The 144,179-nt window shown below is 44.7% G+C and overlaps 4 protein-coding genes across 8 annotated transcripts; 1 reads left to right on the top strand and 3 right to left on the bottom strand.

Moving 5' to 3' along the window:
- Positions 1-5,949: 5,949 nt before the first annotated feature.
- On the bottom strand, positions 5,950-32,976 carry CCDC197 (coiled-coil domain containing 197). The gene is made up of 9 exons (XM_006133676.5): positions 32,644-32,976; positions 26,404-26,449; positions 24,327-24,503; positions 23,551-23,708; positions 21,085-21,167; positions 17,422-17,594; positions 16,030-16,140; positions 12,893-13,009; positions 5,950-9,566 (listed from the first exon to the last, which is right to left on the bottom strand). The coding sequence occupies exons 1-9, from the start codon at positions 32,751-32,753 to the stop codon at positions 9,372-9,374; spliced, it is 1,170 nt and encodes a 389-aa protein (XP_006133738.1). The 5' UTR covers positions 32,754-32,976; the 3' UTR covers positions 5,950-9,371.
- Positions 32,977-51,947: 18,971 nt separating this feature from the next.
- Positions 51,948-95,399, top strand: ASB2 (ankyrin repeat and SOCS box containing 2). 5 transcript variants are annotated; one of them, XM_075926664.2, is made up of 11 exons: positions 51,949-52,272; positions 52,835-52,862; positions 60,814-61,078; positions 62,812-62,904; positions 65,800-65,966; positions 68,712-68,867; positions 70,736-70,981; positions 74,467-74,638; positions 85,047-85,608; positions 91,733-91,886; positions 93,138-95,399. In XM_075926664.2, the coding sequence occupies exons 3-11, from the start codon at positions 60,825-60,827 to the stop codon at positions 93,272-93,274; spliced, it is 1,941 nt and encodes a 646-aa protein (XP_075782779.2). In that variant the 5' UTR covers positions 51,949-52,272; positions 52,835-52,862; positions 60,814-60,824; the 3' UTR covers positions 93,275-95,399. The 5 variants fall into 5 exon arrangements, with proteins under 5 accessions (XP_075782780.2, XP_075782779.2, XP_075782778.2 ...); XM_075926665.2 differs by lacking the exons at positions 91,733-91,886; positions 93,138-95,399 and adding an exon at positions 91,312-91,619 and having other exon boundaries at positions 51,948-52,272; positions 60,791-61,078; XM_075926663.2 differs by lacking the exon at positions 52,835-52,862 and having other exon boundaries at positions 51,950-52,272; positions 93,138-95,398.
- A 6,048-nt stretch (positions 95,400-101,447) lies between these two features.
- FAM181A (family with sequence similarity 181 member A) lies at positions 101,448-103,388 on the bottom strand. Its single transcript, XM_075926668.2, has 2 exons — positions 103,331-103,388; positions 101,448-102,893 (listed from the first exon to the last, which is right to left on the bottom strand). The coding sequence occupies exon 2, from the start codon at positions 102,822-102,824 to the stop codon at positions 101,949-101,951; it is 876 nt and encodes a 291-aa protein (XP_075782783.2). The 5' UTR covers positions 102,825-102,893; positions 103,331-103,388; the 3' UTR covers positions 101,448-101,948.
- A 26,086-nt stretch (positions 103,389-129,474) lies between these two features.
- Positions 129,475-130,958, bottom strand: LOC149524302 (uncharacterized). Its single transcript, XM_089778220.1, has 2 exons — positions 130,540-130,958; positions 129,475-130,256 (listed from the first exon to the last, which is right to left on the bottom strand). Exons 1-2 carry the CDS (start codon positions 130,543-130,545, stop codon positions 129,882-129,884), a joined length of 381 nt encoding a protein of 126 aa, XP_089634346.1. The 5' UTR covers positions 130,546-130,958; the 3' UTR covers positions 129,475-129,881.
- Positions 130,959-144,179: the final 13,221 nt, after the last annotated feature.

Genomic DNA, 144,179 nt, shown 5'->3' on the forward strand with positions numbered 1-144,179 from the left:
TCAGCCGGTCATAAAAGGACAGACATAGGGAGAGCTTGGGCGTTTGGATCTGTGTCACTCCCAGGTGACAAGATCCGTTAAGGCACCTTTCCAGCCTTTCCCAGGCTGCCCGCTGCAAGGAACTTTGTGTTCTAGCAGTTAAAATCTAAGGTGTAATAAGCTCTTCCTATATAACAGGGCGTCTGTTGGCCTTCTGGCCACCCTCTGCGACGGGACCCCGGTCCTAGCAGTAAAGACACGGACGTTAAACCTTTTCTCGGAAGCATACACACACACACTGCCCTGACCGTTGGCTGACACAGTTTGCACTGCTTTCAGCCTGGACCTTGGTCATCTTTTCCACATTCAGGCCACTGTCTTAACTCACCCAACATCCTTCTCCCCTTTTTCAAAGGGTTATGCCTTCTTTTGATCCCAAACTTAGGCTGGATGGAGTCAGGTTCATTTTCGTACCAACTGATGGTCCAGCAATGGTTGTTTTAATCCAACTTAATGTACACAGCTTCAGGGAATTGTCTGCCATTGTTTTACCTTTCTTGCTAGGTTCTGCAACTGCTTTCCAAAATTCTTTTGGATTAGCTGTACACTTCCTGAGTGGACAGAAAAATCCAAATATTACACAAGTGTTCGCCATTCATCAAAGTCTTCTTGACTAGCAGCTTGTGATACTTGGGTTAATTGGCTTGAAACAGCTCTAAGTCTCAGGCATAGAGTTGAGATTTCTTATTTCAAATCTGAATTAGTTACACAGAGGCCCCACAACCAAGATCAGACTCCCATAGAAAGAAGGGGGGGGCAAGAACTGTCCCTGTCCTGAAGATCTTCCATAGACATGATAGCCCTATCCCTGATCTCTCTGATAGGTCCCTTATTTTTCCAAATAATAGAATACTAGGACTGGAAGGGACCTCGAGAGGTCATCAAGTCCAGTCCCCTGCCCTCATGGCAGGAACCAGTACTGTCTAGACCATCCCTGATAGACATTTATCTAACCTACTCTTAAATATCTCCAGAGAGAGATTCTACAACCTCCCTGAGCAATTTATTCCAGTGTCTGACTATCCTGACAGGTAAGAACTTTTTCCTAATGTCCAACCTAAACCTCCCTTGCTGCAGTTTAAGCCCATTGCTTCTTGTTCTATCCTCAAAGGCCAAGATGAACAAGTTTTCTCCCTCCTCCTTATGACACCCTTTTAGATATCTGAAAACTGCTATCATGTCCCCCCTCAATCTTCTCTTTTCTAAACTAAACAAACCCAATTCCTTCAGTCTTCCCTCATAGGTCATGTTCGAGACCTTTAATCATTCTCGTTGTTCTCTGGACCCTCTCCAATTTCTCCACATCTTTCTTGAAATGCGGTGCCTAGAACTGGACACAATACTCCAACTGAGGCCTAACCAGCACAGAGTAGAGCAGACTAATATAAATCACTTTGTGTTAGTGCCTTGTCCCAGGTCGCACAGGAAGCCTATTGCAAAGCTCTCTACTGAGACTGAGTTCAGTTCTGTGTCCCTAACAATCCTTCCTCTCCAAGGTCATATAATGCCCTCTCCCTGAGCTCACATACCCAGCCCCCATTCAGTTTGCTGCTAAATTGCCTGTGGCAGCTCACAGATTGCTTCCAGGATGGTCAGAATTTATATTTGTAGAAAGTTATATAGTGATCTTTTATAGGCAATACTCAGCTGCTTTGGGGGAAAAAAGGCCCTAATAGGTGAGGAAGAGACTTATTTATGAATGTTAGATCAGTATTGCATTGCTGTAGGAACCCTTGGGAGCTCAGTTCTTTACAAGTAAATCCCTCTAGTTTAGATTGGCTAGATTTTAGCCTTCACATGGCACAGATCAGGTGACTATATGACTCAAGCTATGGTTGTGTCATGGAAGTTGTGACAGACTTCAGGTTCCCACTGCCTCCAGTGAGCTATGGTGTCCCCAGCTCCTGCCTGGAGACAACAGACCCCTGAGCTCCCACAGGGACCCTGCAACTCCCCATTGCCCCTGAGCTATCACGGGCAGCAGAGCGACCCCATAGCTGTGGGTGGATGGGTACAATGAAGCTCTGAGCTCACCCTGCAACTGCCCACTTCCATCATGGATATTTTTAATCAAAGCTAGAGACAGATTTTCATGAATTTTGATTGCTTGCTCTTGACGTTTATTAAAAGTTTCCAAGACAGAATCTTATCCTTAAACATGACCAGCACCTACTTCCTCTAGCATTCTAGGGTATAGAGGCAAAAACCCTTCCCTCCAATAAGAGCATAGCTGACCAAGGTAAATTATGGCCAACAAATAGGCAAAGCACTTAACTAGCCAAGGCTGCCATTTAATCCACCTGTCTAGTCCGTCCATACAACTCAGGTATTTTTAATACACAACATTCCAGAGCTATGGGGAGGCACTTGCTACAGCAGAACAGGCATTTACAGATCATGTCTTTGAACTGATCCTAGTATAGGGTGACCAAATCAAAATCCAAAAGGCACTTCTACAATGAAAGTTATCCTCTTCAGGGCAAAGTTATAAGTCATGGATCATCACAGCTTAGATTGACCCCAAAATTCCTCCCCTCCGTTTTAGAGTATGGAGTATTTGTTTTAGTCCCATGAGCCATTCCTTCAGAAGTTTCTTGTATAGGTCAATAAAACCTTTCAATGTAGTTAGACTAAGCCTTAACTGTATGTTTAGCATCAGTGATATAAGCACCATCAAAATACTGTAGCCAGATCCAACTCATTCAAGCCCAGGTAAATGACACCTCTCTGCTTAAATGGAAAGGATAAATAACAAGCCTGAACATCATCAGGAGCAGTACAGCACCTTCCTCGGTCTCAAACTATGTTGCCCCATGCCTGCATTTAGCTTCATGATGTCTCTGAAGTGGGCATATTCCCATTTAATTAGCTGTGCAGGCTAATTGGGGCCCCAGGTCAATCAAGCATCCCTGTTCAGGACAGCACTTGAGCAGGTGCATGTGTCCCACTGGAGTCCGCGGGATTTAAGTGCATTCTTAGAGTAGTGCTTTGATCCTATTCTGAACAGCACGTGAACACATCCTTCCCTAAACGCAGGAAGGAGTGTCTTGTCTAAGCCTCAAAGACCTCTGATGGAGTCATGACTAGAGGAGGTAGTTTGGTACCAGTGCTGTGCTTTAGCTACTAAACAGTGCTCCCTCCCATTTAGTAATGGTATTTTCAGAGCTTGTCAGGTTAGCTACCTATAGCAAATCCTCTCTGGCCTACAGATAATTGGTTTGTTCCAATTAATTTCTGTTCCTGTCATGATATTTCATAGCAAGCAAAGGAGTTGGTATTACCCATCTATAATACCAACAGTTTTTAATCTGTGACATTGAATACCTCACAGATCTGAAGAAGAGTTCTGGGATGCTTGGATCCTGACTCAACAGGTGTGACTGCTACACCAGTGGAGAAGCATTAACTAACATGTGACAAGTTGCTCTGTTCTATGAATGCAGGTGTTACTAGCCCACTTAATCTGGAATGATCTCTTGCAACATACATACAAGGTGTACAGATTGCTACACACGAGGAGTTAATGTATCTGTGACACTGAATATCTTCCCATACCTCAAGAAGAGCTCCAAGTAGCTCAAAAGCTTGTACCTTCCACCAACAGGAGTCATTCCAACAGAAGACAATACTACTCAGAAAGAGAAGGTGGGTGAGATAAGTCAGGTGATTCAAGTGCACCTGGGTAGATTTAGCAACATCCCATTCCTTTACAATGCACAAGCCTTTTAATAGTTGGTTCCCTCTCTCACTTTGGCACAAGACGGTAAATGCAGAAGCAGGGAATAAAAACAGGTTTGCAGCTACTGTGCTTCTGGCAGAGGGAAGCAAAGCCATGCATAAGAAAATGCAAGTAGCAGACCTGTTTCCCCTAGCCCACAAAAGATTAAATACCACACCTAGCATCTGTGCAGGCCACCATTTAGTGGTGACAATAATAATAGCAAACTCTAAAATAAAATAACTTGACATAAAGCCAAGAGTTATCTTTCACCCGACTCAGCAGCTTCATTGACAGCACCTCTCTGCTCCTGATAGGACTTCCCCTTTCCTTCAGCAGAGGACTGGAGAGTCCACCAAGACACCCTCTAATCCAAGTATTAACCTGCTTCTTTTAACTCAGTTACTCACTTTCAAATGCACTGCTTTCTGCCTTTATAGGAATCAGATACTCATCAAGCAGTCACCTGGTCCCTTACCAGGTGGGTCTGATAATCACTACCAGGTCCAAAAACCTGCCCTGAAAGGAGCTCTGCTTTAGAACAGGGCTTTTTGGCTCCAGGCTCTGTAGCCATTAAAGGAGTAGAACACCCTGTAAGGGTATGTCTACACTACCACCCTAGTTTGAACTAGTGTGGCTAATGTAGGCATTCAAACTTGCAAATGAAGCCTGGGATTTAAATATCCTGGGCTTTATTTGCATGTTCCTGGGCACCGTCATTTTGAAATGCCCCATAGTTCGAACTACCTGCCCGCGGCTACACCTCCGTGCTGGAGGAATAACGGTAGTTTGAATTAGGAGCTTTAATTCGAACTACCTAGTCCGTGCCGTGTGTAGCCGCGGGCAGGTAGTTCAAACTACAGGGCATTTAAAAATGGCGGCGCCCGGGAACATGCAAATAAAGCCTGGGATATTTAAATCCCGGGCTTCATTTGCAAGTTTGAATGCCTACATTAGCCACCCTAGTTTGAACTAGGGTGGCAGTGTAGACATACCCTTACTGAGTCCTGGCAGAACAGCCTCTGCTTTTTACCTTAGGAATAGCAGGAGTGTCATATTTTTTTCTTCTCCTTAAAGAAATCTGCAGCAAAAACAGGGATTTTGCAGAAGTTTACTGAAGGGGAAAGAGTGTTAAATCTTTACCAAAGAGGCTACATCTACACTGCAGGCTTCTTGCGCAAGAACTGTTTTGCACAAGAGTTTTTGTGCAGAGTTCTTGCACAAGTGAGTGTACACACTGCCATGTGCTTTTGCACAAGAGATGTGCTTTTGCGCAAGAGCGTCCATGGCAATGTGGATGCTCTCTTGCACAAGAAAGCTCTGATGGCCATTTTAGCTATTGGGGTTTCTTTCACAAGAAATCCATGTTGCCTGTCCACACTGCCTTCTTGCACAAGAGCTCTTGTGCAAAAAGGCTTATTCCTCATGGGGAGAGGAATAACTCTTCCGCAAGAAGCCCGCTTTTCCAATGCTGTGCTGTAAATTTACTTGTGCAAGAATGCACATGAAGTGTAGACACTCTGCAAGTTTTTGCGCAAGAACAACTGTTCTTGCGCAAAAAGCCTGTAGTGTACATGTAGCCAGAGTGTTTTTCTTCCATGTGTCTCAGGAGTGTGAGTTCACTGATTCTTCTCAGCTGTACTGAAGCCCTTTTAAGTTGCTCCATTGGCAAAAAGGAGCTAGAAATTACCTCTGATCAATGTCATCTCCATAAAGGGGTTTTCAGCTGGTGGAGAGCTGCTGAAATAACACCATCAGTCTCCTCTTTCTGCTCCCAACATAAGGATGAGAGGATAGGGTCAGGAAAGAAGTAGGGGCAAAACACACTGCACTGCACTGCAACACCTAAAGAGGCCCTTGCAGCCAGAAGATAAGGCAGGTCCATTCTGATTTCTCCAGAAATCCAAGGAGTAAAAAGGTGGCATAAAGCAGCAGAGAAATAGAATTTTTTTAAAAGCATTTATCTTTATCTTTTTTCTACAAATGAGTAGAAGGGAACTATTTGGTGGTGGTGATACATTTGTAAGGTTGTAGTCAATGATTTGGTCAAAATAGTAGAATAAAGTAGTAATAAGGCACACAGAAATAATGGAAGCCATGAGAGAGCGAAGGGCAGAGAATGGTTCAACTATAAGTTCTAGGATCTGTTTTTTTAAATTAAGGCTGAGGAGGAAAAAAAGACAATTGGGGCTTTTTTCTATTTATTTTATAACTGCAAAACGATTGGTTTGAAAATATATGCACAATTAATATGACAAACGTGCCAAGAAATCCACTTTAATTTCAACTGACAGTCACACTTTCAAAACAAGGAAACACATCAGCAAATGGTAGACATTTAAGGCCAAATTCTGGGACTTCTTCCACAGGTCTAAATCTGGAATACAACTGCTTATGCAGATGTTAACTGATCAATGCTCGGGATCAGCATCTTCAGCTGGTATAATTCTCTTGAATTCTTCCAAGGCTTAGTCTGCACATAGAAGTGCTACCAATAAACATTACGTGATGCTCCACTTCCATGAATTCATAGTTATTTATAGCTGTGCAGAGTTGAAGTAGAACCCTTTCAAATCAGAATGGTATTATTTTACCTCTCCCCACCACCACCTTTGTGCTCTTTTTTTATAGCATTTTACACCACTTTGCACAAGTATCAATGACTAAACACATTTAATGCAAAGAGGATCAGGCCTTATGCTGCTGAAGTTTTAAGGGCTAAATTACATTCTAAGTTTCACTGGTGTCAATCTGGGATAACTGTATTACTCCAGCTCTATCTGGGTGTAACTAAAATCAACATAAAATCAGACTTTCAGTTCTGTTCTGGGGTCTCAGCCCATGAGACCCAGAATTCAGCATTAGTGCTCATCTGCACATTTATCCCCCCATGAAAAATTCTGACAAGCAAAAACATTTTGTTTTCTTTGAAATGTCATTTTTCCCCTCTGAAAACTCAGGGGCTATGTCTACACTGCAGGCTTCTTGCGCAATACATTTTTGTGCAAGAGTTCTTGCGCAAAAGTTCTTGTGCAAGAGCGCGTCCACACTGCCATGTGCTTTTGTGCAAGAGCATCCATGGCAGCGTGGATGCTCTCTTGCGCAAGAAAGCTCTGATGGCCATTTTAAGCCATAGGGGTTTCTTGCGCAAGAAACCCCTGTTCCCGTCCACACGAGCCTTGTTGTGCAAGAACTCTTGCACAAAAAGGCTTATTCCTCTTGGGGAGAGGAATAGCTCTTGCGCAAAAAGCCCTCACATCTGACGATCTACTGTAAACTTTCTTGCGCAAGAATGGGCTTGAAGTGTGGACACTCGCAAGTGTAGACATAGCCTAAGAATTTGGCTAAAAACAGGAGTGGTGGCACAAACTGGGAGCTGTTGTTTGCTCCTCTGTGGGCTGGAATCATCAGATGCACTACATCTGTCAGAATTAGGCTTTAAAGGATTAGATCTTTAAGTATCAGTAAATGTCAATTTCACCATACAAACCAATCAAAATGTTGCCCATCAGCAATGACAGAAATTTACAGATAGGCAAAAGAAGAAAAATGCTGCTTCAGAGCTTAGAGTTTGATTTTAGCAAATCTATTTGGCATATTTTGATAGATGTTGACAATTTGTGTTTTAACTGTTCTAAAGCTTTAACATTTTGAATCTTAACATCCTCTGTTGCTAAATGGTTATTGTATGGACACTCTACCCCAGTCCCCCACTTTCTGGCAACTGTGAAAGTTTAAATTGATAAAATATTTTAAAATAGTTTAAAATAAACATCATTGTTGTCCATCAACATTATCATAAAAGTCAAATTCAGACAAATGGACTCATAATGCTTTCTGATTGGCCCTCTTGGTAAGGAGAAGCTTATGGAGTTTCTGAGCAAGGTGCAGTATGGGAGAAAGTCTAGAAAGGGAACATGAGGAGCAAACTGCAACTCCTCAGGAGGTACTACAGCTCCAATTTTCAGCCAAAATATTTTAGCTTGTAGCTGAAATATTTCAAAAAACATTTTTGTGTAGTCAAGAACCCAATTCTCCTTCAAAAACAGTTTTGATGGGAATATTTTGACCAGCCCTAGTTTGTATAAAGTGATGTCCATCGGTTTTCTCCTTTGAAAAACTTCATGCTGGGAGATGTGGAAGGTGCAATACACAAAGGAAATGCATAACATCTAATCATGGCAGAGAAAACAAGAATGGGGAAAGATCTGAATGAGTAATGTAGACAGTCTCCACTCTGGATTTTTTTAACCATATCACCTTCCACCTGGGAATCTCAAAGCATTTTTACAAATATTATTGACTTATACTTAATGGAAAAATTATCCTCATTTTATAGATGGGGAAACTGAGGCACAAATCAGTGCCAATTAGAAGGAAAAAAATCCCTAATCTTGTAAATTGTGTTCTCACACTTCAACATAAGATCAATTTCCCATCTCAAGAATGAACAGTGATTTTTTATTCTTACAAGAGCACCACACAGCCAGCTGTTTTGGATTCTGTTTTGGACAAGGAGTGAGACCAAGTGGAGGATAATTAATCTATGAGATTCTGAAACTGATCCCTTGCTTTAGTTCTCAAGAAGGTGCAGTGGGCAATATTTTTCTCTGTATGTACAGCACCTAGCACAATTAGGTGCTAGTCCATGACTGGGAGCTTTGTTGTAATAACTGGGCCTAAAAATTTACTTTAATTGTGATCTAAACTGTGAGAAGTGAAGGAATGAATGCTGAACATCACAGTAACCTATAACAATAAACATGGAAGTGCAACACACAATAAAATGTAATAAATTAATAATGGTTCCCCTGCACATAAGCCATTATTAGTTGGCTCATTCCTTTGGTGTCATGGGAGACTTGACCATCTGAATCTCTAAACTATTAAACTGATGTTATATTTGAACTGGGTCAAAAGGCCATTAACCCAGTACTGAACTTCTTGGTCTCTGAATCTAAGCTCCTCTAGCTTTTCAAGTCGATAAGTCACTTTGTACATCCTATTTCAATTTCTTCTCTTAGCAACAGGGAATTGAAACCCTTGTTATGACACTGAAAAAGTCTCGGGCCAACTGCTGTAAATCAGTATAGCTTAGAACTTGTCCCCAGAAGTCATTTCAAACAAGCACACATAAAAACCACTCAGTGCAACATAATGAAACTTGGCCTACACATAGCAATTTTCAGATAAGGATCTGTGTGTTTTACAAACAACTAACCGTTCTCACACTGTGATCCAATATGTATTATTGTATTAATTTTTGTCTTACTTTTTGGTCAAAGAATGGAATACCATAAATGAATACCTTACTAATTTCTCTGGCGGGGTCAGGAATAAAACCCACAGTTAGTAATGGACCAATCCTATAATCACTATACCAAAACCAATGTAATTTTCATTTGAATTATTGAGGGGCTTTTTGGCTTCTGAATTACAGTCCAATAATTGGGAGAACCGATTCCAAACTTATGTGTGTACGGTAGACACAAATATTAAATACGAAGTCACTAGAAAGAAGCAGTTTACAATAGGAAAGTCAGTAAATCTCAGGAAGCAGGTATATTTCCTCTCTTCCATTGCTTTGGAAATGCAATGCATTAATACAAAAGTGTCACAATGATGCTTTTCCCATGTTTTTAAGCAGCTGAATTACACCACCGTCTGCTGGAACTTGGCTTTGGAACTTCTTCTTGATGATTCCCATTTTTCTGCTCTGAGTTTGGTCCCCAAGATTAGATAGCAATGTCCCAGATTCATCAGCATGAGCTGCTAATTGCTGAATATGCTTTTTTTCCAGTATGAATTCCTAGTACAAAAAGAGACATGCAGACATGCTTTTTTCTATGCAGACATTCACTCATGGAAAGACTCCATCCTGCAGCCCTTACTCGCATGCAGTCTCTCTGATGATACTAAGCAGCAGTTTTAAATACTGTCCATTGTGAGATATTCTGAGTAAGGGATGCAGGATTAAGCTCACTGGCTCCACTGTAGCAAGGTAATTAAACACATGCTTAACTTAAAGCATGTGCATATTCTCACTGAAGTCAATGGGTCTTAACTTATGGCTAACTTTATGTGCTTAAAGTTAGTCATATGCTTCAGGATCTTGCTAAACTGGAGGTTTAATCTGCCATTTATAAAAAATGCAAATCAGTTGTGTCAATTCTTTCTAATGCCTCCAGTCCTCAGGAAGCTCCCTACACAAACTACAATCTTGTCTGAACTGTAAGTGCATGTTTAAAATTGGCATAGTGTGGTGTTTTAGATGCTGCTTGTAATTATTAGAACTGGGAGCACTGGCTGTTGGGAATCTGGAAGCACAGGAAACAGGAAGGAGGGGGGAGGAGATGGGCCAGGCCTGAGTGAGAGCTACAGAGGGGCGCAGCAGCAGCAGCTTTGTAAAGAGGTTTCACCTTTGTTAAATAGAGGCCTGTTGAAGTTTGTTACTACCTTGCTTGCATGATACAACACATAGATGGTCAGCATTACTTTCACCGTACCTGTATCTAAAACACTGTTTCTGCTGAAAACCTGCAGGTACCACATGGCCCAAACCCCTGCCTTGCAATGCAGACAGTACTGGTATTTCAATCATGGTTCCTAAGTTGAGCTGTGCATGACACTACTGGTACTGCAGGCTTCTGTGGTTCCCAGGGTTTACCTTAATGATGAGCTGCAGTGCTGATCCCAGAGCACTGCAGCCACCCTGCCCCAATTCAGCAATGTACAGTAACCACCAGTAGGTACAATGTCTCCCAGCCCCAGCCTCATAACCAAGAGTAGGCTGAATGCCATGGTGAATGAGAGTGTGTGCAGTACAGGGCATCCCCGCTACCAGTCACCCTTGTATACATCTGTTCTGCACTAAAGTTGATGCTTGTAGGAACTGACGTGTTATGAGTCCTCCTGTTCCCCGCTCTGAAGTAGCATACAAAAAAAAAAAAAAAAAAAAAAAAAAAAAGCAGCACAAATGGAAGTCAGCTGCAGGAAAAAAATTCCCTGCTTTAAGTTGTTTCGCTATAAGTCCAAGTTTTTTGGAATGTATCTTGGACTTACAGTGAGGACGGCCTGAAGAATGGCTGGTGGCCAGTCCAGAGCTAAGGTCCCAAGGCCTGGCCTTGCACTTTGAGTGCCTAAAGAACAAGGCTATGCAGGACATTCAGACTACTTCCCTTTCTGAGGAAAGGACTGACAACTTGCTCTGAAACCCAGTTCCCTGTGCACCTACTTAGTGCCTTATCCTGCAAGCCTGGCATGCATGACAATCCCAGTGAAGGTAATGGCGCATTCACATGTAGGCTGCTTACTGGACCTTTAACTTGGCTTAACAGCATATCAGAGCATTTACTACAATTAGTACAAAAGACTGGGGCATGCTACTTTTTCTGGGTAAACTTGCCATTGACTTCAATGGGGCAGAACTTCACCCTGTGAGTTTTTGGCAGCTGTAATTAGAAAGCTTTGTTTCTTCCCATCACTATTTCCTTTCAGAGATTTTGCCATCCACTAGAAAATGTACTCGTGGCAAGAGTGGTCCAGTGAAAATAGCATTGGGTCTACAGGTGTGAAATTCTAGCCCCACTGAAATCAATGGCCAAGGCTCCAATTGAGTTTAGTGTGGCCATGATTTCACCCTAAGATCCTAGGCCTGGACCCTCCCCATCCCATATCACAGCCCTCCCACTGGGGAGTTAAATGCTTAAATATCTTTAAGGATTTGGGCCATAGAGACACAGGGCTATATCCTCATCTGAGGTTCACCCCTGGGGTTCTATTCTTGCCTCTGTCACTGACTCCTACTTTGACACATGCCCTCTGTGCTTCCGTTTTCCCTTCTGTGAACAGGAGGTCCTTCTGTGAACTCACAATGGGGAAGGAATGGGAGGAACACATGAGAAAATTCTAAATGCTAAGTACAATTGGCAAGTTCAGCACAGTTCTCACTCTCTCTCGCCATATCCATAACTAGGGTTCCATAGGGATTCACTTACACCAGCACCCTGCATGCTCAGAGGCTTTCTTCTAGGATATTCTGCTCCACAGTCTTTTGTTCCCAGAGGACTGAGGCCTAGAAAGATCTGCTTTGGAGAACATGTTCTGACATATTTCAGTCAAGAACTACAAGTCTACCTATAATGGCTTTACATACTGTCTGCAGGCAGATGTACTAAGTGGGTTCTAATCTACTGAAATTAATTACATTGTGATAGCAAAAAAGACCAGAACTCCTTTTTATAATGTTGCATGGCTGTAATACTATAATAGTATTTTGTTCTGCTATAGCACCTTGTATCCCTGAACTTCATTGTTTTACATGGTTTGCTTGATTAAGCTTCAGAGGACACTGGAGAGGTTAGGAAATGATACTCCAGTGTTACAGATGGAAACCAAGGCACAGAGCCAGAAGTGACTTGCTGACCATCACATAGTACATAATGGGTATGTCTACACTGCAGCATTTTTCCAGAAAAAACTATACTTACGTCCACACTGTTATTACATTCTTTTGACAGAAAGTTGAAAGAATGGAGGGGGTTTTCTGACAGTGGTAAACCTTTTTCTACGAGGAAGAAGCCTTTTTCCAAAAAAGTTTTTTCAGAAAAAGGTGTGGGAGGATGCAGAAAAGGGAGTTCTTTTGAAAGAAGAGGCCCCCGGGAAATAACACTGGTGCCCTGGTGGCTACTCCATCCATACTAATCACAACTGAAATGCGAGATGGCATCAAATCATTACTTTTTTGTTGCGCTTTTGCTGTGTGGATGCTCTCTTTCGAAATAAGCTTTTCTAGAAGATCTCTTCTGGAAAAGTTTCTTCCAAAAGAAGCTTGCAGTCTGGACATAGCTAATGTGTCATTAGGAGAGCTGGGAAATGAACTCAGGTTTTCTGATTCCCAGTTCTGGTTTTTAACTGCTACACAGTGTGCCCTCTCCCACTGCACAGATAGCCAGCCTCTACGCATGCTGCTAGTGCGTGCATTGCTGTGTTTGCTAGAAGGCTCCAAACCACACATCCTTGAATGAACCAGACATCAAAATTTTAGCTGCCTATAAAATCTGTACTCCCTCAGCAGCAGGCAGCACACCGTCCTTAGCAGCTCTTCTATAAATCCTACAGCAGCGTGTTACTTACTTGGATCATGTCCAGTTTCGACAACCATTCCATTTCCTGCAAGGGGCCATAGTGCTGCATGTGGCACTGCTCAGCCAGGTTGGAGATAGCTAGCAACAAGCTGCCTAGTTCTTGACTCTGCAAAGGCAAAAATGACATGGATCAATTTTGTTCCACCAAGCACTTTGCACACATGTACGCAGGATTGCCAGCCTCCAGGAAGAGGAAATACCTCTCAAGTTCACTGCATAGTTTGACTGGGAAACAGTTCTGCTGTGAGATCTAGATTCTTCTCAAAAAGTGGCCCAGCTGTGCTGCTACCTATACCTCTGCCGCCATTTCCTCCTACATCCCCTCTCTTGGCTCCTCTTTTCTATCCAAGCTTCCCTCTTCCCTCCTCACTTTGCGCTCTTCTTTGCACAAGGTATAAATCCTCAGCTTCAGCAACCACCAACACTGACACTGATCCTTCTAGTCTACACCGGGGAATCCCCCTCTTAACTGTGTCGTTTCCCTCCTTCTAGATGTCTTGTCCCCTGTGGGGCTAGTAGGATTGGAATCCCTCCAGACTGTGTGCAAGCCTGGCAATGTTCCCATAAGCCCTTGCTGCCTCTTGCCTGGGCTGTCTATTATGTCCCAGTCCATGGCATGACTCCCACTCGCTGTCATGGCTGTCTCACTTGGTGAGAAGCAGCAGCACTAGTGAGAGCGAGCTGTGCTAAGTGTCTGCTCTGGGTCAGGAGAGGCACAGAACAAGGTCACTGCAGGAAAGTGAAACCTAGGAAAGATGAAGGAATGAGTGGGGAAAAAGAGAAACCAGAGGGAGCTGTGGAAGCGGGGAAACAGAAGGATGCGGAACTGGAGGAAAATTGGATTTGAGAGAGAATTGGGAGAGACCAGAAAGGGAGCTGGGAAACATGGTCAAGAGGGAGATGAAATGTAACAGAGAAAACTGGGTAGCAACTCATATATGGAATGGATGTGTCCACGGATCAGGAGTTAGACTGGAGAAGTTGCTCAAGGTTTCAGCTATAGGAGAAAGAACATGTTCTTGTGTAGAAAAGATTATGCTTCAAAGCCTTGACTATTTAGACCAGGGACTGTCAATCAGTTAGAGACGAAGAGCCAAAATAGCTGTGGATAGATTATGAAGAACCACCTATTATGTATTTATTTGTATATATCTATATATAGATAGATATAGTACACAAAATGTAGTGATAAAAATAACATTACAGGACATTTTGTCAAAAACCAATAAAAATGTCTCTAGTCACTTAAAAAATTCACAGCCACTTCATAGATCTTCAGAGAACTTGACAAGGAACAAACATCACATTTTTAAAAATACCAACCCCTTAAAATACAATAATATTCTCACACTAAAAAAAAAAAAAAAAAAAAAAAAACCATCCCTACCACGTATTTTAAATTTAACATTACTGCCCTATTATATGGTGTGAGTTTTTTAAAATTAAACTGAACTGAGAAGTAAAATAGCACAATTTTCAGCTTGTTGATCTCTGGTACGGTTTCCTCTTGTTTTTTTTTTTTTTTAACTTATGAAGATTATGGCTTTTTTATAGTTCTAAAAATTCAGGTCTGTCCTAGACTGCAAATATGAGAGGTTCAAAAACAATAAGGGAGAGACTCATATCTCAGAATAATTGCTTCCGCCTAGCAAACAATAGCCTTTGAATTTTCTTTGAAGAAACAAAGTGTAAACCAGGTACATGCTGATTTTTTTTTGCCCTGGAATTTAAATATGGCATCTGTGTTGGCTGTCTTATTCTGCATCCATGAAGACTTTGAGTTTAAGGTGCTTCAGTCCCCCGCTGTAACCCAATCCTCCTCTCCCCCAGAGCCAGGCACTCCCAACCCCTCCGCTCTAATCCAAAGAACCCCCCAGAGCCCGGCACCCCCAGCCTCGCCCCTGATCTAACCCAACGCCTGGGTCCCAGAGCTGCCGCCATGTACTTCTCTCTTCAGGTGCTGGGGCGCGTGCGCAGAGCGGCTGGCTGTGAGCAGGTACTGGGGCATATGTGCAGAACTACCAAGTGCCACATTTCTTTAAGCAAAGAGCCGCATTCAGCTCAAGAGCCACAGCTTGGCCACTCCTGATTTACATAGTTCAGACAATCAGGGCATGTCTACACTAGGAAATTATTCTGAAGTAACTTATTTTGGAATAATAACTCCCAAAATAACTATTTTGAAATAGTCCATCCACACTACATGGAAGCCTCAAAATTAGTCCAGGGCAGGTTCTCTTAATGTGGAGGCATTATCTCGACTTACTGACCCAGGAGGCACTGGGGAGTAATTACTTTTAATAACTCTGGGCTATTTTGAAATAACCATTTCAAAGTGTTATAAGTGTTATTCCTCGTGGAAAGCAAGAGTTATTATTTCAAAATAACAGGCTTGGTAGTGTGGATGCTCCGCTTGTTATTTTGAAATAAGGGAAGTTATTTCAGGGCTCAGTGACAAGCTGTTTTCACAAATATACATTCCTAGCAAAATCAAGGAAGTTCAAATCCACTGCTTGAAACTGGGCTAAGCTTTGCTGGCCACAAGGAATGGTCTATAGCCACTTTGTCTGCCAATCTTAGGGGATTGCAGAGCTGTAGCTACATCAAGGGCTAGTCAGTAATGGCTGTAGGGGCAAATCCTGAGCGTAAACAGAGCTTGAATCCATCCCTAGAAATCACTAAAGATGTCGTGTTTGGAGCAAGTTGCTGCAGATTTTAAGGTAGTTTGTGGCTTTAACTTTTTTTTTAGTAAGAACTGAAGTTTAAGAATATAGGGCCAACTCTGAGCTCCTTACTCACACAACATTCTCTCCTCCTCCCACCCCCAATTTCAATGAGGACAAACCCTGACTTGGAAATTTAGCCCACAGCAAACACCAAACAAACTAAATGAAAGTAAGTGGATAGCAAACTAAGAAGAGGGATGATGTGTCTTAGAACCAAGTTAATGACTTCTGGGAGTGCATGCTGTGAACTCCCCCAGGTGCCTTCAGGGGAGATGGATCAGGCCATGAATGTTTGTTATCTCTTTTGTGTGCCAGTCTTTTCAGGTTGAACCTGGGTCTCCTCTGTTTTATCCATAGCTCATGTTGTGATGGACGGAAGAGAGGACTCTTTTGAACGTACCTGATATCGGAAGTGACCTTTCTCATGGTTAATAATGACATCCAGCTGTTTGTTTTTCTCCTGTATTCTGTTGTACGTCATTTGAAGCTCAGACAGTTCCCTAATCAGCATCTAGGCAAGGTAAATAAGAATGCTCACTTGAGATGTGCACTGCACTGCAGAAGGCATCTAGTCCTAGTGTCTTCCTATTCTCCGGGTGGCTTTCAATTTGAAGGATCCCAAAGCACTTTACAAATTAACTATTCTGCTCACAGCAAGTCACACACAGAGGCTGCTGGATCTGTTCAAAGAGTGTTGCATAGCCTAGGTTACCAGCATGGTCCGTAGCCACAAATCTGGAAGACGGGGCAGTTCCGCTCTCAATTACAGTGATGCAAGTCTAAAGCAACTGCAATACAATTAGAGCTTGTTCAAATGGGAAGTTACTCTGGAATCATATAGGGTGCAAATTTAAAGAGCAACAGCAATTCTGAATTATTTCTTCATGTGGACACACTTATTCTTGAAGGCAAGTGTCCACAATAGGAAGCAACTCCAGCATAGTTATTCTAGGTCAACTTCCCCACTCTGGATTTAAACTGACATAACTGGGCACAGAATTTGGCCCCTGATGTCAAGTTCCTGGCCTTTGAAGGAAAAATGCTTCCGGGGGCAACTCAGATGTTACTGTGATGACCACCATCTTGGCCAACACACAAAGCAATGAACAAGGCCATTGAAAGAGCTGGGAACCATACATCTTTATAACTTGAGCTGAAGAGCCAGGCCTTTGCTACATCTCTTCCTCTTCCTATGTAGGAGCCTGGATCTGACCCTCTGAAAAGATTAAGGATTATTCACTGATTAAAAACAAAACACGCTTAGAAATTTCTCTTTAAGGAATCTGCTTCAGTGGCCATGTTTGTATATGTGGGTCAACATTGTGCTACTAGATCCATAATGTGGACCATTACTGCACAGTCTGCCCATGGGCCTGACTTAGTAACCATGGGATATTTCTGATGAGGGAGGGAATGCAGAAGGTGCCATAGAGATTGAGATCACTCATCTGATAGCAGAAATTTGCCCAGGGTAATCACATGATGAGAACTTACTTAGTGTTTGTGATCAGACGACAATATTCAAAAAACCATCCTTTTCAGCAATTACATAGGGATCTAGAATTGCCAATTTTGGCTGGACTAATTTCTGAAAGTTTCATCACTTGGCACAATCTTTAATTGATCTTTAATTCTGGGCAGTTCGGTAGGGCTGGAGGATAGATCCTATCTAAGAGTTGAGTGAAAGTTACTGGTGCTCAGCATTATACTGAATCAGACTGTAAGGATATGGCTTAGCACTCTTGGACTAACTACTATTCTAATGTATAAATAACATGCTTGATAACATTACAAGTTTTGTGGTATCATGTTCCCGTAGCAAGGTTTCAAGGTCACGCTGGCTTTTCTCATAGTCATCTGACAGAGCGATCGAGTTCTTTATCAAGGTCTGGTTTGTAGACAACAGCATGTCATGCCGCCTGATAACAGCTCCAATGACCAAGTCTGCACCACATCCTAGATCGTCTGTAGCAGAGCAGAGGGAAAACACAGCACAAAGGGGAAATGGGTTTAGCTTACAGTGCATTAGAGACACTATTTTTCTTCTTTTCAAGTTATGTACTGGCTCTTTTAAGGAATTGAGGGCATGTCTACATTGCAGTTAAACACCAACAGGTGGCCCATGTGCTGACAAGGGCTTGTGGGACTCAGTCTGGAGCCAGGGCAGTGGACCCTCTCCTTTCACCAGATTCCATAGCCTGATTTTCTGCCCAAGCCTAAGTCATCTGACATGGGTCAGCTGCGGGTGTTTTATTGCAATGTAGACATACCCTGAGTGGCTCCTGGGTGGCTCCTGGGAAATATCATGTATTCCCCACTCATGCACTTTCCAGGAGAGGCCAGCACCGTGCACAACCGGGCCCTGTGCATGCTACATAAATCTTTTCCCATGAAAATTGACTCAGTGTTGCCAACAGCAAGCATTCAAAGCCAATGAAGTTTTAACATCATGAGATTTAAAAAATATATATTTAAAAAATATTAAATGTGGAGTTTTATATTTGCATCTCCATTTTTGAAGCATTTAATGTTCATTTTCAACCTTTTCTCCACAGCCACAAGCTGACATTTTTAAAATGAAAGCTGAGATTCTTACACATTCAGGTGACTTCAGGGGCTGGGAGTTTAAGATAAACAAGTATTGCGAGACTCATGATAAAGTTGCAGGAGTTGGAAATGTTGTAATGACTATCTGACATTAACAAAAAAGACCTCTTGTTTCTTTGCCTTTCTCTGCAGCATGTAGGTGTGGGTCAGTTGCCAAGGAAAATCTGGGTCCATGTCACTTAATCAGTTCCCTGCCATTGAAGGAGCCTTAGGCTTTGGTGCATCAGTTCCTCCTATTTTTGCCTGTGGCACACAATAGTCTGGTCTCCTGTGGTCTGTAATACTTTGGTCTAATTTCAGTTAGACCAAAGGTTGGTGCTGGGTGGGGCTGGTGGCCTGTGATATAAAGAAGGTCCCACTATGATCTGGTGATTCTTTCTGGCCTTAAATTTTATGACAATGTCTCTATGACACTATAATGCAGCCCATTTTAAGATGCACTTAAATGTAGCTGCATCTCTCTACCACTGGATGGCATTAGTTCTATTTCAGGGACATTTAACTTGTCGAATGCTTGGCCAGAGACAATAGTTTTTCACAGGGCAGAGTACTGATACAGGTTGGACATCTCTTATCTGGCACCCTCGGGACCTGACCCGTCCTGAACTAGGAAATTTGCTGGACTAGAGATAATTCCCTTCCACAGCTCCCAGCTGCCAACTCTGACAGCTGGGGGAAGCCTGCTCAACTGCCTGCTGGGTTGCTGTTCCCGCTGCAGCTGCTGCCCCAGCCAGACTGCCTGCCGAGCCCCAGCAACCCAAGCTGCTGGGGGCTGCCTCTGGCCCTGGTCGGGCTGCCAGAGGTTCCGGCTCCAGTCCCAACCCTGCAGCAGCTTGCAGGCTCTGGCCTTGCTTCCGTGGGCTGTCCTGGGCTCCAGCCCCACACTGCTGGGGGCTGCCCCCAACCCCGGCTTTGGTTCCACTTCCGCAGGTTGCCCGGGACGGGCTGCCCCGACACAGACCAGTGCTGCAGGCTGCAGGGGCTGCTGCAAGCTTCTACCCCATCCTGCTGCTTCAACTCAGCCCTTCCTGAATTGCCCTCCTGCCACTAGGTTACCGGGGTTCTCTGATCAACAAACATCCGTGGTCCTGCCAGACCAGAGAAATCCGGGTTTGGGAGGTGCAACCTGTACCAAAGAACAGCAAGAGAATCTGTGAGTGCTGAATTGGAACAATTCGATTCAGGTTCTCTAGCAATAGAATGAGACAAGGGAATCAAGATTTTGTACCAAAAGTAAAATCTGGCATAAAAGAGTCTACTCTTCAGTCATGAAGACTGAGTCATTTAAACAGGTGATCCCATCAAGCAAACTTGACTACCCTGTGAAGGAAATCTGGTAACTTTACATAGCTCAGGTTCTGAATGTTGCTAAGAGATGTATAACCTAAATACTTAACACCTAACTAGATGTTAAGTGGCTGTCAGAAGAGATAATAATCTGTAATCTTTCTGATTATCTGAAATAATCTGATTATCTTTCAGTGCACAATTATCACTTCAGGCTAGAATCTAGGCTAGAGATCCACGCTGTGAAATACCTGAAAGACCTCAGACAGAAGTTCTGATGCAATTATTCTATGAGAGATGAGGAATAATCAATTAAGTATCTGATCCTTTATCTGATATGCAAATGAAAAGCTGCACCATATTTGCTTGATAGGAATACACTGAAAAATAAGACACATCATTTAAAACTAGAAGTGCTAATATAACTCTTCCACTCCTATAAGCTAAAATTGGTGACCCCTTAGTCAAAAGCAAAAATATTTATAACCTCATTACATTTTGTATAATAGTAAGAGTAGCAAGGTGTCAATGATAAATTCTATAGGCTTATCATTGTTATTTGTGCATTGAGATATTGTCAGAGAATGCTTACCTTGCAGGGCAAGAGATTAGGGTGTGGGGAATGGAGAAGAAAGAGTTCCTTCATTTTATAGCGTAATAAAATATTTAATGCCTCCCTCTACTTCCTCTACCCCCGATTGTCTTTCATGATATCACAACACGTGGGCTGCAACTCACAGGCTGAGAGACTGAATGAGAAGTTAGTTTGGAACACCTTTTAGTGGCTCCCATTCTTTAAAAAATAGGGAAGGAGAAATGGTCTGGGCCCAGGATGTCTAAAAGGCACCTGATGCTCTGGCAGGAAACATCTGTAAACCATCACTCTGCTGCTTGGCATTATGGATCTGCCCACTGCAAGGGTAACGCTTAGCTTTCTTGGGACCTGTTTCATGGTTGTGAAATAAACTGCTAAAGGAGCTAAGAACTGCCTGAACCCTTCTCACATTCTTTTCCAAGGATAAGCTGCATGTCAGACTTTGCCTTCTATATCAAACATGCAGAATGGAGCAGAAATAAAATACCTCCATTTAAAAAAATAATAAATCCCCAGGCCACTCCCTGAATAGATGAGTATATCTTCTAGGAAAGGGAAGATGGGTTAAACTAGCCCTTGAGTACAGGGACAGTGGGGACAATATTCCCACCTACTTTTATCCTGCATAACTATCAGAATTGGCCTATTGGTATGGTCCAGGTAGGCCTGGGCAATTTATCTTGCCCATCAGACAAAACAATACAGGCCACACAAAAATAGATTTGACTCACTGAATTGCCTCAATTATATTGCGATGGTCGAAATTCTGCTTATCAGGCATGTTCGTGACTGAGGAACAAAAGCTGGCAGATACTCTAGAATATGTGGGTTCCCTTTAGTTATAAAGACACTCACTATTGCCAATGATTAGGCTACATAGCCAGGTTACAGGAGCAAAAAGGAAACAGTGGACGTTACTAATAGTATGCGTTAAAGAAACTGTAGAGCCAGTGTAAGAGCACTTACTATCAGGCAACAGGTCAATCATTTTCAGTAGGAAATCTTCATACACTTTGTGCTTGGCTGCCTTCTTCTGCAGATTCTGTTGTCTGTAAAAATGCAGCAAGAGATGTGTAAGGTTTAATAAAAAATCAATGAAGCCATGGGCGATAATTACATAAATCCCCTGTGTCAAGTATGGCTTCTTGTCATGCTTGCACTATTCCACGAAAAAGGATTTCCCTGATAGTAATGAGAACAATGGTGCAAGTATGCTGAATATAAATGGGTACATCTAGACTGCAGAGATTTTCTGGGATACCTCTGATATCCCGGAAAAGCTCTGCCTCATTCGAGGAAAGAGTCTGCTTTTCCGAAAATATTTTTGGAAAAGCAGCGCGATTTTTCAGCATCCCTGTAAACCTCATTCTATGAGGAAGAAGGGATGTTCTGAAAGAGGCTTTTTCCCCCCAACATTTGGCCCAGCATGGATGGGCCAATTGTCAGAAAAGTCTCTTTCGGAAGAAAAGCGGAAAATGATACGTAAATTGTGGTTCGCAATTTCCGTATCTTTTTCCAATGGAACTTTGTAGTCTCGACATAGCCATTGACATGGCATCCTTCAGAAGATCCAAATGCGCCCGATCAGTTCAATCTCTCAACACTACATGGAAGCTAGTGTTGTTAGAATGGCATTACTGTACTACTATTATCATAGCATATTTTCATAAATAGGGCTCGACAAATTAGTCAATCTACTCGCCCAGGGCGAGTAGATTTTAAGCCGGCACGGCACTGCAGCACAATCAGTGCATACACAGCATGGTCTGCATATGCGCAGCATGCCAAACCGCGCGGCTGGTGAGCAGCGCTCGCTGCCGCTTGTCAAGCCCTGTTCATAAATGTGTAAAGTGAAGCAATAAGAGGCTCAAACTAAATGTATTCCCAAATTAAAAAAACAACAACAAGAGCAAAAAATACCATGAAGGTTAAATAGATAAAAGAGGCAGAGGCAAAAAAGACAACTTTTAAAACTTTTAAATCCTACCAACATAAACAGAAAGGAGCATAAACTTTGGCAAGTCAAGTGTAAAAGTATAATTAGGCAGGAAAAAAAATGAAGAGCAACTAGCAAAAGACACAAAATTACACAGCAATATTTTTTTAATTACATCAGAAGTTGAAAGCCTGCCAAACAATCATGAGGCAACCAGATGATCAAGGTGCACTCAAGGAAGGCAAAGCTATTGTGAAGAAGCTAAATTAATTCTTTGTATCAGTTTTCACTGGAGAAAATATGGAGGAGAGTCCCACACCTGGGGCATTCTTTTTAGGTAACAAATCTAAAGAACTATCCCAAATTGAGGTGTGAATAGAGGAGTTTGGGGAACAAATTGAAAAATTAAACAGTAATACATCTCCAGGACCAGATGGTATTCACCCAAGGATTCTGAAATTTCAAATATGAAATTGCAGAACTGAATTTCAAATATGAAATTGCAGAACTACTAACTGTAGTACGTTACCTATCATTTAAGTCAGCCTCTGTACCAGATAACTAGAGGACAGCTACTGTAAGGGCAATTATTTAATAAGACTTCAGAGATTATCCTCACAGTGGGGTTTAAAGCTATACAATAGGAAGCACTTCACACAATATGGAGCAGTGTTTCTTAAACTTTTTGAGACCACAGAACACCAAACAATAATATTTTTTATGTGGAACACCTATAAAAATTTTCTTTCCCCCAAAAATTGTTGTCAGACAAAAATACAAAACAAAACAAAGAAGTAACAAAAACAAAGAAGAGGTTGTGGCACACCTGCAAGTTGTTCACGGAACACCAGTATTCCGTGGAACACAATTTAAGAAACACTGATATAAAGTCTACCTGGGGATGTTGCCAGGGGATGTTGCAAAGGCCAAAAATATAACTGGGTTTAAAAAGAAATAAGTTCATGGAGGCAAGGTCCACCAATGGCTAGCTAAGATTATCAAGGATACAACCCCATGATCTGGGTTTTCCAAACCCCCTGACTGTCAGAAGCTTTGGGACTGGATAACGGGATGGATTACACATTCATTCCCTTGTTTTTTTCATTCTCTCTGATGCATCTGGCACTGGCCATTGTCAGAAGACATAATACTAGGTTAGATGAACCATTGGTCTGACCCAGTATGGTTATTCTTATGTTCTTAAAGTCTAAGCATTCTGATCTAAGGTTTCATAAAATGTGCATGGGTTCAACTATAGGGGTTAGCTCTGTTCTACCACTCCATACATTGCATGGGATTGAAGTTATATACCTGAGATATTTGAAAAACTGAGCTAATTCTGTTAGTACTTACACCTTGAAGGTGTAGCTTACTGCAAAACAAACTTGAAGTTTAGGCTTCTAAGCCACAAACACATATGTAAAATAACACAGTAGAACTCAGTAAATGAGTAGTTGAAAAAAAAATTAAACAACACTAGTGGGCCTGCTGCATACCTGACTTTGAGTTTTTCAAGTTCTGCTACCAGCTTATCTATCTCCCTCTGTTTTATTTCATTTATTTTTACTTCTGCTTGGCATTTCTGGAGTGCGCGCCTCCTCTTCACATCATTCTCCTTAAGAAATTTGTCAAATTTAAGAGCTTGATTTCTGCTCTGGCAAAACAAAGCAAAAGAAAAAAAAAGAAAAAAAAGAGAGTGAGATATGACATATTTAATAAACCAATGCAACACTCCATTCAGGGAAGGGACTTTGTGTAAAATCAATGAACTGTGTGCACGTTCTGCTTGCTTATCCTTATTAACTGAAAGTTTTACAAATCTACAAAGATCTGGGTTTGTTTCCATTTATATTGCTATAGGATTAGGAATCAGATCCCCCCTAGGTATGGCACACCAACATTTACCTTGCTGCTGAACTTAGCCCTATGTGTTTTCCTGAATAAGCAGAGAGAAGGAAAGTCAGTCTATAAAGATCTCCATCCCTAATGGAGCAATATGAAAGTAATTCGTACCACTTTATGAACAAAGAGAATGAAGGAGAGCACATTGCTCTTGCTTGTGAAAAAGTGTACCAGCTTGCAGCTCTGGCCTGCTCGAACATGACTCTGCCAAGTGCTCAAATACACCATTGACTGCACGAAGCCCAGAAATAAGTGTGCAGATGTGGAAACCAACAGAACAGAATTCTGTTCTATGTGAAAAGACCAGGACTAACTCCTCAGGGACCCTGAGTGCTATCTTCTCATAACACAGATGGGAAATTATACTTACATCCTGCTGCTTTTTGGCAAACTGTGCTCTCTGCTTAGCCACTGCTTCCATCCGCTCTTTAAATTCCCGCCTCTTAGCAATCAGCTCTGCTGTGACATGATCAAATTCCACCTCTTTCTTCAGAATCAAGGTTTTTTGCAAAGAGTTTGCATCAGTCTCAAGAATCTTGCTGGGGGCCTGCAAGTGGAATTGGGTTTTCAAGTCAATAGAGGCACATAAATCCCTCTGAATTTCCCCTGGGTCTTGCATGAAAGCAAATTCAGTGCATCGTTACTTTTTGTCTTAATGTATTAACCAAAATAATATTTTCCCCCTTGCCCTCAAGATACAAATTAAAGTACGAAAAGAAGGATTCAAACAAGAACATGAATGCAGCAGTGTTAAGGCCAAGTCCTTATCCTATTAAGGCAAATGACAGAGCTTTCCTTGACTGCACTGAGGGCAGACAGTGGCCTGAGAGCTCCCAACTTGCCGAATCTGACAATAATGCTGGGAAAAAAAATTCATATGGAGGGAAATAAGCTGTATCAGTTGAGGGGCCTAATATCAGCTGGGCTATATTTATTTCCTCACAGACAACATTTTCTACAATCCAATCTTGATGGTAATGCAACACATACAAGACCTGATTCTCCATTGATGTAATCCAAGAATAACTCTATCCTGGCTAATGGAATGAGACTGGGATAAATGAGAGGAAAAACCAGCATTTACCATGTTGTATTAGATGCTTCGGCAGATGGATAAAATCCCATAAAGCGCACAATTGTTCAGTGCTGCATGTGAGAGTTATTCGTAGCATTTCTGAGGTAAATTATTTACAATTATCACTGATAGAACCTCAGATTTGTGGGGGGGAGAGGCAAACAAAATTAAATTTGATCTAAAATGTGGAGCTGCCATTATAATGAAGGAGAAGATGATTGTACAGTTCTGTGCAGCCGTTACGATGTGACAGGACATCCCAACTACAGAGATAATTAGCTGCAATAGAATGTCAGGTGTCACTACAACCTCAAGAGGTTTGGCATTGTTCTTAAAGAGACTTTTTCTTAGCCCAGTCCTGAAGCCATTACTAAATGCCTTCTCTACTTCTTATGGCATTCAACAGCCAGGTTCCGATTCAAGTCAATGGGAGTCATTCCTAATGAAAGATGTCAGGATTGGGCCTAAGGATGGTATCATGTAATTGACTTATCGAATAGTCGATGCATTTTGCATCAACTATTCGATTAGTCAATAGAGTTGTTAGAGTGCCTCTGCCTTTCAAAGGTGAAAGAGCCATGTGGAGCCTGGGGTCAGCTGCGGCAGTGTTTCAAAGTGTCAGTGCAGCACAGAGCCTACGGTCCCCCGCTGATCTCAGGCTCTGCATGACGCTGCCACTTTGAAACACTGCGTGCAGGCTGGGGACACCCTAGTTGGCCCCAGGCTTCAAGCGGTACTGCTGCTTTGAAGTACCTCCTTTTCTTCCCCCAACTTTTCTGCCTCTATTTGATAGAGGTAGCCGGGGGGAGGGAAGCAACTAGTCGACTAGTCCTTCACATCCCTGATTGGGCTTGCGGTTATTGGATGCTTGAAGCTGAAATTTGTTTCCTTACCAGAATATATTTTTTTCTGCTTTGCATTCCCACTGGTTTGTTACCGTAGGGTTGCTCATTGGCAACTTACCTTTGATATCTGTGTGTGCATGAAAAAGAACACAGAGGTGCTTTTGCAAAAGAAATTCCCCCACATAATGACGTGGCTTGGCCTGGCCACGGTTGAGAGTCCCACATCTGTACAGACCTCTTGTATCAGGTATTTGCAGCATTCTTTCAAGGAACTTTCTTCCACAGTGTCATCACATCACCTCTGCAACTGATATGTGTTGCTGAGGTAATTTTCCTGAGGAAAAGAGTTTCTACATCTCACCCGTCCAGCCACCAAACTCAGATCCTACACAATGAGGGCCATACAATGCCCATATAGACAGACACAGGTGATCTGCATCTTGATGACACACACAGGGAAGGCTCTTGAATAATGTTCCCAATGGCCTTCAGCCACAAAAGAAGGAGACATAAAAAACCCATCTAACCTCTCTGATGATGGGAATATGAGTAACATCTTTATCCTCTTCTTCCCTGGGAAAACAAAGAGGAGTTACCTTTATATGGAGAAAATGAAGGACACATTTTTGATACGTCAAATCAGACTCACAGGCTGTGTCTAGACTGGCAAGTTTTTCCACAAAATCATCTGCTTTTGCGGAAAAACTTGCCAGCTGTCTACACTGGCCACTTTAATTTCCGCAAGAGCACTGACGATCTCATGTAAGATGGTCAGTGCTTTTGCGGAAATACTATGCTGCTCCCGTTCGGGCTAAAGTCTTTTTCTGAAAAACTTTTGCGCAAAAGGGCCAGCGTAGACAGCAGAGATTTGTTTTTCGCAAAAAAGCCTCAATCGCAAAAATGGTGATCAGGGCTTTTTTGCGGAAAAGCGCGTCTAGATTGGCACGGATGCTTTTCCGCAAAAAGTGCTTTTGCGGAAAAGCATCCTGCCAATCTAGATGCGCTTTTCCGAAAATGCTTTTAACAGAAAACTTTTCCGTTAAAAGCATTTCCGGAAAATCATGCCGGTGTAGATGTAGCCACAGAGTTTAGGTGCGTCCATACAGCAGATATGAGCTAGAAATAAGCTATGCAAATTGAGTTATGTCAATTGTGTAGCTTATTTCGAAATAGCTTATTTCAAAATTGGGAGCATCTACACAGCGCTTATTTCGAAATGGGGCACTCTTCCTCTGACTTCCCTTACCCCTCATACAATGAAGGTTATAGGAGTCAGAGTAAGAAGTCCCCCAGTTTGACAGTATTTCAACATTATTTTAAAATAACTGCCTGCTGTGTAGATGTGGACTAAGTTATTTCAAAATAATGCTATTTATTTCGAAATAACGTTGCTGTGTAGACGTACTCTTTAAAGCCAAAGGGACCAGCTGGGGGAACCTGTTCTTCTGTACAGGCCACCCTGCACTTGCCCACTAACTCCAGCAAAGTATACGAGACTAAGGTAAATAAGACTCACAGGAGACCATTGTGTGCCACAGGCTGAATAGGAGGGACTGAGGCACTAATGCTCAAGGCCCCTGCAATGGCAGGAGCTGATTAAGTGACATGGACCCAGATAAAACACAGCAAGTGACCCATACCCACACGCTGCAGAGGAAGCAAAAACCTCCCAAGCTCACTGCCAATCTGACCTGGGGAAAAATTCCTTCCCAACCTCTCATGTGGGGATCAGTTAGACTCTGAGCACATGAGCAAGAGTCAACCAGCCAAACACCCGAGAGAGAGAATGCTCAGTGGCCTCTAGAACCTCAGTCCGTCCTGCCCAGTGTCCCATCTCCAGTCCTGGCCATCCGTGCTGCTTCAGAGGACAGAGAAAAAATTAGCTTCCCAGAATATATGGGGAGGGAGGAGAGAGGAGAACCTCTGCCAGTGCCTGAAACTATGACACGTGTTTTTAGGACCATAAACTGAGAGTCCCAGGGCTGCTCAGACTTCCCCCCACTATCACAAGCACCCAGTCACACAACTGCTTTCTGATTTGTCCATTTCTCTCTGGAAGAGAAGTTGTTTGCCTCCACAACTCCTTTTGTCAGGTTGCTCCAGAATCTCCCTTGTCTAGGGTTGCCAACTTTCTAATCACACAAAACCGAATACCATTGGCCTGCCAATTGTCCTGAGGCCCCGCCCCTTTTCTGAGGATCCACTCCCATTCACTCCCTCCCCACTACCTCTGTCCCTTGCTCTTTGCCACCCACACGCACTTTCCCAACTGGGGCAGGGAGTTGGGGAGCGGGGGATGGGTAAGGATTCCAGATGGGGCTGAAGGCTCCAGATGGGGCCAGATACGAAAGGTTCAGGGTGTGTGAAAGGGCTCCTAGCTGGTGCAAGGGGTTAAGGTGTGGGAGGGAATGCAGGATCCAGCAGAGGTATGAGCTCTGGGGTAGGGCCAAAGACAAAGGGTTTGGGTTTGGTGTAGGAAGGGGCTCAGGGCTGGGATAAGGGTTGGGGTGAGGAGGGAATTTGGGGTGTAGGGTCCTAGTGGAGCTTACCAGGGTTCCCAGGAAGCAGCCGCCCGGTCTCCACAGTCCTTAGGTGCATGGGGGGCCAAGGAGACTCTCCATACTGCCCTTGTGCCTGCAGGCACTGTCCTTGCCAATGGGAACTGTGGAGCCAGCACATGGATCGGGGGCAGCATGTGGAGCCTCTCTGCACCAGGGTGCTGCAGGGACATGGTGGCTCCTTCTGGAAGGGAAACTATAGCTGGAGGCCCTCTCTATACCACTGATTGGACTTTTAACGGCCCAGTTGCTGGTGCTCATCAGAGTCATCAAGGTCCATTTTTAACCACCCCTCGCCTGCTCAGATGTTTGGAAACCTTTGCATTTCCTGCATGAATTTGTTCTAGGGATGTGAGCGTGTATCCATTTAAACTATTAACTGATGAACCTAGGCGTATCAGTTAATTTTAAGTTACATGTGCCCCTCCACCCATACTGCCTCTGTTTCATAGATGGAGGGGGGCAAACACCAGCGCACATGGGCAGCTGGCTTTTAATCTGGCTCCCCATTGGTGCTGGCTCTCATGGAGCTGCATTCCCTCCCTCGCCATGCTTCTGCCTCCCACAGAGGCAGCAGCGTGAGGGGGTGGTGGCAGGTGGGAACTGGTACTAATGGAGGAGCTACAGGGGGAATGTTGCCCTGTCTACACAGCCCCTATACAGAAATAACTATTTTGGAATAGGCGTTATTCTTCATAGGATGAGCTTTACAAAAGTCGGAATAAGCTGTCGGTTATTTTGAAATAATGGAATTGCTGTGTCGATGCTTGCATAGTTATTTCAAAATAACGGCTGTTATTCCAAAATAACTTTGCCACGTAGACACACCCATTATGACAGCTAACACTCACTTATCACGAGGGCCATACCAAATTCATTGGGTATTTTGGTAAATTTCATGATAGGATTTTTAAAATCTTAAACTTTCACAGTTTCAGATACTTGAATTTAAAATTCCCTGGTGCTGTTACTATGGGAGCCGCAATAGAAGGGAGACTGCAATATTGAAACCCTGACTTCTGTGCTGCTGATGGCTGCAGAGGTGCCTTCAAAGCTGGGCTTCCAGACAGAAACTGCAGAGCTTCCTATAACTGGAAATAGGACTTGGGAATAGGAATTCCCATCTCTGCCCAGCCACAACTAGCAGCTGCCTAGCCAAATCTCCCCCAGCCATGCCCCTCTCTGGCTCTGGACCCAGCACTCGGGGTTAAACGGGCCTTGGGCTGGTTGTGTGGGGGGGGGGGGGGGGAGAGTGACCACAGTGCCCTGAGCAGTTGCCCATGGCACTCACCCTATCCTGCCCCCTCAAAAGTAATAACCCCTCATTCCATGCCACCCTCATTTCTGCTCTGCTGCTGGGAGTGATACTACCTACAAAGCTGCGCACTCATCCACCAGCTGCAGTTCTCTATCCATCTATCTAGCTCTGAAGGCACCACAAAAGTAAGGGTGACTATATCACGGCACCCTTACAGTAGCCATATTTCATTGAAGAGACCACATTAAATCAGGCAGAACAGAGGTCCCAGTCCATGACATTTTTCATGGCCATGAATTTGGTAAGGCCCTATTTATCACACAAGTGGTACAAGATTTTGCTATTTGTGCTTGAGAGTTTAGGTTCAATCCTCATTTTACATACATGATTGCACACAGTTAATACACAAATATAGCTACATGTGTCTTTAAATATACAGACATGGTTCACTGTGTAGCCATCCTGGATTAACGGTGAAGGAAGATGACTAGGTTTAAAATTACTAGATTTAAAATACCTATTTTTCTGTAAATCCACATGTTCAGACCCCAGTAGGGTAGACACTTCCTTTTTCTATTGCTGATAAATGGAGTTCAATGGTCTTTACAGCATTAGACACTCCTGAAAAAGACCACTTGTGTACACATGAAATGTTTCCTGGTCCTTCTCTTACAACTAGAAGTAAGTACGTCCCCGGGTTACGTACAAGATAGGGACTGTAGGTTTGTTCTTAAATTGAATCTGTATGTAAGTTGGAACTGGCGTCCAGATTCAGCCGCTGCTGAAACTGACCAGGGGCTGACTACAGGAAGCCCGAGGCAGAGTTGCTCTGCCCCGGGCTTCCTGGAATCAGCCTCTGATCAGTTTCAACAGGCTGAATCTGGACACCAGTTCCAACTTACATACAGATTCAACTTAAGAACCCCACGTGTCCCCAAGTCAGCTGCTGCTGAAACTGATCAGCGGCTGATTCCAGGAAGCCCGGGGCAGAGCAATTCTGCCTCGGGCTTCCTGTAGTCAGCGCTGGTCAGTTTCAGCAGCGGCTGACTTGGGGACGCCTGGGGCAGAGCAGCTGGGGTGCTGCTGGGTTGCTCCAGTAGCGCTGCTCCTCGGCGCTACTGGACCAATCCACCAGCACCCCAGCTGCTCTGCCCCAGGCATCCTGATTCAGCCGCTGCTGAAACTGACCAGCAGCGGCTGAATCAGGATGCCTGGGGCAGAGCAGCTGGGGTGCTGCCGGGTTGGTCCAGTAGCGCCCAGAGCGGCACTGTGGGACTAACCGGCAGCGCCCCAGCTGCTCTACCACAGGCGTCCAGAGAAAAGCCTGGACTGCTGGGGGGGGGGGGGGGCGTACTAGCTGCGCCCCCTCCCCCCCCAGCAGACATGGGAGACGTCTGGGCTGTCCGCTGCCCCGTGCTCCGCGGCTTTGCTCCACTTTGCTCCCCGTCTCCCTGGTCTGTTGGTCTCCAGCAGATCAGGGAGACGGGGAGCAAAGCCGCGGAACACGCCGGCAGAGAGACAGCCGCGGCGCTTCTGGGCTGTCCGCTGCCCGCGTGCTCCGCGGCTTTGCTCCCCGTCTCCCTGGTCTGGGGAGACGTGGAGCAAAGCCGCGGAGCACGCGGGCAGCGGACAGCCCAGACGCGCCGCGGCTGTCCCTCTGCCGGCGTCCTCAGAGGCTTTGCTTCCCGTTTGCTTCTCCAGCAGACCAGGGAGACAGGCAGCAAACCCCGTTTGTAACTGCGGATCCGACATATGTCGGATCCGCGTAACTCAGGGACTGCCTGTATGCCCTGGTTTCCTTAGTGAAACTCTATAAAAGATTAATTTAGTATTCCCACAATACCCATAGGATGTATAGAAGTATTATCAAATGGACGGATAAGTACTTGGACAGATGGATGTTATTTTTGTTTTAAAAATAAAAGAAGTGACCCCTGGGTACAGTTAGGTGACCTGCCCACAGGCCAGAGTGAGGTAGAACTGGAACAAGAATTTAGATTTGTATTACAAGATTAATCCCACTGCGAAGCTCTCAAGGTATCATTTTCTGTTTTGGTTTGTTTGAGGTCATGAGGGTTATAAGTCTGAGCACTGCATTATTAAGGATTGATATCTTTGAGTCCAGGGTGCTATAAAACTCTAGCTATGGCCCTTAAAAGTGCACAATTAGAATTAATGGGCATATCTGGTATGTTACTTATTCCTTTGAAAAGATGTTTTATAAAAAGAGAAATGGCCGCCAAAATACATGAGAACTATGTATCCTTGGCCTCTCATAACTTCTGAAATAGCCAGAATGTCAACCAGATATGGTAGATTTATACATATGTCACAATTATAGTATGTTGGCAAGCAGAAACCACAGCAATGGCCACATTACAAACAACAAACTAGACAGATTAACAAGGCACATATATGCAGCAGCTGCACATATTCAGTTTCCCAGATCTGTCCGGGACTTTAAGGGCTAAATTTGCCAATTGTGCATGTGTGTCACATTATGCATGGTGTTTTTTTTTTTAAGACACCCTACTATCCTCTATAACTTGTACATTTAAATGACTGCCTTGCTGTCTTCTACTCTATTGTGGGTTTACAAAGTGGATTCAGATACAATAAACGAACATGTTCAAATATTGCAAACAATAATTTTATTGTCAAAAGTGAACAACATGTCCAGCCTGAGAGCATCATCATAGATAGCGCAGCCTCTAGGTCACAAGCTCTACAGTCAGTACAGTTCCTCAGGGTGGGAGCTATTTTTATGTTTACTGTAAAAGTTACTACAGTACTAATCAATCTAGTCATTTTATTTTAAGTATTCTAGAAAGCCAAAGGGCAAAGGTGAAATTAATTTCTGACACTGGAGTCTCACAGACACATTCACTTTAACAATCTTTTAGACTTTAGATTCAAGGAAATAAAATGTGAGTGCAAGTGAGATCACCTACCTGTGTTCCCCTAACTGGGTCACAAAAACATTCCTCCTTCTATTTTCCAGCTGCAGTGAGTACCTAGGGTCATCGTCCCTCAGCACCGCCAGAGACTCCAGGTCACTCATGGTGATTTTGGGAATCTAGCAGGCGTCTTTCCCCTCCCTGCAAAACCTCATGCCCAAGCCATGTGCGTTGCAGTATCGTTTTCCTTCTGCAAAGGGGACAGAGCTTGCAACATACTTCTATCTACAACAAAGCAATTAGAAGTGCATTGTTTTAACTGCACTCAGATGCAGAGCAGTCTATATTAACAGCAACGTCAGAATGTGTTGCAAAGCTCATGCACTGGGGGGTCTTGGAAAGGGGAGGGAGAAGGAGGTGGTGAGTTTGCTGTTGCTACAGTTACCTTTCAGTAGCCAGCCTCTTTCAGCGTTCCCCTAGCAACCCTGGGCCGCGTTCTAAAAGAGAACGCAGGAAGTGGATCAGGGCCTCAATGCTGGGAGAGTGTCTAAAGCGGAGAGTGGCTTGCTGGGCTTTGCTTGCCCAGGAAATAACTTCTCTGCACAGCTATGCACAGCAATCCCATAGCATAGCTATGCACACCCTGTTTTTAATGCAATTGGGAAAGGAAATCAGCCTACGCCCCCATACCTGCCATAAAAGAGACCCTAGTCCAGATGCACTGAACTAAAGGAAAAATAAAAGCAAATCCGGAGTTATTTAAAAGATACACGCATTAAAATACAAGTTTGGGGTGACATTTGGTCTTTTGCAATCCAGTTTGGCTTACCTAATTCTGTTCTTTTCCCCACAGTTCCCAGTCTCTTTGTAGCATAACCTCCTTTAAATTTTGCCAACCCTCTAATAAACTGATACTGGTCTAAGGGACTTGGGAACTTATGTTCTCTTTTCACACATCAGAAAGCTTGGGAGCCACCCTCCTTCCAGCCCCCACACACTGGTACTCCCATGTAGGGATAAGGAGGATCAGTTGTCATGGTTTTCTGGGGGGGGGGGGGAGAAGGGGAGTCATCTTTCTGAGATGCTTAATCTGGATAGCAATTTCTTGTCGTGAATACACCTGTCCAATTCATACTAGATTGTGACTCCCCCAACTCATGCCATCAAAACCACACAACAACCCTAAGATTATACCTTTTGCACTGCACACTGTCACTCATTGTTGAAATCAATACATCAACCTCTGTGATTAAAGGTTTCTAGTTAAAAGACAACTTTCATTGTGTTTCTATTGATCCACTATGCCAGTGGTGTTCAAACTTTCTCTTGTGACCCAGTTGAAGAAAATTGTTGATGCTTGGGACCCAGCATAATTTCACTAGAGTGTGGGTTCCAAGTTGGGGCTGAGGATGAGAACTTTGGAGTGTAGAAGGAGGCGCCGGCTTTTAGGGTGTCAGGGCTGTGGCAGGAGGGGCTTACTTAGAGCAGCTCCCAGTCAGCAGTGGTGCTAAAGCTGGCTTCCTGCCTCTCCTGGTACCATAGACTATGCTGTGCAGTAGAAGCAGCCAGAAGCAGGTTCCCAGCTGGGGCTCAGGGCAGGGGCAATGTGTGGAGACGTGGGTGCTCTCCCCCCCCCCCCGCCCCCCTGCGAGCCAGGCTTGTCGTCAGCTGCTGCTGGGGCACAGCGCAGTCTGTGGTGCCAAGAGAGGCAGGTAGCCTGCCTTAGCACCTCCCACCCCCCAGTATCCTCATCACCCTGCAGCAATGAGACCTAGTGCCTGACATTCCAGGACCCAATCCTGGGTCACGACCTGTAGTTTAAAAACCACTGCTCTATGCACTTGGTAGACCAAAATTCAGCTACTGTAGTGCAACCCCACTAACTTCACAGGAGCTGCATTAATGTAACTGAAAGCAAAATTTGGTCCTACTGTTCTGTAACATGGAGTGAAACCCAGCAGTGAAGGCTGATCTTATTACTGACTCCAAGCATGTGGGATGGGGTAAGGTTACAATGCTCCAATCACATGACTCGGTTCAGTGTCCTCCAAAGGAGGAGGTGGTGTCTGTTACATCTTTGTTTGCTTGGTTTCTCTTTTAAATCAAAGCAAACAGACATGATTATGAAATGCTTTAGCCCACCTAAACACTGAGCTAATAACCACAGATATGTTTTACCCTGATTTTAAATATATAGGCATTTTCTTTTTATAACATAAGAGTTTAGGTTCTGATTATATTCTGCCAAATTAAAAATGTGAATAAGGAGGTGCTGCTGTAATATTAGTGGGTCACTGTCTAGGCTGCCTCATTGAGATATTGTTAGTGTGTCCATCATAGCCTCTGTCTGCAGGAACTGGAGGTTTTTAGGAAGGTTTCTGATTGTAAAACATAGGCACACATTTACTCTATAGTCTGAAACAAAGTATTCAGTGTTTTACTTCCAAATCATTTTATATTTTATGCAATGTGTGTGAAATGTGTAGGGGTGCATCTATACTGCACCCTTACCTCAAAATAAGCTAGACAATCTGTACTACACAAATTGCCTATCTTATTTTGAGTTAATTTTAAAATAGCTTATTTCATAATTAATTTTGAAATAAACCGCTATTCTGAAATGTCCCTTAATCCTCATGGAATGAGGTATAGTGGGACGTCAGAATAGCAAGCCCGTTATATTTTGAAATAATGGGCTTGCTTAAAAAAATGCAGAATAGCTATTCCAGGATACTGCAACTATCCCAAAATAGCACCACTGTCCTACCCTAGGTAAACTGGCTTAATACATGTGATCATGTCTCCCTCTACTGGTTGGCTATAGCAATTACAACATTCTGCTGCTTCACAGCTTCAGGATTCAGCAATTCCGGAAGAACTGATTTGTGATTTTTGTTGCTAATCATCCATGGTTCAGTCCCTGTTAGTGATCATGAGATGAATAAATACCATCCTATTGCAGTACAGGCAGTCCCCGAGTTACGCGGATCCGACTTATGTCGGATCCGCAGTTACGAACGGGGCCCTTCCTCTCCCTGGTCTCCAGCAGACCAGGGAGAGGAAGCAAAGCAGCGGAACACGCGGGCAGCGGACAGGGCTGTCCGCTGCCCACGCGCTCCGTGACTTGGCTCTGCTTTGCCCCCCCCGTCCCCCTGGTCTGCAGACCAGGGGGACGGGGGGGCAAAGCAGAGCCAAGCCGCGGAGCACGCGGCCAGCTGACAGCCCAGACGCGTCTGGGCTGTCCGCTGCCCACGTGTTCCGCCGCTTTGCTCCCCGTCCCCCTGGTCTGCAGACCAGGGGGACGGGGAGCAAAGCAGAGCAAAGCCACGGAGCCCGAGGGCAGCAGGACAGCCACGGCGCGTCTGGGCTGTCCCGCTGCCCCCGTGCTCCGCGGCTTTGCTCCGGACACCTGTGGTACAGCAGCTGGGGCGCTGCCAGTTGGTCCCGTAGCGCCGCTCTGGGCGCTACTGGACCAACCGGGCAGCACCCCAGCTGCTCTGCCCCAGGCGTCCTGATTCAGCCACTGCTGGTCAGTTTCAGCAGCGGCTGAATCAGGACGCCTGGGGCAGAGCAGCTGGGGTGCTGCCCGGTTGGTCCAGTAGCGCCGAGGAGCTGCAGCGCTACTGGACCAACCCAGAAGCACCCCAGCTGCTCTGCCCCAGGCGTCTCCAAGTCAGCCGCTGCTGAAACTGACCAGCGCTGACGACAGGAAGCCCCTGCCCCGGGCTTCCTGGAATCAGCCGCTGATCAGTTTCAGCAGCAGCTGACTTGGGGATGCCTGGGGTTCTTAAGTTGAATCTGTATGTAAGTCAGAACTGGCGTCCAGATTCAGCCGCTGTTGAAACTGATCAGTTTCAGCAGCGGCTGAATCTGGACGCCAGTTCCGACTTACATACAGATTCAACTTAAGAACAAACCTACAGTCCCTATCTTGTACGTAACCCGGGGACTGCCTGTATACAGGCAAGAATGAAAATCCCAGAAGTTTACTATGGCTTAGTTATTTTTGTACCTGGTGAGAATGCATAATTAGACTATGGAAGTCATTGCTGCAGGACGTCATAGAAACCAAGAATTTAGCAAGATTAAAAAAGGGACCGTACATTTAAATGAATGAGTATCCAGAAGTAAATTAAAAAAAGGTTTTAGAAAGTTTATAAACCCTCATGTTTTAGGTCCTAAGCCAATTTCTAAATATTACATTAAGGAGAAGACATTCCTGGGGCAGGCGAGCAAGTATCCCACATCTGCCTAATGGTTAATTTCTTGCACTTTCCTCTGAAGCATCTGATGTTGGCGGGTGTCAGAGGCAGGATACTGGACTATATGCATCTTGGATCAGACCTAATCTGGCAATTCCTATGCAACTGAAAAAAAATAGGTAATTAAACATGGTAAAAGTTTAATCCATGATTTACAAACATAAATCTATATTTATTAATCTAAATAATCTGGAAATTACTAAAATTTAAAAAAATTAATGTCCACAATGGACAGACTTTGTCAAAACATCTAAGAACTCTTTCTGAATGGCATTTTAATAAATTGTCTTCGTAACATCACAAACATGCACTTTGATTAATTTCAGACTAAGCCTCTCAAACTCCCATCACAATGAGATGACACGGGAAAAAAAATGTAACTCAGACAAATGGAACCCACAAATTCAACACAAACATCCTATTAAAAAAAACAGCCATTTTTGTAGGATTTAAGTGCTCATGAAAGGTGGAAGTCCTCTAGTATCTACAAAACAGGCACAGCATGGACAATATAAACATCCCGTCAGTGACACGGTAATGTGCTTCAGCTCTGACCTTGAAGGATTCACTCAACATATGAATCAGGCCTTTTTTCCTGAGATTGCCCAAAGGGGTCCAACGCGTGATGTTGTGATAGCAATGGATCATGATCACATCACAAAAACTATTTGGATTGAGACCTCCACATTTCTCTTGAAGGCTACTTTACAACTGTCAGATGGCAGCCACTTCTAATCATTGCTGGGCCGGATTTGGCCTGATAACCTAGAGATCCCTTGTATTCAATTTCTAATCCCTTGGAACAAAAACCTTTCCTTTTTCCACAGCAGCCATGTGGCAGTTACCAAATTCCACACACTCTGTCACTGCATTCTCTGATGTTCTTATCATATCTAATACTCTCTGCTGCTTATACCCTGAATATGTCCCACATATACACAACTGAAACCAAGTTTTCTGCAGCCATTCTTTGCTATCTGTGCTGTAGGACAGAACTGGATTTTAGTTAGTGAAGAAAAATGTATGCATCACACTCTGCAGGTGGAATGTTGGCAAGCAGAATTGATTCACTGACATTGTTTATCCCTAGTCCTGCAAAGCTGCCATGGGCTGCCTAAAAACCACAAGTGGCCAGAGGTGTCAGCTTTCTTTTAAAGAGCCCAGGGCAGATACTTAGCCAGCGTCAATCTCAATGAAACCAAGGCAATTTACACCAGCAGTGTGGTTTCTATGGTTGCCTACCCAGGGCCAGATGAAGAAGTCCTAATCTTGCTTGTTGCATGTGTTCAGTCAAGACAAAGTTCTGTCAGCAGCTCAAATGGAAACCCCCCATAGTTTATAAAATACTGAGGTATGACACAAGACAAGACATTTCAGATGAGGGTTGATATGTCAGAGCTGGTGTATGTTCTTGTGCCTGTTTTGCTGCTGCCCATAACATAGTTGAAGAGATTTTTCCAGTTTGGTTTGGATTTTTTGCCATTTGTGCACAAATCTTCTCTATATTTGAGTTTTCACTGAAGGGCTAAGAGGACTCAAAATACACCTAAAACAACACTGGGAGCCAGTTATAAATGCATGTGGGGGGCAGATTCTATAACCGTTAGTCATATTGAGTAGTACCTTACTCCCCAGCTATGTCTCACTGAAATTAAGGGAACCACAGTTGTAGTAAGCTGTTATTCAACATGAGATAGCCACATTCTTCCACCCTATTCATAAAATAGGGATAGAAATTAAACTAAATTAAATCAGGGCTATTTTAATTCTTTATGAATGTGTTCACACACAGATTTAATGCAGTTTAACTAAAGGGGAGAATTTGAAGTGGGTTAGTTAATTTGGATCAATTTTTCTTGATGTTCATTAATCACCAAGATAATTATTTAGAGGTGACTTCGATGGTCCCATTCTCTTTGACAAGTCCATCTCCCCTTAAAAGGGCCAGCCCTCCCATGACAATACAAATATGTTTGAAAGGATCTAACTGCTTCTAAATAAATGCCCATGGAATAATATTTAGTGTTAATGGCAAATAGAGAAAATGAATATAGGAAAGCAAAGCGGGGACACTATGTTTTCTTGATTTATTGATCAGGCCTGTCCCCTTGCGTATTTGTGTCTCATTAATGTACTGTCTGTAGACTATTGCAGTGGATAGAATCCCGGAACCTGCCAAATTACAAGGTAAGCATGCAGTTATTTTAAACCAAGTTAAACTTTACTTGTTTCATGGCACGTTGTGCAACAGACATCCACTGGTGTCAGATGGCATTCTGTCCAGACACTTATGCTAAATTTAACTCCTCTTGAGAGATACAAGGCAAACAATTTGATACGAGCCCTGCAAAACAGACCTGTTGCATTATGATTTGCATTTAGAAGATTCTTTATTAAAATTCTACAGGCTGAATTAAAAAAAAAAACACTATTGAAATGATCTTTTTGCCCTGCCCCAAGTAGCCAGGCTAGTCACTTGTGTAGCTTATTTCAAAATAGCTTATTTCGAAATTGGGAGTGTCTACACAGCACTTATTTTGAAATAGAGCACTCTTCCTCCATCTTCCCTTACTCCTTGTACAATGAGGATTACAGGAGTAAGAAGTCCCCCAGCTTGACAGTATTTAAATATTATTTCAAAATAGCTGCCTGCTGTGTAAACACGGACTAAGTTATTTCAAAATAATGTTATGTAGCTGTATCCTAAGAGATCTCAACAAGTTAAAATTAAACAGACATTCTTTATAATTTAATAGACTGATACCCTTTGTCAGATTTTAAACCAGCCTTTGCAGATTAATAGAGAAGCACATTCCTACTATCATTATCTGTAGGTTGGCTTAAACAATTTTTTTTTTTGTATAAATGTTATTACATTGTGTAGGCTATTTTCATTAGGGCTGTGACTCAAACAGTGGTTTTGGCCAGTATATTCATTGTCTGTAGTAGAATGACAAAAACATATTATTGTCACTCTTGCCCTTGTCCTTCCACACAAATATAATGGGTCTGCATCTAACCAGATCTATTTTCTTTTTTCTGAAAGGTCAAGGAAAAGCACAAACCTTTCACTAGAATTCCTGCTAAATCTCATTATAAGATATAAATGATATTTGCCCAACAAAGATTAGCAGAAAGGTGATGTTTACCCACATAATAAGAACATATCTTTGTTTACATAGTCATGGAGGTTATATTCATTGTCCAATATGATTGCATATTCACCTGTATTTTAGTCCCGTTTCATTTTAAGTCTGTGTACTTGACCTTATAGTGATATTTGCAGAGAGAGTCTGAGACTGTATTAACTGCAGATTCTCCCAAGGTTTATTGGCTGCCAGGTCCAGCCTGAGTCAGCAAGCTGCGAAAATGGTGCTGAGGAACTTATTTGTTGTTCCACTGTGTGCTAATAGGCCATTTCCAAAGAAGTGATGACTTCCTGTGGACTGTACATGAGGTGCCGAATGAAGCCCCTTGCAAAGTGGATATAGGACTCTCAACCACTATGCTGACTCACTAAGCCAATACACATTAATATAAATCAGAAGTCATTCCTCTCAAATTATAGTATATACAACGATTTCACATTGAGGTGAGCAGAAACTCAAGTCTTAAACTTTTAGTCTAAAGTAACTTTTTTTTTTTAAGAAAAAAAGCAGATTAACCAACACCAAAGCATTTGCAAATTCAAGGCAGTTTCATCAAACTGTTTCTGTTGCAAACACTTTCTGAAAAGAAATCAAAACATTTGATGTTGACATTTTTTGGAAAGAAAACATTTTTTTCATTCAAAATTACTTATTTTATATTTACAAAATGGAAATGTTTCATCTGATGTCAACCATTTTTGGACGGAAGCGGACAGGGGGCTGCAGACAGGGGAATTTAAGAGCGAGTTTGACAGAGGGCAGCCTACGCTGGTCAGGAAGACTCATAACACCTGTGCCAGCACTGCTTCTGTCTTCTCCACCTGTGCCTATAGCCAGATAGAACCTCTTAGCATGGATTCCTCTACCCAGATCCTGGTGTGGTTTTGCAAGGACTGTGGCTTGCAATTCCCACTTACTGGTATCCAGTCTGGGAGGACCATCCAATGTGAAAGGTGCCTGCTGGTGGAATCTCTCAGGCAGCAGGTGGGAGAGCTACAGGAGGAGGTGGTTAGGTTAAGGAGCATCCGAATCCAGAGCAATTCCTGGACATTGTTCATGTGGAGACAGCAGAGGTAGCTGTCCCAGTACACAGGACTGCTGACATACCACTGGTGGAGGAGGAGATGGCTCAGGGTAGACACTGGTAGCTGGTTACTTCTGGCAGCAGGCAGTACTCCACCCCTGCTCCAAACCCTTCCACCATGGTACTAGGAAACCATTATGCTCTTGATACAGGAGATAAGGAATCAACCCCTACAACAAAGGAGGAGAAGCCTCATACCCCCAAGGCTGGGAGGTCTGCTGCCACCATGGCAAATAAGAAACGTATGGTAGTGGTGGTCAGAGACTCCCTTCTGAGCGGGACGGAGGCGCCCATCTATCGCCCTGACATTTCATCTCGGGAGGTATGCTGCCTGCTGGGGGCCCGTGTCTGAGACGTTATGGAGGCATTGTCGAGGATTATCTGGCCCTCTGACTACTACCCCATGCTACTCATCCATGTGGGTACAAATGATACTGCGAGGTGTGGCACTGAGTGGATCAAGACTGACTACAGGGCTCTGGGAATACAGATGAAGGAGTTTGGAGTGCAGGTGGTATTCTCTTCGATCCTTCCTATCGAAGGTAGGGGCCCAGGCAGAGACGGGTGCATCCTGGAGGTGAATGCCTGGCTGTGAAGATGGTGTTACCAGGAGGGCTTTGGCTTCCTCGACCATGGGATGCTATTCCAGGAAGGACTGCTAAGCAGGGATGGCATTCACATTGAGGAAGGGAAAGACCGTATTTTGGATACAGACTGGCTAACCTAGTGAGGAGGGCTTTAAACTAGGTTTGACGGGGACAGGTGACCAAAGCCCACGGGTAAGTGAAGAACATGGAGAGCTGGGAGATGGGTTGAAAATGGGAGGGAATATGGGCTATAATAGCAGAGAGAAAGGCGGGACAAGGCAGAACTGGAAGGCAAGATCAAATCAGGTATCTTAGATGCCTATATACAAATGCAAGAAGTATGGGTAATAAGAAGGAAGAACTGGAATTGCTAATAAATAAATACAACTATGACATTGCTGGCACCACAGAGACTTGGTGGGATAATACACACGATTGGAATATTGGTATAGAAGGGTACAGCTTACTCAGGAAGGACAGGCAGGGAAAAAAGGGAGGTGTTGCCTTGTATATTAAAAATGTACACACTTGGACTGAGGTGGAGATGGACATAGGAGACAGAGGTGTTGAGAGTCTTTGGGTTAGGCTAAAAGGGGGTAAAAAAAACCAAGGATGATGTCATGCTAGAGGTCTACTACAGGCCATCTACCCAGGCCGAAGTGGTGGATGAGGCTTTTTTTAAACAACTAACAAAATCATCCGAAGTTCAGGATTTCGTGGTGATGGGGGAATTCAACTATCCAGATATATGTTGGGAAACTAACACAGTGGGGCACAGACTATCTAGTAAGTTCTTGGACTGCATTGAAGACAACTTTTTATTTCAGAAGGTTGAAAAAAGCTATTGGGGGGAAGCGGTTCTAGATTTGATATTAAATAGGGAGGAACTGATTGAGAATTTGAAAGTGGAAGGCAGCTTGGGTGAAGGTGATCGTGAAATCACAGAGTTCATGATTCTAAGGTATGGTAGAAGGGAGAACGGCAAATTAGAGACAATGGATTTCAGGAAGGCAGATTTTGGTAAGCTCAGAGAGCTTGCTTCCATGGGAAGCAAGACTGAGGGGAAGTTGGCAGTTTTTCAAAGGGACATTATTAAGGGCTCCAAAGCAAGCTATTCTGCTGCGTAGGAAAGATAGAAAATATGGCAAAAGACCACCTTGGATCAACCAGGAGATCTTGCATAATCTAAAAATAAAAAAAGGAGTCATAAAAAATGGAAACTAGGACAAATTACAAGGCGAACAATACAGGAATGCAGAGGCAAGATGAGAATGGCAAAGGCACAAAACGAGCTCAAACTAGCTACAGGCATTAAGGGAAACAAGCAGACATTCTATAAATATACTAGAAGCAAGAGGAAGACCAAGGACAGGGTAGGCCCATTGTTCAGTGAGGAGGGAGAAACAATAACAGGAAATTTGGAAGTGGCAGAGATGCTTAATGACTTCTTTGTTTCGGTCTTCACCAAGAAGTCTGATGAAGGAATGACTAACAGTGAATGTTAGTGAGAAGGGGATAGGTTTAGAAGATAAAATAAAAAAAAGAACAAGTTAAAAATCACTTAGAAAAGTTAGATGACTTCAAGTCACCAGTGCCTGATTAAATGCATCCTAGAATACTCAAGGAGCTGATAGAAGTGGTATCTGAGCCTTTAGCTATCATCTTTGGAAAATCATGGAAGACAGGAGAGATTCCAGAAGATTGGAAAAGGGCAAATATAGTACCCATCTATAAAAAGGAAAATAAAAACAACCCAGGAAACTATAGACCAGTCAGTTTAACTTCTGAGCCAGGAAAGATAATGGAGCAAGTAATTCAGGAAATCTACAAACACTTGGAAGATACTAAGGTGATAGGGAACAGCCAGCATGGATTTGTAAAGAACAAATCATGTCAAACCAATCTGATAGCTTTCTTTGATAGGATAATGAGCCTTGTAGATAAGGGAGAAGCGGTGGACGTGGTTTACCTAGACTTTAGTAGGGCATTTGATACGGTGTCGCAAGATATTCTTATCAATAAACTAGGCATATACAACTTATTTGGGGCTACTATAAGGTGGGTGCATAACTGGCTGGATAACCATTCCCAGAGAGTAGTTATTAACGGTTCACAATCCTGCTGGAAAGGTATAACAAGTCGGGTTCTGCAGGGGTCTGTTTTGGGACTGGTTCTGTTCAATAGCTTCATCAACGATTTAGATATCAGTATAGAGAGTATGCTTATTAAGTTTGCAGATGATACCAAGCTGGGACAGGTTGCAACTGCTTTGGAGGATAGGGTCATAATTCAAAATGATCTGGACAAATTGGAGAAATGGTCGGAGATAAACAGGATGAAGTTTAATAAGGACAAATGCAAAGTGCTCCACTTAGGAAAGAACAATCAGTTTCACACATACAGAATGGGAAGTGACTGTTTAGGAAAGAGTACGGCAGAAAGGGATCTAGGGGCTATAGTGTACTACACGCTAAATATAAGTCAGTGTGACACTGTTGCAAAAAAAGCAAACATGATTCTAGGATGCATTCATAGGTGTGTTGTGAGCAAGACACAAGAAGTCATTCTTCCACTCTACTCTGTGCTGATTAGGCCTCAGTTGGACTATTCTGTCCAGTTCTGGGCACCGCATTTCAAGAAAGATGTGGAGAAATTGGAGAGGGTCCAGAGAAGAGCAACGAGAATGATTAAACGTCTAGAGTACATAACCTATGAGGGAAGACTGAAGGAATTGGGTTTGTTTAGTTTAGAAAAGAGAAGATTGAGGGGGGACATGATAGCAGTTTTCAGATATCTAAAAGGGTGTCATAAGGAGGAGGGAGAAAACATGTTTATCTTGGCCCCTGAGGATAGAACGAGAAGCAATGGGCTTAAACTGCAGCAAGAGAGGTTTAGGTTGGACATTAGGAAAAAGTTCTTAACTGTCAGGGTGGTTAAACACTGGAATAAATTGCCCAGGGAGGTTGTGGAATCTCCATTTGTGGAGATATTTAAGAGTAGGTTAGATAAATTTCTATCAGGGATGGTCTAGAGAGTACTGGGTCCTGCCATGAGGGCAAGGGACTGGACTTGATGACCTCTCAAGGTCCCTTCCAGTTCTAATATTCTATGATTTCTTGCTACATTTAAAACATTTCATTCAACCAGAAATGAATATTTTTTTAAAAAATTGCCACTGAACTGAAAAATCACCAGCTCTAATTCTGAGCTGACTAGAGGAATTGGTGGGGCTGGAAGGATTGAATGACTTTGCAGCACTTGGGTCTTACATAGCAGAGCCACGAAGAAATAATATATGCTTTAGACATATCTTAGTGATTACTCATACCTTGGCATATTTAATATCACACATCTTTTTTTATTAGAAGTGTCATAGAGTTTAAGGTCAGAAAGGGAACTCCAGATCAGTTAGTCTGACCTTCTGTATATCTCAGCTAAAAAAAGACAACAAGCAGCCTCACACGTAAGGGTATATCTAGACTATATGGCTCTGTCGACAGAGCCATGTAAAGTAGTTTACCCAACATAGTCAATGAAGCAGGGGTTTAAATAATCCCCGCTTCATTAAAATAAAAATGGCCACCATGCAGTGCTGACAATCAGCTGATCCAGCACAGCGTGGGAGTCTAGACACGGATCAGTTGACAAGGGAAGCCTTTGTCGACTGCTCCTGTAAACCTTGTTTCATGAGGCATAAGAGAGCAGGCGACAAAGGCTTCCCTTGTCGACCGATCCGTGTCTAGACTCCCGCGCTGTGCCAGATCAGCTGATTGTCGGCACAGCGCAGTGGCCATTTTATTTTAACGATGCGGGGATTATTTAAATTCCTGCTTCATTAACTATGTCGGGTAAACTAGTTTACATGGCTCTGTCAACAGACCCATGTAGTCTAGACATACTCTAAGTGCTGCTGTCTCACTGTCACCATCACATAAGCATGGCTAAAGCAATCACTTCTCAGTCCACCCCTGTGATAGGAGAAGGTGGCTTCAATTTCTTTCCTACTGAAATTCTTGTCCCCTTGTTAATTTGATGGAATTTTAATAGCAGCATATGTGTGTAGAAAGAAGAATGGTTTGTTGTACAGCTCCTGAGTTGTGTTCCTAGCTCTAACATGTCTACACTATAGAGTTATTTTGAAATAATTACCCTTATTTTGAAACAAGATGAGCATCCACACAGAATTTCAAAATAATGGATTTGCTTTAGCGAAATAACACCTATATCCAAACTGATATTTTGAAATAGCTGCTGTATTTCAAAATAACTACTCCCTAGAGTCATTCCAAGTAATTATTCCCTAGTGCTTCCGGGGTCTAAGTCAAGGTAGCACTTCCTCATTAAGAGTACATCTACACAGCAATGCTATTTCGGGATACCCTTGGTATCCCAAAATGGCTATTCCACATCTTTTAAACAAGCCCATTATTTTGAAATAATTCTGTCATCCCTGTAAACCTCGTTCCATGAATATTAAAGGATGTTTTGGAATAGTGCTCTATTTCAAAATTTGGTGCTGTATAGACAGCACCAAATTTCAAAATAAGCTATTTTGAAATATGCTTGAAATAAGCTACGCAATTTGCGTAGCTCAAATTGTGTAGCTTATTTGGAGCTACCGGTGCAGTGTAGATGCATCCTAAGGGAGCCTGCCTCAGACTAATTTTGAGGATTCACTGTAGTGTGGATGCACTATTTTGAAATAGTTATTTTGGGAGTTATTTTGAAATAATCTTGTAGTATAGACATAGCCACAGTGATGCCTTGTATAGCTCCTGCCCTTCACCCTTCTGCCTTCTCTACCCCCAGCTGCCATGATGGGTTAATGGTCTCCTTCCCTGGACACCATATAAAGTCAGGAGTGGAATGCCACTCCCCACTGACATCTGTGGAAATTGTGACATTAACATCCAGGTGGGCAGGAATTGCACCAAATTTTGATAAAGATGACTGTGAACTACGACATCCATGATGAATTTTAATTGAAAATTGAGCAAAAGCTTAGAAAAGCTCTGTGTTGCCTGTGAACAGAGTCACATGCTAGGTAACCAGAATATCACTGTGGACTATGGTAGAGATGCTAACATGGCAAATGCTCTGTTTTAATGTGCTGTAAGAAATTCAGGTCAAGCAGAAAACCCAATTAAACAGCTGCCCTGCAAATGCATAATGTAAGAGGTCCAGTTAGCTGAATCTTCTTGCAGCCATATTCCCTATTTCTTTTTAACACCCACTTTCTGCAAATGATAGAGAACTACCAGGTCTGAATGGCCAGCTGAAATGAAGTGATTAGGTTACCTATTGGAATCAGTGTCCATTAGGCACAGTTAATCTGTTGCATCTATTCAATACATTTTTGCTTTCTTGATGGTATCTGAACCCATCTGATTCAAGTTCTTGAGAGTAGAAGAATTTAGGCATCATTAATACCAGTGCACTACTGAAAGGGAAGAGTACATGATATGTTTGTATTCATTTGCACATGCTGGTTTCTAATAATGAGAAAGCAAAAATATTTCTATTTGTTGACTTTACAAATAGAATCAGTTGAAAAATATGTTTTCTAGTCTCCTTGGGTTACATGCATGAATTTAGTTTCTGCACTTGTTTTATAGCTTTGTCCACACTAGTGGATATGGGTAACAAAGAAGGCCCAAAGAAACTAAAGAACTGATTCCTTAGAACAAGGGGAAGGTGAGCTTGCAAGCAAATCTAAACTTAAAAGCAAAGGTTAAAGCTGTATTTAGAAGCTATGGGCACATCTACGTGGCAGGGCTAAAGCTAAAATAAGCTATGCAATGTCAGCTACGTCAATTGCATAGCTTAAGTCGAAATAGCTTATTTTAGCTTTTGGCACTGTCTATACAACAGGAAGTTCAAAGAAGAACACTCTTCCTCTGACTTCCCTTACTCCTCATAAAATGAGGGTTACAAGAGTCAGAGTGAGAAGCCCTCCAGGTCAACATTATTTTGACATTATGTAGAAATAACTGCTTGTATTGCAGATGCAGACTGTGTGATTTTGGAATAACGTCAGTTATTCCAAAATAACACTGCTGTGCAGATGTACCCTACTGCTGGCTACTTTTGGAGAAGTAAGAAAAGGAAACTGTTTTCATTTAGCACATTTTCCCAGGGTCTTCTCTTTTTTTCCCTCAAACTCCGCTTCCCCTCTATGCACTGTATTCATGAGACCTTAATCCACTTCTGTGTTTTTCTATGTATAGTGAAACAAATCAATATTAATGTGCAACACCCTGTCTGAAAGCAGTCCAGAAAAGGATATGGCTTTATGTATTTATTTTTGCTGGTGACATTTTGTAATCTTTTGGAAGGATCTTGAAAATAAGCATTAAAAAGTTGCACAACTGGATGTGTCTTTGGGGAAAAATATTAATGAATCTTCTACAGTTGTGATTATTACTATGCTTTGAATGTGTTGACAGGCCTATAGTTTTTATTGAAAAATATATAAAGTGTATCTATGTACATTAGTACTTCATCCAAGGAAACAAAAATAGTCATATTGGGTTCACATCAATAAGATCTCAGAACTGAGTCCTAGACACTCCTGTGAGATAAGTAGGAGCCACTATTTGCATTTTGCAAATGGGGAAACTGAGGCACAGAGTGCTTGCAGAAGGCTTCAGTGATCTGGGAATAGAACCCAGTTCTCATGATGCCCAGTCCTGATCTTTAATTATAAAATCATTCTTCATTATAGGAAAATACTCAGGAACTATCATCCCAGATAAAACCCTGCCTTCAGCTGTACTGGAGGGATTTAAGGAAAGCAAAAGACCTTCATACAACTGTGAATATCTGCCCAGGCTGCCAGGTTCTTTCATTTATTAATATATACCCAGGATGTGAAAGGAAGACTCCTATTTTGTTTACATCAGGGCTGGGCAAAATACGGCCCAGGGGCTGGATCCAGCCCACTAATCCACTGGATGTGGCCCCACAAGCCACCCTGCTGGAACCCTCAGGCACACAGTTGCTGTAATTTAAAGCACAGTCTGTATGGCTCTCTGTTATGCAGGGAAGGGTAGGCTTCCTGTGATCTCTCAGCCCCCAGCCCAATACTCAGCTCCTATAGGCTGGAAACAGCCGGCCAATAGGAATTGACCCCAGCCAATCTCTCAGCTCCTATTGGCTGGAAACAACCAGCCAATGGGAACTGAAACATTGGCCTGGGGCTGGGGGGGGTCAGCACAAGCCTCTTTCCCTTCCCAGAGCTGAGAGCCAAGTGGAGGGAACAAACCTTCTGTTCAAAGTGATCTGGGGCTGCAGCAGGAAGGGAGCCCAGTCTGCCTTGGGGGGTGCTGCAAGGCTGCTGGCTTAGGTAAGTGCCTCCCAGCCAGAGCCTACCTCTGGCACCCCAGCCCCTCCTGCCCCCCAACTCCCTCCACCAGGTCACCATCCAAGCCTTCTGCACTTCCCTGCCCCAGGTCAGAACTCCCTCCCAGACTCTGTATCTTTGGGAAAGGTCACTGCTGACAAAGTGCAGCAAAATTACATTGCTCAAAATATAGAGGTCAAAGGGGCCTAGCAGGAAGGCCCAAATGCTACATTTTAAACCCCCCTCCAGGTGAATACATTTTTACAAACCTTTAGACACATTTTCAAAGCCATTGTTCCTACCACTGTTCTGCAAGGGAGTTCTGAGACAGTTCTAACAGCTGATTTGCCCCCCCCCTTAGGCAATGGAGCTTTGAGTCCCATTGTCCTGTCCCTCATGAACTCACCATTTGCCTACAAGTGCCTGAGATTATATGGACCAAAGGTAATGGCAGTCCACAACCAATGGTTGGGAGGCCCTGTACCTCTGCTTCCCTTGTGGGTCATCCTTCTTGCATTCCAGGGCAGCACAACTCTGATGGTGTATGAAACAAGTCCTACCCTGCCTTGCCCCACCCCACTTCCTTCCCTTCCTCCCAGCCTTCTCACTGCATCACCCCTCACAGACCCCAGAAACCACAGTGCAGACTCCACAAGGTGCATGAGGCAAGCCACAGAGGCAATGCTGCCCTGTTTCTGCAGGTAGACAACACTGGCACATAAAAGGTCCTTTCCTCATGTGCATCTTGGAACCACAATCTGGCCTTCATACCATTGTCTAATGAAATGCTCAATCTTGCAAGGTATGGAGCTCTCTGACCCCAACTCAGCCAAGCACTTAGGCATAAGCTTGAATTAGTGCAGGGATGGTTTCATTGAACTCAGTGGGACTCAGCCAAGTGGATCTGATGGCAGTGTTAGAGCCCAAGAAACTAGCAGCAGAGCAGTATTGTGGGGGGGGGGGGGGGGGGGGGGGGAGGAGGGAAGGGAAGGAGGAAAAGGCTCGACATGTTAAATGAACAGTGGTTAAAAATAGCTCAGAGACGGTTATGTTTACATGCAGAGAAGGGGTAACTGAGATGATTTTCAAAGGTGTACAAGATTCTCAATCTAGGGGTCACTGCAGCAATTGCTCCTTTGGCTGCCACCCAAAGTGGTGGAATACCTTAAATGTGGATTGAAAAAAAGAATGGCAGGGACATCACACTGTCGTGAAGGACAGACATTCACCAGGCAGTTTAGAAGGAGGATGCATGATGTAATGGCCATCTATGTCACACCTGAGCAAATTGGTCATGGAGGAGTGACTCTGATGCAGAAGGGGTCTAAAAGAAGAGCAGAAAGACTGGATGGAGGAAGCAGTATTAATCTGGTGGATCTCTCTCAGGCCACCTTGCTGAGCACTGGTGTGATGAGTAGTTGTGCTCTGGCATCAGACTGAGGTGCGACAAAGTTCTCTCAAATGGAGAAGAGAGGCATCCACCATGAGCTTGCCCTCCATTTAACCAGTGAAACCAACCTGGTAAGTTCAGGGAGAAGGAGTGTTGGTATCAGCTGATTTCATATCACACCTCTTCTCCACTGTTCATTGCAACTGGGCATCTTCTGGACAAATAATTAGTTACCCTCCTTCGCTCAAGCAAGTGGTTGTTTTCTTCTTCCAGCAAACCTACAGATGTTTATTCATTTATACATGTTATTGCATGATCCACTGTGCTAAAGCAGCTCTTTTTAACCCAGGGAGGAATTATGGCACCTTTACCTCAGTTTCCTCTTGGTCTTCTACAATTCCACTCTACCAATGCCTTCTATGCTAATTCAGCAATTTAGCCCTCTGATTAATCACATTTAGTCCCAGCTCTTCTGAGGTACCAAGGTCCCCAGGTCTTACCTCAGACCTGTAAACATTACTTCCTCTGTATCACTGTACACCACTTTCCTACTTCTTCTTCTTCACTGCAGAGGTTCTGTACAGCCTTTTCACTAGGGTCTGTGAACAGTCTTTTTCACTACCCCATAGTTCCAGGGATCCGCAATAGGCCCAGGCAAACCTGAGGTCTCATTTGTTTCTGGCCCAAGACTCACTTCAGATCCTTCCCTGGGCTTTTACTATATAAGAAATCAAACAGCCACACCTGTTTTCCCAGAGGGCTTCCAATGACAAGACGCCCTACTCACCTCTGGATCTCTTCCACAGGCAGGCATATTCAATTTATACTCTTCCTCACCTCAATCAGCTCCCCCTGGTGGACTTTCTTATAAGTCCCACATCCTGCCCAGCTGTGGCAGAGTGGGGCTAACTGAATGAGACTGACTGGTGTTATGTTTCCTAGCTCTTAAAGGGGCAGGGCACCCTGCCACCCTTACCTGGTAATTTTCAGTCCCCCTGCTCTTCTTTTAGACTCCACCTGGACCAATATTATTTACTCCTTGACCAACTTGCTCTAAAGGCCACCATGTGGTACATGGCTACCATGTCACAAACATTGGCCTTAAATTGTCTAGGGAATGGAGCTTTCCTTTCATGTTCTCATACAGCTTAAAGAAGTTCTTTCTTTGTAGTGAATGTTTGTGGAATATTATGTGGGATCATTTCACAAGTGCTTTTGTAATATCTTAGAAGTTCTAAAGACTCAAGCTTCATAAATTCTCGTAGCCTTAAAATACATAAGCACTGTAAAATGTCAGCCAGCACTCACTGTTATGTTTGTCCCATTCTGTTTATGCAGCAGCAGCTGCAGAAAAAGCAGGTACAGTAGAAAATCTGCCTGTAGCTTTTCCCCAACTTAAGTGAAACTTTCCAAGACCACATACTTTATATCAAAAATATATTTCAATTTTTTCCTTTAAGTTTCAGAAACATATCCATATATGGTCTACTTGTCAAGCACAATAAATAATGATGTAATAGAAAGGTCAGCCTTGTGTCACTTAGCTACAGGATGCTTGATGAAGTGAAGTTCTTCAAATTAAAGCAACAAAGTAGAACTTTAGGATGGGTAAAAGTTTCTCCAGTGTATCCTCAAGCAGGAAATCTGAGATTCAGAACAAGTTATATTTTGGCTGGTAATCGTTGATCATGGGGTGATCCAGAAATAAACTACAGCCTTCAAAGAGAGAGCATTTTAAAGCTGCCCTGCAGTACATCAGTGCACCCAGGGAAAGGAGAGACATGAAAACTGAAGGGGATTTTCTGTACTGAGACTTACCCAAGAGGAGAACTCTTTGCAGCATTATTGTTTTGTTTCAGAAACCATCAGGTAATGCAATGGTAATTTACTTATCTTATGCAGAATCTATTAAATAGGGTAGCCAGGTGTCCAGTTTTGAAACGGGCAGTCAAGAATTTGAGCTTTCTGTTCAGGAAACAAATTGAGAAAATATAAATGAGAAAATATAAATGTCCGGTATTTTCAAAATAAGATGTAATGTAGATTGTGATGTAATGTCAAGTGTGTCCAGTATTTTTGTTGAAACCATCTGGCAACCCTACTATTAAATGGTTATAATTTGTGCAAATACTTACTCGTATAGCTTTTTGTCAATTAACCTAGTCTTTTTAAAACACTCAGTTAAATTTAATTTGAAAATGGTGGGAAAAGACATAGTTGCATGGTTTATTTACTTTTCCTTTATGTGGAGAATGTGCACTTGGAATATTTGCATGTCATGTTTCTACGGCAGCACATGAAAAATAGTTGCTGATGTTATTACATATTTAGGATACTGTAAAGTGCATGCCATGTACCAGATATAGAGTATTAGCAAAATTATATTAGCAAATGGTTCCGTTCATTTATATATTTGCAATTGTTACTGCAGTTAACTCTGTACTGATGGATCCAATTTGGTAAGAAATAAACCCTTTGCATCAAAAAGTTTGCCATCAAATCATGATTCTGCACAATGTGAGATATGCCAAGCTTACTTCATAAACAGTTAGACATGTTCTGACAGCTGGGGCTGGACTGGATTTGTTTACTTGGAAAGTTCCATCTGGAAGCCTATAGTTGCTTTATTCAGCATCGTGGTATAACTTGACCGGCTTGCATCAACCGTTATTGCAAAAATATATTTGGCTGCTGCTGCTGACCTATATTGTTTGTTGTTCCTCTAAGCATGAGAGTTCTGAATGTTTTCAAATGGAAAATCTTTCCATTGTTTAAAAAACCCATGATATTCTTAACAGAAAACTGCCATATTCACTGGGAAAATTGCAGAGGTTTGACGGCTACCTTCCTCTCCCCAAAAAAGCCAGATCCTTAATTAGTGTAAATCAGTGTAGCTCCATAGACTTCAACCCTGGCCCCAAACATGCTGACCTAAAGACACAAGTTATGGCTTCGACACTGCAAAAACATGTGTAATTTTGCATATAGGGGGTGTCTTGATGACTTTATATGTAAAGTTAAGTATGTATGGAAGTGTTTGCTGAACTGGGGCCTAAAAACCAAGAGAGAAAGAAATAGTAAATGAAGAAAATCATCCTTAAGTCTTTGACATTTAATGAAGCATAAACCACAGAAACTGAAATTCTGTATCTCCCTACAAGTTGAGCACGGTGAAATCAATACCAAGGCAAGATTCCCTGCACAGTTTTTTAATGACCTCTTCATTGTCCATAACCTACTGTCACCTTCTGGAATGGTAAGCCTTAATGCTGCTTCCATGAATCTTTTGAACAGGAACTGGCAGTCTTGATACACTGTTTTATGGGAAGTGCATTGGAGTGGGAAGGGGGGAGGAGGGCTGCTGTTTCATATAAATTGTGATATTTAGTCACTAATTGGACTGAACTCTGGCTCAAGAAGTTAATGACCAACTTTTTACTTCCTGTACTATTATTATTATTATTATTATTATTTATTTTATTAATAGAGCAGATGTCCTGACTTTTTCTTAAAAATGGACAAATTGCCCCATTTTTTTCTGTCTCTCCCACGATTAGTACTGGTAGTTCCTGCTGCTGGCCAGATCCCTGCTCACCAGCTGCCTGCTCACCAGGGGTTGAGTTGGGGGGGGGAGGTCCAGTGTCTGACAATAGGTCCTGTGTGTGCAAGACTGGTGGAGGGGCACAGATACAGTGTGCAAGGTCAGCTGCTCCCCCTGCTGGTCAATCAGCATAGCTCTCATTATGTGTAGACTCTTGACCAGCAGCCCCTCCCCTTCCCTTCTCTCTCCCCCCAGCCTCCCCAGTGGCATTTCTGGTTTGTGCTGGCTGTACACTGCAAGCTGCAGTGGCTGGTGAGTGTGGGCAGGTAGCAGGCAGTAGCCGGTTGAGTGTTACCTCTGCTGCCCACTCATTGGCCCTTTACATGCTACCCTTCTTGCTGTTTTCGCCCTGCTTTTCCCTTTCACTCCTTCCCAATGCTAGCACTTCATCCCTTACCATATAGTTTTGTCTGTGTATAAACTTGACATATCCGTGTATGTTATGGGTCTGAACTTCAGTGACTTAGGCAAACTTTCACTGAAGCCAATGCAATAAAAAGAAGAATACTTAGCAAGCTGGAGGTTTGCCTATGCCACATAGGAGGAAACCTATGTGGAGATGGCTGTGAATTTACACCCAGGAGGATATTGTTAGACTTAAAAAAAACAATGAGGAATCCTGTGGCATCTTAAAGACTAACACATTTATTTGGGCATAAGCTTTCAGGGATAAAAACCACTTCTCTAGGTTGTAACTTCATGGTTATTACTTACAAAAGCTTATGCCCAAATAAATCTGTTAAGTCTTTAAGGTGCCACAGGACTCCTCGTTATTTTTGCAGATACAGGCTAACATGACTACCCCTCTGAGACTTCTTAGACTGGGATATTAAATTATAGCACAGTCAGTGAAATGGTATAATGCAAAGAGAGATCAGTAACAAAGCAATTCAGAGAAGAAGCAATGGGTTTTGGTAATGAATAGTGATGAGCAAAACTCCTCAATGTCCGGGTTCTGTTCCTATCAGGCACAATAGGTTCAGCCTAATTGAGTGAGTGCAGGCTCTTGTGTGATTCCTAATGTTGTTGGGAGTTTGGGGGACATTCAAAAGTTCAGATCCCAATACAGTGCAGTCATTGTAAGAGTTAATCCAGTATTTTTAAACCTATAAGCAATATTCATTTTCAGTGTGAGGAGATTGTTTGAGTTGGTTCTTATTTTAACTACCTTGGTTCAAGCATTCTTAGTCACAGAGGGTATGTCTACACAGCAAAGTTATTTCAAAATAACGGCTGTTACTTTACTAGCGTCTACATAGCCAAACCGCTATTTTAAAATTAATTCGAAATAGCGGAGTGCTTATTGGTAAACCTCATTCCACAAGGAATAACGCCAAATTCGAAATAGCTATTTTGAAATAAGTGCCGTGTAGATACTAATATTGAAATAGGGGGCCTCCAGATTTCCCAGGGTGCCCTGGTGGCCACTCCAGCCTCAACCAAGAACACTCCTCTCCCTCCCCCCTCCCCAGAGCCCTTAAAGGGGTTGACTCTGGCCACAGTGCCTGTGCCAGCTCCAAGCCTGCCAGCCCAGAGCCAGCAGTCACTGCCTCTGACCCAGTGGCCCCAAAACAAGAGCCAGCAAGCCACTGGCAGCCAGCCCTCCACCGCTCCGCAGGAGCAGTCTGCCAGCTACCAGGAGCCTGCCAGGGCCCAGAGAAGGTGGGCGCCTTCCTGATCCAGGGTGGAGATCATGGACCTTATTCAGGTTTGGGGGGGATTCCCCCAACGTCCATGATTTCTGCACTACATGGAGGAACGCGGCCGTCTATGGCAGGATAGCTGCCAGCCTGGCCACCAAAGGCCACATGCAAATCCAGGAGCAGGTCTGCATGAAAATCAAGTTGGTCCAGTGAGATCCCCAACCCTGAGCCCTGAGCTTCCCCTCCCACTTCTTCCCCTTGCTTCCCCTTCCAGCTCCCTCCTCCCAGGTTTCCCCTTCCCCCTCCCACCCTTTCTTCTCCCCTCTCCCGCCTCCTTTCCCCAGTCACACCAGAGTTTCATCCCCCCCCCCCAGTTTTGTTAAATAAAGAGAGTTTGTGTTCATGAAAATACATGTATTTTATTTGACATCAGGAAGGGGGGTTAGGGAGGGGTAAGTGTAAGGGCATGATGGAGGAATGAGGCACAAGCCCCCAGTGGGGAAGACAAGGGAGGCTCTGAGTGCTCCTCAGGGTGGAAGCTCTCCCGTAGGGCCTCCTGGATACTCACAGCCCCCCGAAGGACCTCCTGCAGAAAGTGCAGCCAGGCTCACAGCAACGCGTCCAAGAGAAGCACCAGAGTGCCCAGGGGCAGCTCTGGCTCCATGTTGCAGAGTGCTGTGGTGTCCCGAGTGAGGGCAACCAGAGCACGCAGAGACAAAATGCTTTGCTGTCCTTCATCGAGGTAGGCAAGCAAGCAGGGAAACCTGTGAACTGGCTGTCCGGAGGGGTCCCTTTAAGCACAGGCCTCAGATAGCCTCAGGCAGCAGCCATACAAAGTAACTCCTGTCTTGATGCCCTGCTGGACCTGGTTCCGGCCAGCCTTAAATGAGATTCAGCATCCACTCAGTGTGGTCGCACTATTTTGAAATAGCAAACTCTATTTCGAAATGCATTTTGTGTGTAGACGTGTTATTTCGAAATAACTATTTCGAAATAACGCCGTAGTGTAGACATACCCAAAGAGTTTTGATGACACAAATTTCTCTTGCAGTTGGTAGAGAATATTCTGTTTATAGCGTATGAATCCAGTGAACATTCATAAAGTCATTATTGATAGCTCACCACTAAATTAAGGCAGCTCAGCTACACAGCAGAAAACCATTGCGAGAGGGAACAATAATTTATCAGCTCTTGTCTGACAGTAGAATGCAGGTTGGCTGGGTGCTCTGGTTCATAAATGCTTCTTGTCTCAACAGACTTAGTTCAGATACACCTGTTAAGCAGTCTCAAAATGGGGTACATCTCTTGACTATATTCTTTATAAACTAATAGATTCTAGTCGATTTATTGTAGATTCTTTAATAACTAGTTCTAAGGAGAATTGTGTATCTAGGCAGGATTTGGATGAAGGTGGGGCATTGCAGATCCACAGAACAGGGAGACAGTTCTAAGCTTAAGGCACGATATGGAAGCAGACACATGGCACCAAGTTTTTAAAAAATGGAGGTGCCTCAAAGTGAGGAAGAATTGCAATTCCAGGTGCCTACACAAGGACAATAATGGCCTCACTTGAGTCACTGTGCCTGAAACCCTTGGCCACAAACAGGAACTTGAGAAGGATAGAGAAGGGGCAGCAGATGGAAGGGATGGGCCAACTGGAATAATGAGAACCAGAGAGGAAGGAAGAGTTATGCAGAGCCTTCTGGGCCCAAATCCTGCCCTATGTTGTGGGAACAGAGGGCTCCTGACACTGCTGAACTGCATGAAAAGACACTACATGGGGTGATGAGCATGTCTACACAGGAGATTGTGCATACTCCTTTGTGCCAGAGCTAATTTCTGAGGATAGGATGGTGACAGGCAGCATCTGGGACAGGCAGGGGTTGGAAGAGCCAATGCCATGAAGATTCTGACAAAAGAGGTGTTCTTAAAATGGTAGGGAGCCTATTGCAACCCATATGCTGGAGTTGAATGGAAAAAAGGATTCCTCCCACGTACCTCACTCTGAAGGGCCCAACATCAAGTCAAATGACTTACATCTGGGCCATAATGACTTAGGGATTGGTCATTGTTATTTATTTGTTTAGCAAGGACACTGTATCTTGTGTCTAGTGACAGGCTGAATGTTCCTCCTTCTGATGACACCTCTGCATTAGAGTACAGTTGTCTGATGAAAATGTGGCCTTGCTGTCAGAGCTCCAGATGTCCATGAAAATAACAGGGAATGAGTGAGAATTAAATCTGGGCTCTTGCTGATCAGGAACCAGAATGTCCACTGCTTTCTGTTACTTTGGGCCTCTCTGAAAATCCTTAGAAGCCAGGAATTTGGCTTTGGCTCTCTCATCCTTGGTCCTGAAAATTAGATAAGAGAAACATGATTTATTATTTAAAAAACCCTCTCTATTTTGGGCCGCATACCATTTCTTTCTGCAGGATGAGTCAGCGGTGGAGTCACTGCCAACACTGTTGTTTCTGCACTCGATGGGACTCTTGTCATAATATTTAGCTAAGTGGAGAGTACCAATATGGATTCGGGTTTATTGTAAGTGGGTGGAATTGTTTAACCCACAAAGAAGATGCAAGAGACAAAATAAGAATAATCTCAAAATTCATGATCTCATGGGTTCCCTGTTACACACTCTACAGGTGATGTAACAAAAGAAAAAGGAATAGTTAGACACTAAAAAATTACTTTATATCTGGGTTGTATGAGGCTTTCTATCATCCAAAACTCCATCAGTTACTTTGCCATGTGCAGGCAGGCCATGTGATTTCCATACATCCACAGCACACAGCCATCAGCTACCAGGCAAGCACAGTGGATGACGGGGTGTAAATCAGCTGAGCAACATGCCAGGAGTTCTACCAACCCAGTGGCTAAGAAATCCATTGGGAAAATCTCTGTGTCATGGTGCTTGTCTTGTCTGTGGCACTAATATCAAAGCATGGATAGGTAACAGAGCGGCTGAGAAAGGGTCCATTCCTGGAGCTACCAGCTGTTTAGCGACTTGACCCAGATCTCTTAGCTGCACAGGGGCCAGAGCACCGGCCTAAGTCACTGCCAGCTATTCCTGAAGACAACAATAAAGTACCAAACTTTTACTTAGGCAACTGCTGCAGACTACAGCCTCAAGAGTCAGATTACCACTCCCAGCATCACACCATCAAGGGTTACTACTCTCATGTCTGCCCTCTCCCTCTTTTGCTCCTGTGTTGTTTGGAGTCTGAGATCAGTGCAGGCAGCACGTCTGTGTTATATACCAAGTGGAACTTTGCACAGCAGCATAAGTGAATCCTTAAATCCACATTTCCTTGCTTTGGTAGGATTTACTGAGGCTCTGAAATTTTCCTTAAGAGCTTCAAAGACAGTTTCACTGGGTTTTTTTTTCTTTAGCAGAAATCAGAAGAAAATATCCCACCTCTCAAAGGAAATCTGGAGACTGTCTTTCTAGCCTTGGGTGCATCCCTTGGCCACTATAAAGACAAGCATTGGGGCTAGCTCCTCTGCCCTACAGACAAAGACTGTGAAGGTTGTTTAGCGCACTGGTAGCATTCTATAGCTGGAACATGAAACATTTTAGGCTCCTGGGATCATAGTGATACGTCACTGATTGGGGATGAAAGGTGGTCTAGAGGAACAAAAGGTTATGTGGCTCTCTGCAGTGTTTGTGTGTGAAACAGAGACTCTGGGACAAGAGGGGTAGGCATTGTCCTATGTGCATAGCACAGTAGAAATGCTACAGGACTGTCAGCACCTGACATCTCTCCCAAGAACCCAGGCTATACTCTTCTATGAGATCTTGCATACAGCTTTAGTTGAAGAACTAGGGGACACTAAATGAAATTATTAGGTAGCAGGTTTAAAACAAACAAAAGGAAGTACTTCATTCAGCACACTGCCAACCTGTGGAACTCCTTACCAGAGGATGTTCTGAAGACCAGGATTTTAATAGGGTTAAAAAAAGAACTAGATAAATTCATGGATGGTAGGTCCATCAATGTCTATTAGCCAGGATGGGTAGGAATGGTGTCCCTAGCCTCTGTTTGTCAGGGGTGGGAATGGGTTAAAAGGGGAGGGGATCATTGATGATTACCTGTTCACTCCCTCTGGGGGCACCTAGTGTTGGCCAGAGCCAGAAGACAGGATACTGGACTAGATGGACCTTTGGTCTGACCCAATATGGTGGTTCTTATGTTTACAAATGTCTCTCCTCACAGCAATCTTGAGGGCCCCATTATTTTGCTTATGGCAGCATGATCAATACTTGGCAAATGTCAGTTTCAATAGGACAGCAAAGAGAGCACATAAAAAAGGATTCAACCATTGGGCTGAATGGCTGACACATAATAGCCCTCATGAGAGGCTCTTGTGGATCCTGAAGAGCTGATGGAGATCTGTACTGGTTACCTTCAGTACAAGAAATAGGGACTCATCAGCTTTTCAGCAACCCAGAGCACCCTTTTGGCACAATTGCAGCTGGCTCTTGTTTCCCAATTAGAAACCCCATTGCTAGAAAAGTTATTTGCACTGGAGTAGCAGCATTAACGGTCTGTTTGCTTTTTCAGCCTTGTGCATTACTTCCTCTGAGCAGCCAGCTCCTTGGGTTTCTCCCACTTCCTGTAACCTTCTTTTAAGCATGAAACTAACGAGACACTTTTTGCTGTTCCCGCTGACCTCATTAAGAGTGTAAAGAGCGAAGAGGGCATGTCAGGCCAGATCCTCAACTAGTGCAAATGGGACTAACTAATTTGAAATCAACAGTTATCTTGCTTTATACCGTCGGGTGGTGATCTGGCCCATCAACTTTCATTTTCAATAATCAAAGGGTAGTATGAGTAAGACAGATGGGGACGTGTGAATGTTTTCTCTGATTCATTTTTAACCTGACAGTATCCTTTTAATCCCCTGGCGGATTTCCACTATCTCTTATTACCCAGAAGTGCCCTAACCTGAAGGAAGTGGAGAAGAGCCTCTCTTACTCACTAGTCACTTCTCTCATTTAGCAGGAGGTTCAATTATTATAAAAGGGCAAAAACAGAAAAAAAAAGAACTCTGGCCCATTACGTTTAAATGTTGATTCTAGAGGATTTGTTAAAATGTATTTTCTCCTCATGCACATTTTCAAGATTTTAATTTTTGCAGTTTCTTCTTATTCCTGGTGCTAGGCAAGCAGAGGATGGCTACAAAAATTACTGCCCCAGCCAATGCCCAAAGACAAACAATAGGACAGGAGGAGTACAGTCTGTACAGCAGCATGACTGAAGATGAGCTTATTCAACTGGCCATAGAACAGAGTCTGACAGAGGATCCCTCAGGTCAGTCAGCTGCCCAGAGTCATCAGAAATCTGTCATGACAACCCCTGGAGAGCCACCCACGATGAATCGCCCTTGCTCTCATAATCCGCCATACCAGCTTAGTCCTTGGCACAGGTGAGTGTGTGAGTGAGCTTGGACCTTCATAAAGCCCACACTGAAAAATTGTTTTCTTCCCATCTTTACAGAACAGCACTGAAACTCCTTGAATAGTTAAGCTTGTAATTTGTTTAAAATTCTGATCTCGTTTCCATTGCAGTAGCACTGGGGTAATTCCACTAGCGTCAGTGGCGTTATTCCGGCATTACATCATGGTCCATTACATTAGAACTTGAGCCAGAATGTCCACTAATGTCTGTGCAGTAAACTAGACCAGTCCTGCAACCTTTTCTTACCTAATGAGTTCTCAGTCAGGTGACAGTGGCATTGCTTCACAGAGAATCGTGCGCTGTCCCAAGTTAGTTCTATTCAAGGGAAGCTTGCGGGATTTTTATGAAAAAATGTAGAATGGTTCTGATTCTCCACCCATAGACAAAAGAAATCATAGGGCTAAGGTCACTATGTATATAAAATATTTGAATATAATCAATACTGAGGTGTCAAAAAGTATCAGTTTTGTTTACTTAGGTGCACATTGTGAGTGAGCTCATGTACACCAGAATAACTCCAGACGTACCACACAGTGTCACGCTCAGTGCCACTGCTTAAGCAGCCCACAGTGAGTTACAGGAACCTGCCATTTCAGAATGCAAACATACTTGGCTTTCATTTTTAAAAATGAAACATTCTCAAAAAAAAGAGGAAAAAAGCTCAATAAATAATTCCACAAAAATGATGATAAAAAGGTGCATTTCAAACCCTGCAAAAGAACAACAATTTATAGATAAATATTGTGTGCATTTTTGACAGCTCTAATTGTAATCTTATGATAACACATTTATTGCAGACCCTCAAACAATGTGATGAGTGGAATGAGTCTTTTATAGATACAGAGTGAAATCTTGTCACTGTTAAAGTCAATGGCAAAATGTCCATTGATTTCATTAGAGCCAGGATTTTATCCTGATGACGGTAGTATTGCAAGATGTGGTGGAGGTACTTCACCAAATAGGTACCATACAGAAGTATCTCCACCAGGCATGTTGTTTATCATATGGTATGAGATGGAGATCTGATATGGGACTGGTTACGGGCAGATCTGTCAGATCTGGCCCTGTACTCTAAGGATCCCTTGCCACCTGCTGATTTTAGAACAGGAGAGCCATCTGCTGCCTTGCATATTGTTTGGTGCCCTCCCGTCTCCACCTGAGCACAGCAGCTTAGGGCTCCCCTGCTCTGCAAGGGCACACCTATGATGGCTGGTATGGAAGATTTGTGGCCCCAGGTTTTCAGCCAGCCCAGGACCCTCTGCAGTCCTTGGATAAAGTTCAGCATGAAGCCTGTTCCTGAATGCACAGTGCTCGTGACCCTGTTTCCACCCCTCACCAGGCTTCCTCATCTGACTGTGCTCTCAGACTCTCCTTGAGGTGAAGAATGTCATCTAGCTCTGCATCTTCCTCCAGTGCAGTGTGGGGGGGGGAGGGGGGGATTAACCTCACTGTTGTCTTATATGGTCATTCAAATCCCCTGACACTTCCTCAGTGGGCCAAAAATAATCCAGAGCTGAGAGAGCAGCTGAGTTCTGCACAGAGCAAGCCGTGGCCATCTGCTTTCATTCAAAGCCCAAGCAGCAGGCTCCTTCTCTCTCTCTGTCTCTTTCGGCTCCTGCCTTTACCCAGGGGCCCGGATATGACCTGCTTCTCCTACTCAAAGTATTTCTCTTTGTTTCATTCCTGCCATCACTACTCCAGGTTGGCAGCCCAGGCTGGAGGCCAAGCTCCGGGGTCATCTCGGGGGGTCAGACGGAGATACGATGGCAGCCTGTTCATCACCCCCCAGCCTGTGTAAGTGTCTCCGTTTCACTGTGTCTTGCTCCAAGCTAGCCGTGTTGTCTGTCTGCCCTCACTAGCCAGCTGCAGGCTGTTGGGAGGCGGGGGTGGTGGCGTTATGTGTGTCAGGAGGAATGTATAGAACTGCTGGAGGGAATCTTATTGATTTCCTCCCTTTTCCACCCTGCCTGCCTGCTTGCCTGCTCCCTGCCTCTTCCCCCCAAGAAATTCCTGGGCAATTCAGCCCTACATTTTTCTATGTATGTCTGGCCACCTGTGGATCCTTCAGCAGCACTGAGATGGAAGGAAAGAGAGCAGAAAAGGGAGGTGTGTGTTGTGGTTTATTTATACACACTGGCTTCTCTGTCACAATCGTAACAGAGTCAGGCAGGTGTTATTTTTAACCGTATCTGTATGGAGTTAAGAGTTCAAGCCTGGAAAACAGAACATAAACACGTCAAGGGGCAGCAGATCTGAGTGAAGATGCCTGATGCTTATCAGTGCATTTGGCCAATGACACCAGGACCCCGTAAGCCTCAGCTGTACAGTGCAGGGGAACATATCTGTTCCCACACTATCAAGAGGGGCCATGGTGCTCCTCCTCACAGGCTGTGGCTCTTACCCACAGGGGGAAGCTGCCATTGCAGGCTGGGCTTCTTCCTTGTGCAAGAGAGAAACCAGCTTGTCTGAGTACAGCTACTTTTGGGGAAGCTGCTGGATAGTTAGAGAGCTCAGATAGGGAAAGTGAAACTGTGACCATATGCCTGCGTAAGTGCTCAGAAGGGTGGGAACCCCTGTATGCTGTCTGCATTTAGCTCTGCTGCCTACGCACAAGCCTGGGAGGGTGTGTTGGGGTATGTCTACACTACCCTCCTAGTTCGAACTAGCGGGGTAATGTAGGCATACCGCACTTGCAAATGAAGCCCGGGATTTGAATTTCCCGGGCTTCATTTGCATAAGCGGGGAGCCGCCATTTTTAAAACCCCGCTGGTTCGAACCCCGTGCAGCGCGGCTACACGGGGCTCGAACTAGGTAGTTCGGACTAGGCTTCCACGAGGTGTACAGGTAGTTCAGAATAGGAAGCCTAGTCCGAACTACCTAGTTCGAGCCCCGTATAGCCGCGCTGCACGGGGTTCGAACCAGCGGGGTTTTAAAAATGGCGGCTCCCCGCTTATGCAAATGAAGCCCGGGAAATTCAAATCCCGGGCTTCATTTGCAAGTGCGGTATGCCTACATTACCCCGCTAGTTCGAACTAGCGGGGTAGTGTAGACATACCCTTGGGGAGAGTGCTCAGTGCAGAAAGGCGCAACCTATATTACCCTGCCCACCTGCTTCTGGGTGCTAGCAGGAATGTGACTGGGTGGGAGCCTTGGTTATACCCCCAGTTAAGATGGCCACGCCCTTTCAAGCCTCCATTCGCTCGAAGGGAACCAATATCATCATTCTTTCTAGAGGCTGAATGAGTGGCTGGGAAGAAAAGATGCTTCCCGCACCATTTGTGTTCCTGCCAGTCTGCTCAGGATTACCCAGAATTGACCCCATCCCGCACTGGTCTTGCTGTGGGAATTCAGCCACCTGCTCCTTGTCTTTGAGGTGCAGTAACAGTTCTGAGCAGCTTGCAAAAGTCAGATTAAAAAAAAAACCCTGCCTGGGTCCTTCCATGCTCCTGCTGCAGAGTTGTCATGTTTCTGACAGAATCCAAGCAGAGAATTTATTTTTTATACTGGCCAGCTGGGCTGCAGGCCAATCACACAAGGGCTCCAGTGAGACACTTGTTTAACTTTTTGTGCTGCCATAGTGTTTGCTTGTCTAAAGCAATGAGGGCCTGGTCCAGCATTCGCCATACTCACACGAGTAGATTTTACTCAAAGAACTACTCATGGGAATGAAGACTACTCACTCGAATGCAGGGTTTTCAGGGAATGCCGTTAGGGATTTTCTAAAGAGCTAAGGGGCACATTTTCAAGAGATACTATGTAGATACGTAAAAAAGAACCAGTTTTTCACAGCTGTTCAGTGCTCAGAATCTCCTATTGTGACACCTACAGACTAATTTGCAAAGGAACTAAACATCCAACTTGTTAAATTCTTCTCAAGATCAGGCCACTTATTTTTGTGCCTAAGCTGAAGCTGAGCATTCCTCGTCCTTATTGTGTGGCACTCTGAGTTCCATTGGGGCAGACAGCTTTTTTCCCACCCCTTTATTCCAGGGGAGGTGAGTTCAGATAACCACACAAAAAGTTCCAGTGCTGTTCTCAACTACATCACTGACTTCTTAGAAATTGGACCAGCTATCTTCCCAGAACAGGCCCTTTTGTGAGCTTCCCAGCACTTTCTGCTTTTCAGAAACACCACAAGAACCAATCCCTCATTGTACTTCAACATTTCTACTTCTAGGCTCATTTCTTGCACACAGTTAAGCAAACTTGTTCAAACCTCAGAAAAGTTTGGTGCAAGTTAGGTGGGAGTTTGGAGTAAAGCATTGGAAAGAGATTTCTGAACAGGTTTGATCATCCCAAGTCATCTTTTAGAGCAGTGGTTCTTAACCTTACTGCAGCCTGCACCCCTTTGGTTCTCAAAATATGTTCTCGCACCCCTTATTAAAAATCATTGAAGTAGGTCAGTTCTTTAAACCTAAGATATATAATAAAAATCTGGCATGTCTTGCACCCCCAGAAAGGGCATCTCGCACCCCCAGGGGGTGCATGCACCCCAGATTAGGAACCACTGTTTTAGAGGAAATCACAGCTAGTGTCAACTGCAGCCAGTGTACCCCAAAGACACCAAAATCTTACCATTTTCGTTTGCACAAGTGGGCCCTAGGCTTTCTCAGAGCTTCTTGGTTGATGCTGTAAAAGGCTTTACTGTAATGCTGCAATATGTAATTGATTTTCAACACTGTTTTAAAGAGAGCTGGATCCTGTAGTGGCAGCAATCAAGGAAGGAAATGAAAGTGCCCTGCTCAACATGATGAAATCAGGGAAGAACCTTTCCAAGCCGAACAAGGATGGATGGCTACCACTGCATGAAGCTGCCTATTATGGCCAAGAAGGCTGCCTGAAAATGTTGCAAAGAGGTTAGTAAAATAAAAACAACTGATTACAAATGGAAAGGGAAACTAAAAATATCAGCCTGTAGGAAGGAAATATAAATACCCCAAGTTATGTTCATGGCATTCACACTGAGACAGATAAATACTCATGCTGAAAGGTTGCACTGTACCACTACTTTATTTCTTAGATAACACACAAGAACCAAAAATTAGAGGGGGACAAAGCAGGCTGCTCCCAGAAAAAGAGAGCCACAACTGACTCCACCTTAACATAGGCTAGCTGGCTGCAGACTGAGTGCTGCTAGGCCAAGATCTCACACTTCCCTATAGAGTCCCCTAGATTGCAAGCAGGAAGAGGAAAAATCCTGAAATCTCAAAGTTTTAACAGAGATTTCAGTATTTCAGTATATCACACCAGCCTTCATTCAGTTCCAGGCAAAAAGACCCTTTATTCACGTGTATGAATTTCACCCCATTTGAATAAGCAGTTTGCCATCTGTACGCTATAAATAACAGCTAAGATCCTAAGTGCTGAGAGATAGCTGTGCTATTCTGGGTCCACGTTGGCTTGCCAGGTTTCTTACGGTATGAAATAGTGGTCTAGATCCTCAGCTGGTGTAAATAAATGTTACTCCAGAGAATCAATGCTGCAGTAAAATCATGCCAGTGAGTTTGTGACACGCTGAAGTGCTTTTATCTACACCAATGTACTCCTGCTGAAAATCTGGCTTTGCCTCTGTTTGCTAATACTGTAGTTAATAATGGGGCTGTTGGGTTCAAGTTCCCATTGGAGAGCAGATACTCAATTGCTTTTTGAATCACCAGTAGCTGTAGTCAATCTACATTTGGGACATTTTAACCTAAGTTAGTGGCCAACCTATTTTTCTGTAACCTATTTTATAGTCAATCTACAGGAGTTTCTCAACCTACCATGGCTTTCTTTATATGAGGTGAGGGGACACTGAACGATTTAAAAGGGTTAAAGTGATTCAGAAAATAAAATGTAATGCATAGGTTTTTGGTATCAGAACACATGGATCCAAACACCATGCTCCTGGATGTCAAAGCAAAGGGCATGCTGCACACCCATTGTCAGTAGGAACACTGCTTTGGGTGCCTCTCCCTCCCCCATGGCTCTCTGCCCCTACACTCTTACCCCCCTCCTCCACATAACTCAAACCCTCCTGAGCCCATACCCCCTCCCACACACTGCACCCCAACCCTCTGCCTGAGATCACAATCCTCCCCTGCCTTAGGTCACTACCCAAACCCCTGCCGTGGGTCACAAGTGTACCCCAGTCCTGTACCTTGGATCACAATTGCCTCCTTCACCCAAACTCCATGGTCCCTGACCCCAAAAAGGTTCCCCACCCCCACCATAAATAAAGACAATGTTGAAACCTTTTGTGTTGGGCATAATATTTTACTTTCTTTAAAAATTAAGCCTGGCCAACAACCCCCCAATTGGGGCCCAGCCGCCATCTGGCCACAGCATCATAACACTCCTGCACCCTCCACACCCCAATCCTGACCCCATCATACACCTGAACCCCCTGCCATGAGCCCCTCTAACCCCGACATCTTCAGACTCCTGCACTTCCACATCCCCAGCACCCTGCAATAATACTCCTGCATGCCCCACACCCCAACATTGTGCCCTGAGTCCATCACAGACCTCAACCCCCCTCCATGAGCCCCTCATGCACTCCAACCCTGACTCTTGTGCCCCCACATCCCCTGCCATAAGATTGACAGAAGACATCCTGAGTACATGCATGAAGCTGGATTTGACCAGTTATGATGTAAACTTCAAAGAAATGTGTGAAAAGATGCAGCAGCAGAAGTCTCATTAAGTAAAGTCTGTGAGTACATTTCATTTATGCTATTGTTAATCATTATGTCAATTATCAATAATATTAAGTTGTATATTTTCAGTCTTACAAATGGACTTTCTTACATGGCTCTTTGTTGACCACTTGTTCTGAATTTTGAGGTAGTTTGGCTCTGTGGTTTGAAAAGGCTGTGGATGCTTGGTCTAGCCCATAATCTCTGCCCTCTTTAATTGCTGAGGTGGATCAGAGTCATGGCATTGCATCCAGATTTGGCTCCATGGCCAAACCCTCAAAGTTCAGGGGTGTTTGGATTTGGTGTTTCACTTTATCCCATGACACAGGCAGTCCTAAGTCCTGAACTTTGAATCCTCATCTGTACGTGATCTGCACTTCACAGGGCTTGATTGTTGTGTTCTTCTTGAGCTCCATGCTGGCTAATTTCTCCATCAGTGTGATAAAGTGTCTCTTATTGATAACCTGGTAATGCATCACCTCTTAGGCTGAGTGTTAGCCAGCATGTATTGCTACAACTGTCTAGATTTAGGCCAGCAGTGTAGATAAAAGCACTTCAGTGTGTCAGCAAACTCACTGGTGCAATTTTACTGCAGCATTGATTTCTAATGCATTGGTTACAGCAGCGTTACTATCTGGAGCAATATGTATTGTCCTCTTTTTAAAAATGCTTCTTATCAGAGAGTTTTTCAGACAGTCCTTGGGTAATTCTTAGCATTTGGTGTTTCATGTTTGAAATAATCATAGGAATATGGGGCTGGAAGGGACCTCAAGTCATCTAGACTGTCTTCTTCACACTGTAATAGGACCAAGTACACCTAGATCTTCCCTGGCCCAAAATGATTAGCAAGAGTGTTGACAGCCTTAGAGTTAGACAACATATTCTATATGCCTTACTAACAATGGAACAATGACATCTCATTAGCATACCCTGGAACCACTGATCAGCGTACGCTTCAGGAAGAGACAGCACTGTACATAGCCACGAACAGGGGAAACCTGGACTGTCTGCTTCTTTTGCTGCAAGCTGGGGCTGAGCCTGATATTGCAAACAGGTCCAGAGAGACTCCACTCTATAAAGGTAAATGGCCCGACTTTTTGAGGTGCTGAGGCCCCCCAGATTTCAACTGGAGTGGCAGGTGCTCAGCACCACGAAAGGTGAAGCCCATGTTGTTTCTCTGTGAGTTTGTATGTGTCTTTTTAAATAAAATATTCTGAATACCTATTGGATATCAGAGCAAAAATAACTGAGAACATGTCAGTCATTCACTTTTAGTGTGGGCACAGGCACAAATGTACAGGAGTTATCACAACAGGTGTATACTGATATGCAAAAAAGTTATAAGGTATCCCGAATATGCTACATTGTTTCTTTGTGTGGAGAACACTTGATTCAGCAAGACCACACAAAATCCATGGAATCAGAATTTGGAGAAGGAAAAGATCTTTTAGATAATGGCTGGGCAAAATACAGCCCCCCAAGCCACCAGATCTGGCCTCCCAGAGGCAGGCTCCCTTTCTTGTCCCACAGCCCCACATGCTGTGTAGAAACGCAGCTGTAGGGCTCCATTTCTGTTTTAAAACTGGAGGGGAGGGGGAAAGTTTCAGGCACTGCCTCGCCCCCAGCACAATCCCATTGGCTGGTTTCTGTCCAGAAAACTGTCCAGAAACCAGCCAGTGGGAGCTGCTTTTTGGAATAACAGGCAGTCAAGATGCACCTTCCCCCATCTCCTTGGCTCAGTTATTCATGGCTAGGCAAGCAGGCAGGTTGGCTGACTGGGAAATGTTTTAAGCTCTGCAAGCCTTAGCTCTGCAGGTAGGCAGGCTAGGTTGGCAGCTGGCAGGTAAGTCTCTTGGCCACAGCCTGCTTCTGGCACCCCAGCCCCTCCCTGCTCCAACCCCCACTCAATATACACAAAACCCTCTGTCCTGTCCCCCTCTTACACCCATACCCCCTTCCAGATATCTCCTGCCCCAGATCACAATTCCCTTCTACTCTAGGTCACATCCCAAACCCTGCACTCCAGTCCCCTGCCCTAGGTCACAACTGCCTGCTTCATCCCAACTCCCTCCCAGACTCCAGTCTCCCTCCTCAACCCTGTCCCTTACCCTAAGCTCCCTTTTACATCCAACCTCCATCCCAGGCCCTGCATCTCCACCATTAATATCATGGAAGAGTGGTCCCTGACCACTTTCCAAAATACTGGCATGGCCCCCCATAAAAAATTATTGCACACTCCTGTCTTAGATCATCCCTGTCAATGGATGGTTCCCCACAGTACTCTTTCTAGTTCTCTATCTAGGGCCCATGGTACTCTTCCTAGTGCTCTGGCTAGGTTTAAATATATAGGCCCAAATTTTTAAAAGTGGCCATTATCTTTGAATGCCTGGATTTATGAACACCCAACTTGAAACACCTGATTTTGAAAATCTGGTCCAAAATAAGCTACTAGATTTAAAGGAGCTCTTTCGCTTTTCAGTAAATATAAAAGAGGTACAATACTTCACCAGCAGCCACCTTCTCCTTACTCCCGGTGTCTCTGGCTAGCTGGTGGCACCGCTACTCAACTCATCCCCCTTCCTCCCAGCACCGCCATACACCATGGATCAGCTGTTCCAAAGTGTGCCAGAGGCCCTGGGAGGGAGGTGGAAGAGAGGGGATGGGGTGCGATCTGGGGAGAGGATGGAAGTAGGCAGGAAGAACCAAGGCAGGAGAGAGTAGCATAGAAACAGGCAAAGCAGGGTTAGAGGCCTGGGGGAAGGAACAGTGTGGAGGTGAGGATGCGGCAGAGCTGGTCTTGAACATCCTTGGGGCAAGGAAAAAGCCAGTGCCTGCGTTTGCTGCCTGTGATTCTAGATACCTCAGGTTCTGAGTGCAGAACTCAGGCACCCTGAGTTAGAGATCTCTTAAAAAGTTTGGCCTCAATGACCTGCCTTTTGTTGAAACAGCCTGTGAACGCAAAAACGTCGAAGCTGTAAAGATGCTGGTGCAGTACAATGCCGACGCAAACCACCGGTGCAATCGGGGATGGACTGCTCTCCACGAGGCCGTCTCTCGCAATGACATAGAAATAATCGATATTCTGGTGAAAGGGGGAGCCAAGATTGAAAGCAAGAATACATATGGGATCACCTCTTTATTTGTGGCTGCCGAGAGTGGGCAGTTAGATGCTTTGCGGTACCTTGCTAAGTGTGGTGAGTACAGGGGTACCGTACATTTGCATATATGTTATGGCCTAACTATTCAAAAGTATCCACTCATTTTGGATGGCTCAGTTTGTCAGTAGACAAGAGGAAATGAGGCCTCGTTTTCAGAGCTGGTGAACACTTGGTGCTCCCATGGAAGCTTCCAGCAAGAACAGTCCAACATAAGTCAGAAGGGCCTGAAGCAGAGGGTATTGCTGATTAGAATAAAGGTGTAGAATGATTGTGCTCCTTCAGCATCAGTGGACACCCAAGTTAGAAGCAATTTGGTGCCCTTAGTTTGTGTGGTAATGAGCACACAAAGGCTGTGTCTAGACTGGCAAGTTTTTCCGCAAAAGCATGTGCTTTTGCAGAAAAACTTGCCAGCTGTCTACACTGGCCGCTTGAATTTCCGCAAGAACACTGACGATCTCATGTAAGAAATCAGTGCATTTTGCGCAAAAGGGCCTGTGTAGACAGCTCAGATTTGTTTTGTGGAAAAAAGCCCCGATCATGAAAATGGCGATCGGGGCTTTTTTGAGCAAAAGCGCGTCTAGATTGGCACAGACGCTTTTCCGCAAAAAGTGCTTTTGCGGAAAAGCATCCGTGCCAATCTAGATGCTCTGTTCCGAAAATGCTTTTAACGGAAAACTTTTCCATTGAAAGCATTTGCGGAAAATCATGCCAGTCTAGATGTAGCCAAAGGCTTTCATTACTGTCACTGTACATGTGTATCCTAAAAATCTAGTTACAGAAGAAAAGCTCACATACAGGGAAAGATAGGAGTAAGGTTAGGGTACAATGTTAGCCAAACAGAATCTGCTCACGAACATTCAGTAAGCTAGGCCTCGGGCAAATATTGTATCACCGTATCCTGTTTCCCATAGTGTTGAAATTTCACAGTATGCTGTGCTGTTTTCGCTATGTCAGAATATTACAGCGACGAAGTGGGTGAGGTAATATCCTTTATTGGACCAACTTCTGAAAAAAAAAAGATATTGCTTCACTCTCCTTGTCTCTCAGAAGGTCACAAGGAAGATACTCAAGAAGCACTGTATTTCTATGCTTGAGGGGCTCCCTCTTGTAGCATAGGATAGTTCACGGAGGCTCTCTATATAGTAACTTTTAGCTAGAGCCCCGAGTAGAAGTTGTGGAGGACTCCAGTGGGAGAAATGGGGGACACAAAGCCTCCTAGAGCTCTGCATCATGCAGAGAAAGTGCAGTACAGTCTATCTGTAAGGCTACGTCTAGACTGGCCCCTTCTCCGGAAGAGGCATGCAAAGCAGGCAAGTCAGAATAGGGAAATCCGCGGGGGATTTAAATATCCCCCACGGGATTTAAATAAACATGGCCGCTGCTTTTTTTCCGGCTTTTCCCCAAGTAGGAATAAGAGATCCTCCGGAAAAGGGCTTTATTCCGGAGGATCGCGCCAGTCTAGACGCTCTTTTCCGGCTTTTCCCCAAGCCGGAAAAAAAGCAGCGGCCATGTTTATTTAAATCCCGCGGGGGATATTTAAATCCCCCGCGGATTTCCCTATTCTGACTTGCCTGCTTTGCATGCCTCTTCCGGAGAAGGGGCCAGTCTAGACGTAGCCTAAGAGTATACACTCTTTTGCTCGGACAGCCAGATCTGTTGGCTGAGGAAATGGTAGGAGGGACCGTAGCCTGGTTCCCCCCTTCTGCACCCCTTTTTGAGTGGCTTGTGCAGGATCAGTTCTTGAAATCTATGTGATTTTTGTCCCAACCCTTTAGCAAGTGGTACAGAGGGAAGGAGGCTTCTTGTACCTTCTGCACTTAGGTTCCTGCATTGGGGCTGGTCATCTCATTCTCATTATCCCCATTTTACAGAAGGGGTAAAGTGTGAAGTGACCCCAGTAGTCACTATTCCCATTTCATAAGAGTACCAGGAGGATAAACGAGGAGGTGTTTGTAAATCACTATGCAGCTGAACAGCACTAAATAAGTTTATCGGTGTTGGTGGTAGGGAAGGGTTTCAAAGCATATTTCTACCACTTCATGAAGCATGTAAACCGAACCTTGTGGCTGCCCAGCATATAGATTTATATTGATGAAATAAGAGCGAAACAGCACTGAAGAATAGAAAAACCTCAAAAGAAATACATCTAGTTGTAAAAATATAGATTACAGTTATGACTGTTATGGAGCAAAAAGTATTGCTGGATTTCCAGATCACATTTTTCACAAGCCAGATTTATATGACATTGAAAACCAATCAGTCACTCCATCATGATTTTAAACTCTGATTTGAATATGATTTATGGTTCAATTCAATTACATAGTTAGTATTTCCTTAAAGTTCAATTTTGAGAAAAGTCCAATAAAACAGTCCAATTTTTCCAAGCCACAGAAGACCTGCTGAGAATCTTAGTAATAACATAATTATATTTTTACAATAAGCAATGTTTGCCATAAATAAAATAGAAAGGTTTAATTTATTTCTCATTAAGAAAGTAGCCCTGTGTTGTGTTTTGTCATTCAAATTCTCCTGGTGTTTCTAGCTACAGTATCTTTAAATTGCCAAACAAAACACAGATGTTTCAGCTGAGGGAAAATGTTCTCTTTGCAGGGAGTTTTCATGATCAAACAAAAGACTGATTGGCTGTGCATTTCTTTTCCTTATCAGAATTTGGAAGCAGAAAACTAGTGGGTTGTAATTCTCTTTTAGGACACACATAGCTCATTCAGCCTGAAGTCAGAGTGGCAATGTGTATAATAATGAAAGCCCAGGTTTGGAAGTTGACACAATTTTTCAGATACTCTGTGCCACAGAAATAGCTACATTTCAACACAGCTGTGGCCCAGCAATATTTTAGAACGGTTTATTTTTAGTGGTGCACACACTAAGCCATGTATTGACTAGCATTAGTCAAATAATGCCAAAAAACAGTGTAAAAACCCTACTGTGTTGCAGAATCATCTTTTAGCCTGTGAATGTACAAGGATTAAAACATGGGTCTCCAACATAGTTATATAACATGAGCTTTTTTCTGTCCACAGAGGTAAGAAAAGTAAGTGTTCTAACATGATTTCTCCTCAACCACATTTAAATGTGGTAAAGAAAATAGGGACGATAGGGCTAGACTTGTGGCCAGGGTCTAACTGTAGACACCCTTTGTGGGTATTATCCTATAGGTATTGCTGTTTAACTGCTCTTCCTTTGTAGTGTATTACCATTTTTAGACAACACGGTCCTCAGTGGATTGGATGGCCCCAGGATGTTACACTCAGTCCCTCAGCACTGGGGAGAACATTTACCTTATATAGCAAAAACACATTTAAGAAGACACCAGCTGTTCTTTTATCACCCTGTATTCACTCTCACCCCACATCAGGAAATGGTGCTAGGGAAATATGAGCACTGACTTTACCTTACTGGCAGCATTTTAGATGAAACCTTAGAGACTTCTGCTTGTTAATCTAAAATATGTTACACCCGAATCTAGTCATTTAGATCTTCAATGGTTTTCTTTCTCGTAGGTGCTGATATCAACACCCAAGCTAGCGACAGTGCCTCTGCACTTTATGAAGCCTGTAAAAATGGACATGAAATGGTGGTGGAGTTTCTCTTGTCCCAAGGTGCAGATGCTAACAAAACCAATAAGGATGGGTTATTACCGCTTCATATAGCATCCAAAAAAGGCAATTATGAGTAAGTGTTTGATGTTTTAATGTTTTATTGTATCGTTTCACTCCATAGAAAGGAATTTAGATTTTTTTCTTCAGCTGATATACATTAGGATATCTCCATTAAAGTCAATAGAACAACACTTATTTATACCACTTGGGAATCTCTGGCCCTATATTCATAGAGTTTAGGTTTCAAATACTAAACTCAAGGGTGTTTCTGACAGAACAGAATGAGCCAGTCATAGGGCATTCCCACCAGGGACAGATCCTGATCTCTTATTAGTGATGGGCCTCCAGAAGGAGAACATGCTGCCCAAGTCTTCAGTGTGTTCAGATTTCATCAGCATTTATAAAGAACAGTCATTCAGAGGCTGACAGGCAGGGAGTGGACAAATCAATCTCTACAGCATTAGTGAGACCACGTCTGGAACATTGTTCTGGTGTCCACACTTTGAAAAGGATGTTCAGAAACTTGAAAGAGTTCAGAAAAGAAGAACAAGAATGCTTTGAGTTCTGCAAAACATGCTTTCAGTTATAGTAACAGTCCAAAGCAGGTCAATCTATTTAAAAACAACAAGGAGTCCTGTGGCACCTTAAAGACTAATGAAGTGGGGTTTTGCCCATGAAAGTTTATGCTCAAATAAATCTGTTAGTCTCTGAGGTGCCAGCTTGTTGGTTTTGCAGATACAGAATAACATGGTTACCTCTGATACTTGTCAATCTATTTAGTTTACACAAAAGAAGGTTAAGAACTGACTTGATCATTTTCTATAAGTGGGGAAAAGATTTCTGATAGATGGCTTTTTCCCATGGGTGGCCATTGAAGGCCCAGCTGGGGAACGCAAGCCTCAACCCTGCCCCAGCGCTGCTCCTTCCACCCAAGGCCCTGCCCCTGGAGCCAAGCCCGCCCTCCCCAGCCTGATATTCCTTGGCCACGTGGAGGGCCACGACTGCCATGCTGTGGACTTGGGCTCAGCCCCAGCCCTCCCTGGTGGCCAGGGAGCAGGGTTGGTGTGCCATGGCCCCGGATGGTTGGGTTATGTAGGCAGTTTTGGGAAGACTGTGCCTTCACTTGCCTATATTACTGACCACCCATGCTTTTTCCCATTTCATAATGAACAGAGTCATACATTTTGACAACACCAGGCTTTTTATCCAAAGATCTCCACCCAATTTTAGACATTAACAAAACATCCCAATATTACTGGGATTTATGTAAGGATTATTATTTTCTGTCACTGTATATTTGTATGTGCTAGGAGTGAATTTATGTAACTGGTATATATATCGCTATAATTTGGATAGGAGTAACTATCATAGCCTTATGCTGGCATGACCGAGAATTCTCTCCAGGGTTTACGTTAAAAAGAGATCTTCTTAAAACGAAATATATTTTAATCTAGAAAAGGGTCAGAGACAAAAATCCAGTTCCAGGCCTCCTCCCTTGAACTCTGTAAAAGTGACTCTGAATCTGAATGCCTCTTCCGAAGCTGAACCCGACTTCTCAATGTGAACATCCCCAAACCTGGACGAGTTTAGTTTTAGCTCCAACTTGAGTCCATCCACACTTTCAAAATAAGGGGCTTGATCCAAAACTTCCACCAGTCATTGCTGATTCCCATCAGTGCAAATGAGTTCAAAATTAAGTCAGAAGTCTTAGTTCCTTCACACTTAAAAGGTTGAGCACATTTTTTTTGGTTTATAACTGCTGTGAACTGGAGTGAAACAAAAGTATCCTTTCTTTAGCAGCCAAAATCAAATATTTATCCAGATGACAAAGCTTTACCCCAAGTGGCCAGTCGTTCCTAATTCCTTTGGTATTCAGTATAATAACACCCTTCATGGTGATCTCTCTTTGTATTCCTGTGGATTTAATACGTAATTCTGCTGGAATTCCACATTCAGACTTGTTGCCAGAACACGGAGGCTTCATAACGTCAAAAAGCCAAGAATGTGGTCCCAGGGCTCAACATTCAGCTCTTATTGCTTGCTGTTTGTTTATTTGAAATGATGCCCCATCAATATTAATGTGGAATGGATTTTGTTGCCATTGAATTCATAATATTGTCCATATCGTGGTCTTAGCAAGAGGTCACTTAACCCTTTTCTTCCTAGAGCTCAGGATGATGGAGAAGGGCAGAATTTGTGATTGATTTTGATTTATTAAATGTGACAGTCAATCGCTAGCTGCATTTACATGATCATGTAATAGGAGCATCCCTCCTATTGTCTACAGCAGCTGGGAGGTAATGCAGCCAGTAGTGGCATTGGAACAATTGGTATAGTGGGGGGGCTGAAAGCCATTGAACAAAACTGAAACCCTTGTATAATGCGGAAACCACTCCAAGCCTGAGGGCTCTGCTGTGCTCCCTATACCCTTAGTTCCAGCATCCCTGGTAGCAGGTGACAGAAAGGATCAGGTGGAAGAGACATTGGGTATGCAGCATCACTTCTAGTGTGGGGCTGGCACATGGGTGGACCTGTGAAGGAGGGGACCTTGGGTGGCCACATAAAGCAGGGATTGGCTATGCTTGGAGATCTCTCTCTGGGAAGAACCCCCTGTCTTTGAATAGGAAGTAGAGTCTACAGCTGTGGAGGAACAGTCATGCTGAACCTTGGGGGTCAGAAAGAGAGATGGGCTCAAGCTGCAAAATGAGGTTCTTGATACCAATTTCAGTGTTCCTCGTTCCCAATCCTAAAATAAATGCACCAGGCTTTGGGTCTGGATTTTTGGTTTGACATGTTAGAAAGAGAGGGGACAGTTGCAAAATTCAGATATAGAGCCAAGCCTGGGTTTCAAATGCCCCCAGAGTTCAGGGTTACTCTCAGTAAAAGTAAATGTTGCTGCATCCTTTGAATCAGATGCAGAAAGCTGGTTTGAAAACATTCCCTTCTGAAGCAAGAGAACAAAAGCAACCCTTACATCTTAATAAGACCCAGTAAATCACGGGATGACTAATGCTGGCACATGGTTGGTGTCGTAGTGCTATGTGTGCTGTTTTTGCTCTTATGGCTATTATCAAGCATTTGTTGGTGATGGACAGTAGCCATCTAAGCAGCACCCAAGCCACCTGGATTTTGGTGAGCATCGTTGTTACATGAGGTCAGCCGTTCTGCTTTGAGAAAGGCTCTGGATGGAAATTTCTTCTGTAGGCTTTGGATCTTTTCCTTAAATAAAGACAAACAATTCTTCAGGAATATAGGTCTGGCTAAAACCTTGCCACAGGAGACATCATAGTCCAACATGTAAATAGGCATATAGGATTCTGCATGTCTTCAACTCTCATTTTAGTCCATCAGAGTAGAGGGGGCTTAGCACCATACAGCAGCTGCTCAGCATATGTCAGCCTCAGATGCTTTAAAAATCATAATAATTACCACTTAACTGGATTTATCTTGTAAATATGCATTTGAGTGCCTGATCCTGGGATGTGCTGAGCAGCTGTCATTACTGTCAGGCCATTACTGTACCTTTGTAGAAGGCACCCAAAGACTTGTGGGATTGGGCCCTAAATGGGTTTAAATGTTTATTATTAATTTGTTAGTTGTGATGGCTTAGTAGGAGCAAGAGCTGAGCAAAGGATTGGGCTAGTTGTTAATTAGCACTTATTATTACCACTTAGCAATTACCTGCTGTATAATTACCAACCAGGGATGGACCCAAACAGCAAGATTTAGTTTTATATTCTCTCACAACACACACAAATTCTGGGGGTTTATACTGACATTTTTCAAATTTTTGTCAAAAGTCCCCAATTTTTTTTAATATTGGCTGTTGAGACCAGAAAATATTTTGGCCAGTCAGAAAAAAAATTTAGTTTTACTGAAAACTTTCACTTGATTTGCTGAATTTTTTTCCAGTTTTGTTGCACAATTTTTCATTTTGCGAATTTTCAGCAGACCCTCATTATCTTTTCTTTTGGTCATCACAGACATTTCCCATGGAGATAACTGTTTTAACAGAAGAAAGCAGTTTTTCAATTTTTTTTCTCAAACAAAACCTTTTGACCAGTTTTTTACAACTGTTTAGAGCTAGATGTGTTTAGACAAGGAATTTTGGCTTGATTTGGTCAGGAAGGAAATTTGAATAAGGTTAAAGTTCTGAACCACACAAAAGCTGATGCATTCTAATGTACATCTTTAGCTTAGGCTCTTCTCTAGTGCTAAATATTATTAATATTCCTACCAGAAGTATGATTATTATTTATTATTACTCATATTATTCAAATCAGTGTTTGCATCCTTCACGTAGTTGTAATAAAAGAGAAATGATTAGATGAACTAAGTTTTAATGCCACCTGATACAGTGTTTTAGTCATCTCTGAACAAGCTTGCACACTTTCAGAAACATTCTGATTGTTGGGAATAATTCTTGGACACACTTGGTGCAGGTGAAAACAAGCAGAGGATTTATTGGTTCACACAGCTGGTGGAATACTCATCAGGGGTTAACCCGGTGAGCACTAACTTAACCAAAACATACATTAGATTATATAGGTAGCAGATGGACGGAGGAGAAGTGATTTGATAGGTCTAACAGCGGAAGTGAGATATGCACATAAGCCAATGGTCTACAACAGTTACACAGCATCTCCGCCCATTGCCAATTTAACATGTTATCACTAATACAGATAGTTATTCCTAACAAGCTAAATAAGCCAACATAAACAAAGACATGTTGATGGTCATTTTGTCGGCTGGAAATCTAATGCGTCTCCTGTGGGGGTGGTATTGCCTTGGCGCAATCTTTGGGATCCAAGCTTATTTTCTAGAAACAAAGCAGGCCATGAAAAACAATCTCGCGCGGTTGTTTGGTTGTTTGGTACCGGCCTTATCAAAGTGAGGCCCTTTTGGAATGTGGTTGCCAGGGCAACCAGGGTCATAGTAACTGCTGTACTGTATACTTCTCAGGCTTGGCCTGATCCTTTCAGATTTGAGTTTGTCAGTTCTCAGCAAGATACCATGGACTGCCTCAATTTACCCTACACTGATGAACTCATAGCTGATCGGCACAGCGCAGCGGCCATTTTGATGTAAATGAAGTGGCCATTATTTAAATCGCCACTTCATTTTCCTATGTCTAGTAAACTCATCTACATGACTCTGTTGACGGAGCCATGTAGTTTAGACATACCCCTAGTGACAACCATGAGGACCTAAAGGCAGCTATAATAAGGACAAATGCAAAGTGCTCCACTTAGGAAGGAACAATCAGTTTTTTTACACATACAGAATGGGAAACGACTATCTAGGAAGGAGAACGGCAGAAAGGGATCTAGGGGTTATAGCAGACCACAAGCTAAATATGAGTCAACAGTGTGACGCTGTTGCAAAAAAAGCAAACATGATTCTAGGATGCATTAACAGGAGTGTTGTGAACAAGGCACAAGAAGTCATTCTTCCGCTCTACTCTGTGCTGATTAGGCCTCATTTGCAGTATTCTGTCGAGTTCTGGGCACCACATTTCAAGAAGGATGTGGAAATATTGGAGAAGATCCAGAGAAGAGCAACAAGAATGACTGAAGGTCTAGAGAATATGACCTATGAAGGAAAACTGAAAGAATTGGGCTTATTAGTTTGGAAAAGAGAAGACCGAGAGGGGACATGATAACAGTTTTCAGGTATCTAAAAGGGTGTCACAAGGAGGATGGAGAAAACTTGTTCTTCCTGGCCTCTGAGGATAGAACAAGAAGCAATGGGCTTAAACTGCAGCAAGGGAGGTTTAGGTTGGACATTAGGAAAAAGTTCCTAACTGTCAGGGTGGTTAAACACTGGAATAAATTGCCCAGGGAGGTTGTGGAATCTCCATTTGTGGAGATATTTAAGAGTAGGTTAGATAAATGTCTATCAGGGATGGTCTAGACAGTACTGGGACCTGCCGTGAGGGCAGGGGATTGGACTCGATGACCTCTCGAGGTCCCTTCCAGTCCTAGTGTTCTATGATTCTATGATATGTTTATTAGCCATCGCACATTTATTGCTAAGGCTGTGGAATGATGGAAGGTCTATCTGAGTTGTTAAGGAAGCACTGTTGTTTCCAGTAGAAATCCCTGTTTACTGAGGTTTATAATGTAGCTGTAAATTTTTTTCCTCTGGGCTAATGGTTGGCAATACGCCTGGAAAACAGCTTTGTGTCTTTATTTTATTTTAATTCCTAATTGTCCTTTTGGCTCATCACAACCTGTCAGGTTTGGGATTCATTACAGTAGCCCCACAGATTTGCCCTTCCCAAACCCCAGACTGTCAGAGGCTTCAGAGGGTGTCCAGTGTTTGGAGCTAGATTTGGTACCAAAACTATAATGGTGGTTTAGATCTTGGAGCCTGAAAGAACCTTCCCCGATGAGCTCACATCTGAGCTTCTGACTTCACCCTTTCTCTCATTTGAAACACTGTGAAAAATCAATGCATCTGTAACCCTTCTGCCAGGTAGCACCAGCAGCAGCCAGGGCCTGGTTCAATATCTAGAGGTTCCTCTCCACCCATCCAACACAGAACTGGCTCGAGCCCCCCACCCAGGTACCTGGGAAATTCACACGACATCCCTGGGCACCTCTGCTTCCCCACTCCACCAGCACAGAGTCTGAAGTGGGTCTGGCCCACGAAAGCTCATCATCTAATAAACCATCTTGTTAGTCTTTAAAGTGCTACATAGTCCTGAGTGTAGAAAGGAAATCTTTCATAAAAGGGGTGGGAGGTAACATGGCGTTAATTTGGGAAAACACCACAGACAGAGTTCATAACCAATCCACGAGTAAATTGTCCCTGCTCAAGTAGGTTGGGCAATGTCCTTTTCCTCTTTGCCTCTCAAGTCCAGCAATGTACATGTCCCCTTCACACACCCAGCCCTTCTCTGCACCCCACTCAGTTGCTGCCGTTGGTCAGGCCAGGCCAGAGTTCAGAGGTGCATGTGCAGAGTTCATCTCCCCTCCTGAGTTTGTGGGCGGGGAAAGCAGAAGGCATCTCACCCACGCCACTGATCACTTGCCATCTGCCTGCTCGCTGCTCTTGGGTGCCACTGCTGCCGCTCTGCTGGCTGCTCCTCACGCTTCTCCATCACTGCCCTGCTGGTTGCTCGTTACATCTTCTGGTGGATTTGACTCTGGGTGAAACCTAGTGATTTCCCCTCTTATCCCAGAGCACAGTCCAGCCACAAGAGATTCCAGCATCCACGGGAGTACATTTACATACAAAAGAGACTCTTATGGAGCCTTTCTTTAACTCTATCATTGAGACAGTGGGGAGAAACAGGTTGGACCAGTCTTACACCTCACACCTGGAAGACATGCAGCCTGCTGACTCACTCCCCAGTTTAATCTATAGGTACGCTGACCAGACTTCCTGATTTTTCCAGAACAGTCCCAAATTTAAATACTCTGTCCTGGTGCCCCCACCAAGTAGTGAAATGTCCTGGAAAGCCCTGCTAGACATTTCACGATGAGGACACTGGCTTATGGGAAGAAGCAAGAAATGGTGCCATGTCATTGCTCCTCGCACGGCACAGCAGCCTCCCCGCCAGCAGTGTGCGTAGGGCAGCTGGGCCAGCTTCCAGTGGTGTGTGACCCCTTCCTTTCCCCCTCCCCTCCCTCTTCCCATGGGACTGCTTCTGCCGCGGGGGGTCCTGGTCCTCCTCCGGGCTGCCTTGGAGCCCCAGCAGGAGCCATGCGAACCCTGGCTGGGGCGTTGCAGAGCAGGGAAGGGCATGCTCAGGTTTGGCAGGTGCCAGAACTGCAGCAGAGACTGCCCACAGTGCTATTTTTAGTATTGGGGTCTGGGTCCTCACAGGCAGCCCCAGCTCCAGCTGGAGTCATGCAGCAGCCACACAAAGCACGTTCCAGCTGGGGCAGCATCACCGGAATGGGCTCATGCAACTGCTCCTTAACTCCAGCTGGAGCCGGGCAGCCTGCGGGGACCGGAACCACAGTACTACACACAGCACTGTGGGCGGCCTCTGCTCCAGTCCCAGCATGCAGCCCTGCCGCGGGAGCAGCTGGGGCTGGGACTGTGGGAGCTTCTGGGGACAGACTGTGGTAATAAAAATAGCATTGCAGCCCAGCTCCAGCCCCGCAAACTGCTTTCCACATCGAAGGCAGAAGGTGAGGAAAGGGGCAGGTGGATAACTAAGGGTGTGTCTAGACTACCTAGTTTTGTCGACAAAAGTGGACTTTTGTCGACAAAACAATACCAGCGTCTACACTACCGCGGAGTTCTGTCGACATAACGTCGACAGAACTCCGCGGTTTTGTCGACGCTGGTATACCTCATTTTACGAGGCATAACACTTTCTGTCGACAGAACTCTGTCGACAGAAGGTGTTATTGCCTGTAACCCTGCATCCAGACTACGGAGTTCTGTCGACAAAGCGGCTTGCTTTGTCGACAGAACTCCATGTGTCTGGACGCAAATTGTCGACAGAAGTTTTGTCGACAGTATCTGTCGACAAAACTTCCGTCGACAAAATGCGGTAGTCTATACGTACCCTTAGGGGAAGGTGAGTGAGGAGAGGAAGGGGCTTGTGCTGAGGGAAGAGGAGGGCAAGGAAGGCACCAAGGGGCAGGGTGGAGGAGAGACAAATGCCATGGGGCCAAGAAGAGACAATGAGGAAAAGGGCAGAAGGAGGAGTGGGAGGGAAGGTGTCAGTGGAATTGGGAGAAGGGAGGGAACAGGGTGATGCTGGGAGAGGGGAGGGACAATGGGGGCAAGAGGGAGGGAGAGGAGAGGAGAGGAGTGGGTGCCAGGAGAAGAGGGATTGAGAGGAGAGGTGGGCATGAGGAAAACAGGGGATGGAGCAAGTCATATGTGAGGGCATAGAGTGTCTTGAGGAGATTTGGGGCAAAGGGTGGTGATGGGGTAGGTACCAAGGAGAAAGAGGACAAGGAGGGCAGGGGCACTGAGGGAAGGGGAGGCACCAGGAATGTGCAGGGGTAAGGGAAACGTGCAAGTACCAGGGGAATGTGGAGGTGAAGCAGAAGGGCAGACACATGGAGGGAAAGGACTGGCACCAGAGGAGAGAGGCAGAGCAGGTGGATAGAGGGAGGTGTTAGGAGAGAGGATGGGGAGGTGTAGCTACAGATGATCAAAGTGGGGCTAGAGGAAGACTGTACACAAGGGAAAGAGAAGGGTGGGTGCAGGGGTCAAGGAGGATGGGGAGAGGGGAGATTCCCAAAAGGCTAAGGGGAGTGAGAAGCAAGCAGCAGAGGAGGGTCGGAGTGGGGGGCAGCAGGCACCAGGGGAGCAGATGGGATGAGGGGAGGGGAGGAGACATGGCAGCAGAGGGGAAAGGGAGAGGTTTATAAGATATTTATGAATAACTTGGGTGCTACAGTGGCACACATCTGAACAAGTGTACATGACCTCAATACTGATGCACAAGACAAAATTCACTCCACACATGGGAGGAAAATCTTAGAGGGAACACTTCCCCCAGCCTCTCCCCCCGAGTTAATGCAATACAAATTGGGTTAATGCAATTGCAGGATAGTTGCATGGGAGATCTTGTGAAGGCCACGCCCATCCCTATTGGTAGGAGGACAGTGGGAGGAGTTCTTAGAGGAGTCACACAATACCCTTTACTTCTGGTCATGTGTCCACCTTGATCTTAGGAGTACTACCTCCAGGGGTGGGACTTCTTGTGGCAGTGGGCATGTCTAATGGGGGCTTAGAGGTGTGGCTAACAAGAGGGCCAGTGGGGTGGATAACGGGGATCAGGGGCCATGGCCAACGTGTCCCTAATTTTTGTTCAGAAAATACGGTAACCATATTTATAGGGCTCTGAAAAAGCGGCCTTTATCCATCCAAGTGTATTTACGCTAACAGTGTCTCTCCTTTTAAGTGAGCTTCTAAAAACAAGTCTGACTTTTCTGCATTGTGCATTCCCACAATAACTGCAAGCAGTAGTGGTCAGATCTTACAATTCCTGCATGTACTGTTAACATAGTTTGTGACCCCCCTCAACAGCCAAGTTGGTTACAATGGGCAAAACACCTTCTAACAGTTGGTTATCAAACAGGCCTAAGCAAGCTGAATGAAGTGTATTTACATAATCACACCCAGGATTCCTTTCCCATTCCAGCTGGCTGTAATGGAAGCATTGATTCAGAACCTTCTTGCACATATAAATGCTTAGAGGCCCAAGCCAATTCTAATTATTAGAGACAAGGAAGAGACCTAATGTAGAGACAGATTATCCTGCTCCTTCCACTGAAGCGGCTGGTGATGGCCATTGTCAGAACCGCTCGGACGAGATGGGTGGGTGCCTGACCCAGTTGCTTTTGCCCCCATGCTATCAGGATGAAGATGCATTGACATTGTGCATTGTGGGGGAGCCTGTACTACTCATCTCTGTGTTAGCAGTGCTTCACTTTCTTCAGCAGTAGGCTCACTCCTGGGCCTATCACTGCCTAACAGCTATCCACTGAATCCCCTTCTTGCAGGATAGTCAAAATGCTGCTCCCCGTGACCAGCCGCACTCGGATCAAGCGCAGCGGCATCAGCCCACTCCATCTTGCAGCTGAGCGCAACAACAATGACATCTTGGAAGAGCTCATCGAGGCCGGCTATGATGTGAATGCCACCCTCTCCTTTGAGAGAGCCCGGCTCTATGAGGACAGGCGCAGCACCGTCCTCTACTTCGCTGTCATTAACAATAATATCTATGCCACGGAGCTGCTGCTGCAGGCTGGTGCCAACCCCAATGTTGATCTAATCAACCCCCTGCTAATCTCCATTCGCCATGGCTGCCTGAAAACCATGAAACTGCTTCTAGATCACGGGGCGAATATTGATGCATACATTTCTAGCCATCCCACGACTTTCCCAGCTACCATCATGTTTTCAATGAAGTACCTTGCTCTGCTCAAATTTCTAATGGATCTAGGTTGTGATGCCAAATCCTGTTTTAAGTGCCAGTATGGAAATGGTCCACATCCTGTGCTAGATCATAGAAGGGACAGATATGACGATACCCAGGTGAACAAACAGCCACACGTAGTACAGGTAAGTGCTATCAAATCTAATCAATCTATGATATTTATGTGGCCACCATTAACATAGTATCTGAGTGCTTCACAGTCTTTAATGCAATTATCCTCCCAGCATTCCTATGAAGTGGGGCAGGGCTGTTCTCCCCATTTCACAAATGGAAAACTGAGTCACAAAAAGCTAAGTGACTTGCAGAAGGTCACCCAGGAAGTCTGTAGCACAGCTGGAAATTGAAAACAGATCCTCAGCTAGTGCTCTAACCACTGGACCAGCTTTCATATGTAGGCATTTATATCACACTGTCTGGTATTTGAGCCATCATGAATTAAATTACCTAAGTAACATCCGTTCTTTCCTCTTGCGGTTCGGCAGAAGAGATCTGCCTTGAAACATTTGTCTATTTTCAAAGACCAATAAACTTTGACCATCCATTGGGTGCTCTATTGGACTCATTCCACAGTGGTCCATTGGATGATATGTGGTCTATCGTTCCAATGTTCCACTGTGTACCAAAAGGAGTGTACTTTTTTAGTGGTCTTTGTCCAGGGTGCTCCAGCCAGTGGCAGACTATTGCAAGAGGGACCACACTCTTTTCAGGGGATAAGGTGGTGTTTTGTACAAACTCTACCCTATTGATTAAAATAAAATTTGGTTTCTTGCCCTTCTAGTAGGGAGAGTAATCCTAGTGAATATTCAGAACTCCAGTAATTTGGTTTAATACAAATATAGCTTTAAATATCCCGTGTTTCATTAGCATAAACATGGCCACCGCTTTTTTTCTTAACAGAGATTTTTCAAAAAAACCTGGCAGTCTAGATGCGGATCTATTGAAAATAAACCTTTTTTCAACAGATCCTGTAAACCTCATTTTTTGAGGAATACAGGATCTGTCGAAAAAGGGTTTATTTTTGACAGATATGCGTCTACACTGCCATTTTTTTTGTTTGTTTTTTTTAAAAAAAAGCTCTGTTTCGAAAAAAGCGGTGGCCATGCTATTGCTAATGAAGTGCAGGATTTTTAAATCCCTGCTTCATTAGCAATTTCGACTTGCTTGATTTGCATCCCTCTGTCGACAGAGGGATGCAGTCTAGGCGTAGCCTCTGTGTCCTCACAAGGACCCAAGCTGGTAAATCCTCTAGTTTTAATATATTTTAATAAGTGACATGATCAAAATGTTATGTGCTATATGGAAATCCTTTTTTGGCCATATTTGGAACAAGCAGTGTTAAGTAGTTAGCAATGATATATTTTAGAGTTTAAGGGTTTGTTTGTTTGCTTGCTTCTTTTGGGCAGAAGTGCCACAAAGGACACTGAAATCAGGGATTCTTATTCCTTTCTTTTCTCTCCTCCTTCCACCTATTATTATTATTATTATTAAATAATAATAATAATAAATTGTGTTAATGGAAACTTGCATTTGAGAAAAGAATAGACTTTTAGGGGTAGGGTGAGTGTGAGAGATCTTTCTGTTATTACAAGAACAACTGAGGGATCTCCCCATCTGTGTGTGTGTGTGTGTGTGTGTGTGTATACAAAGTTGGGGAGGATCTATTTATCTTGCACTCAGTCATCTGCTTATGTCTGCAGTGCCTCTTCAACATGGCAAGAATGAAAAACTTTCTCCGCCCAAATTTGCAGTCAATGTGCACCCCAACCTTGAAAGTCACAAGGAAGCAGTGACTCTCATTGATGTGTAGGACACATTGGCTGTGTCTACACTGGCATGAATTTCCGGAAATGCTTAAAACGGAATACTATTCCGTTTTCAGTTTTTCCGGAAAAGGAGCGTCTACATTGGCAGGCTGCTTTTCCGGAAAAGCGTCTGTGGCCAATGTAGACGCGCTTTTCCGGAAAAGAGCCCCGATCGCCATTTTCGCGATTGGGGCTTTTTTCCGGAAAAGACTACTGAGCTGTCTACACTGGCCCTTTTCCGGAACAGTGTTCCGGAATAAGGACTTATGCCCGAGCGGGAGCAGAATAGTTTTTCCGGAATAGCGGCTGATTTTGTACTGTAGAGTATCGTTGCTTTTCCGGAAATTCAAGGGCCAGTGTAGACAGCTCGCAGCTTATTCCGGAAAAGCGGCTGATTTTCCGGAATAAGTGGCCCAGTGTAGACACAGCCATTGGGTATGTCTAGACTGCATCCCTCTGTCCCTTATGCCTCCTTCAAGGAGGTTTACAGGATCTGTCGAAAAAGGCTTTCTTTCTCGACAGATCCCCCTCTAGACTGCCGCTTTTTGCCAACAAAGTGCTGAGTTGGCAAAACATAGCGGCCATTTTTATGCTAATTAGATGCGGGATATTTAAATCCCTGCCTCATTTGCAATGTCGACCTGCCTAATCTGCATCCCTCTGCCAACAGAGGGATGCAGTCTAGACATACCCATTCTGTCTTATTTGGGAGCAACTTATAGATGTCAGTAGAGATCCAGCCAGTTGACTGTGCCCAGAAGTATGTTCACTGGCCATGGGCCTTTCTCAGAGTGAAAACAGTTAAGGAAAGAATGTAGAGAAGGATCAGGAGTCTAAAGGCACTTGAAGGATGCTGCAGCTTCTCTTGAAATGATATTTTCTTTAAGACAAATCTAGAAAGAAAAGCCTTGCTGGAGAATGTAGGAAAGCTTCACCCATAAGGATAATACACTGATTCCAAACTAAGTGTGTACCTGTCACAAGGCAAATATCACTTGGGTGCCATGATTTTCTCCATGAAAATAAGAAAACAGGCTCCATCAGGTATACAAGACATAGATGAAACTCAACATAAAGTGCCATGATTAGAATTCTAAGGACAGAAGGTTTTCATTTATAGCCATCTATGATTTCAGGCAACTCAAAACCATATTTTACTCATGTAAATAACTCATTTCTGGATCTCAGCTAACATTATTAGTATTATTCGATGCCTAAAAATGCACCAGATGCCTCACAAAACTAAGTTGCTGTCCTGAAGATTGTTCAGTTTAAAATTGACATGACACAACTAATTAAAGTCTTATAAAGTCCCATTTGTGCCTAAAGTAAAACAGAAATCATTGCAGCTCTAATTCATACAGAGCATAGAAGGTCCCTTCCCGTTCTAGTGTTTTAAGGCATTTTCCTCCTCCTGTAACAGAATTGTTACCAGATTTGCTTCTTGACACTAGGGGATTGGTTAATAAAAGATGGATGTACATGGTTTAGTTTATTAATACTTTTGTATAGCTTTATACTATGAAATAAAGATCAGGAGATCATTTGGGACCTTTGTCATTAAATTTGTCCTCATAAAAAACATACATATTAGATTGAAATTACATATGTCCCAAACTTTTCTCCAGTAAATGTTTACAGACCAGCAGCTGATAATAGATCAGAATTATTAATCTTTACACAGAAAAGATAATTAGATATTGGAGATGAACTGAAAAATACACCACTACATATTACTATTGTTGCTAAAGTTTATTGTTCCAAGCTATAGTATTTATGACTTCTATGAACATTAGAATAAACAGAGGAGATCAGGCTACAAATATATTAGTTTTTGATTCTATAAAATGTTCCACTTACCCATGTAAAAAGGGAAACAGTTGATTTCTTCTCAATTCATGTACTGAGAATTAGAATGCTGGAAATGTGAAGATGAAGAGTAATTTATTGTAATGCCACTAGAGGGCATTTACCTTTTGTGGGTCTGGCTTCACATGAGTAATTGGACACAGGGAGACCAGATTAGGCAGATTGGAAACAGAATATCTACTCTAGATAAGATAAGGAGAATCACTCAGGGAACCATTTTTAGTAGAAAAAATAAAATGGATGAGCTAAATCATGAGTGTAACGATGAGGTAAAGAATCAATTGTGCATGGACGCTGCATGTGTAAATCATGTCTGCTTGGAGTGGTGCACCTAGACCATCTACCGATTGATCTGTTGTGGCTTTGGCTAAGAACCATTTGGCTTTTGGTTCACACAGAAGAGGCTCATACACTAAGCTTCAGAAATCCCATGTTTGACCAGGGTCATAGGCATCACACAAGCCTTATGGAAATTGGTCTACTACAGAATATCCAATTCAGTCCCAAAACATATGATGCAATGTATAGTCCATGGAGCATAATATGAAAATGTATGTAAAGGATGAGGTTTGTTGTGTAACTCTGGATGTGTGGTAGGCCCATACTCACCCACTCTGCGTGAGTGTAATCAACTCAGAGTAACTTTGCTGTCTGTCAGATAAAGGAATGTGTGTGATAAGACTGGAGTTGAACTGAATTCTTGGTGGAACCAAGAGGAAGAGGTCTTGGGGGAATGTCAACACCTTTGTGCAGAGAGTGGAGTCCGGAGACATACCAGTCCCAGTAATTTTGTCTCTGTGACACACACATTTCCTAGGGTTGCACTTTCTGGTTTTCTCCCTCAGAACATTTTCTGTTCGTTTGTCTGATGAGAGTTTGAAAGTGCATGTGCAGAGAACATGACTGCCAGAGGAAAGAAGAATAAAAAGATTAGACAGAGGATCTGCTTCTGCATTGTCTTGTATCATGTGTCATCAGTTAAGCCTGGACAAAATGGGTAAAAAGTGCTGCCATTTGGATGTGGTAGCACTTTACACTCACTTTGTGCTTCCTTTAGGGACGTGCGAATGCCAATACCAGGTGCAAGGTATGGAGAAATCAGGCCTGTGTAGCCCAAATAGAACTTCTTATCACCAGGGCTGTGTCTACATTGGCACCCCTTTCCGGAAAAGGGATGCTAATGAGACACGTCGGAATTGCAAATGCCGCGAGGGATTTAAATATCCCCCGCAGCATTTGCATGAACATGGCTGCCGCTTTTTTCCGGCTCGGGATTTTGCCGGAGAAAAGCGCCAGTCTAGACGGGATCTTGCGGAAAATAAGCCCTTTTCCGCAAGATCCCTTATTCCTACTTGAAAGTTGAACATAGGAACTTGAAAGTAGGAATAAGGGATCTTGCAGAAAAGGGTTTATTTTCCGCAAGATCCCGTCTAGACTGGCGCTTTTCTCCGGCAAAACCCCGAGCCGGAAAAAAGCGGCAGCCATGTTCATGCAAATGCCGCGGAGGATATTTAAATCCCTCGCGGCATTTGCAATTCCGACGTGTCTCATTAGCATCCCTTTTCCGGAAAGGGGTGCCAATGTAGACACAGCCCAGGAGAAGAGCAGTAGTTTCACTGAAGTCCACAGGGGACCTTGTAACACAGATCTAATTTACTTGGAAAACTTCCAGATACTTCGGTACTGTCATGACACAGCCCCTAAAATAAATTGTTGGGCTGAATTAGGTTTATGTAGAAAGATTGGCCACATTTATTTGGGTGCTGAAAGTCAGACTCCTAAATTGTATTGAGGCACCTAAATGAGTGGCCTCTTGCTTAAAGGCGCTGGGTGTCCTCTAGCTTGCACTGACAATAAATTTTTCCTGCTTCAGGAGAAAGTAAGGGGGACTGCAGGCTTTGGCCCCATATTAGGCCCAGATTGTTTTTCAGCACAGAATAATCTACGGAGTGAAGCAGAAGCTTCACATGGTTTAACTTGTAGTTTCTCCACAAGACTGTTCTGTGGTCAGGGGTTCAGATCCTCTGCCGATCTCAGGCAATCTACTAGAGGCCTCGGCCTTCCATGCTAAAGTCTTGTGCCTGACACTACCTCCTAGCCCCTGTCAGCTGACAGTGCCTGCCCTGCTAACCACTACCCCCTACTTTCCCAAACTAGGATTCCAAAGAAGAGAAAAGGAGCATGCTAAGAGTAATAGAGCCTACAGTTGTTTTGACTCTAAAGCAGATTCTCTGCTGGTGTGTACGTGAAGCTGTGGACTCTCATCCAAGCACCCAGCCACTCATGGATCCTTGGCTTCACTGAGGACCCTTTTTGGATGACAGAGAATACTCTGCCCTGTAGGCAGTTAACATCCCTTCTAAGGCCAGGACTCCCCTGGGATTTTGTTTCTCTCAACCACAGTAGGAGAAGGGGTGATTTTGCCCTTAACAGCAATGAAGTTTTCACAGGGAAAATAAAGAACTGTCCTTATCCGTGGTAGGAAGGTGTAACCAATTTGATGTCCTGACAGGTTTTTTTTCTCCTGAGGAAGGTATCACTCTCACACTGACTGCAGGAGCTGTGGCTTTTGTTTCAGTTTTGTGACTTGGTGTCTACTCCAGAGATGGATCGCTGGGCCGGGCCTATTATTGATGTCCTCCTGGATTATGTGGGCAATGTGCAGCTCTGTGCCCGACTCAAAGAGCACATAGACAGCTACGAGGACTGGGCAGTCGTTAAAGAGAAAGCAGGTATGATTCTGAGTGAATTGCATTACACAGGCCAGAAGTAAACAGGGTAAGTAATAGTGGGAAAATGAGTATAGTTAAGTAAATTGCCAAAAACTGATCAGTGAAACAGTAGATGCATCTTAAATGGACTGCACATGTCTTGATAGCTAGGCCTCTCTTTCTGCTCTAGACCATGCCCCATAAATGCATGGGCAGCCATAGGTCCCAGTGAGACTTCACTGTTCAAGAAAGAAAGAGACTATTTTGTGTTAATCCATCTAGCTTTCATCTAGTTTATATTTGCAGCTCCACCTTTTTTGTAAGGTGTCAGCTTGCATTTGGGTCAACTCTAATGACAGCTGAGCTGGCAGATCCTCATGGCTGGCATTTTGTAATGCAGGGGATGGCCTGGTGACTTGGTTCATTGGCACAAGGGTTCCCCTAATTCCCCCTTCATATTTACAAATCTCCTTCTTTCATGGGGATTCTTTCAGTCCTCTGCAGAACTCTGGGGATACCTCTTCCATTCCACCCCCCTCCCCCACTTTGAGGCCTCATATTGTGCCTACCCATTGTTCTGGTCTAGGAGGGCTGGACGTGATTTCTGGTGGAGCCAGAGGTGTTGCCACAGAGCTATTTGAAGTATTTCCTCTCTTCCTTCTCACATTGTGTCTCTGCTTCTGCCAGCCTGAGAACAAGGGGCGTAGTAGCTCTGAGCCCCATGTGGCAGTGTGATGTGCAAGCACATGGAGCCAGCTGTTCTCTCCTGACAAGTCTGAAGCTAGAACTCCGCAGGGCTGCGATGTCTGACTGACTGGAAGCAGGCTGTGGTTAGTGCGGGATATGCATTAAGGTGCTGATTCTCAGCTGCCTGTAGCATACCTAAGTAGCTGCCTCAGGGTCTGAAGAGTTGAGATGGGATGAGGGAAAAGAGAAGGAAGGAATCCCACCTCTAGCCCAGGAATCCCACCTCTACCCCACTGCTGCTCCCCTATGGTCCCACTATCTTATCTGCCCCACCCCTGCTTGCAGCACACACGGAGCTGCCATGGAATTGAGCTGCATATTGTGCAGAGGATGTAGAGTACACGCCATACATGGCTCAACCCATAGCTCATCCCCTTTCGCTGCATGGACTCTGCTTCTGGGGGGGCCATTCTTCATAGCCCCTAACAAATGTAATGGCTCAGTATGCAAGGCTCTGATCTAGCTTAATAACCTGACTGATCTGAAAGTGCCTGGCTAACATTTAGGTCCCCTCTCTTTTTCCAGAGCCCCCGAGGCCTCTCGCTCACCTTTGCCGGATCAAGGTACGAAATGTGATTGGGAGAAACCGCATTAAACTGATTGACACTTTGCCTCTGCCGGGCAGACTGATCCGATACCTACAGTATGATTATTCACAGTGACCTCATGCAAATCTGGTGATCAGCAGCTTCCTGGTGCAAGAACCCACTTCATTAGAGAGGAGAGTATTCACATGATCATGAAGAATGGACTGCATGATGGGAAAAAACCTATGTCACCTATCAGACAGTATCACCCCATAGTTAACCTATGTGCATTACATTTCTGGAAAGAGAGAGTAAAGGACACAGAGAGACACAAATGGGACAGGCTACCCTTTGATTTTTTTTTCAAAGGAAAACAAAAAGTGCTTTGTAATGTTACACATATCAGAGCTCCATTGTATGGAATCAGACAGGAAAGCCAGCACTGAAAAACTAACAGAGAATCAAAACCAAGTGACACTGAAAGATTCAAAAAGGACTGGAAGCTCTTACAGAGGTTAGAGTTCTTTAGTTCTCAAGAGTCTAATTATTTCCCCAGATATTCAGATTTTTGACAATCGCATTTGAATTCCCTGAGTGTTATTTTGATTTCTGTTGTGTTAGACGGAGCAGTTGGCAGGTTGCTAATTCTCTGGTCCCTTGACACTGTCTCTCTTACATATTTATTTGTTGCTTCTTTTGGCCTTTCTTGTGAACAGTTCACTTGATTTGCAAGCATTCGAAGCTCAAAACTTCTGAGAAGATTTTTTTCCCCTCAACAAAGACATTTTATAAATATTAGTGAAAACCTAGAAGACTTGACTCACCCTGAATTCCTGTTAAAGTCAGTGGACACTTTGAGTACAATCTAAGGACTGAAGGATTTAGCTCATGATAAATACTGTTTGAAGTATATTAAATGTGCAAAAGAAGAAGACAAGGCTCTGGGGTAAGTGAATTTCTGCAATGAAGATCCAAAAGCAATTCTGAGGTCCTTTTAACAGATGTAAATCAGATCTAGCACCAGAGACATCAGTGCACAAAATTGCCACAAGAGTAGAATCAGGCCTTGAATTTTAGGTGACAGATTTAAGTGGAGCCAAGGTACTGAATGCCTGTTGCTTGCGGAAGAGTGAGATTTTTTTCAAAATGATAAAGCCTGGCTCTAAAATTTTCCAGAAAGGGTACTCAAAATTAGGCTCCTATATCCTTATTTAAGCATTTAATAAATGCCAGGTTACAGTACACTTACACTGAACATTTACTTATGCTACAAGTAATTCCACTGAGATCACTGAAGACACTTGTGGAATAAGATGCTACATAAGGAGAATTAGAGCATCATAATTGGCCCAATGTTGCCTCAATTTCAAAACTGCTGAGCACCCAGAACCTCACCCTGACATCAGTGGAAGCTGCTAGATTACAGGCTCTTTGAAAATCAAGTCATTTATTGGAGCCCCTGTATAATGTTTAAAAAAAAGGTACTTTAGACACCTGTCTTTGCAAATCTTGACCTAGAAATACACTGGCTATTCATCCTGATATTCTGAACACAATGGAGTTTTGGGCTCCAGTCTGCTTTGGATTCATACCAGAGATTATTGGCAAGTACAAGCATACATGTATTAGGTATGATTTTGTTTGTTGAGCTATGGATTCAGATAAAAATCTACGTAGGGAAAATGCTGTTACTCCCGTCAAACAGAGCTGCACTGCACAAAAGTTTCTTTTTGTAGCCTTATACACTTCAACCCAACACTATATGTGTATTGCACATGTGCGTGTCTGGTTTTGCATAGAGTTTGGAGTGAGACAGCTTCTTGCGCTTGTGGAATGAGATGTAACCAACAGTAGCAACAGCTGCTGCTAACTACACCTCTGTGTGTTTACTGTCCCCTTTCAAAATGCAATGGCAGCTGATAAACCAATACCTTTTCTATTCAGACTGAGCTGTGATCCTGTAGCAGAGCTTTGAAGAAAGTGGTTAGTGCGTGGCAAGCTCCTCAGCTAGTGAAAATAGGGACAGTTCCACCCATTGACTTTATTTACTCCTGCTGTCACTGAAGTCCCAGCCCCTCATTCTCCTCTGTAACAAAAACGAGGAGTCCCATGGCACTGTAGAGACTAACAGAGTTACTAGGGCATACGTTTTTGTGGATAACACTCCCTTCATCAGATGAATTGGAGTGGAAATTATAGAGGCAGGAGTATACATTTATAAAAGTACAGCAAAAGAAAGAAGTTACTTATCAAGTGTAGGACTTGTGTTAATGAGACTAATCAAGTCAGAGTGGATGTGTCTCATTAACGCTGATCCTATACTTGATAAGTAGCTTCTTTCTTTTGTTGTGTGTGTGTGTGTATATATATACACACACGACCCTACCTCTATAATTTCCACTTCAATTCACCTGATGAAGTGGGTTTAACCCATGAAAGCTTATGCCCTAATAACTCTGTCAGTTTCTAAGGGTGCGTCTATACAGTACCTGAAACTCGAAATAAGATATTTTGAGCCATCCCTTACTCCCTGTACAGTGAGGTTTACAGGGATGGTGAAATAGCGCTTCCACTATATTTTGAAATAGCGGACACGTTCAAAAGATGCAGGGTAGCTATTTTGAGTTACCTCTGGTTTCCCGAAATAACTTTGCTGTGTAGACATGCCATAAGAGCATGTCTGCACTAGGACATTATTTCGAAATAACTAAATAATAACTCCTAAAATAACTAATTTGAAATAAGCTTATTCCCCGAGGAAAGCAGGAGTACAGATTTCGAAATAACCAGCCTGTTATTTCAAAATAATGGGCTTGGTATGTGGATTATTTCAAAAGATATAAGATACCCCAGGACTCCTTATTTTTGCAGCTATAGACTAACATGGCTATCCCTGTGAGACTCATCTTTAAAGGTATGTCTACACTGCATTCCTCTTTCGGGAGAGGAATGCAAATGCAGAGGAACAAAATTGCAAATGAAGCGCGGATTTGTATTTCCCGTGCTTCATTTGCATAATTGCGTCCGGACGTTTTTTCGAAATACCCTATTTCGAAAAAAGAAACACTCTCTAAATGCGGTTATTTAGAAAGAAAACCCTTCTTTCAAAATTACCCTTAAACCTCATTTTATAAGAAGTAAGGGTAATTTCGAATGAAGGGTTTTCTTTCAAAATAACCGTGTCTAGACAGCATTTCTTTTTTCGAAATAGGGTATTTCGAAAAAGTGGCCGGAAGCGATTATGCAAATGAAGTGTGGGAAATTCAAATCCGCGCTTCAATTGCAATTTTGCTAACTGCATTTGCATTCCTCTCTCGAAAGAAGAATGCAGTGTAGACATACCCTAACAGTCATGCTGACCGCGTCTTCCTCACCTGATTTGGCGAATGACACGCTGCTGTCGTGATTAGAATGGAGGAAAAGGACAAAAGAGATGCCAAACAGCAGGCTGTTTTCCATTCCAAAACTAACAATGGGCCAGGTGCTGCTGGATGCTGAGCAGTTGATAAAGCAACCTCAGATTGAAAATCTGAATAGGTGACAGCTCCACAGCTAGTGTAGCTGGGCACAGCACCTGTTTCTCCAGTGGAGAAATACCCAACTACACTAGCGAGCATCCAGCCTCTGGTGTTTGCCAACAGTTCTCCAGAGAGAGCTCTGGAAAGCACCCCTGTTGTCTGGTGACTAAGCTCAGCAGCATGCCACTTCTGCAAAGTGTTATGTAATTCTAAGAATACAATTTTGACACCTCTTAAAGCCCCCCACGTTATCAATAAGGAGCCACAATTTGGCAAGAAACAAGCATGCAATAAAGAATCAGAAAAAGACTCAAACTGGGAGCCTTCCTTGTGATCCCAGGCACGTTAGTGGTGGCCTAAAAGGAAGCTCTAGAGCTAGCTGCTCAGATACAGCCTGTCGTTTGAGTATTTAACATTAACACTCTACGTGAATAGATGTACAGCTTGTCCACACAGCCCATACTTATGCTATTGAGCACTCACTTCACTGAAAAGACTGATGTCTATAAGTGCACACCCACATGTGAAAAGCTTCCATGGTCCAGGTCAGATAGTCCTAGCAGCACTGTGTGAACTATGTAATTTTTAATATATTTTAAAAAACTACCTGTTTAGCTTGCATAGCTCACACTCATGTGGGTCAAACATTTAGGGCCTGGTTCTTGCTTATTTCCATTAGTATAACTCAGGAACAAGTCCCCTGAAATTAAACTAGTGTCACAGGCAAGATTCGGACTGAGCTGCAAATAGGTATTGACACTGGAACACAGTGCGGTGGAGCTTATTTGCCTAACTATCTATTTTATGTATAATCTGATTATCCAAGTCCACCTTGCTGGTGGAATTAATTGAAAGAATAAACTGTGTACATACAGAAGTGGTCAGATTTCATAAGCAAGCCAAAGCTGAGGAAAATCATGCAGAGGAAAACTTTACATGCGCAAAATGATCACGAGTTGCAGGGTTGTTTTATTTTGTTGAGCCTGGAAGAACTGACACGGGGTACATGTTGAGAAAAAAAAAAAAAACCTCTCTCAGCCAAGATGTGTTAGTCCTTGCTTGGCTACATTCAGGCCTGATTGCTCTGTCCTATTTATATCAGTAGGATGTCCTGCCACTGAAATCAACAGACCTACCCTAGTGTAAAATTAGTGCAAGCAAGAGCAGAATCAGGTCCATACTATGCACATAAACTGAGGAGAGATTACTCCATTGAAGAATTGACCTAGCAATTGCAGTATCACTTTATCCTTCCTGCTTGAGCCTCATTGACAATCTTTACACAGTTAACTTTACATTTATTTGCACTAAAACAGGGCAGGCTACCTCTCTCACACCCAATGTCCTGTATTTGTACAAGTTCTCCTTTCATTTTTAACAGTGAATACAAATGAAATTCATTGTGAAATGAAAAAAAAACCAACTTTGGATCCAGGGCTTTGGAACCAGTTCAGTAGTCCCAATGTGTAGTAAAACAGCATAGTTTTATGCATCAGGACAGACATCTTCAGTGCTGAGGATGGTTGTCAGGTGTTCCAGGAAAACTAAATAGATTACTATACCTCTTTATGGAAACGTGCAATTCACTTTATGTTCTTGTGCACTTTTTTGTACAAAAGCTTTTTCAACTATATTAATTTTTTTGCCATTATTTATAAAATCTAGTGTGGGTTTTGACATTTTAGATTTGTATTATGTTTTAACAAATGATGGCTTTCAGGTATTATGGTTTTCAGCTTCTAACCAAAGTGCAAGTGAACTAACATTCTAAAATGTTACCTGCTGATCTGAAGACCTAGATAGAGAGGTGTCTGGGGAAAGTTGGAACCAATCCAAACAAATAATACTATAAAGGCAACTAGGATTGCTAAGGGAGAGTTTGTATAATTGCTAGGTTCCTGGATGGCTTGAGAAGAAGTTACTTCATCTACATGTAATGATGCCATTTGCATTCGGGAGGCACAATGATTGCACTTCTTAGAATACACCAGAACTCCATGAAGGGTCCCAGCTGTGGAACTAGAAGTGCTCAGTGCATGGCTTAGGGTGGGTGTCAGACCATGGGATTGGGAGGTGTGTGGGAGCTGGGATGTGGGAGGGAGAACTCAGGGCAGAAGATGGGGGTGCAGGAGGCTGGCTGTTCACACCACACACACTCACACAGTTTCCAGGTGACAGAAATGTTTCATTTTGACATTTTGTTCAATTCTGACTTTATCAAAGTTATCATATTATAGTGTTACACCTGATCCTACAAAATAAAAAATTCTAAATGAAAAGTCACTTCAAAATAAAACAGAAGTGGTTGGACATTGTCAGAACTCTCCCTTCCCCTCCGCACTGTCCTCTGAAATGACATTTTGATAGAACTGTACATTCTGAACTGGTTCCAGAGAGATGGGTGCTGATCCCAGTCACCCTGCCTGGTGGCAGCCTGGCCCACCTCCAGTGAAGCTACTGTGTGTTCACACCACGCCATGAAGGGTGGCTACATTCAGCTTCTGGCCCATTGGTCTCAGTTTGATTACAAGCATGAGTTAGCATCCCTCATGTGAGAAAGAGCTGCAGGAACTCCTTGTCTATGGCAGTGCAGCTTGCCTCTCTTGAGTTAATTTCTCCTCCTACAAGTGAGTTTTGCATAACACTTCAATGGATGCAGGATCAGGGATACTGCCTCACCATAGCATCTTTTCAGAAGTCAAGGAGGAGGTATTGAAGTACAGTAGAGGAGCCACACCCACGCTTCCATGCTTGTCCCGAAGGCCCTGTAGAGCTGATTCTTTTGGATCATGTGCTGTCATTTACATCTATGAAAAAATGCTACCAAATAAGACAATTGTGGTGTAAAATGCCTCCTTTGCACTAGGAGAAGGAAATGAAGCCTAGTATGTCTTTCATGCTGTTATTTTTGGACTGCAGGAATAACCTACCTTGGCTTCACTTTCAAGTTACTATCGGGATTATCCTTGAGCTGGAAAAAAAATGTTGTCCTCCTCTCCCCCGGCCCCCAGTCTGCATGCCCTTAACAAAAGTTTCAGTCCACATACAAGCCCATGGTGTGAATGCTTGAAGGTCCATCCCATTATACCAGCCAAAAAATTGAGGATCCACCCTTCTGTTTCTGTTTAGTTGATCATTTTCTTTACAATAGTTAGGCCCTCAAAAGGTGTTGAGCCTGATTCTCTTCTTACACAGGTGAGAATCAGGAGTAACTCCACTAAAGTCAATGACACTCTGCCAATAGTACCACAGTAAAGAACCCTGACCCATCTACCACTGAAATCATAGAAAGTTTCCTGTTGTCTCCTGTAGGAGTTGGATCAGGTCCCAGATGCATATGGTATGATTCTTCACCTCATTGACTTACACCACTAAGCAACTGGAGCATCAGGTCCATAATATTTAACCATAGGTCCCCTCTCCTATTTTGCTTTAGAGAAGTTTATAAAACACACCTTTTAGCACTGATTTCACCACACACCACCAACTTTACGAGTGGATAACTTCAAAACTACTAGAGCACTTGTTTGCTTGCACCTTTGCATCTTAGGCTATGTCCACACCAGCACTTTTGTCAGTAAAACTTTTGTCTATTAGGGGTATGAAAAAATACCTCCCTCGTGGACATAAGTTTCACCAACAAAAGCACCAATGAGGACAGCGCTATGTCATTGGGAGGTGCTCTCCTGCTGACATCGTTCATTTGGGGGTAGTTTTATTATGCGGCAAGAGAGCCCTCTCCTGTCAGCATAGAGGGTCACACAGGAGACCCCACAGCAGCACAGTGGTAGCAGTACAGTTGTAATGCTGTGAGGTCTGTATATAGGCATATGCCTTGATTTTAAGGCTGTCTGTGCTTAAACCACTACAGAGGGACAGGTGCAGTGAAATTTTTCTGTCAACTTCATGCTGTCTATCCTGGGAGCTAGATCAGCATAGCTTTGTTGGTTGGGGATGTGGATCACCTCTGCACAATGTAGCCATGCCAATTTAAGCTCCCAGAGTGTTCCAACCCTGAGGCAGAGTAAAGAATTGTCCCTGGAAATCTCATTGCCTTGATCAACTGAGGCTTGGTCTACATCTACAACATAGGTTGACCTACCTATGTCACTAAGGGGTGTGAAAAGTTACAGCCCCCTGCCGTGATGCATAGCTCAGTCCACCTAAGCCCTGGTGTGATAGGTCAATGGAAGACTTCTTCTGTCAGTCTGGCGGCTGCTGCCTGTTGGGAGGGGATTTATGACAGCCATGGGAGAAGCCCTTCCCTCACTGTAATAAAGTGTCTGCACTATAATGCAGATGGGTCACTGTAGCATTTCTGCTGCACACATGCCCGGAGGCTTTAGTGCCAATTTGTTCTCTGTTCAATCCTTGCTCTTATATCGTGGATTTTGCACTTTCCATGTTCAAACCCTAAACCATTCCCAGTCTATCCTCTCAGCTGTCACAGGGAAGGTCTGCTCTCTTTCAGTTTTAAACTGGCTACTATCATAACCTTTAGTGGAGCTACTTCTGATTGACACCACTGTGAATGACTGGCACATCAAGCCTTACATTCTGAGTGACAACCCCTTACAAAATGAACCTGAGGCTACTCCGTGGGAGGAAAACAAGCTTGCAATCTGAACATATTGGAGATGTGGAAACAAATAAAATTACCTGTTTATTTTCTTTAACTCTCTTGATATTTACATGAGAGAAGAGCTGAAATCAATTTACAAACTTATCTTCTGCATTAAATACTCTTCTGTCAGTATCTTGCATGCAAAAGGAAGTGACCTGAAAATCGTAAGTGATTTCTTTAGCATGACTTTAAAGTACAAGAGATGTTACCACTTTAATCATGTCATTGCTGTGCTGGGGCAGCACATTCCCATAAAGACATTCCTTTAGGGAAGAGGTCCCAGGTGTTACCAGTGCAGATTCCAAATGGTTTTTAGCATCACACATCCTGGGACAAACAATCATATTAAATACAGAAGGCCCATTTCTGCTGTTACTTAACTGCACTGGCTTCAATAAGGCTGATTCCTGATTTACACCAGTGCAGTGAGACTGACACACAAATGTACTCATAGTCATTATTTAAGTCAGCCAGCCTGTGCCGTTCCAATCAAAAGAGCAGCATGTAAGAGCTGCCCATCTACATACAGACGGAAACGAGAGCACATTCTTTCCATAAGAATTGCTCCACCATGTGACAGTGGGCCACTATCTGCAGTTTCAAATGAGAGTGAAATGTAAGCGCTACCGTATACAGCACAAAATTCCCTCCCTTCCCCTCCTTCAAGTTAAATGTAGCCAAAGACATTGAAAATAGGAGGTGGTACTGCTGGTTTAGTGGGGATGGGTTTCAAAACCACTGGTCTGTATAGTTTCTGCCCCATGCTGCCTGCCTCCTTGCAGAAGTGTTGGATCTCCCCTGCTGGTGCTGTGCTTTTCCTCCACAGCCCCAGGCCTGGGAAGGGCGACTGAGGTAGGGCTCCATGGGTTTGGTAAACAGGTTGTCCATGGTACTGAAATGGACAGCAGCTCCAGGCGTTCATCCGGCCAGATAAGGAGGTCCCAGGCACTTTGATAGGCTCCTTCTCCCCTCTGGGTTGGGCAGGCAGCGGGGGGGTCCCTGGTTCTGTGGTATCAGGACCTTTTTTGCTTTTCTTGCCCTTGTAAGGAGGAAGGTCCCTAGAATTTGGGAGCCCATCCAATCCAGCAGGAAAGCTCCCAACAAGCAGACTCTGAGTTGGTCTAGGCTCTTCCCAGAAGGAAGCAGGCAGCTGTCTTTTCCTCATGGGCACCTGGTCTGGCCTTATAGATTCTGGGCTTTGCTCCTGCAAAACCTGTTCCCCACTGAAGTTCTCCTCCACCTCTGATAGCCTCAGGGCCTTTTCACTGGAAACTCTGCAGTGATTTGGATCCAAGCCGTCTGGGTTTGAGCTGCGATTTCTATCATCTGTCCCCCTTTTCGAGCTGGATTCTATGGATTTGCTAGTGGGGCATCTTGGGATCCTGGAATATTTTTGAGAAAAACGCTTGAGCTGCTTCTGCAAGTATTTCCTGTGATCAACTGAGCGGCGGCAGGGAGCAGACTTGTCCAGAGCGGCTTTGATGTCACTAGAGGCCAGGTTCACAAAATTCAGTAACGTTTTCACTTCGCTGTCTGATGCCATTTCAAAGAGTGATGTCCCTGGAGATTTCCATTAAAAATATATAATCCCACTCCTCAAACTTGGGCAAACCTGTAAAAGCAGGAGGGATATAATCAGGACTTCAAGCCCCTGCAGCAGGGGAGAAAAATCGAAAGCATCGTGGAGATGGGAAAAACACAACCAAATCAAACTTCTCAGCTGATTGAGCCAGGTGTCAGCTTGTCATGCCAGAGAAATTTGAAACATCTGCAGCACATCCACATCCCTGCAATCACAGCACTGCCGCACACACATGTACACACACACACATCAGCTTGTTACTGCTGAGAACCAAATGGCTAATCTTGATAGACAAGTAATGTTCAAAGTGTGAGCAGAACGCTCAGCAGCACCATAACCAACACACACACACACACATACACACACACACAGCAGATTGTCTCTCTAATATTGACTGTTACTGTATTACTGCTGAGAAGAACCCAGTTCCCTGGCTAATCTTGTTATACAGGTTAGACACTACCAACCTTCAGAGAAGCAACCGGAGCCTCTGAGTGTTTAGAAGCAGTTTAGCAGCACTTGAGCAAGCTGAATGAATATCAACTCCTTCTAGTTAGGGGGCTTTCTCAGACCAATCAGAAGCCACTTTGCCAAATACAAAGCATCCCAATCAGGCATTAGGCTCCCCGTTCTCACATTCTTTGCCATCACAAATTGTCGCCATGGGGACAGCCACAGAAAGACAGCTCATAAATACCATCATTTCCCTGTGATTTCTGCCATTCTCCACTCTTTCTTCCACCCTGTCTTTCCTCCGCCACCCCTGTAAGGACCTTCCCTTTGCTCACCTCCCCCCTCCCACACCGCGACAACACAATCTGACATGTTATGCCGATGATGAGTATAGAAAGTTTAGACACTCTTTTTCTATAAACTACCCCAAAGCTGTCTGGAGGTTGGCAGTAACCATGCTTCAATGACACAGGACAATACTAGTTTGGGAGACCAGGCTAGCCTGCTTTTAACTGTTCTCGATCAGGGCTTTTTTTTTTTTTTTTTTTTTTAAGGGAGGATGATGTCAGAAAAAAAGGTAGGAAAGGAACAAATCTCTAAAGAGATGTGCAGATATCCATGGAAAGGGAGCTTGAGCGCTCAAGAATCTTGTCTTTATGTTTGCCCCCTCAATTGAGCCACACAAAAGCTGAATTACCCATTCAAACTGCCCGGACAAAAGGATGGAGTTGGATAGTACTCTTGCATCTGTAGTCAAACAGTTAGAGACTTAAATCGAGTCGTCATGATGGAGAAAGAGTTAGACAAAGCCCATAGAATTGCCATCAGCAAACATTTTCCTGTGTCATATTAGTGGGTCTCCATGACTCCCCCTGTCCCGGAGACAATAGCACAAGTTTGCACACTCGACTACTGTCACCCTGCCAACGCTGGCAAGGAGCAGAAACAGGACAATCCTTTAAGGGGAAAGCATGCCCACTGCAGGGAAGGGAAGAAGAGAGGGAAGAAAAGCGTGTGAAATGCTAATTGAGCTGCTTCCTTTACTGATCCAGAGTTATGCGAGTCCTTCTCCCCTTGCAGGGCTGTCCCAAGGGGTGGCAATAACTTAATAGCACAGTAAACCCCGGAGTCCCATGATGCACGTTATCCCCTTGGAGATCTGTGAGAATAGAAGAGCAGAAAAGCCTGCCCCTGATGAATTTCAGAAATGCCAGCCATTCAGAACTCAAGGCAGCTCGCACTCCAGTCCAAACTGCCATTGCCTCAAACTTGAGCAGACATTAGCTGAATGGCAGTGCTCAGTTGGAAGACTAGTAAAGATTGCAATGCCTTTTGGATGGAAATGCAACAGGAGGGCTCAACATTATGAGGAGGAGGAGGAGGAGGTGGAGGAAGAGGAGGAGGAGAAAGGCACATATATAATCTCTAGATCCAAACACATGCACGTTTTGGAAGTGGGTGTCTGAAATCCAAACCCTCACCCAATTTTGGCAAATAAAAAACATTTTTAGGGGCCATTTGCAAAGGCCTAAACTTTAAAATCCAGCCAACATCCATATTTTACAGCCTGTGCCCATTTCTATTAATTTTGTGTTCTTTCCAGGAAAGAAGAATGCTTGCTTGAGTGTTTCACTCGGCATCAGATCTTGAAGACCTTATTCCCTTTCCTTTCCCCTCATCCTTTCCCCAGCCACTTATGGTGTCCACAGGAGTTCTGCACATGTAAGAATGATGTACAAATTCAGGGCCAGATCCTCAGCTGGTGTAAATCAGCATGACTCCAATGACTGCACTAAATACATTGTTTTCCTCCTGGTTTAACACAGTGTGAGATCAAAATCAGGCCTTTAGGCTCTTTCCTAAAGACTGGGTTTACTGGCTGGGCCAGATCTCTGGTGTGTGACAGCCCCTTTGTAATGGTCTCATTGGCACAAAGTCTCTCTGAACCTGGTAGCTCCAGCCAGTAGAGAATTCCCCCATGGAGGCAGGAATTCTAGGCACCCCTGCTTCTGATGGAGGAGGTGAGGCCAGTAATAAGAGGCATGGCTGGAATACTCCTGTTCTCTGGTAACCATGAATTGCCAAAATGGCTCCTGGCAGCTGTTGGTTACATCACTGCAGTGGCTACTCCAAACTATACTAAGTCTGGGCTGGAACAGATCCAGCCCCAGCATTGGTGACCTGCAATGGGTTCCATTGCACTAGCCTCCCAAAGGCACCCAAGCATCTGTCCCTCTGTGTCCCGCTAACTGGGGCAGAAGAGAGATAACATTCTTGAAGAAACAATACCAAATTTCAGCAGACAAGAAGCTGACATCTGCTGATGCACAGGACTATTTAAGCACAGCAGCATCCAGATGGGGCTGTAACTGCACTAAGATTCTTTGCATGCCCTTCCTTACCATTCCAGCTACAGGTGCAGTTCCACCAATGGGCGCTCTGGTGTGGACAACGGTGCTTCTGGAGCATTTCCAAGCAACTCTCCTGAGACCCTAGACCTGTGTTATTCCATGCTTGCAATCTCTCTGCACTCTTGTTTCAATTCTTCTCCCCACAAACACACACAGACCTGCTTAGGGATGACAAGCAGTCGGCTCTTGATATATTAATCAGAGACGAGTCTTTCAGTCAGGTCACAGTGATCATTTTGTTTGCCCTGTCCAGGACTAATTTTTTTTATGTTGCACAGTCAAGATGAATGGTGGTTTTGTTCAACGAGTGTAAACCGGTGTCTTTCCAAGGGCTCATCTCTTTGCTAATTTCCAGGTAACAAAATTACATCTTGTGTATATTTAACATATGAACCAGGCTGAATAAACTGTGTAAACCTTTGAGTAATGTAATCCCCTCCTAAAGAGCTTAATGGCTGCCCCCGATTTCGGGAAGAGAGTGTAACAAACAGATGGGAGAAGGATTTGGACTGCTCTGGGCTGTCACAGAATGTTAATGAGCTCTATCTGCACAGACTTAGGAAACTCATGTAACATACCGTTAGGTACTTTACAAAAAAGCCTCCTGCAGTGTGCATAACAGAGCCATGCCACCCTCACCTGAGCAGAGTGTGAGCCCCCTCAAGTCTCCTCTGCAAAATGATTGCTGGGGTTAAGTGCATCAGGTTCAGCCTGACGTCATTCAATGGATGTGAAGGCAGTTACATCAGGGTGGAGTTGGCTTATTCATTGTTTGAGCTAGACAGTGAGTGCTCTGACAAGGAGAGGTGGAAACCTGGGAGGTGCAAACCTGGGAGATTTATGGCTCAGAGACATTCCTATAATTATCAGTTCCTTCCTCACTTCCTCCTAAGTTACTGCTTCCCTCAACTTTCCCTCAACCTCTGGCCAGCAAGTGGGGTAAGTGGGTGGAGCTAAGGTTATGCATTCCCTGCCTGTTTCCCACCTATTGGCTCCAGTGAGGTGCCTAGCCCTACTTATTCCCACAGGTCTGGACTCAAGGGCCAGTTACTCTCTGTTAACCCCTTCCTAGGCTTTTACACCTGGTAAGGGTGATTCTTATTGGGTAACTGGTTAACCCTTTACAACCTAGCCCAGATACTGTGCTGTCCCAGGTCCTGTCCCAGGTAGCGTGGCTGGAAGAGGCTCTGTCTTGCTTGGCCCCTTCACTTCTGGCTCTGGCCCTGCCCCTTTCTCCTCCCACCTGGGCCAGCTGCAGGAGGGGGCAGTTGACCCCTTGTGATCCTCCAACAGGGCATCTCTGGACCCTCTCAAGAAACAATCTGCAGAGCACTCTCCAGGCAAATTTTCATGGAGATTGCTAGGGAGGATACCCGGGACATCCCAATCCCCTCTGCCTAGTTACACAGAGTAATGAGCAGCAGATACAAATGGTGTCAGTGTTGGTTAGTACAATCCTCTGCTACCCTGATTAAAAAAGCAGAGCTCTACTGCATGTCTCCCTGCAGTATCAAAGCACAATGAGTACTTACCAGAGCTCCCGTCTCCTGCATCAGACACCTGAGCCAGAGTGCTAGGACTGGCTACACCCCTTGGTTGTTAAGAAAAGGTTCTTCATGCCACTGGATGGCCCTGTTGCCTTTCTCTCATCATCCTCCAACTCCTTCCTTATCTACCACAACATCCTCGGACTTCAGCTGCTCCCCCATATTCCTCACATATTCCCGGGCTTTCCCAATATCCCATGCACTCCACCAGGAGGAACATGTATCACAATGATAGCTGGACATATGCCAACTGTGAGAGCCTCATTTGAAAATGTGTCCTTCATTTTCATGTCCCTGGCAGAACACAGTAATGTTGTATTGCTGTTGAATAAAAATGCACTTGAGAAATATTTGTTTGTGCCCTTTATTCATTGGTTGCTGCTGGTGAATTTCATACGTAGTGACAATCAATGCACTTGGATTATAAAATTAATGCACATATAGGAATCATTACAAGGTTCATACTACGGTGCAAGATAATAGCACCTGACTGAATGCATTACAGACAGATATATTACGGGCATTCATTGTCAAAAAGCTCCTTCAGAGCCTCCCTGATTCAAACAGTCCCCCACCCCACACACACTTTATTGAGGATCTCTAATGGCCCTGGCATCTAGCTGCTCAAATTTGAAGCCATCCAATTCACCTCATTGCTCCATCTCATGGAAGCTTTTCCCCTTTAGCTTCACAAAAGTTATGCAGTACACAACAGCCTGCTATGACCATGGGATTATGTTCTTCACTGAGGTCTAACCTGCCAAAGAGGCAGGACCATTGGCCCTTTTATTGTCCGAAGGCGCATACAGTGGTCATTTTGTACCTGCTGAGCCTGTTGTTGAAGCGCCCCAATTTCAAATTGACTCATGACTGATCAGTAGCCATCTGGAGTTGCTAGTGTCCACACTGCAATCTCCATTCCTCCACTAGCAGAGCAGATTACATTCTGGTGTTTCTGCACTGGAGGGCTGGTGTGGGTGCAGCACACAGCTGCAAGAAGATGGCCTTGCACAGCCAAAAGTTCTGCAGCCACTGCCTATCATCCCAGCTCTGAATTACGATGTAATCCAGCCACTCAGGACTTGTTTCTGATGCCCAGAACCAATGGTCTGCAGTGTGTAGCTTCTCCAGGAATGCCTGCAACAATCTTGAATTGTTTCTTTCCATGGCACACAGCAGGACAGATACCATGGAATTATTATCAGAATTGCAGCTCATGAGATACTGCAGATCAGCCACATTGTATTCATAATGCTCGTCGCTATCCTGGAGAACAGTGTAGGATCCAAGCTTTGAGACAGAGATGGTGGGCTCACAGTTCACAGGGTGAACTGGTGAAAAGAGGCACAAAATACAGTGAGAAGCCCATGGAATGCTGGGATGGCGAGCCCTCCCTTATGGGAACCTAAAGACCGGGGCTCAGATGTGGCTTCTGACTTGCCCGGATCCAGCCCCTGAGGCTCAGGGTCGCCCCCCAGCACTGGGGAGCCAGTGCTCCAGCTCCCCCCAACTCCTGCGGGGCTAGTGTGTGAAGGGAATGTGGGGAATGTTTTTCTCCTTCTCAGTTGCAGGCCACAGCAGTGAGAGTGTGTTTGTTTTGTTTTCTTTTGGGGTTTTTTGTTTGTTTGCTTCTTTGTTTGTTTTTTGCTACTCACTTGTGTGCAGCCCCCAACCAATTTTTCTGTAGGTCAGCAGCCCCTGATCCAAAAAAAGTTCCCCACCCCTGATCCAGCAACAGAAGGTGGTGAGTTGCACATTAGAATAGCTACCCACAATGCACTGCTCTCTCTCTCTCTGGATGCAAGAGCAACCACTATGGATGTGATCCACAGTCACAAGAAGCATTGGGAGGACGTGCAAAAGCAGCTTAATTACAGCAGTGGATGATCATTGACAAAACTTCATTTGACTTAACTTTGTAGTGTCGACATGGCTCATGGCCCACAGTAGCCTTTTATTTGCTTCATGGTATACGACCCTTCCTAAGATACCTAGGTTTTGAATCAAAGAACTCTTTCCACTAACACTATCTCCTGTGCAGCTACTATGCTACTGCAGAGAGTGGTTCATGGTAACAAGGCTTTGTCTGCTGCTCTGGTACCCCTGTTGCCCTGCAGCTGGACAACAATAGGTATCCTAAGGGGAATAGACTGGGGAGCAGGATTTTTATTTTTAAACCCCTTTCAAGGTCAGACTCAGGTTGAGCTGCATAGGGTTTTCTCTAAGAGGCCACCGGAGCCCTTTTGTTCCTCTCTGCTCTAGCCATGTTCATCCCAATGTACATGTGAAAGGAACAATTAACAATAGGGCACTTCTCTCTGAGTTTCCAACGCACTTTGAAGTGTCCACCCAGCAACGGCTTAAGAATGATACATCATTTTCCACTGTGAACGTGTCACACTAGTACAGCAACTGAAAAAATGTCTCCACATGCCTTCCCAGCATGCAGACAGGGACCAGCTGGAGAGCCACTTCATATCTGACATGTCACCCTCGACAGCTCTCTTCCTGGGAACTTTCGGTAGGCAAGGTTAAGTTATTCATGAGAATATGTACATGAGAGTTAACCTCACAGCCAGGCTCTCCACCATGCAGTCTGCATGCAGTCAGAACTGAAGCAATGAGAGAAGGGAAGAGAAGGTTTTCTTACATGGAAATACAGGAGAAGTGTTTCTAAAATTTATTTTAGACCAAGTCAGGCTTTAGCAGTCTCCATAGCAAATGCTCCCACTACTCCTATACATACGGAGGCCTCTATTCATCAGAGTACGTCAACACCAGCCTAAGCTTAACCGTGTGATTATCCCATTGAAATCAATGTATCAGATTGCTTACTGATAGGGACCTTTTGAGTCATTTAAAAGGCACAGTACCAATGAAAGCAGTTTCCTTTGATGTTCAAGTCACTCTATTCAGATGTCCCTTACCCTCACCACTCCATGGCGTGGAGGGTGAGGTGTGGCATGGTGAGTAGGAAGAAGAACTAAACCTGCTATTTCCCCTCCAAGAACCTATTGACTGAATGGAAGCCACTGTTGTGAAGCCCAGAGGTGTCTTTAACTAACATTAATTTTCTTCCTATAAAACAAGACCCTGCTTTGGACTGCAGCACTCTGGATTTATACGGAGGTGTTAAGATTTGAAAAATGACTATTGCTATTGTTCTTGCCATGTGGACAGTACCAGGTTTAGTTATTTAATATTTATAAAGAGCATACAGATGTTTACCTGAAAGATAAAGCAACATCTTCTTAGCTGTTGTGATGCAAGAAAATTAAAATGCTTCCTTAAGACATTATCCATGCCTACAGCTAATTAAATACACTTGAACAAAAAACAGACTTTATTTTCTAAAAATCCCCTGGACATTTTTTCCTGTTTTTCAAACAAAAATTTTAGGTGACATTCACATTTGCAACTTTTTGACCATTTCTATAACTCACTGAATCACCAGAGGATATTTTCATAGAAAATCTCAACCATTTATTTCCTCTTCTGTTTCAAAATTCCATTCTGTATCACACAGTTCATTGACCATGTTCATTTCACTGCACTGAAGGTCTGTTTGTTTGCAGTCAGGATAACAAGATCATAATAAACAGAAAAGGTCCCATATATGCTAAGAACATAAGAACATAAGAACAGCCGTACTGAGTCAGACCAAAGGTCCTTCTAGCCCAGTATCCTGTCTGCCAACAGTGGCCAGCACCAGGTGCCCCAGAGAGGGTGGACTGAAGACACGATCAAGCGATTTGTCTTCTGCCATCTCTCTCCAGCCTCTGACAAACTGAGGCCAATGACACCATTTTATTCCCTGGCTAATAGCCTTTTATGGACCTAACCTCCATGAAATTATCTAGCTTCTCCTTAAACTCTGTTATAGTCCTAGCCTTCACAGCCTCCTCTGGCAAGGAGTTCCACAGGTTGACTACACGCTGTGTGAAGAAGAACTTTCTTTTATTAGTTTTAAACCTGCTACCCATTAATTTCATTTGGTGTCCTCTAGTTCTTCTATTTAGGGAACTAATAAATAACTTTTCTTTATTGGCCCTCTCCACACCACTCATGATTTTATAGACCTCTATCATATCCCCCCTCAGTCTCCTCTTTTCTAAACTGAAAATCCCAGTTGTTTTAACCTCTCCTCATATGGGACCCGTTCCAAACCCCTAATCATTTTAGTTGCCCTTTTCTGAACCCTTTCTAAGGCCAAAATATCTTTTTTGAGGTGAGGAGACCACATCTGTACACAGTATTCAAGATGTGGGCGTACCATTGTTTTATACAGGGGCAGTAAAATATTCTGGGTCTTATTTTCTATCCTTTTCCTAATAATTCCTAACATCATATTTGCCTTTTTGACCACTGCTGCACACTGCGTGGAAGTTTTCAGAGAACTGTCCACGATAACTCCAAGATCTCTTTCCTGATTTGTCGTAGCCAAAATAGCCCCCGTCATACTGTACGTATAGTTGGGGTTATTTTTCCTGATGTGCATTACTTTACACTTATCCACATTAAATTTCATTTGCCATTTTGTTGCCCAATCGCTCAGTTTGGTGAGATCTTCTTGGAGTCCCTCACAGTCTGCTTCTGTCTTGACTATCCTAAACAGTTTTGTATCATCCGCAAACATTACCACCTCACTGCTTACCCCTTTCTCCAGATCATTTATGAATAAGTTGAAAAGGATTGGTCCCAGGACTGACCCTTGGGGGACACCACTAGTTACCCCTCTCCAATCTGAAAATTTACCATTTATTCCTACCCTTTGTTTCCTGTCTTTTAACCAGTTCTCAATCCAAGAAAGGACCTTCCCTCTTATCCCATGGCCATGTAATTTACACAAGAGCCTTTGGTGAGGGACCTTGTCAAAGGCTTTCTGAAAATCTAAGTATACTATATCTACTGGATCCCCCTTATCTGCATGTTTGTTAACCCCTTCAAAGAACTCTAAGGGTATGTCTACACTACAGCGCTAATTCAAACTAACTTAGTTCGAATTAGTTAATTCGAACTAAGCTAATTCAAACTAACGGATCCAGACTAAAAAACTAGTTCGAATTAGCATTTTGCTAATTCGAACTAGCATGTCCACATTAAGTGGACCCTGAACCGGGATTAAGGATGGCCGGAAGCAGTGCCGGCAGGGCATCAGATGAGGACTTAAGAGCGTGGAGCTGCTGCCTCAGGCTAGCCGAGGGCTGTGCTTAAAGGGTCCCAACCCCCACCTCGGACAGACAGTTCTCAGGGGTTCCCCGCTTGCAAAGCAGTCCTGGCTTGGAGTGCCCTGAGTGCCCACACTGGGCACATCACAGCACTCGGCCATCAGACCGGCTGCACTTGCCGCAGGCTGCCATCTAGGGAGAGGGGGCAATTGGGGGGGCTGCAGGAGAGCTTCCACCCCCAGAAGCCCGCAGAGCCAGCCCAGTCCTCCCCATCGGGGGCTCGTACCCCATTCCTCCCTCACTTCCTTCCACTTACCCTTCCCTAGCCCCCCTTCCTGAAGTACAAAATAAAGAAAACGTGTGGTCAAAAATAGAATCTCTCTTTATTGAAAAAAACTCGGGGAGACTGGGAAAAGGAGGTGGGAGAAGGGAAGAGAGAGGGTGGGAGGGGGAGGGCAACTAAAATGATCAGAGGTTTGGAACAGGTCCCATATGAAGAGAGGCTAAAGAGACTGGGACTTTTCAGTTTCGAAAAGAGGAGACTGAGGGGGGATAGGATAGAGGTCTATAAAAGCATGAGTGGGGTGGAGAGGGTGCATCAAGAAAAGTTCTTCATTAGTTCCCATAATAGAAGGACTAGAGGACACCAAAGGAAAGGAATGGGTAGCAGGCTTCAAACTAGTAACAGAAAGTTGTTCTTCACAAAGCAAAGAGTCAACCTGTGGACCTCCTTGCTGCAGGAGGCTGTGAAGGCTAGAACTAGAACAGAGTTTAAAGAGAAGTGAGATGAAGTGACGGAGGTTGGGTCCATTGAGTGGTATTAGCCAGGGAGTAGGAGTGGTGTCCCTGCCCAAAGTTTGTGGAAGGCTGGAGAGGGATGGCATGAGACAAATGGCTTGGTCACTGTCTTCGGTCCATCCCCTCCAGGGTCCCTAGGGTTGGCCGCTGTCGGCAGACAGGCTACTGGGCTAGATGGACCTTTGGTCTGACCTAGTACGGCCATTGTAAGCTCAGGACTCAGGGTTGGGAGTCTCAGTGGACCACCTTGATTTTCATGCACACCTGTTCCTGGGTGGCCAGGCTGGCAGCTCACCTGCCCTAGACGGCCACTTTCCTGTGCCTAGTGCGGAGGTCGTGGACAAGTTCCATGATGTCCGCACTAGACCAGGCGGGTGCCCACCTCTTGCGGTCCCGGGCAAGCTCCCGGGAGCCGCCAGCCCGGCCCCAGGAAGAGGGGGAGGGCTTGGGGGCATCGGGTGGCTGGCTCAAGCTATGCCAGGTGCAGGGTCTGCTAGCTGGGTGCTGGCAGGCTTGCACCTGGCACGGGCACCATAGCCAGCCCGTGCCCCTTTAAGGGGTCCGGGGCCGGGAGGGGGCATACGAGTTTCCCTGGTGTTGGCCAGAGTGGCCACCAGGGAAAGCTGGGGAGGGCTAGCCTCCCACTAGTTCGAATTAAGGGGCTACACACCCCTTAATTCGAACTAGTAAGTTCGAACTAGGCTTAGTCCTTGTAGAATGAGGTTTACCTAGTTCGAACTAAGCGCTCCGCTAGTTCGAATTAAGTTCGAACTAGCGGAGCGCTAGTGTAGCACCTATCAAAGTTAATTTGAACTAACGGACAGTAGTTCGAATTAACTTTGTAGTGTAGAAATACCCTAATAGATTAGTAAGACAGTATGTTAGCTGTAGTGAGTTTGTCAGTCCTGAGAGGAGTTGCTCACAGAACAGTGAGCCCTTTGCCTGTTGGTATTGGGGGCTGGGGCTAGGTCACACCCACACAATGGATTTTTATATGTGAATCAGTGTGACTGACCTTTTCCAACTACATCCTTACTTTCCCCTTTGCAGCATCCATGGAACTCCTCAGTCCTTATATATATGATTGTACAGCAGGTGAGTAATGCTGAGGAATACTGAACTCATGTAAATTACTTGGGAGAACCACATTTCAGCACTTACAGATACATGAGGAGATACAGAAAAATTTGCCACAGGTGGGAAAGTAAAATCCTGGTGAGCATGGATCTTGGTCTATAGGGTTTGTCCACTCTGAGTCCTGGCAGGTTTTCAGTGTATTTGTTTTACTGACTGAAACTCTAGACACGGGAACAGACACTGCCATCCATGTGTCCAGCTGAAGCGTTCAGAACCAAATCTGCAGTTTATAAAGCACTGAGACATTACTTTGCTTTCTTCCCCTCTCCCCAAATCTTAATAATAGGGCAGTTTGAGTCTGCCCTGGCATTTAAATCTGCCTCCCCAGTAGCCCCGGCCCCTCTCCATTTCAATATTGGTGACAACAACTCAGTTCTGCTCTCAGAAGCTGGAAATTGCTGACTTTATAAATATTCCCTAGGTGAACTTCACAGCTGTGCATGTGTGTCTGAACTTTCACGGGGCCAAAGCTAACAGGGGCCAGCTCACAGCCTGAGCAAAGTGCAGTGACACTCAGCTTCTGACTCTCTGGGCCACTGAGTCTCTCCCTGGCCCTGATGGCAGTCTGGGGTGGAACTAGCCTCTGGAGATGAGAAGGATCCAGTTTTAGATTCATTGGCTCTGTGGTGGGATTCTGTGGTTTAGCTCACCCACACAAATGCCCTCCTGCTGATGGGGGTGGGGATGGACACAAAGGAAGAAGTTGACCTGGTGCCCAGCACTTTAAAAGGGGCCAGGCTCCTGGCCGCTACTGATACTGCAGCAGCTGCCAGAGCCCAAGCCCTTCAAATTGCCACCGGAGTGCTGAGAGGTGCACTCTGGGCAGCTCGGAGGGCTGGCTGCTCCCAGGCTTGCCCCTTCTGCTTGAGGCGAGGCCCTTTCCAGAACTACAGAGACACCTTCCTCTTGCCTTGGGGCCCAGCAAGTCTGTCAGTCCCCTTTCTTCCCCCATCCTTGCCATCCATAATGCAGAACTGTGCTGTTTCTGCTGTTTTAAGGCCTTTTGCATTTCCCTCCATGACCTAAAGGGTCTGATCCTGTGTTCTTTGCACACTCCAAGTTCCCGGAACTAGAGATGTGCAAAGAACTTACAAATGAGCCCCCAATATTGGACCCGAGATTGGTGGAGAAGGGCAAAGGCACTGAGCTAGGGAGAGCCCAAGCCAGGTGTGGCTTAGAGTCCCACTTCTCTGAATCCCCAACACTCAGGACTGTGAGCCCAGTGGGAGAGAGGCTTTGGTCAATTTTCAGTGCCTCATATTCTCAGGCTTTCAGAGTGGTCACCTCTCCACAGAGCATGGAACAGCTTTTACACATATCTTCTTTGATTTCATCATCGGCGTTGCTCACACCGGCATCAGCTCTTTTGCGCTCAGCTGCCCGGTTTGCTGCTCTTAGGGGCAGACTGAGCATCTAGCAAATGCTGTTAGGAGAGAGAGCGAAAGGGGAGGGGGGCGGTTGCTACCCAGAAGCCTGCCATTCAGGCAGATGGTGGAATGATTTGTTATGAATAGCTGCTGTCACTCTCATAGAGTGAACTTTACAATTGTGCTACGTGTTGGACTGCACATGACTAATGCCATTCTTCTGCTGGCTAGAGGCAGGACACAGCTGTTTCTTTACCGACAATTTTGTTTTTATGGACAGAAAAATCTATACCAAAGACCTGTTAGGAAATGAGCCACATCCTGCGTTGCACTCTATAGACAGCGGGCATCAAATCCCTTCAAGGCTTTTGCCACCTCTGCTAAATCAAGTGCATGTTTAAAGACAAGCCTGAATTTGGTTTCATTCTGCTTTTGGTGCCTGTGAGGGCTTAAATCCTCCACGCAAAGAGGGCAGCAGCCACAAATTTGGGTTGCTTTGCATAATTACAGTTTATTTCAATAGTGCAAGATCAGGGAGCCAATTAAGTGACAGATGCTGCAGGTGGTTTCTGCTGAAGAGACAATACTGCCGCAGGGATGAAAATTAAAGCGAGAGCAGAGGCAAAGGATCTGACATGAACTGGAGAGTTTACATTTTAGGAACTAAGGGCCCCAGTTCAACAGTCAGAAAAGCAAGGCACAGCGGGCAGGACACCAGCAGTGAGGCAGAGAGGGGAAGAGGAAGGGGTTTCAGCCAAGAGAGAACTGTGCAGCATTATCAGTCTGCATCCCACATGACTTTCTGCAGGGCAGGTAGTTCTGTTCCCAGTCCTGTTCATCTCAGGCAGTGTTTTCCCTTGTGCGCCCCCTAGTGGGCCAGAGTAACTCTTTCTTTAAGCAAACAGCTGCTGAGTGCCTGAAATCGGGTTCCAGGATTTGGCTCTTCCTCCATGCCATCTGTACCACACCTCTTTTCTCCCCTTACCCACCCTGTTTGCTCTGGGCTGTGCCACGGGGAGGAGGAGGAGGAGGAGGCATGGCATGGATAGCAATTGTGCTTGGCCGTAGATGTGGGAGAAGTAACTAGAGTAGTGCTGCTGGAAGCATGATCAGGATCAGAAGGAGTCTTTCATTCCTAGATTCCAAGGCCAGAAGGGAGCCATGTGATCATCTATTCCCACCACCAGCATAACACAAGCTGAGGCTGTCTCTTGCTCCTTTCAGAAGATAGGATGTGAAGAGATCTGTTTCCTTTAAAAAAACAACAACTATGCAGGATCTGGCCCAAAATGCCTTAAAAATAATAGTCCTTCAAACACCAAAGTGATTAATACCAGGGAAGGTGTTCGAATCCCCTCCACTCCCCCTCATTTTGACCAGAGAAGTAAATGTCAAATAGAGAGCTTGACTGTAATGATGAGGTCATCTCTCCTTTTAAAGTATGTTTCTCTGCTCTCGCACTCTACCTTCATCTAGTTCTTAATCAGAGCAGGGATAGCAGAGCTCAGCCAGAAACACAATTACCAGCATCATTCTTGCAGCCTAATCACTGGGGCTATTGTCTCAATTATGCTGTATCAGGTAAAAGAAGCTCTTTTAAGAAGGTAAAAGAAATTCTCGGGTTTGGCACCAGTCAGGTCTGAAGGATGCTGGGCAAGAGAGGTTCTACCTGTTTAATGAAAACAACAGCTGCCAGCCCTTTATTACCACTTAGACTTGTCCTAGTCTCCCTAGTAAAATGTGGCTGATCAATCCAATGCCTCCTCCAAACTTGATAAATGTTTTCCTCGATGTGAGTGTCAAACCCTTACTCACCAGGCATCCCATTGACCTCCAGGGACTGTAGGATTTGCCCAAGATAGCTACCAGAAGAGTTGCAATATTTCAGTGTCAGTAAAATGGTCGGTCTATCCTGGGGAAAGTACTGCCCTGGCTTATGGCAGGTGCACAGACACTTGAGAGGGGGGATGTGACATGCTGGTAGACTGGCACAGCCAGAAGTAGGGCCATACACATTGCCAACAAGTGATGTTGTTTAAGAATAAAGGAGCCTAAAGCCACAGGACACACAAAACGGGATATGCTGCCACAATCCAATACATGATAAAGCTCCTGAAGAATGATAAACTGCGCAGATTCCTCATTTGGCTGGGTGATTGCCATCTTCTCTCCAGAAAGGCTGGTAAACACACCCTGGCCCAGCCTTCAACTGTAAGGCTGGAGTTACAAGTTCTGCAGATGTTTACTGTGGTATGTTTGTCTACCTGGTAGCTTGCGCTTGTCACAGACCTAATGAGAATAAAGACTTCAAGCTGCTGTGACTGACTGCTGCAGGGTGTCCGGCTGTGCACCAGATTTCACGTAGGGAAGGACTAGACAATATTGACCTCCCGTGGTTCAGCAAATTCTCTGGTTCAGCACCAGTCAGGTCCCAACAGTGCTGGGCAAGAGAGGTTCAACCTGTATAAATGAAAACAGCTGCCAGCCCTTTACTACCACTGAGTTTTGTCCTAGTCTACCTGGTAAGAAGAATATTAAAAGTAAAATGTGTCAGATCAATCCAATGCCTCCTCCAAGCTCCAACACTGGTCAGAACTAAAAACATTTCCAGTACCGCTACTTCTTATTGGCTTTGCCCTTTGGGTCTCCAGGTTCAGGTTTGTCCTCACACTGGGCCAGTGGCACAAGCATCAGATCTGCTAAGCTGCACTGGTCCTGAGACTGTGAGGTAGTCTCATTTGAAACAAGCAGATGGCTTATCACTAGATGGAGCTGCATCTGGGTCTTGAAAACCTATTGTCAACAGGTGCTGGACCAACCTTGTCCAGCAAGGGAAGCATATCATAGACTGACCTTGTGTGTTCATGGCCATGCCTCACTCTCCTAGCAGAGCCCAGCAACCATAAGTCTGCTATTGTCACACCACTAAAGGACTCAAGTTGCACAGCTGGGTGCTCTTGGTGAGGAAGGTCCTAGGTTTGGTTTTGACAGATGGCAGCTGTCTGTGCAGGTGTGGTGTAAGTCATTGAATCAGCATATGAGAGTGCTTCCATTCCATGGGAATTGTTCTGTGCTCATAAGAATCCCTTGAGACTCAGGGACAACTCTGTTTCCATGGGAGTTCTCTGCGTTTGTGCCATAGGAACAGCTCCAATGCAACATGTGTGATGGATATGTGGCAAATGAGTGACCCTCATGCCTGTAAAAACAAGGAGAAGTCCTATAGCACCATACAGACAAACAGATTTATCTGGACAGAAGCTTTTGTGGGCAAACACCCACTTCGCCACATACATCTTTTACTCGTTGTTTTTGAGGCTATCAACCAACACGGCTACCCCTCTGAGATTTGTCTCACGCCCGTGTGCGTCACTGACATGTAGCACATTGGTGTAGCTCTGACTGACATTAGTGAGCAACATAGACCATAGCAGCTGCAAAAGGAGGCATAAGGTCATAAATACATGTGATGTTCATTGACTCAGTGTGTTCGATTGATCCCTTCCACTTCACTGCAATATTTGGCCAAATATCTCAGGGTATGTCTACACTACCCCGCTAGTTCGAACTAGCGGGGTAATGTAGGCATACCGCACTTGCAAATGAAGCCCGGGATTTGAATTTCCCGGGCTTCATTTGCATAAGCGGGGAGCCGCCATTTTTAAAACCCCGCTGGTTCGAACCCCGTGCAGCGTGGCTACACGGGGCACGAACTAGGTAGTTCAAACTAGGCTTCTTAGTTTGAACTACCGTTACTCCTCGTGAAATGAGGAGTAACGGTAGTTCGAACTAGGAAGCCTAGTTCGAACTACCTAGTTCGTGCCCCGTGTAGCCACGCTGCACGGGGTTCGAACCAGCGGGGATTTAAAAATGGCGGCTCCCAGCTTATGCAAATGAAGCCCGGGAAATTCAAATCCCGGGCTTCATTTGCAAGTGCGGTATGCCTACATTACGCCGCTAGTTCGAACTAGGAGGGTAGTGTAGACATACCCTCATTGTGGTTCTGTTGTACTCTATCAGTTTATACTACAGAACAAATGCAGGATAGGTCTGGCCATAGGTCCAGATTCCTTAATTATCACAGATCTCACTGGCCTTGAATGTACACCTTGCTCATGTCAAGTAGTGTCTTACCCTTTGTGTAGTCTCACTGATTTCAGTGTGACAACTGGGAATGTCCAAGGCAGCATTCAGTTGCTGGCAAGCCCTTCCCTACAACCATTGAGCAGGTATTAGGGCATGTCTGCCTCAGTTTCCCCTTTGTTCAGCCAGTCACAATTTAGCCCTCTGTCTGGTAGCTCCTCACTAAGGCTTGAGCCAGATTATTAATAATCTCTTTCCTCTCTGCTCAGTGAAGAGACTACTGAGTCAGGAGGCCAGCAACCCTAGCAAAGGGTTGACAGTCTCCTGCCTTTCGGGGTTCACATCCCTTTGCTCTACAGCAGGGGTTGGCACTAATTTTTGCCCAGGGTACATTTTACAAATTTTTGAAGTAGCCCCAGGCCACTCTGGAAAGGGCAGGGCCTAAACAAGAAGGGGAAGGACTATCCCTCTCCAAAACCATGATTGGTCTGGGGGTGGGAGAGCCCCTTTGCCCCCTCTTCCCACTAGGAACCCATGCCCTGGAAGAGGCTTGACATGCTTCCCCACCCTCAGGCCAATCAGAGCCTGAGGGTGGGGGAGTGCGGGAAGCCTCCTCCCTGCTGCGGGCTCCTCACAGGGCTGGGGCAGGGTGAAGGAAGCTTCATGCAGCTCCTCCGTCCTCAGGCCCCGATTGGCCTGGGGGCGGGAGAATGCACGAAGCCTGCTCCGCTCTCCCCCTGCCCTGCAAGTAGTGAGTGTACTTCAAAGCGCTATGTGCTTCTAGCGAGAAGAGGCTTTGAGAGCTCCCCTGCCCCCAGAACTTAATTGGCCTGGGGGAAGTGGAGCAGCAGGGCCTCCCCAGGCCGGATCCACTTGGTTGGTGGGCCGGATCCAGCCCATCGAGGCCCTTTTGTCTACCCCTGCTCTACAGGCATCACAAACCCCTCAGCGCGGTTGACAGGGAACCCAGGGCCTCCCATTCCTCTAGGTTCCAATCCAGAAACCTGGTGCAAAACCATTGGAACCAGCATCTCCCAACACCTGACTGCTCCTCTGGATGGCTTCTTCCTACCCCCTTCTAGTAAAGTGAGCTTCAAGATTCATGTTCTGTCACCTCTCCTTCTGGAGGTACCTGAGCCGGAGTGGTGGAGGCAACTAGTACCCCTGCAAAGGAAACATTTAGGGAGGCTTATATATGTTTCCACTCCCCTGAGTTTTCCATCCCCACAATGTCTCGTGAGAGTGGGAAGTGGAGGGGAGGCTGAAGTGGCTTCCATGACGTGGAATTGAGCTAGGTGCAGGGCAACAGCTCTCCTCTGCCAGTGATAGTATATAGCCCTATGTCACCGAGGTGTGGGGAGTCCCTGTGCCCTGCACCTCCATCCGCAGTCAGAGTAGACTCTCAGCCAGCAGACAGAACAGAAGATGTATTAGTTGATGGGGACACAGCATAGAACAGACTTGTCAGCACAGTAAAGAGAAGCAGTTGGTACAATCCATCTTAGGGAGAGGGGGGCCCAGAGCTAAGCCCCTAATCCCCTCCCAGTCACCAAGCCACCCAATATTAGCCCACACGCCTAGTAGCCGGGTCCCAGCTCAGCTAGGTCTCTCCTCCGGTCTTTGTCCTACTTTCCCAGGGCAAAAGGTGTCACCTGGCCGCACCCCCATCCTGCTTAGGTTACAAAGGGTATTGGCCATTGTGTACGTGCAGGCAGCTGGGGTACCATCCCTCAGTGAGAGTCACACTCAAAATTTCCATCACCATCTAGGTACTGATGCAATTCCCCCAGAAACTGAGGCACACACATAGTGTTACTACAGGACAGAAGACCTCACATGTTCTATAACAAGGTGAATAAAACTCCCAGTTCATCACACCCTGATCAGCTGAGGCTGGTGCGTGGGAACCACCCAGCAGTGACACACTGGGTGTGTCTAGACTACATGGCTCTGACGACGGAGTCATGTAGATGAGTGTACTCGGCAAAGGGAAATGAAGCGGCGATTTAAATAATCACCTCTTCATTTACATCAAAATGGCCACCACGCTGGGCTGGTCAGCTGATTGTCGGCACAGCACGGTAGTCTAGACGGGGATCAGCTGACCCCAGAAACCTTTGTCCTCAGATCCTGTAAGCCATAAAGGCTCAGTGTCTTAGTGTGCTGCTTCAGTAACATTAAACAAATGTTACCCAGAGAGTCAATGGTAGCATGCTGCAGCCTACTTTAGATATCTGGGTTCAGCCAGCAGTCCAGTTCTCTCACTTTCTAGGGCAGGCTGAAAAAGTACAGAACCATCCATCTGATCTTCCTGGGGCAGGAGGAACGACCTTCCGTGCCTCAATGGTACAAGTAAAGAGAGGCACCGAAGGAGTCCAGTCTTCTCCATTCTTCTGGAGAGTTGTTGCTATCTGAGGCCTGGGGTTTGAGTGTGAGGGAAGACGGTTAAGAGCAGGGGACGAAGGAGATGCCTTACCACCTGCAGAGAATCCTTCACACTACACCTGCTGGAAAAGGGAAATTGTTTTTGCTGTTCTGTTGTAAACAGCTATCAATAAATAGCACTTTGCGCAATAAGAATTACTTTTGCTGGTGGCACACACATTACATTTCAGCTCCAAGTTAGCAGCGGTGCTGAAGTTAGGAAGCCAGAGGTAGCGGGAGGGAGTGAGAAACTGCTGACAAACCTTGACCAGCACTGCATAAATGTCAATAGCACAAAGAAAAGGGGGAAAGAAAAGGAAACTGTCACTTTGACCATTTGAATGTCAGTGCTCTTCTGCCCAGCAGTGACATGCTGTCGGGCTTCTTAGCGCCTGCTGCTTATAAAAATTACATTGATTCAGTCCAGCTGCTTCCCTATGTCGGTACCATCTATTTAATAGGTAGAGCAGCTGCCACTTCTTTAGGGCTTGAGGGACCAGGGAAGCCTTCCATTCCTGCTGTGTCATTGGTTCTCCACCTTTTTTTAAAATGACGCTTCCATTTTTTAATTCTCTGTCATCAGTACTTTGTCACCAACCTCCACGGAAAGGGCAGAAACCTTGACCTCAATAGCTCCCTCTTCATTAAAACCTGGCTTGCTTCCCCTCCTCAAGGACATGTGCTAGATGCCTGAAGCTCCCTGCTGAGTGATGAGGATTCTGTTTGGGTACTGGAATTTAGTGTTCACCAAGGGTGCTGCTCTGACCTGTTCAGAGATAGAAGTCTTATCTGTACCCACAGAATAGTCATGGCAATGCATGTTCCCCCATCCTGTCCCCAGCATTCTTCAAGCCCGCCGTGGAGAGAGAAGACATCTCTATGGAAGGAGTCGCCATGGGCCATTCAGTCCTTGGCGTCAGTGCTGAGACAGCCAACAAGTTATCAATCAATGCCTGTTGTGGGGGTGGTTTGCCAAAAAGGATGCCTGCCAACTGAGAATATAAACTCATACCAGAACAATGTTCCCTCTAATCTTTTCCATCCATGTGTGGATTTTTTCCACCCATGTTCAGAATATTTTTATGTGCACTGAGGCATGTGTGAATGTGCACCTGCAGTAAGTGGGGAAAAGCCCACCTGTGGGTGCTGTGCAAATCAGCTGGGCAGCATTTGAATCTCCCTTGAGTGGCCGCACAAACATACAGCTTACAGGGAACACTGTACCACACCAGCTACCACACTGATCGCAGCTCTTAGTCATCAGGTCTGATTGCAACTGGAGACCCCACTGAAGGGTGATAGACCCAGAACTCATTCTCCTGCACCAGCCAGTTGCCCATGTTCCGAGTTTTGCCTTCATCTCAGTTAGTAGGAAATGTCAACAATTTTGATCCACAGCCCAGCAAAGCATGTCTCTGTTAGTTTCTCTGCCCTATTTCACCTAACAACCTTCCATTTCTGGTGCCCCGTGAGCTCTTTATAAGCTTGTTATCTGCAGAGATGAAAGTAAGTGGGTGCGCCCTGGTGCGCAGCTCAGGCATGAACTGGATGAGCTCCAGCAAAAGCCAGCAGGGAGCTATTTAAAGTGCCGGCAGGGACCCGGGTGGCAATAGGACAGTACCTGTAAGACATTTTAAGTTACTTTCACTGCTGCTTATCGGAGACAAAACTCTCTTGGTAGGGGATTGGAGCATAGCATAATAAAGGCCTAGATGCTTCAGGGGCTTTATAACTTTCAATCAGTGCTCAGAAGGGCTAAAAACAAATTGAAAATCTTCTTGCCTATTAGACACAATTTTAAAAAAATGATTTGTTTCATTTATATTGACAAACACAAAATCTGACACTGTGCCTTTGCTGCACAGCCTGAGATGCTGTCATCTGTGATGGTCAGAGGCATGAGTGTGTCATTCTACTGCACACGTTTGGTACAGGCTAATGTTGCCTCTAGTAAAACAGACCTAAGTGGAACAGAGTAAGTGCAACAAGCACCTGCTCCAGATCATTTTCGTTTCAGGGCTGAATGAGTAGGAGGAATCCAAAAATAATAACCAGCCACATCAAAAATAGCATCATCATGTAAAGTGTAGATAGAAATCATAGTCCAGCTAGTTGGTTGGGGTGAAAGGAAGAATACACTTTAAATCATATTCTTGGCCACCATTCCCCTGCAGAAAATGCCAATTATCCATCTCTGTGGGGCCTGATTCTGATTTCACCCGGCATAAACTGTGATTCCATTGATGTCAGTGGACTCACTCCTGATTTAATAACTTCACTGTAATTGTGATCAGAGACGGGTACTTTTGGCCTGATTTTCAGAGATGTTGCTGAATACTCATTGTTCTCACTGACTGGAAGCAGTGGGTGCTCAGACTGCCAGGGTACAATTTGAATTGCTCCTGATCTAAGCTTCTATCTGACAAGACCTTAATAATATGTTGCCACTAGAGTTCACTGGAGGGACCAGCCTGGGAGTTGGGACTCTCATTGATGTTGATAAAGTTTGCACTGTCTATTTTCATCTGTTACCATAGTCCCAGGGCTGCTCTCAGAGCATGCAACCAGCAATTTGAAACACCACTGTTCCTTCCAGGAAAGCAAATAGGTTTTTTTAATCCTTATAACCAATGAATCCAATGAAAAATCCCTCCCCTTGTTCCAATCCTGGCACTTCATGTTAGGTGGGATATTCGCCAGCTGCATTTCTGCTTCTTTAAGGATACTTAAGACCGGAAACCACTGAAGGTAAAGCAAAATAATGTGTAAGAGCATAAGACCATAAGAACGGCCATATTGGGTAAGACCAAAAGTCCATCTAGCCCAGTATACTGTCTGCCAACAGCGGCCAATACCTAATGCTCCAGAGAGTGGGAACAACAAGTAATTTCATGTGATCCCTCTCCTGTCATCCATTTCCAGACAAACAGAGGCTAGGGACGCCATTGCTATCCATCCTGGCTAATAGCAATTGATGGACCTAACCTCCATGAATCTATCTAGCTCTTTTTTAAATTCTGTTAAAGTCCTAATCTTCACCACATCCTCTGGCAAGGAGTTCCAGAGGTTGACTGTGTGTTGAATGAAGAAAAACTTCCTTTTATTTGTTTTAAACCAAATACAAAGTGTTAGGGCCCAATCCTACAACATTGTAAGTGTTCTCAAGCCCTACTGAGTTTAATGGGAGCTCAGTGCCTTGCAGAAGATATTTAGGCCTTCCCAGGGTGGGGCCCAATTCCACAATTCTACTGCAATGAATGGATTTGGTTTATACTTGGAAAGTGGGTTCAGGCCCAAGAGATTCAGTATAAATGTCAAAAAAAGTTTGCAGAACACCAGGCGTACCTTAGGCCCTTTTGTGAGAATACAGTAAATATGACGATTAGATTGTATACTTGAGTTCAGTGCTTGGGATATAGCAATTCTGAACTCATTCCCGCTGCTATGGAAATCAAATTTGAGTTTTGTCCACTTCAACTGGAGCAACATTTAAGCTTTTAATTGTAGGCACAAACCCCTCTGCCTGGCATAAGTGTTTCAGATACTGTGAAGCAGTGATGCATTGGTGGTGAATTCCATCAAGCAGCTTCACATTAAATGGAAATGAGCAGCAGCAGCATTCGACAAAAGTGTGCCTGTGGAATATGAAGTGTTTAGAGGGGGAGTTTAATAAGCTGAAATAAAACTGCCCATAAATAGTTATCTATGTACAAAGCCTGCACATCCCTCCTTTCTAGCAATGATGATGATGATGATGATGATGATGAAGAAAAAGATGAATATTTTATTTGTCTAGCATAAAACTGGGACTTGTCCAAGGTGAACAGACAAATAAGATTTCGTAAGTCTGACACTGACTGCTGGCTTTTTTGGTTTCTTTTGGTACAGATTGCAGGCTCTTATTGTTGAGATAGTTAGTGGGGTCCTGATCTTGCAATCAAATTTACTGAGCACAGACAGAGCGCCACTGGAGTCAATAGGGATGACTGAAGACAAGTGGATGTGATTGTAGAACTAGGGCCTTATTTCAAAATGCTTTCAAAGAGCCATCTCAAGACCCTCTCAAAAGGTCACCTTCACCTGTTAATCTGGAGAAGACAGTGCTCCCAGCCATTCCTCATTTTAACTTAATATGTCTGTTGATTTGAATCCTTGCAAAAGAAACCTATTGTAATCCGCTGCCTTTATGGATGTGGCATTTATTCAGCGGTGGTGTGTTTTTCTCCAGGAGATGTGTTGTCTCATCAGGGCTGTGCGGTGTGAGATGCAGTGAGTATATGGCAGGGTCAGTCTGCACACTGAGGGTGTGTCTAGACTACATGCCTCCTTCGACGGAGGCATGTAGATTAGCCAGATCGGAAGAGGGAAATGAAGCCGCGATTAAAATAATCGCGGCTTCATTTAAATTTAAATGGCTGCCCCGATCTGCCGATCAGCTGTTTGTCGGCAGATCGGGAGAGTCTGGACGCGATGCCCCGACAAAGAAGCCTTTCTTCATCGACACAGGTAAACCTGGTTTCACGAGGCTTACCTGTGTCGATGAAGAAAGGCTTCTTTGTCGGGGCATCGCGTCCAGACTCTCCCGATCTGCCGACAAACAGCTGATCGGCAGATCGGGGCAGCCATTTAAATTTAAATGAAGCCGCGATTATTTTAATCGCGGCTTCATTTCCCTCTTCCGATCTGGCTAATCTACATGCCTCCGTCGAAGGAGGCATGTAGTCTAGACACACCCTGAGGGTATATCTGCACTGCAGTGTTTTTCCAGAAATACAGCCATTTTCCAGAAAAACAATACTTTTGTTTTGGGGTTGTTCTGATGGCGGTAAACCTCTTTCTATGAGGAAGAAGCCTTTTTCCAAAAAAGCTTTTTCAGAAAAAGGCATGTGTGGATGCGGAAGAGGGTGTTTTTTCAAAAGAGGAGGCCCCCAGGAAATAACACAGGTGCCATGGTGGCAACTCCTTCCAAAGTAATCAGAACTCCGTAGTTACTGTCTCCTGGCAGCTCTTAAAGCTGCAGGCACCCAGGACAAGCCTTGTGGCAGGAAGCTGGGCCTGGTTGCTGCACCTCAGTGCGTGGCTCTGACTGCAACCCATATTTTGACCCATGGCTCAGCCACAAGCCCCCCGAGACCTCTTTAGCCCTCACAGGGAGCACTGCTCCGAGGACCCAGCTGGGGGCAGCAAATGCCGTGTGCCATCGTGGTCTGGAGCAGAGATCCTGTCCCTCCTCAAGCTGTGGGGGGAGGAGGACACCCTGATGGATCGCCGCTCCCGGCACCGAATGTGGACGTATATGGCCGGATGGCCAAGGCTCTGGCTGAGAGGGGACACCCACCCCCCTGAGATTAGAACAGATCCGGAGTAAGTATAAGGAGTTCTGCCAGGGCTACGCCAGGGCCAGGGAGCGCAGCTCTCGCTGCGGGGCAGGACCACGCTACTGCCCCTGCTACCAGGAGCTCCATCAAATCCTGGAGCGTGGTGAAGCCCTTTCCTCACTCGTGGTGGTGGACTCGGGGCTACAGATGCCTGTCGCCACCTGCCCAGAGCTCTCTGCCAAGGAGGAGGAGGAGGAAGAGCAGCTGCATGAGGAGGACACGGCCAGCACGGGCACCCTCATCCTGGAGCTGATACCTCAGGCCCTGGAGATCTCCCAGGCATCCTTGGAGGGATCATCAGGTGAGTGTGCTCAGTTTTTCATGCACACAGGGTGGGGGAGGCGGGGCAGAGGGAATCGGGTGTGATCGTTGCTCGGCCTGGATATTGTGCTGCAGTCCATGTACCTGGAACCACGCGTAACGCCAGTCTGTGTCACACGGCCTCAGGAGGCAGCCCTGGAGCACCCCCGGGCTCCTGCTCACAAGATCAGGGGAGGTTCCACACTTGTCTGACCCCTGGGGGAGACGCCTTCCCACCACCCGCCTGTGCAGGAAGCAGGCTGGCACAAGGGTGCAGGCACAACCCCACACACACTGAGGAGTGCTGCACACAGCACACAGGCATGCCTGCCTACGCGAGGCACCACCTGCTCCTGCACACAGCTCTGCCAGGTGCAGGTGTGTGTGCAGGCCCCATGGAAGGCTGCGCTGCTCCAGGCCCCTCTCCCACCCATGAGATCCCAGTGTGGCTGGACATTTCCCTTGCCTGCTTGTCCATGGGACAGAGGAGAGGGAAAGAGGGAAGCGTGGTCCTGGGCACCTCGGGGCCCCTGTGAGGTAGGGCCCACAGTGCAGGCCACACATGGGCTTACTCGTGGGACATCCCCATCCTCTGGCCCGAGGACTGTTGGTTGCAGCTCACAGAGGAGGGCACAGCCTCACAGACAGTATCTGCATGGATGACTGACCATCTCTCCCTTTTTATTCTCCACAGCTGGACCAGGCAATCACCACCAACCAAGGCAGCCGCCTAACCCTGGGGGAGCCACAAGTGCATGAGAGTCCAGGAGGACATCATGGGGCAGCATGTGGGCATCCTGTGTGACATACAGCAAACCCTGACCAGAAGGTCCTGGGTGATGCCGAGTGGTAGAACTGCATGTGGGACCAGCAGGGTGAAAACATGTGTGCCACCATCTGGGAAATGATGGCACACCCCGCTTCTGTCCCTGCTCCTGCCCCCCACACTCCTGCCCACCCTGCTATACCCATGCCTCCTCCCCCAACCTCTCTGCTATGCCCATTCCCCTCCCCCTGTCCCCCAAGCTATGTCTATGCCCCTCGCCCTGCCCCCCGCCATACCTGACCCCATTCCAGCTCCCCCTCCTGTCCAAACCCTGTTGTCCCAGGCTCCACCCAACTCCAAGTTCGTGGAGGTCTCCGGACCCGAGGTGGCACTTCCAGCCGCATCACGTGCCACTCCCAGCCCTGAATCCCTGTCCTCCCTCCCCCATACAGGTTCTCAGCCCCCCTCCTCTCCCTCATACAGGTTCTCAGCCTCCCTCTTCCCTCCCCCATACAGGTTCTCAGCCCCCCTCCTCTCCCTCATACAGGTTCTCAGCCTCCCTCTTCCTTCCCCCATACAGGTTCTCAGTCCCCCTCCTCCCTCCCCCATACAAGTTCTCAGCCTCCCTCCTACCTCCCACATACAGGTTCTCAGCCCCCCTCCCCCATACAGGTGCTCAGTCCCCCTTCTCCCCAGTTTCTTTTATTATAAAAAAATACAAAGTTTGTTTTATTCAACTCAAAACAGGTGTGTTTATTCAGAATACAGGGAAAGGGGGAAGGCAAGGGTTGTGGTGGGAAAGGTATAGTGAAGCAAGGCACAGGCCCCTATTGGGGAAGCCCTGGGGAGAATTACTGGGGTCCTTGAGAGAAACTCTCCCTCAGGGCCTCCCAGATGCACATCCCCAACTGATGGGCCTGGCGGATGGCAGCTGGGCACAGCTGCTCAAAGGCTTTCCCTTTCCAGCCGGCCTCTGCCCCCCGCCCTGGTAGAAAGGCTTCACCCTTTCTCTCCACAATGTTGTGGAGGACACAGCATGCAGAGACCACCTCGGGGATGTTGTGCTCCCCCACATCGAGGCAGGTCAGGAGGCACCTGAACCTCGCCTTCAGGTGTCTGATTGTGCATTTGACCTGGTTGTGGGCCCGGCGAAGGGATCCAGGTGGCTAGTGTACAGCTTCATAAGTCACAGCATGAGGGGGTAGGACAGGTCCCCCATGATGCACAGTGGCATCTGCGTATCCCCAACCTCAAAGTCACGCTGGGGGAAGAATGTGCCAGCCGCCAGCTTCTGGTAGAGGCTGGAGTTTCTGAAAATGCGGGCGTTGTGTGCCCTGCCCAACCACCAAACAAAAATATCAGTAAACTGTCCATAGGAGTTGTCCAGGGCCTGCAGCACCATCGAGAAATAGCCCATCCAGTTGATGTATTGGGTGGCTCGATGATGTGGTGCATGGATTAGGATGCGGGTCCCATCAATAGCTCCCCCGTAAGTGGGGAACCTCAGGGCAACTATCGGATCCAGGTCTCCCAGGCAGACGAAGTTGATGGCCCTCACAACCTGCAGAAGGAGACAAAGAAACACACAAAACAGAGAATGAGAGGGAATGCCTGAGCCCTGGGGAAGTGCCCACCCCTCTTCCCCCCCAAACACTTCAGGAGCCACCCCCATGAGGTGTCCCCCCAGCAGCAGGGCTGTGTGAGGGCAGGATGGCACAACCCCCTGGGAGACGGGGCTTCCCCCCGACCCCTGCACCCTCCCCACCTCCCTTTCCCTAGCGTCTCCCTTTCCAGGACTCCCCTCTCCCCCCGCTTGCAGGGACTGCAGCCCCAGAGTGCCTTACCTCCATGAGGAGGGCCTGATGGTGGACTTTCACACGTCAAAATGGCTGCCCACAGACTGGTAGCTGTCTGGGGTGGCGAGCTTCCAGATGACGATAGTAACCCACTTCTCCAGAGGGATGGGGGGCCGCAGATGGGTGTCCCATCGTTGGAGGGCAGGGGCGAGCCAGGCACACACAGCTCCATAAAGGTGGCCTTCTGCATGTGGAAGTTTTGGTCACTTCTGGTCATACCACTGGTACTCGTACCACTGGTTGAGAAACCCTGATCTATACTATCAAATCTTCAGGGCAGGGGCTCTCTCTTACTTTGCTATGTGTTTGTACAGTGGCTAGCACAATGATCTCAGCTGAGGCCTCCAAGTGCTACTTTAATATTCAGTAAATTTAGGGTACCTGCATCTGAACATTTTAGCTAGGCCTTATTACCTTACTCTTGTCATAATCCACAGTCTGAGCACCTGTGATGGGAAGGGGTCACTATGGTGAGATCTGTACGTTGCAGCTTAATGCTGCATCTACCATGTCTTTTCCTAATACATATTTAAAACATGGTGGGTGCATCTAGACTGACAAGATTTTGTGCAAAAGCGGCTGCTTTTGTGCAAAATCCTGCCACCTGTCTAAACTGGCCTCGAGTATTTGCGCAAGAACACTGACTCTGTACTGTACAAAATCAGTGGTTCTTGCGCAAATAATCCCACGCTCCCGCTCAGGGATAAGCCCTCTTGCGCAAGTATTCTTGCACAAGAGGGCCAGAGTAGACAGCCAAGTTAATTTCTTGCGCAAGAAAGCCCGATGGCTAAAATGGCCATCGGAGCTTTCTTGCGCAAGAGAACGTCTACACTGGCATGGATGCTTTTGCTCAAAAGCAAATCTTTTGCGCAAAGGCACATGCCAGTATAGCTGCTCTCTTGCACAAATACTTTTAACGGAAAAACTTTTCCGTTAAAAGTATTTGTGCAAAATCATGCCAGTCTAGACACAGCTGGTATGTTCAGCAAGCAGTTATGAAATACATTGTGGTTTATATTAATAACCAATAGAGGGCGTCTCATGCCTTTACTTGTTAATGCATTTTAACAGACAGGCTATGAAATGACTGCAGTTTTTGTTATTCTTGAAATCTAAATTACATTTGGAGGACAATCTGAAAATCTATGGTAACAGTTCACATTTGCTGTTTACACGCCCCACTGAAAGGTTTTTAAATAATTTATGCCCATTACTCTTAACAGAAACAAAAAGTTGCCATCCTTAAAAAGATCAATGATCCATCTAGCCTGCCATCCTAGCTTGAGATGTGGCGTCCACCCGATGAGACAGAAGAAATTCTGTAATTCATGAAGAGTATGTTTACATTACATTGCATAGCATAACTACTACAGTCACAAAAGAGGTTTTTCCGTCTCTTTAGTAAATCCAATCCCTTCAGAGGGAGTAGCTAGGCTGACAACCTAGTGGTGTCTATACCCGCGCTTAAACTGGCTTAATTACAGCTCCCAGGAGAATGTCTATTTTGTTTTGCATACCAGTGTGACAGAACTTAACCTAAGTTTCAAATATAAACCAGGCCTCAGCCACTTGGGCTGTGCTGCACCTGAAGGGGGAGCTGAAGACTAATGGTTTCCCTCCCATCAAGGAGAAAATACACAGAAAGTTGTATTTATATTATTTGTACACACTTATTTTGTTTTAACCTTATACAGCCCTGATTCAAAAAAGCCCTTGACTATGTGTAGGCCTGGTCAGGTCAGCACTGAAGCATGTGCTTATCTTTAAGCGCTATTGGAGAGGAAGGATGATTGGTTAAGGTATTAGCCTGGGATGTTTCAGATTCAAATCCTTGCTGTGCCATGGATTTTACATGACCATAGGCAAGTTACTTAATACTTATGGGCCTCAGGTTCCCTCCTTTAAAATGAGAGTAATCCCTTCCTCACAGGTTCATTGAGAAGATAAATACATTAAAAGATTATGATGGCCTTGCAGATGTATTGGAATTGGCATGATCATTATATCAAAAAGACTTTTGGCATGTGTGTTAATCCTATCAACGTCAATGCTAAAATTAAGCATAGGTTTTAGTGCTGTCATACATTGGTGCCATCCAGTGCAAACTGATCCGCACATTAGCTTATACATTTGGATGATGTTTTGGTTCTGATAAAGCATTATCACACCACTGTGACACTTACTAAACACTAGGGCTACGTCTACACTGGCCACAATTTCCGGAAAAGCCATGCAAATCAGGTAAGTCAGGATAGGGAAATCCGCGGGGGATTTAAATATCCCCCGCGGATTTAAATAAACATGTCCGCCGCTTTTTTCCCGGCTTGGGGAAAAGCCGGAAAGAAAGCGTCTAGACTGGCGCGATCCTCCGGAATAAAGCCCTTTTCCGGAGGATCTCTTATTCTTACTTCAAAGTAGGAATAAGAGATCCTCCGGAAAAGGGCTTTATTCCGGAGGATTGCGCCAGTCTAGACGCTTTCTTTCCGGCTTTTCCCCAAGCCGGGAAAAAAGCGGCGGACATGTTTATTTAAATCCGCGGGGGATATTTAAATCCCCCGCGGATTTCCCTATCCTGACTTACCTGATTTGCATGGCTTTTCCGGAAATTGTGGCCAGTGTAGACGTAGCCAATGTGAATCTCAGCTACCCTGGCCTGGAATACCGTAGATTTTGGCACAAATGCCATTTAATCCTTTAATATTCAAGACTATCTGCAGAGAACCTACTACTTTTAATTGGACATTCATTCCAGTGAAGGAGGCTTGGCCAATACCCTTAACCCAGGATTTACTGGGGCAGTGTCACTCAGTACTAGGATGGCTGACTTTCTTTTTTGTGAAAACTGGACATTGGCAGAACCTCCCCTCTGAGTGCACGGGGTTCGCACTAGCTGGCTTTTAAAAATGGCGGCGCCGGCTTTATGCTAATGAAGCCCGGGAAATTCAAATCCCGGGCTTCATTAGCAAGTTCGGTATGCATACATTACCCCACTAGTTCGAACTAGCGGGGTAGTGTAGACATACCCTCACTGACTTTGGAGCAGGAATTGCCTCACATTAGCCATCAGTAATTTCTTTGGCCAGCGAAGAGGAGGCACTGATGAGCACTGGAAGGCATCCCATCCTGCCCCTCTGGAAACAGAATGGCTGTGTCTAGACTGGCAAGTTTTTCCACAAAATCATCTGCTTTTGCGGAAAAACTTGCCAGCTGTCTACACTGGCCGCTTGAATTTCCGGAAAAGCACTGACGATCTCATGTAAGATCGGCAGTGCTTTTCTGGAAATACTATGCTGCTCCCGTTCGGGCAAAAGTCTTTTTCTGAAAGACTTTTGCACAAAAGGGCCAGTGTAGACAGCACAGTACTGTTATCCACAAAAAAGACCCGATCGTGAAAATGGCGATCGGGGCTTTTTTGCAGAAAACCGCGTCTAGATTGGCCATGGATGCTTGTCTGCAAAAAGTGCTTTTGCAGAAAAGCATCCTGCCAATCTAGACGTGCTTTTCCGAAAATGCTTTTAACAGAAAACTTTCCTGTTAAAAGCATTTTCGGAAAATCATGCCAGTGTAGACATAGCCGATGTGATCACTATTGTGTGGGAGGCCTGGGAGCTGTGGGCTGGACAGATTTGTGTGGTGGAAAAGTGCTCCGTGATTCTTTGCACAAAACCATTCACAATTCTGAAATTCGAGCAAGTCTGCATGCGAGGTATTCTACTTCTATGGGAAGTGTCATGAAAGAGGGGGTTCAATTTAAAACTAACTTTCCACATGCTTTTTTGAGCAAAGATGGGACTTCATTTCCCTCAAAACATTGTCCATTCTTGAACAACAACAAAAATTATGGCTCGGAATGGAAATTTAGTACTTCTCCATCAGCCATAGTAGATTCTGGTGCCACCTGTTAAAACATTGCTCTTACACAGATACAGCAGCAAAGTGTTTGGTAGAAAAATCTTGTTTACTCACTGATCCAAATGGATCTGCTTTGATAAGTGCAGCAGGATCGATCCGTGCTGTGTATCCTTTAACTGAGTTATGATGTCTAATCCTATGAAGTGGAACAGAACATTTACATTCAACTGACCTAGTTGAAAACATGCATTAATTTTAATTTATGTAAAATTCTCCCAATAGAAGGGCGAGAAGAGAGAGGCGATGCCTATTTGCAGTCCCTGCCTGCTTGGAGCCAAAGTGAAGTCCAACTTTTTAATAAGGATTTTTGAAATGGAAAAGCATTTTATGGATAGTTTGTTCATGTAAATCCACATGCACATTTCCCTGCTCTTCTTTAGCTGATTGTGGTCATGAATAAAATATGCTCCTCCAACTTGTCTCCTTTCCACTTATGGACACCCACTCCGCCCCTTCAGGTTCTTAGGGCAGATTGATGCCTGTGGATAGGTGAAGCCACTCAGGAGCTTACCTGAAGAAAGAATCCCATTTCAACTAGAGTTGCTTTTTATCACTGCCGTATTTTGCAGCTCTGGTGAAAGTTAATCCCATAAATTGAACTAGATGCATTTGCAGAAGGGTCCACATGAGTGGGTTGAGATGAATAGGTTAATAGCATAAGAAAATGTACATCTTCATAGGGCCTTTGATCCAGAGAAATCCAAACGCACATGACAATTGGCTATGCAAGCTGTACACAGCCTTGGCCCAGCACTGTCGCAGTTGCTGCATATGAGCCACTCCTACAGGAATCAGTGGAAGTTGTGCAAATAGGGAAAGTCACACGCTGGGACCACTTTGCAGTCTCACAGAGCTCTGTCCTTCTTCCAGTTGCTCACTAAATGCAAAAGCAGCATTGTGGGCTCTTTGGCAAAGCTGCCAGTATGGACAAACGCACATCAGCACTTCATGCTCTCAGCTCCCCATCCATGTGCAAAGAAGTGCCTACATTGCCCCACCTGGTATGGTTGTCAATGACCTACCCTATATTAGAACCAGGGATTTCATTCTACAATACCTTCATCCGTGGTCATGCTGGCTGGCACAACAGTCCTCAACACACTGCACATTTGATGAGGAGGATCACTTTTGAAATTTGGGCACCCCAGCAGGCCATCTTAAGACAGAAGGAGGCGAATACCATTTCTAGGTGAAGCTACAGAGGGAATCTGGGAAAGCAGAATTGACAAGTGGTTAGAGCATCAGAAATAGTTCTCCTTTCAGGGGAGAGGGTTTTTCACCACAAGAGAAGCCAGATATTATAAATAAGAGATTGACCCAAACCAGAATCCCAGCGTGAACCCTTAGCTCCTGATCCAAACTTCTGGCGTTCAGTCTTTGGCCTCAGATCTGGCAGTTTTGTGTGGGCTCAGCAATGCAAAGCAGCCAGCAAGATGCTCCAAAAGACCATCTGAGGATTTCTGTTGACAGAACAAAATCCTGGAGTGGCACAGAGTCAGAATCCTGGAGTGGAACAGACCTCTCTATGATGTCCAACTGAGCCTGTCTCCACTAAGGGGGCTGGCACCATAGGGGACATGCTAAGCAAGGACAGTATGGGGGAAGCTCCACTAGTATGCTCCGTGTGCTCTTTGGCCGATACAGCAAGTGGCCCCAATGAAATTGCTGCTGGCCCTTTATCTCTGTAATTGGCCAAATCAAGGCACTCCCACCCCAAGGTCAAATTGTGCTCTCCCTACTTGTGCAGAGAGCCCCACTGTAATCACTAAAATTATTCATCTGGCACTGTCAGCTGGATTTGGCTCCTTTCACCTATACACCCCTAAAATGGAGAGACTGAGCTCCAGTTCACTGTCTGTACCATCCTTTATTTCAGAGAGTTTTGATTCACACATTCAGAAAGTCATTTGGATCTAAATTCTCTTGTGAGCCTGTCTACTGCAAAGGCACCAAAACAGATTCTGTTGTTGAAACAATGTTCTGCTTGATAGCTCATAATGTTTTCCCCCACTAACCCTGCACCTTGTGTTACTTTCCTATTCAACGAAGTGACTAGAATTAGAGAGAAGTGTCTATGCAGTACCTGTATTATTGTCACACCTCTTTTTTATATGTGCTGCACCTTTATGTTTCTAAGACTTTGCTCAGGATCAAAATATCTCTGCTCTAGCCCCAGGATCAAGACAGATCCTTATTTGCAGCTGAAACAGAAGTGTATAAACAGTGCAAATCCAGCAGAGATTAACTTAGTCCTTATGATGGGGTGTCTTTTCCCCTTCAAGGCCTGACTAGGTAAAAAAAGTCCATTTGCCCTGAGCCAAGAGACCGGAATGATAAGGCCTAAAGCGTGATGAAGCCCCACTAAGGAGGAGCTGGGATAGATGTAAAGCCTGATCTACACTAAAGGGGAAAGTCGCCTTAAGATACACAACTCCACCTACATAGCTGGAGTTGAAGTAACTTAAATCATGTTTTGGAGCCATCTACTCAGCAGATAGTACTCCTGGGGAGGAGCAGGACTACCGGTGCTGATGGGAGTGCCCACTCAGTTCAAATTAGCCTGTTTTTACTAGACCCGCTAATTTGAACCCCAGAAGATCGACTGCTGCAACTTTGATCTTCTCTGTAGTGTAGACAAGCCCTTTAAAGAAAGGAATTTGGTGGTATGTAAGGAACTCAATAGCTGCTCTCAAGAGAGATGAGGAATTGTCAACAAACCCGGAGGTGTAAGCCCTAAAGTCCTGCCATAGAATATAGATTCTGGCAAGAACCTGACAAGGGGTGAAATAGCCACAGAGAGCAACAGTAACCCAGAGGGATGCCAAAAGATAGAAAGGAGCCCAGTGGAACAGCAACAAGATCAGAGCTTGAGCTGACTGTAGTTGCTGGGCATAGGCTAGAACCTGGAGTAGTGGGTGGGCAAGTGGGTGGGCACAGGTTCCCCAACCAGCCAGTGGGGAACTGGCACCGCAAAAGTGGAGCATAACACTATCTGCAACTAGTAGTCTGGTAGGACTTCGATAGAGACTGGGCTGGAGGGGCAGGCCATAAAAAGGCAGCAAAAGAAGTGAGCAAGACATCACAGTGGTGAGTAATGAATCCCATAACACTCCCCAATAGGCACAAACATCAGCCATTTTCTTCTCAGGGTTGCTGCAACTGGTTAGAGAGGAGATGCCAGGCCTATAACACACACAGGCTATGTCTACATTGCCTCCATTTTGCACAAAAAATATGCAAATGAGGCAAAGTGTGGAATATTGCCATGCCTCATTTGCATAATTAATGAGCGCCCGTTTTTGCACAAGAGGCTTTTGCACAAAAAGGAGTTGTCTACACAGCTCCTTTTTGCGCAAAACCCCCTTCTTCCTCAAGAGCCATTCTTCCTGAAAAAAATGCAGAAAGAATGCCTCCTTCTCCATGTAGACGGCTCCTTTTTGCGCAAAAACCTCTTGCGCAAAACCGGAGCCTCATTAATTATGCAAATGAGGTGCAGCAATATACCACGCTTCGCCTCATTTGCATGTCTTTTGCACAAAACAGGGACAGTGTAGAAATAGCCACACTGTGTTCTCTCTTAGAGATAGTGTTTGTTCTTGTTGTTTTCCTTAATCTAAAATGAAGCTAATTCCCAATAAAAGTAGGTGTTTTGTGTGTTGATAATAAAGGCAAGGGAAAGATTCTAAATTTATGTATCAATGGCTATTTAATCATTGTCAGCGCTGGTCACATAGCTGAAAATAGACAATACATACACTGTGCTTCAGCTTTAGAGGCTATATACTGCTACAGAATGCAGAAAGTGATTTGTGACAGAAGAGAATTTTTTTTTGTCTCCTGCCAAAGAGCTGTCATTTCTGACTGCATAATATAAATGGCTCACACACAACATGAAAAAGCTATTATAGAAAGTAACCTTTCTGTTTTCTAATAAATGCATCCCAGCAACAGAAAACTTACAATATGAGGCAGGTATAAATAATGCAAAGGCAGGAAAGTGGGAGGAATACTGTCCACAAAAGGAAGTTTCCCTTCAGTTCCCAGGAACATTTCCTAGGATTTACCTGGTGACAAAATTGTGGCCTTATTCATTTCAAATATTAAAAAATAATTGTGAGCTTTTCATAGCTCACTGATTCATGAGCTGTCAGATCTCCTTTCTCACGCACACACCTGTATGGTACTCAGAAACTTGATTAATTACGTAGATGGAGTTGACGTGTCTTAAAGTGAATTTCTGCACCATCCACACAGCAGTTGGCCAATAGGAGCAAACGCGTCCGTCAGTTTCCCTTATTCCTCATGAGGAGCAGGAGCACTGGCGCTGATGGGGCGTCTGCTGAGTTCCATTTAGTGGGTCTTCACTACACCCACTAAATCGAACCCCGGAAGATCAACCGCCACCCTAACTGAGATGAGAAGATTGTTTTCAGGCAGCCTCTTCATTTTCAGTGGAAATTCCTGCAATGCTCAGTGGGTTAATTTACTTGTAGGGAATTCTCATGGTTTGAAGGGATTTTTTTAAAATTCTTCTAAAAACAGCTTTGGGTGTTCATATTTTAGAGAAGTGTTAAAGGCTTTGGTCTTGCAAGGAGCTTCTGAAGGGTTAAACCCAGTTTCAAGACTGAGGCCAAAATATTTGGGGTGAGCTTGAGTCAAGAGTCTCTTTTTCCAATATTTGTTCAGACCAATCAATTTGTGCAATCTAGTCTCCTATTAGAGCCAAGATGGGAGAAGCAGAATGCATTATGCTGTGCCTCTTTCAAATATCAAACTGAAAAAAAGTAACTAAGGGCTCCCAAAATAGTAGCCTTATTGGTTTGCAAATGTATAAATAATCATCCTTCTTCTCATGTACATACCCTTAATTTTACAATAATGGAAATACATGCTGTAGGCTAGTTCCATGCTCAGTTCTGCTTGAGCCCTTTCCTCAGAGCTCCATTTATTCTCCAAACACATAAACAAAAGGAAGGGTGGAATATGCAATAATTTTGTTCTGGACTAAGAATATGGTACCCTCTGGCATCCAATAGCTAAAGGATTTGCCATTCCCTCAACCCTGGGGTTCACAGAACTTGCTTGCCCTCTTACAGCCTGCTGCTACAGCCACAGGAGAAGAAATTCTCAGCTCTCTCATTGTCCCAGGCTCCTTCCCAGAGCTGGCAATCTTATTTATATCCTCTAGCTGAGACTCAGACCTCATCATTAGATGCCGTTCAGTTGGGTCAGCTGATTCCCAGCACCTGCCTGCCCGGCTTCCCTTCAGAATCAGAATGACAGCTTGCTGCTTCCCCCCCCCCCCCCCCTCGCTCCCTTTGCAGGCCATTAAAGGGGTAGATTGTCCTAGTGCACATCTCCAACACAGTTGGTCAAATATTAGTTGAAAATGATACTCATTGTGAATTTAGCTTTTTTCAATTTCTGGCTGAGAATTGTGCAGCCAGTGAAAATACAGCGTTAGTGGAGTCTGCATGATACATAGTAGAGCTGGTAGCAGTGTTTTCAATACAAAAAAATTCATTGAAAGCTAGCCTTTTGGGAAAAAAATTCATGAAAAATTGTTCACGTCAATTTTTTTTAAAAGCTGGCATTTTAAAATCAGCCTTTCAGTCATATTAAAAATAAAAAAAAACTTGTAAAGTATTAGAAATGGAGTTCAATAAATACATTAAGTTAAAAAATAAAACATTTTTGATCACGATTAAAAAAGCTGATCAAATTTGTTTGCAAATTTATTTGCTAGCACTGGTTTTTAATAACTTTAAAATGTATATCAATTTGTTAACTAGTTTAATCATTGGCTTTTTGCTGGCCCTCTGCACAGGGGTGAATTTCATGCACAAAAAGCCATTTTTCAAACAGACATTAGGGGGAAAAAAGGTTCATTCAAATGTCTAACGTAGTGACTTGGAAGAGGTCATGACCAGGGCTAAGTTGAGCAATGAGTGGGAATTTGCACAAATATTCACAAATGCTATTTGCAGAGTTCAGCTGGATCTAATAACTAGTATAAAAGCTATTGGTTGGTATTTAGAAATCATAGCAATTATTAAGAATCTGAATGCTTGTTGGCTTAGGAAGCATCACTTTTCAGCTAAAATATTGATTTGTATGCATAAAATTCTATTTCTTGAGGTATTGGTTGGGAAAATACCTGCTGTATGTTTTACATAAAAGAATGTTGTGCTTTGTTTTGCTGCATATATATTTTACATGGCAAAATGAATAGTGTTCTCTTGATACAAATCACAGCTTTACATACTAGGTAGATGCATTAATTGTATGTTGTCTGTTCTGAAAGAGGAGATGCACCACACCCTTAGCTGATGTACAGCAGCATAGCTTTGCTGAAGCCAAGTATAGCCCATCTTTATGATTTTAGTCTATTCAAATAAAGGAATCTCATTCTCACATCTTTACTCAAAGGTTTACAAGGAATGCCTCCTGTAGTATCTGCAAAGTTTCTTCGTTATCCATCTTTAAATTCCTCCATAAAATACTGCTTTGCTAGCTCTTCACCAATATTGACTAATTGTTTTCTTGTTCTGCCCTACATATCCATATCCATTTATCATCTCTTGTCTTAGTCTGAGATCGTAAGCTCCTTAAGGCAGGAACAGTCTTCTTGTTCTGTGTTTGTACAGCACCTAGTACAATGCGGTCCTGGTGCATAACAAAGGTTCTTAGATGCTGTAGTAATATAAACAATAAAAACAGGATGAGAAGTGTGCAAATATTGATACTGTAAGGACCTGCCTAGGGTATATATACTGCAGCCCTCTAGTGGCTAAAATCAGAATTGCTTTTCTTTATCATGGACGTCATATGATTGACAGCTACTGGAGATTCACCCTTAGTCCAGTGATAGGAGCATGTGTTTTGGGCACAGGAGGACAGTCTGCTGTTTCTAGACATTCTGAATGGTCATAGCAACAACCATGAAGTGTTAGGAGACCATGGATTTCTTTCAATAGCATTTTTTATCCAACTTGCTCAAAACATTTTGCGTACCTTGGTGACAGGCCTCCCAATCCCTGAGGTAAGCAATGGCTACTATGCTCATATTACAGTGAAGCAAAGTGGCTGTAGCTCAGTTTCCTACTAAGAAGGTATTTGTGCCTTGAGCCTTGGCAGACTGTTAATTTCCACCGTGTGTGCAGGTGTTAGCCAGCTACTCCATGAACATGACAGCAGAAACTGTTCATTCTGAACAAGTCCTTCATGATAATGTGTAGCAGGGCCTTTAAACAGTTCTTGTTTTATTATAGAGTCACATTAGCTAAGATTATGTAGCATTCAAAGCTCAATCTGCTTCTTTTTCTGTGGGTCCTTGGTGTTTCTGTATTTGCCTCCATTGCAAATGCTAATGTTATTTCCATCATTATCCTGCTAGCAGCTCTTCACTAGAGTGAGAGAAAAGCAAGATCTTTCACCCATATGTTTATATCACTACTGGGAATTAGCTGAATGGAAGATGAGCACAAACAGCCTTCATTTACCATGAAAAAGCAGGCTGGAAAGTGTCAGGAGATGCAATGAATGAACTTCTCTTGCTAATGGCCGACTGGTCTTGTTATTAATACAGATATAATGATGTTAAAGTTTCTCTATTAAGTCAGCAGGCCTGGGCTATTGGTTACACTTCATTTCTTAGAAATAGGCTCATTTTTCAATTACATCTTAATTTGCAGTGTCTTTAAATGCCTGGAGAATACAAGAAGTTCAAGAGCCCATTACTGGGGATGCTGCTGCACTTCATCCAGACAAAAATGTCAGTGAGATGAAGGCTCTTGTTTGGAACTCACTTGCTCTTTACATGCAGACACCAGTGCATTGGCTTGTCTCCCTTCTCTGACAGAAAATCATTTGATCCATGTAGCTCAGGAACCAACACTTAGAACAATGAACACAATTAAAATTAAGCCAAGCTCACATTGTGGATCCAGCTTAAAATCTCCCACACAACTCCAGGCTGTTCAGACTTATGGATGGAGTAGTCTTCTACCAGAGACCTCAGAACAGTAACCCAAGCTAATGAATTAAGCAGTGGTTAACAATCTAGGCCCAGACGGTGGTTGGCCAGAGAGTGGGTGCTGAGGGAGGCCAGAGGAGAAGAATGCCAGGAGCCTTCTTTTTTTTTTTTTCTGTGTCTGTTACCAGCTCCTACTTCAGGGTTCAAATATTAGTTCCTGCAGATGCCTAGAGCCTCTGAGCTTAAGTCATCCAATGTCCCCTTGGGAGAGAGAATTCCCCACTGCCCCCTGTGCAGGGCTGTGGCAAAAAGGAATCTGGCCCAGTGACTTTTGTTATCAGAAGGGGGTTACAATGCAATGAAGTTTGAGAACTATTGAGGTGTCACATTAGGAAATCTAGTATAGTGTAGTCTGTTAATAGTTGCCAAGCACAGAGGGAAATCAAAGAGAGAGAGAGGATCTGGTTCTGACTGAATCCTGGGAAGAAAAATGTAATGGTGGTTGGTGGTGGGAAACCACCTACCTTCTCAGCAGCCTAATCTCCCCATTGACTGGGTGAACAGGCCACACACACTCAGCCTTGGTGATTCCTCGCTACTTTTGGACATATATATTACTAGAGAGTCAAGGAATGTGGGGTCTCTGCCCTTTCCTCTCAGACAAGGAAAAAGCCACAGTGGTCTACTCGCTTGTCACCTTCACTGGACTGCTGCCACACATTCTAACTGGAGCTGAGTCTGATCATCACACAAACTGGAGCTGAGGTAGCAGCCAGTGTCTTACTATCTCAGCAAAGACAGGAGGTCCATAAACTCCGTGCTCTCTCCCTTTGTTTCCTGACTCAATTTAAGGCCAGATGCCTAATGTGTAAGAGCTTTAGCAATCTGGGACTTAGCTTTTTCAGAGCTGACTTATCCATGAAGATGGCCGCCCTCCATAGGATGATGCAGTTGGAAAAACTGAAGATACAAGTTTCAGGCACTGGAGGCAAAGTGCTTTTTAGTAACAGGCCATCAGGAAATGGATCACAAAAAATAGGTGTGCTGGAAGGAATGAGACTGCTAATGACTTGTACAGAGGGATAAACTGTGTAGGAACAGGTCACCCATGTAAACTTCCCATCTCGGTAATGCTGCCATGGTCAAAGAGACAGACATTGCTCTATTGTGTTCAGTAAGTGATGGCTGGACAAGTGAAAGCTTCCCTAAGGCATGCCTACCTTCTACACCCAGAGTTTAAGGCCAGATCATTTAGCTCAACCTTTTGTGTACCTCAGGCACACACCCTAATCCTAACAATCAAGTCTGAGCAAAGACTAAATACCATGATAATCAATTAAAGAGTTAATGGAAAAATTGTGTGGCTTCCCCTTTTTAGTCCAGACCCTTCTATTTTTCTGCTCTTGTCCCCCTTCCTTCCCCCTCCCCTGACACCACACACCCAGAGTGTGTACCAAACTCTAGGAAGCGAGTATTGACATTGCATCACTGGAAAGACTAAACCACAAAGGGCTAATTCCTTGGTCATAGTGAGGTAAATCCCCCTCCCAGTGCCTAGCTGGAGATGCTGGACTGCCTGTTAGGAGCAGAGTGGTGGTAAGGAGCAAGTAGTAGTAGGAAAATAATCTACACAACCCTCTAGGCTGTGAAGCAACAGTGGAGTTGCCTTGTGGCTGGCTCTGATGTCCTGGGACTGCAGAGGCAACAACACCATCTTCTGCTCCTTTCCAGCTCTGCTCTC

Source organism: Pelodiscus sinensis, chromosome 5 (assembly GCF_052426305.1).
Source record: "Pelodiscus sinensis isolate ZL-2025 chromosome 5, ASM5242630v1, whole genome shotgun sequence".
NCBI lineage: Eukaryota > Metazoa > Chordata > Testudines > Trionychidae > Pelodiscus > Pelodiscus sinensis.

Excerpts from the sequence above, each read along its gene's own strand:
- CCDC197 (XM_006133676.5), bottom strand. The coding sequence starts at position 32,753 with ATGAGTGACCTGGAGTCTCTGGCGGTGCTGAGGGACGATGACCCTAGG. Across the intron at positions 26,450-32,643 it reads ACCCAGTTAGGGGAACACAG|GGAAGAAGAGGATAAAGATG; the intron begins GTAGGTGATCTC and ends TTGTTTTCCCAG. Across the intron at positions 24,504-26,403 it reads ATATTCCCATCATCAGAGAG|GCCCCCAGCAAGATTCTTGA; the intron begins GTTAGATGGGTT and ends TTCCACTTGCAG.
- ASB2 (XM_075926664.2), top strand. The coding sequence starts at position 60,825 with ATGGCTACAAAAATTACTGCCCCAGCCAATGCCCAAAGACAAACAATA. Across the intron at positions 62,905-65,799 it reads TTCATCACCCCCCAGCCTGT|AGAGCTGGATCCTGTAGTGG; the intron begins GTAAGTGTCTCC and ends ACTGTTTTAAAG. Across the intron at positions 68,868-70,735 it reads AGAGACTCCACTCTATAAAG|CCTGTGAACGCAAAAACGTC; the intron begins GTAAATGGCCCG and ends TTGTTGAAACAG.
- FAM181A (XM_075926668.2), bottom strand. The coding sequence starts at position 102,824 with ATGGCATCAGACAGCGAAGTGAAAACGTTACTGAATTTTGTGAACCTG.